This window comes from Lethenteron reissneri, chromosome 2 (assembly GCF_015708825.2).
Source record: "Lethenteron reissneri isolate LAM-NWPU_2019-01 chromosome 2, ASM1570882v1, whole genome shotgun sequence".
Lineage (NCBI taxonomy): Eukaryota > Metazoa > Chordata > Hyperoartia > Petromyzontiformes > Petromyzontidae > Lethenteron > Lethenteron reissneri.
The window spans coordinates 12849582-12952243 of record NC_083780.1 but is presented as its reverse complement, the minus strand read 5'-3'; the positions used below and the strand labels follow the sequence as shown (position 1 = coordinate 12952243).

General features: G+C 48.6%; 5 protein-coding genes across 5 annotated transcripts; 2 read left to right on the top strand and 3 right to left on the bottom strand.

Moving 5' to 3' along the window:
• Positions 1-22409: 22409 nt before the first annotated feature.
• LOC133343781 (gastrokine-2-like) lies at positions 22410-30471 on the bottom strand. Its single transcript, XM_061553607.1, has 6 exons — positions 30343-30471; positions 28682-28813; positions 27975-28112; positions 26664-26774; positions 23409-23547; positions 22410-22713 (listed from the first exon to the last, which is right to left on the bottom strand). The coding sequence occupies exons 1-6, from the start codon at positions 30382-30384 to the stop codon at positions 22613-22615; spliced, it is 663 nt and encodes a 220-aa protein (XP_061409591.1). The 5' UTR covers positions 30385-30471; the 3' UTR covers positions 22410-22612.
• Positions 30472-43976: 13505 nt separating this feature from the next.
• On the top strand, positions 43977-52550 carry LOC133343800 (uncharacterized). Its single transcript, XM_061553648.1, has 6 exons — positions 43977-44064; positions 44628-44747; positions 45238-45372; positions 47450-47560; positions 48445-48583; positions 51264-52550. The coding sequence occupies exons 1-6, from the start codon at positions 44026-44028 to the stop codon at positions 51362-51364; spliced, it is 645 nt and encodes a 214-aa protein (XP_061409632.1). The 5' UTR covers positions 43977-44025; the 3' UTR covers positions 51365-52550.
• Positions 52551-62301: 9751 nt separating this feature from the next.
• On the top strand, positions 62302-69836 carry LOC133343796 (uncharacterized). Its single transcript, XM_061553634.1, has 6 exons — positions 62302-62391; positions 62954-63073; positions 64394-64531; positions 65600-65710; positions 66461-66599; positions 68219-69836. Exons 1-6 carry the CDS (start codon positions 62353-62355, stop codon positions 68314-68316), a joined length of 645 nt encoding a protein of 214 aa, XP_061409618.1. The 5' UTR covers positions 62302-62352; the 3' UTR covers positions 68317-69836.
• A 1279-nt stretch (positions 69837-71115) lies between these two features.
• Positions 71116-82781, bottom strand: LOC133343818 (gastrokine-2-like). Its single transcript, XM_061553695.1, has 6 exons — positions 82643-82781; positions 81964-82080; positions 77294-77431; positions 74693-74803; positions 73888-74026; positions 71116-73588 (listed from the first exon to the last, which is right to left on the bottom strand). Exons 1-6 carry the CDS (start codon positions 82679-82681, stop codon positions 73497-73499), a joined length of 636 nt encoding a protein of 211 aa, XP_061409679.1. The 5' UTR covers positions 82682-82781; the 3' UTR covers positions 71116-73496.
• Positions 82782-91821: 9040 nt separating this feature from the next.
• On the bottom strand, positions 91822-99554 carry LOC133343765 (gastrokine-2-like). The gene is made up of 6 exons (XM_061553583.1): positions 99405-99554; positions 97859-97990; positions 94987-95124; positions 93582-93692; positions 93196-93334; positions 91822-92899 (listed from the first exon to the last, which is right to left on the bottom strand). Exons 1-6 carry the CDS (start codon positions 99447-99449, stop codon positions 92799-92801), a joined length of 666 nt encoding a protein of 221 aa, XP_061409567.1. The 5' UTR covers positions 99450-99554; the 3' UTR covers positions 91822-92798.
• Between the last annotated feature and the right edge of the window lie 3108 nt (positions 99555-102662).

Genomic DNA, 102662 nt, shown 5'->3' with positions numbered 1-102662 from the left:
AAAAAATTAAAATTAATAAAAGTAAAATAAAATAATATAAAAAAATATTTAATTTTAATTTAACTTTTATTAATTTTAATATTTTACCTACATGACTTTACCGAAAAACCTTAGAAAAGTGAGCACCTATTAAGACAGGCTTGGCATAGGAGGCGGGTGGGGTGGACAATTCCAACATCCAGCCAGCGCTCTCATCCCAGTGCTGATGTTGACAACGCTTGCAGCCCTGGGACTCCTTTAAAGGCTGAGTGGATCTAGAGGAGGCCCGGAACCAGTTCTCACATTTGGTGGGAATCGAATTCAGTTCACGGCTGTTTGTAGGGCAGCGCCACCACTGCGCCCCACACGTGCACGATTGCAGATAACCCATTTCCTACGCAACATCATTCATGTGCAAACATATGTTAATAATATCTTCGAAATATATTGTTTCCTTTAATCGCAGACGAATTACTTTTAATTTAGAATGCGTTTTTTTTGCAGAATCTGCAGATTTAAGATCCGATTAATTACCAAACTTACCCATTTTCGAATTATAATACGCGCTGTAATTGAAATTGTAAATTAAATGTATATGCATATATACGCCAAACCCCTACGAAATATAATGGTACGATCTGCAGATAATTACAAAAAGTCACCGGACCGTACCATCGCTGCCATACCTCCAACCCAGCCACGCTTTGTCATCCCCCCCACCCTCCTCCCCCTCTCCCGGCCCTCTCCGGCTGTAATGAATAATGAATACACGTAAAGTGTACATAAATATGTCGCGAGGTGTGTAAATAATTTAACGGTGAATACCCAATTTCCCCAACACCCCCCCCCCCCCCCGTTCTCTAAATAAGCCGACAACCTTGACTAACACTGACCGCGCTGCGTAAATTCACGGTTTTCTTTTTTTACCAACCCGCGTTTCATACACACACGGTGACCGTAAAGAAGGTATCATGCGTTTTTTTTTAATATTTGTTTTATTTGGTAAGGCTACCTTTGTTTTGCCAATCCACTGCTGGATGAACGAAAGCTTCACTCACCCCCCTCCCCTCCCCACGCCGATGTCGCCTGCATTGCAAACTTCACCCACGCCGCTGGGTTTGTTTCGTTTTTGAATGACGGCAGATCCGTCGGCCATCCAAACTTGGCAATACAAACAAGAAACAGAGACTAGGCTCTAAGAAAAGCTGTCTCGGCTGTGGACCAATCAACTTCAAGGACAGTGCATATCATTATCAGAGTTGTTTCTTTTTGTTTGCATTTTTGACTGCTTGTGTTGTGCTTATTGCAAACATGATGCCTTGTATAAAGGTGTCAGTTTTTGTACCAGTTGAAAGGGTAAAAACCTATTACTATATTTTGCCACTGGTAAAGGAGATGTCTCATAGAAGAAACAGAGGCTTCGGCTTCGTGTGGACGAGACGAACGCTGCGTGTGGGCCGCCTGTCATGCGGCAGACGCGTCGAGGTGCACGGGGAACTCGCGCAGTGAAACCTTTCAATCCCCGTCGCGTGCGCGCGCGTGCACTTCTATTCGCCACCTCGCGTGCTGTTAACATGCAGCCGTTTGTCCACCTACTGCTAGGTGAAGGGAGCCCCCCCCCCCCACATATTAACGTGTCTGTCATAGGGGATTACGTGGCTATATTTCACCGGTGCATGTTGATGAAGGGGGGGGGGGGGGCAGCCAGGACAAAAGACAAAGATCCCCCGTATAGCCTAAACGGACTGTTGGGGCAAGTGCTGTTAGCGAGCAGCTATGAAGCCCGGCACGGCACACGAGGGGGGGGGGGGGGGGGGGTGGGCGGCCAGCACCACGCCCGACCGCCTTTGTCTACCTTGGTGGCGATGTTTACACACCGCACCAGAGTCCAACTAGGGGCAGGCCCAGGATACCAGTTGAGGTAATCGTCACTGGTGATGGCCGTGAGCGAGAATCGAACTCGGGTCGTCGGGTTTGTAGCCAGCGCGTTAACTGCGGCACCACCGCTCCCCACAGAAAGGAGCTCTCGGATATCACGCGCGTCTCATGCTCGCCGTGACCGGAAATCCAACCGAGGCCACGTGGCTTCATAACACAGTGGAGCTAACCACTGCACCGCCGATCCACCCGCTGTTGAATTCTAGTTATTTAACGATAGATGATGATATCTTTATGGACGCCCTGCATTCGACAATATTTAATTTCTTAAATTATCTGACCTAAAATTTAAAGAGTAATCAACTGTGGTTCATGGTCGCTGGTAAATCACCGATTTGTCGCCAGCATCGATGTACATTGATGCACCAATGAGTTTGCTCAGAGTGGCCGTGTCGGAGACACTGCGCCGGCAATGTTGGGACCTCGGTTCAAGTCCTGGGGCCAGGTCTCTGATTGTACGTATGTATGTTAAACTTCTTTCACACCGTACGTGTCCAACCGTGCTAATCGTGGGTGCGGGGATAGGGCAACAAACTAAACACAAACAGCAGTTCTAAATAAATTAGTTTGTCAATCTCGATGATTTAAACGTGCATAGCTCCAGTGGCTTCCTAATATCGGAAGAAAGAGCGTTCTAAACAGCCGTAGAAGTGCATTTGAAAGCGCGCGATGCAGTATATTGTTGGGTGCCCTTAAACCAGTGATGGAAATTCCACATTGTCACGCCGAGTACCTGTCTTTTCCACAGGCAGGGAAGACAGCTGTTGACCTATCACAAAAACGTTTCATTATTTTATTCACCCCCCGAGTGAATAAAACGAGTTTCCTCCTGAGCAGCATGATAAATTGCAACCACAGCAGAGCCACCTTGGCCAGATGACTTGTGCAATTATGTGCAAGCTCCGCTTGAGTTTTGGTGAACCGGGTATGCACATACTTTTGTTTTTTTCGGTAAAGTCACGTAGGTAAAACATTTAAATAAATTCAATCACGACGTTTCGGGCGCAACACAAGCATCCTTCTTCAGGTGTGGACAACTTAGCGAAGTTACACCGCTTAAGTGTGTCTCAGAGGTGGCTGTGACGAGTAATTATGGTAATTACGCCACCTCTGAGACACACTTAAGTTGTCCCCACCTGAAGAAGGACGCTTGTGTTGCGCCCGAAACGTCGTGATTGAATTTATTAAAAAATTTTACCTACGTGACTTTACCGAAAAAACCAAAGAGTATGAATCCTAGCAGTCACGAAAACTTCAAATCTAGAACGGGTATGCACAGATTATCACTCGCCACGTAGTGTTAGCCATGGCCGGGGATCAAATTCGGGTCACCAGGGTCACGGCACCGTGCGCGAAACGCTGTGCCACCAATGCAGCCGGCAGAGAGCAGCGATGTCGCTCGCGTATTCCATGCGGCAGACGGAGCTCCGGATAAGGGTTTTCTTCTTTTGGATCGTTGAGAAATTCACCCTCCAAATGTCGACACTGTTGGCGGAACGTATCTTCGACGTTTGCGCTTCAAGAGGAGAGTCATTTTAATGCTCGGTTACCCGTTACGGTATCTAGAGGCAATCTAATAACCGCGGCATTACATTTTAACCGCAGCGTTACTCCGAACCACCGCACGACGGCTCGGCCCTTCAGAGGCCGGAGAAATGTGTCTCAATGAAAATCTTTAATTAGGTTTTTTTTTTGCTAAAAAATTAATAAATAACACAATTCCCGTTTTACTTATTCCAAAGTGTAACCCACGCGGCGCGCTGTTGAGTGGTGATGACGGGGGGGGGGTGGTGAGCCGCACGTTCACGCGCCCGGACCCCCCATTGTTCCCTGTCACGTGAACTCAAGCCGTGCAGCAACAATTGCGGCCATGCAATGAACATTTTAAATAATGATCGAGAGTAATTCGTGGTTTTTTTTATTTTTAGTTTACGCATGAAAAGGGCCAGTAGACAGCTGTATCTGTCGGAGGGCTGGCTAGACTTTTGGTGGTGTGGAAATCCGTCCACGAAAACTGATCTGGGTCACTGCTATCCTCTTCTCGTTTCCGACCAAAGTTAAGCGTCGTTTGCTTGAAATATATGGCTGGCGTCTCCCGAATCCTCCACCACCACCACCACGTGGATGCACTGTGTGTATAACCCACCAGCTCTCCCTTAGTCCATGGGCCAGAGCAGACATCGGTACCGCCTCTGGTGAGCAAAATCTTTAATCCTGCTGATTTATTTATACGGCTAAGAAGAGTGAATTACTTCCTAAACCACACTCAAGTCAAGCGGTTGTCATTGGCCACGTGAGGACATTGGAACCGCCGATAAAGATTTGCCACCTCAGGTGGTACCGACAAAGTGAAGGCATCTGGCCCTGACTCCACGGTCGTATCTGTGTACATTCGCTACCAGGCTGGGTTCACGCTGAATATCTGCCGTTACGCTAAGTGAAAACGTGTTCACGCCACCGCAGCGGAATTGGAACCTCGCGTTCGGGTCAGACGGTTGTGTGATGATAGTTCGGAGACCTTATTAGGCTTCGCCCTAACCCTTGGCCTTGCTGTCGGTTCACTCGGTGTTTAATTTAACGTTGTATAGTTCACTCAGTGTTTAATTTAACGTTGTATAGTTCAACCCGTCGACGTTACACCCAGGTAGCGCCACTCAAGCGAAGCCTAAGTGACCGTTTATGTCGCGTGCGTTAAGGTATCCCGCGTGAACCCACCTTGATACCGCGACGAAAATCACGGCGAGTGATTTTCTTTTTTAATTAGGTCACTTAATTAACTCGAGAATTGTGCTTCCTTGAACTCGAACGAAGGGCTCAGAATGGGAGGGGGGTGGCAGATGACGATGACTGGAGGGATGGCTTCTCGTGCTGCTCTGATTGGTTGTTTTGGTTGGACCGTGAGTCACGTGGTTTATAAAAAAAAACAATGGTTTATAAAAAAAAATTGGCATTGTCATTCCACTGCCGGATGAAGCCACCACAATTGCTGCTCGGTGTGGATGTGGTGAAGGGGGAAAGCCCAGGACCGGTTCAGAAATAACTCTCGCCATTGATCGATGTTAGCCGTGGCTGGGAATCGTACTCAGGTTGCCAGGCTATGGACCACTGCGCTGAGTTGTAAAATGTGGGCCAACTGCAAAGTGATTCAAATGCGTGCGTGTAAATGCTAATCCTAAGCCATACATTATATTCCTTCTCCCATAAACGTCTGCGTCACATTTCACCAAAGGCGCTGTGTCAAGTCGCGCACTCAGAGGAGCTCCCAAAAACTTGACAGCGCTGAACACAAACACAAAAAACTGACTCCTCACAAAAAGTTACGATGCCGGTTGAGAAAGTTCACAGTTATCAATGAAACGATGATGCTTCTAAGTTGTTGTTAGACGGTCCAAGAAAAAGAGCCCGATCGTGTATCTGCGTTACGAACAAAAAAAAATCATTTTTGTCCACGTTGGTCCTCTTAACATGGGATACAACAGTTTGATAAATTTTGTTTTGCATTGATATGCAACTTTATTCAAAACGACATCTCAATTACACACGGAACAGTGCTCTGATTGGTGGGATAGGGACACGTGGATTGTGACTATGCTGTATCCAAAATGGCTGGATACGTACGGTGCAAAATAAGTTCAATGTACATTTGTGATTGGGTTTATTCATAGGCCAAGTAAGGCATCCTTCCTCGCCTCGATCCTCTGTCAGGCTCCAGTGGGCTAGGCCATCTAGGTGAGAGTTGAGGGCATGGGAATCAGTACTTTGGACTTGATAGCCTCTACTTTATTAAAGTCATCATCCTTGACTGATTTCAGTGGCTTGGTTTATCTGCAATTTTTCGTTTAAACAAACAATACCCCATCGATGTGGATCTTCTGTAACATTTTAAATAACACATCACACGACCTGCAGGAAAGTTGCGTTTTTTCTTTCTTAACCTCTTGCCCCCCCCCCCCCCCCCCTTCTCTCCACTAACACGAAAGGTGAACAACCATATAAACACGTTTCACAGTAATGTAGTTAGCACCACGATCATCGGCCACCTCAAACGCGAAAGCCACGTTCGCGTGCACCAAAACGTCGGCCGTAACTTCACCGTTTATTCCATCAATAACCACGGTCCCTCCACCCCTAATCCAATTAAACCTCTTCCCCTAACAGCCTCCGCCTAGCGGTGCCCTCAACCATAATCCCGCACATCATTCCCGTCCTGAACCCCTAATCCGTAACCCCTTGTTTTAAGACTAACCTTTGCTCTGGCCTTATCTCACGCACCCCCCCCCCACCACCACTAAATCCTCATCGTGGACCCAACTAGAACCTCTGGCCGGCAAGGGCAGTTTGGGATCGGGCTAACCCCTCTTTATCCGCTCCACACTTTGCCGCATGCCTCGTGTAATGATTGCAGCCCGAAAGCGTTGCATTGATTTTGGCTCGGTGCAACCCCCACAACCCCCACATCTCTCTCTCGTCTCACTGCTCGACTCTCTCTGGGGGTATCCGTGGTGGAGGTGGGGGGTGGGGGGGGGAAGCAGCAGGAGGAGGGAGAGACGGCTGTACGTGCTGTGATTGCGAATTGCGACGAAACCGCAAGGCTGCGCGGGGTTTTCGGAGGTGATTATCGAGATGTCGAAAATGCGATGTCACGGATTCCTCGCGTTCCGTAAAGCGAGCGATGAGTTGATTGTTGCCGAGCTGGTGAGAATGTCCACATCCCTATGGCAGCTCCTCTTGTCATAACAACGGTCGCTTCTGGCGAGCTTTGCGCGGTGCTCGGTGCAGCCTTCACCAGGATGTGAAATATTTTACCGACCCCAGAGGGATGGTAACGATGATGACAACGACGACGACGACGATGATGATGGTGGCGATGGTCACGATGATGGAAACGATGAGAGGACCGAGGCGACAGCCCTCGGGTTATGAACCCGCGACATGAATTGGGGCCCCACAGCTCCGCCGACTGAACTGCTGTGACTGCACCCCTCGCTTGAAGATCGTCGCCACTTGCACAAGAGTCGACTGCGCCTCCAAGCTCAGTCAGACAATCAGATAATTATCGGAGGAACGCTCACGTCCTTGTGCAGCCCTTGGGCCGGAGGTGGAAATTCTGCTTTCCTATGGTGGGAAGCGGGGGGGGATCAGTCTCCCCAGTGAAACGACTGCACGCTATATTTGTACACACGCAGCGTATGTAACCGTCGGAGGACATGTCCTTCATAGGCCAGAGACGCCTTTCATAAGACTCACGTCGAGGACATGTTCTCCTGAACGTTAGCCTTTCTCCTAGACAACGGTGTTCATGTAGCAGTCACCCCTTGAGCCGAGACTGTCAGTCCATCCATCAGTCCATCCTTTCACCCAATCACCTGTCTTCGTCTAATGGACCACGATCTTTGCCGTGGTGCCACGGAGACAATGGGACGGCGGGATGGGGGTGGTTTGTGGAGTTTGTTGTAATGCGGGGGAGGCTCACGGTGCACATTCATCATTTGCTGTCCATTGCGTAGACTGGGATTGCCACCTGAGCTACACATTTTCAAAAAGAACAAAAAAACGGCCAAATGTCACGGAAGGAAGGATATCTCAATACCGGAAGGGGGTGCACAAACTACACATGAATGAATTCGTTATATCGAGGGGTGGTATGATTACGGGACTGACACAAAATGAAAACCTGTAATAGAGGAAGATCCTGTGGCGAGCAGGACAGGTGGCAAACCCGAGTGGAGACTCGGTCGTGCATGATCGCGCGGGACGCGCTGTGCCAAACGGAACCTCTTCCCCCCCCCCACCTAACGCTTCACCCAAAAGTGGCGGCTGTGGTGGTCCCCGTGGTTTCAAAGGAGAATAATCGGCGTGGAGCGATGTCGGTTCTTATAGGATCTCAACGCACGCGTGTGCGGAATCGCGTCGCTGTTGTTCGAGATCTTTTTTTTTTGTTAAATGACTTGTAAATTGAATGCTGCCGTGGCGTTAAAGTTAGTTGCGCTGGAATAGCGATCCAGAGGTCCCCGGTTCGATCTGATTCAATCTCCCGGCGTGGCAGATGAAACAATGGCTAAGTGTTTATTTTTATCGCCCCACCCCCCCGCTAACTCCACCTCTGACGATCCAGCAGTATAAACCGGTACACCACAGTTAGTCGACCGGGCCCGGTGGGATGAGTTGTGGGTTCTACCACCTCCTGAGGACGTCTGCCCAGCATGGAAGAGTGTAGGAAACAAAGAAAAGATATCTACATTGCTCTCTTGAGCTCCACCGTAGTGGAGACCCTTCTACCAGCAAGTGGTGTGACAAGCAATTGGACGGCTGCACCTTTAACATTGTGTTTTTGTAATTTGTGTTACCTTTAGGCCAGGGGTAGGGAACCTATGGCCCATGGGCAGCATCTGGCCCGCAACTTCACATCATATGGCTCACGGTAACATTAGGCCCGTTCACTAGCAAAAAATGGCCTTAAAAAGACAATGATCCATCGCCGCAAGCGTCTTGGCCGGACCAATCGGGTACTCGGGGTGAATGTCAGACCTGGCAACGTCGCGTTAAAAATACGCGCCCTCCGTGAAGGTGAGCCGATAAGTATTTTTTTTCTTTCTATATTATTATTTTTCGATAACATTGAGGCGTGTTAATGTGTGGCCCGCCAATGGTATCTCAAAGTCCAATCTCGCCCTCGGGAAGAAGAAGGTTCCCCAACCCCTCTACTTCAGGCTAACAAAACAAACGAGACAAGACAAATGGGACGGGACGTACGTAAAAGACGATACAAACAAGATTTTGAGACGAAGGAAAAGATTAGATTAGAATTCTGGCCCCCATTTTTTGACAACTCAACGAATCGCTGGGAAGTTGAATCGACACGTGCATATCAAATACTAATACAACGGTAACGATAAGGAACATTTCTTTATCCTGGAATGCTTCTCTGAATCTCAAGACTCTTTTTGAAAGGGTTCTATACCGGGATTTTTGGCCATTTCTATTTTCTAAAGAATGCTTTGAGGGGTAGTAAGAGAAAACTGAAGAACATACACATAAGATGACTTAACACTGAGAGGGTCTTGTAGATGTGTTCATGGATCCACTTGCTCCAACTACCGCGATGAGATTTGAACTCCGCACTGAAAATGTTTTGCAGTTGGGTTTGTTAGGGTTGGTGCCTAGTTTTAAGGCCAGCTATCTGTATACTAACTCTAACCTTGTCACCGCCAATACACTTACTGGAGTATTGTATAACAACACCAACCGTATAACGTAAACACAAACAAGGGTAAAACCTAATCTTATTTTTCATAATTTTGAATACTGGAAAAAGGTCCCATAGATACAAACAAAACTATCCACAAAACGAATTCTAAATTGAGCCTTATAACAAACAATACATTGATTCTGTCTCATTACCTGAAGCTGTCACTAAACCAAACCATAAAACTACTGTATTGTAAGCCTAATCAATACCCTATTTATAGCTCAAGCCTAGACAAAAACCTATTATGCTACCCTTACACTAAGCTACACAATGAGATAGTGTAGATGGGTATGGGCCCTGGTGCACGAAATTAAATGGGGACCCCCTGTCCAATTTCCCCTTCTTTGAAGTCCACCACTTGGGTCCCTTCATCCCGTGGGCCAAGATGCAGTTGTACCACTGGCTCTATGTTTAGTTTGTTGGTGTGTTTAGTTTGTTTTTCTTCCTCCCGCACCTCCGATAAGCACGGCTGGCACAGCATACGGTGTGAAAGAAGTTCAACACGTGTATGCTCGAGAGCTACGCGGACCACGACTTAACACCATCCACAACAGCGTGAACGTTGGCCAAAATTATAACACTGGCTCCAATCTCCTATCGCTATCCCGAACTCGGGTCGCCATCGGTTCGGGTTTTCACCTGGATGGTCCAAATATTGGCATCCGTGTTCATGTGGCAGGAATTGATTTGTGTCGAGATCTGGTGGTGGTATTGAGTTGAATTACCCAACAGTGTTTTTTGCACATGTTTGCTAGACGTAGGCTGACTGGAAAATATGTCCAGGCTAGGCCATGTGGAAGGTTACAACCCGATAACTAGAATTAACCGTAACTCTTAACATAAGCACGATCTAAATCGGTGACACCCATCCTAAGCCTAATCGTGTGTGGAGTTCGGTCCCATATCAGTCGTGATGAGACATTTTCCTTCGTTTTATTGGAAAAAAAAAACATGGCCCGCTGCACTCTACACCCCACTGTATGACGCACTGGCTACAACATGAGATCGTGGTTTGTACAATTCACTGTACATTGCACTATAAAGTGCGAAAAACCACACCGAATGATGCACTGTACACACTGAACGGTTAACTGTACTCTGCACAATACCGCACAACGCACTGCACGATGCACTGTATTACACACTGTACAACTGTACAGTTAAATGGATGAAAGAGTCCACTGTACAGTAGAGTTAAATTCCTTATGCAACCCTTCATGTTATACTATTATTAAAACAAAAATATAAAAATATAACGCGTGATGATGTTTTGCGTTAATTGTATGCCTCTTAAAGACAATGTTTATACTATGAATTAAAAATAAATGACACTATTCCATTAATAATTACTATTAAATAAAGTTTAATTTTTGTTTCATCATATGTGCGTATGTTTTGACAGATTTGCGAACACAATCAAAACTGTAGGGTATTAGCATCCTGGAGGTTCCGAATAGGACAGTGGGAATAGAAGCCTAGATGTACAATCAGGAAGAGTAGGTTGTGATTGGGTGAGACGCATGTGCAAGATGGTTTGCCAGACCATTTTTTAGGCCGCCTGGTAGTCTCTCTCCACGGCCTCTTCAAACTCGTCCCATGCCAGGGCTTTCGATTCAGCAACTGCTGCAGTTGCCACCCTCTTGGCAAGCTGGTACCTCTCAATCTAGTCGAGAGAATTTTTTTCTGAGCATAGCTTGGAAAGCTTCCTTCTTCAACTTGATAGTTTCATTCACCACTGGTGTCCACCAGCAGGTCCTAGGGTTGCTGCCAAGACAGGCACCAACTGCCTTCAGGCCACAGTTTTTCGCGGCTGCATCCATCCACAATCGAGGTCCTGAACATCGTCCACTCGGACTCAATGTCCACGACCTCTCCTGGAGTGTTGGAGAAGTTTTCCCAGAGGTTGAAGTTGAAATCTATCCGCACTGGGTCTTCCACCAGACGTTCCCAGAATTCCCACACTATTCGTTGGGGCTTTCCACATCTATATGGTCGGCGCCCCAAGCATCCGATCCAACTTACCACCAGGTGGTGATCAGATGACAGCTCTGCCCCTCTCTTCACCCGAGTGCCCAGAACATACGGCCTTAGATCTGATGATACAACTATAAAGTCAATCATTGACATTCGGCCTATGGTGCTCTCGTACCAAGTATACTTATGAGCATCCCTGTGTTCAAAACTGGTGTTTGTTAATGGCATTCCGTGACTCGCGGTTCAGATCAGGGGGGCCATTCCTACCAATCACGTCTCTCCAGTGATCTCCATCGTTTCCCACGTGAGAATTGAAGTCGCCCAGTAAAACTGTGGAGTCGGTAGGCGGCACTCTGTCGAGCCCTGCACCCCACAGTCTCCAAGAAGGCCGAATAATCTGAACTGCTGTTTGGTGCATAAGCACAGACAACAGTCAGAGTTTTCCTTTCTGAGACCCCAAGTCTCATTGAGGCGACCCTCTCATCCACTGGGACAAACTCCAACTGAACAGCACCCAGCCGGCAGCTTGTGAGTATCCCCACACCCGCCCGGGGCCTCTCTCCAGGAGCTACTCTGGAATAGGTGAAAGACCACCCCCGAGCGAGAAGTTTGGTTCCAGTGTCAATGCTGTGTGTGGAGGTGAGACCAACTACATCTAGTCGGTACCTTTCGATCTCCTCCACCAGCTCTGGCTCCTCTCCTCCCGCCCCCAGTGACGTGACATTCCACGTCCCAATAGCGAGTGTCCATCGCCAAGGTCCAGTCCGTCTGAGACCATATCGTGGTGGTTGGGTTTGTGTGTTCCAATGATCCTCAGAGCTATGCCGCCTGGAGTCTTCTACTCCTGGTAGGGTCTCCCTTGGAAAATAGGTCTGGGAGGAAGTTCCAGACAAATAACCTTCTAAAATAGCCCCCTCGTGATAAGTAAAACAAATCAGAGAACCTCGTTCGGACAAGGGATACTGGGACACATCCAGCCTGGTGGCTGGGTGACCCCCCACGTAACCCTGCGGGTCCACCATCCGCAGGACGAAGGGTGAGGGGCGGTTGCGATGCCAGTGTGGCAGGGAGGAGAGGAGGGCATCGGAGAAATCCTGCGTGGGTGTCACAAAAGCATGGGCCAGGATCCCAGCAGCAGCCGGGGTGACTTGAGTGGACGTGGGGATGCTCAGCTCGGAGTCGAGGTTGCGCATGGCCAGAGAGGTTTCAGGAGTTCGAGTTGAGAGTCACACAAATGTCTTACATGATGAGTACCTGGTGCGGCGTGTAATCACCAGTTAGCGCACTGATGATGTCAGTTCGATTCCCACTCACGGCCAACATTAGTGATGAATATCTGAACTGGTTCTGGGTCTACCCTGGGTCTACTCAGCCTCAAATTAGTACTTGCTGCAGTATGTAAATTAACCAGTGGGGAGACAAAGGCGGTCGGCCGTGGTGCTAACCACATCACCCCCCCCCCTTCCTCGTGTGCCGTGTTGTTCACGGGAGGTCTCTGCCGTTCCTTTTGAATCGGTGTGACATCAATGAGCGTGCGTGATCTGCGTGGGTGTATAATGTGTCATGCACGGGGCTAGAGAAGAAGAGATGGACTGATGCGGTACAGGAGGACGTGGAGCTGAGTGGACTTGCCGACGACTGGAACCAGTGGTGTCAAGATCGGCCTCTGTGGAGGAGGTTCGTGAAGGACGCTACTGGAGTGGGGAGTTGGAGGCAGTCGCCCTCCAGCAACAACGGAGGGCAGAGACGAGGGACGCTCACAACAACGAGCAGAGCGCCGGGCGCCTAAAACGCAGAATCTGCCAGTCATCTCAGTCAACCCATGACATCTGGGTCTGTTCCGTGACCTCCTGCCAGCAGGTCTTCGACACTTAACGTGGCCTCAGAGTGCACCTAGCATGGCACAAGCGCCGAGGTGACGTCACCGCCACTGAACGGCGATTGTTGTTGTTGTTGATCCATCCGAGTGTGTGTGTGAGTAGGGTGTATGCACGTGCATATGTGTGTGCATGTGTGTGATCCGAGTGAGTGTATGTGTGTGTGTGAGCACGTGCGTATGTGTGCATGTGTGTGATCCGAGTGAGTGCATGTGTGTGTGTGAGCACGTGCGTATGTGTGTGCATGTGTGTGATCCGAGTGAGTGTATGTGTGTGTGTGTGAGCACGTACGTATGTGTGCATGTGTGTGATCCGAGTGAGTGCATGTGTGTGTGCGTGTAAGAGAGAGCGAAGATTCGAAGTGCTGCCACATCAGTCATCTCCGCTGCTCTGCCCTGTAAATAAATTGAAAGTGGAACCAATTTCCGGTCTCCTCTTCCCAGAGGAATCCACTCAGAGAGTGACTCCAATCCGGGCTAAGCCTCACGGTCATCAGTTCAGCCACCCAGTCGAGGATTCGGTGTTGTGAGTGTGTGTGGACGTGTGGGGAGCGGTGTGTCTACACTACATAGGTGCTCGCTAACAGCACTTGCCCCTACAGGCTGTTGAGGCTATACGGGGGATCTTTGTCTTTGTTGGAGCAGTAGCGTAGCGGTTAGCGCTACGCTGCGCTACGAACCCCGGAGACCCGAGTTCGATGCCCGCTCACGGCCACCAACACCCATTTACGATTATATGAACCGGTGCTGGGACTCCCCTAGGTCGACTCAGCTTCAATTGAGTATCTGGTGTGATGTTTAAAAACATCGCAAACTCGGGAGACAAAGGCGGCCGGGCGTGGTGCTGGCCACCCACCCCCTCGTGTGCCGTTCCGGCCTTCATAGGTGCTCGCGAACAGCACTTGCCCCTACAGTCTGTTGAGGCTACACGGGGAATCTTTGTCTTGTGTGTGTGTGGTGGTGCATCTGCCAGTCATCTCAGTCAACCCGAACACCTGGCCTCTGCCCCGTGACCTGCTGTCAGGGAGCTTTCGACAACATCACGTGGCCTGAAAGTGCACCTGGCCTGGCACAAGCGCCGTGGTGACGTCACCCGTCACTTCGTGGTGCTTGGCCGCTATTGGATTTATTGGATTGGAGCGGTGGCGCAGTGGTTAGCGCACTGCGCTACCGACTCGGCGAGCACTGGGGAGACAAAGGCGGCCGGGCGTGGTGTTGGCCACCCGCCCCACTCGTGCCGGCTTTTATGGGTGCTTTCAAAAGGGCACTTGACCCAACAGTTGAAAGTGAAGAGGGCTATAGGGGGATCTTTGTATGTGTACGTGACCTCGACTGTACATAATTGATATGCACATGGCTGCGCTGATGGGCGGATGTCACGCGGCACGCACGGCGCATGCACAACACAGAGACGCATTTCTCACTCGCCACGCTCCGGTGTTTAAATATGGATAAGTGTAACCGCTACTAAGCCTAATATTAAATCTCCCTGCCGTCCCTCCGTGAACACCCTCCCACCCACTCACCCCTCTCCCCCCAACTCACCCCTCTTTCTCTCACCCCCCCAACAACTCACCCCTCTCTCCCACCCACCCACCCATCTTTCCATCCCCCCCCAAAACTCATTTCTCTCTTCCCCCTCCTTCACTCTCCCCCCACCTCTCCCCCTCCTCCCCACTCACCCCTCTGCCCCTCCCTCACCTCTCCCCCCCCCTCTCTCTCCTCCACCCCCCCTCTCTCTCTCTTCATTTCTCGGGAGCACCGATTTGTCTTTGTCAGGGGCCTTTGTATCATGTTTAATGTGATGTCTATCTCTCAAAGAGGGGGAGAGCGGCGCTGGCGAGATTGAGAGAGGCAAGGGAGAGCTGCGTTTTGTGGGAGAGATAAGGGGGAGGGAGGGGATCGTGGTGGCGGTGCTGGGGGGTTGGGTCGCACTCACAATTTGGTAAATCAAGCAAATTGCACCCAGCGAGGACAATGGGACTGTACCAACTCGGCAGTCAAACACGGGGGGAGTGGGGGGGGGGGGCAATGGGACTGTACCAACTCGGCAGTCAAACACGGGGGGAGTGGGGGGCAATGGGACTGTACCAACTCGGCAGTCAAACACGGGGGGAGTGGGGGGGGCAATGGGACTGTACCAACTCGGCAGTCAAACACGGGGAGTGGGGGGGGGGAATGGGACTGTACCTAACTCGGCAGTCAAACACGGGGGGAGTGGGGGGGGGGCAATGGGACTGTACCAACTCGGCAGTCAAACACGGGGGGAGTGGGGGGGGCAATGGGACTGTACCAACTCGGCAGTCAAACACGAGGGGAGTGGGGGGGGGGGGCAATGGGACTGTACCAACTCGGCAGTTAAACACGGGGGGAGTGGGGGGGGGGGCAATGGGACTGTACCAACTCGGCAGTCAAACACGAGGGGAGTGGGGGGGGGGCAATGGGACTGTACCAACTCGGCAGTCAAACACGGGGGGAGTGGGGGGGGGGGCAATGGGACTGTACCAACTCGGCAGTCAAACACGGGGAGTGGGGGGGGGGGGCGCAATGGGACTGTACCAACTCGGCAGACAAACACGGGGGGAGTGGGGGGGGGCATTGGGACTGTACCAACTCGGCAGACAAACACGGGGGGAGTGGGGGGGGGGGGCATTGGGACTGTACCAACTCGGCAGTCAAACACGGGGGGAGTGGGGGGGTCATTGGGACTGTACCAACTCGGCAGTCAAACACGGGGAGTGGGGGGGGGGCAATGGGACTGTACCAACTCGGCAGTCAAACACGGGGGGAGGGGGGGGGGGGGCAATGGGACTGTACCAACTCGGCAGTCAAACACGGGGGGAGTGGGGGGGGGCAATGGGACTGTACCAACTCGGCAGTCAAACACGGGGGGAGTGGGGGGGGGGGCAATGGGACTGTACCAACTCGGCAGTCAAACACGGGGGGAGTGGGGGGGGGGCGCAATGGGACTGTACCAACTCGGCAGTCAAACACGGGGGGAGTGGGGGGGGGGGGTCATTGGGACTGTACCAACTCGGCAGTCAAACACGGGGGGAGTGGGGGGGGGGGGCATTGGGACTGTACCAACTCGGCAGTCAAACACGGGGGAGTGGGGGGGGCAATGGGACTGTACCAACTCGGCAGTCAAACACGGGGGGAGTGGGGGGGGGGGCAATGGGACTGTACCAACTCGGCAGTCAAACACGGGGAGTGGGGGGGGCGCAATGGGACTGTACCAACTCGGCAGTCAAACACGGGGGGAGTGGGGGGGGGGGGCAATGGGACTGTACCAACTCGGCAGTCAAACACGGGGGGAGTGGGGGGGGGGCAATGGGACTGTACCAACTCGGCAGTCAAACACGGGGGGGAGTGGGGGGGGGCAATGGGACTGTACCAACTCGGCAGTCAAACACGGGGGGAGTGGGGGGGGGGGGCAATGGGACTGTACCAACTCGGCAGTCAAACACGGGGGGAGTGGGGGGGGGGCAATGGGACTGTACCAACTCAGCAGTTAAACACGGGGAGTGGGGGGGGGGGCAATGGGACTGTACCAACTCGGCAGTCAAACACGAGGGGAGTGGGGGGGGGCAATGGGACTGTACCAACTCGGCAGTCAAACACGGGGGGAGTGGGGGGGGGGGCAATGGGACTGTACCAACTAGACAGTCAAACACGGGGGGAGTGGGGGGGGCAATGGGACTGTACCAACTCGGCAGTCAAACACGGGGAGTGGGGGGGGGCAATGGGACTGTACCAACTCGGCAGTCAAACACGGGGAGTGGGGGGGGGCAATGGGACTGTACCAACTCGGCAGTCAAACACGGGGGGAGTGGGAGGGGGGGGGTCAATGGGACTGTACCAACTCGGCAGTCAAACACGGGGGGAGTGGGGGGGGCATTGGGACTGTACCAACTCGGCAGTCAAACACGGGGGGAGTGGGGGGGGCATTGGAACTGTACCAACTCGGCAGTCAAACACGGGGGGAGTGGGGGGGGTAAATGGGACTGTACCAACTCAGCAGTCAAACACGGGGGGAGTGGGGGGGTCAATGGGACTGTACCAACTCGGCAGTTAAACACGGGGGGAGTGGGGGGGTCAATGGGACTGTACCAACTCGGCAGTTAAACACGGGGGGAGTGGGGGGGGCATTGGGACTGTACCAACTCGGCAGTCAAACACGGGGGGAGTGGGGGGGGGCATTGGGACTGTACCAACTCGGCAGTCAAACACGGGGGGAGTGGGGGGGGGTCAATGGGACTGTACCAACTCAGCAGTTAAACACGGGGGGAGTGGGGGGGTCAATGGGACTGTACCAACTCGGCAGTTAAACACGGGGGGAGTGGGGGGGTCAATGGGACTGTACCAACTCGGCAGTTAAACACGGGGGGAGTGGGGGGGGGGCAAGGGGACTGTACCAACTCGGCAGTTAAACACGGGGGGAGTGGGGGGGGCATTGGGACTGTACCAACTCGGCAGTCAACCACGGGGGGAGTGGGGGGGGCATTGGGACTGGACCAACTCGGCAGCCAAACACGGGGGGAGTGGGGGGGGTCAATGGGACTGTACCAACTCGGCAGTTAAACACGGGGGGAGTGGGGGGGTCAATGGGACTGTACCAACTCGGCAGTTAAACACGGGGGGAGTGGGGGGGCGGGGGGCAATGGGACTGTACCAACTCGGCAGTTAAACACGGGGGGAGTGGGGGGGGCATTGGGACTGTACCAACTCGGCAGTCAAACACGGGGGGAGTGGGGGGGGGCATTGGGACTGTACCAACTCGGCAGTCAAACACGGGGGGAGTGGGGGAGTCAATGGGACTGTACCAACTCAGCAGTCAAACACGGGGGGAGTGGGGGGGTCAATGGGACTGTACCAACTCAGCAGTTAAACACGGGGGGAGTGGGGGGGTCAATGGGACTGTACCAACTCGGCAGTTAAACACGGGGGGAGTGGGGGGTCAATGGGACTGTACCAACTCGGCAGTTAAACACGGGGGAAGTGGGGGGGGGCAATGGGACTGTACCAACTCGGCAGTTAAACACGGGGGGAGTGGGGGGGGCATTGGGACTGTACCAACTCGGCAGTCAACCACGGGGGGAGTGGGGGGGACATTGGGACTGTACCAACTCGGCAGTCAAACACGGGGGGAGTGGGGGGGGGTCAATGGGACTGTACCAACTCGGCAGTTAAACACGGGGGGAGTGGGGGGGGTCAATGGGACTGTACCAACTCGGCAGTTAAACACGGGGGGAGTGGGGGGGTCAATGGGACTGTACCAACTCGGCAGTTAAACACGGGGGGAGTGGGGGGGGGCAATGGGACTGTACCAACTCGGCAGTTAAACACGGGGGGAGTGGGGGGGGCATTGGGACTGTACCAACTCGGCAGTCAAACACGGGGGGAGTGGGGGGGTCAATGGGACTGTACCAACTCAGCAGTCAAACACGGGGGGAGTGGGGGGGTCAATGGGACTGTACCAACTCGGCAGTTAAACACGGGGGGAGTGGGGGGGGGCAATGGGACTGTACCAACTCGGCAGTTAAACACGGGGGGAGTGGGGGGGTCAATGGGACTGTACCAACTCGGCAGTTAAACACGGGGGGAGGGGGGGTACGGAATGTTTGGCCTGCATCGTGAGCCCCTTTAACATTGACGTTGATCAGAGGTGGCCGGGTGGCTCAGAGGTCAGGTCTCAAAGCCGGCACCGCTGGGAGCCTCGGTTCGCGTCTGGCTTTCAGCGACCCAGCTGTGGTTAAACGATGAATCCCTGCAGTCACGAAAGCTTTAAATCGATACTATTTTTTTTATATTTACCGGGTAAGGCACACTGAGCTATACAGCTCTTTAATTAGTAGCGACCCGGCCACAAATGCTGGCTCAACAAAGTTAGCTTATCAAGTGGAAATGTATAGAAGCAGGCAAATAACACCCCAAACGAATCTTCTTGGTTATTTCGGTAAAGTCACGTAGAAGGGAAATAATACAACAATAATAAAAATAAAACGTAATAAAAATATATTTTATTTTATTATTGCAGTCACGAAAGCTTTAAATCGAAACCCTAAACGAATGTTGATTCTTTCAGTTTTTTTTTCAGTTTAATTTATTAGGTAATAGCCCTGTGAGCCATTCGGCTCTTGAATCGGGTGCAACCGCAACAAACAAATGTGGAGGGGAAACCCCGAGGACGCGACCACACGGACAGTGAACACGCAAACTTCAAATCTACAGCAGGTGTCAGGGTCGGGATCGAACCCACGACCTCCTGTACACCAGGTGAGGTAGTTAGCATCTCCTAGCCACCTTAATGATGATGAGAGAGAGAGACACGCAAACTTCAAATCTACAGCAGGTGTCAGGGTCGGGATCGAACCCACGACCTCCTGTACACCAGGTGAGGTAGTTAGCATCTCCTAGCCACCTTAATGATGATGAGAGAGAGAGACACGCAAACTTCAAATCTACAGCAGGTGTCAGGGTCGGGATCGAACCCACGACCTCATGTACACCAGGCGAGGTAGTTAACATCGTGGCGCTCCGACTGCAGTTAAATTGTGTCGTGTGGCGTAGCAGTAGTCGTGAGTGGTGAGTTAATGGTCATATTTAGCTCTAAACAAGCTTTCATGGTAACGTGAAAAGTTTCTTCTGCGCTTAATTTGTATCGATCACAGCTCTCGTTTACAGCCCCCCACCCCTTGTCAATCCTCTGCTGGATGAGGACCTTCCCCACGCTGTTACAGCCACCGGGGGGGGGGGGGGGGGGTTGACGTGACCACATGGGTGAAGGGGCACTTCTCGCCCGAGTTCACACACCGCTCGCCACTGACGCTCGCCACAACTCTCGATCGAACTCAGGTGGTGGAGGGTTCAGCAGCGCAGCGGTGCCCCCCGAACCATCGCACCCACCGCTCCCTCGGGCTTGTTGTAGACGCCCTGTGCGCGTGTGGATCGCGTTCCTGCGACTGAGTGGACATCCATTCAGTACGTACGCATGAAGGGGGAGGGGGTTAACTGAAATGCGTTCGCTTGTGCATGGGGGGGGTCTACTGACAATGTGCGCATAGGAAACGGGGGGGGGGGGGTAATACTGGTAGGAACCACCTGGTTCCACCAGCCCACAGGGGATTATTGTGTCCGTCCGTCCTGCATCAAAAAATGGGAGGGGTGGGGCTGGGTGGAGAGGAGAGGGTGGGGAGGGGCTGGGTGGGGGGTGGGAGGGGTGGGGCTGGGTGGGGAGGGGCTGGTCACCCCGTGGTGCCCTTATAAAACTCAACGTTTAACCTACTCACGCCGGCTTGTGCCCGCCCTCACAGTCGGCCATATTTGCGGAATACACCACGCCGCCGTTGACCCTGGCCATTGACCGAGCAACCCAACGTTCCTACCAGCTCCCTCCGCAGGAGGAATGTGTTAATTTGTCTACATTGGCCTTCAAATGAGCCACAGTTCAGTGTTTTCAGCTGTCAGACAACAAGTCCTGCCAGGAGAAGTGGGACTGTGGGAGAGGTGTCACTCGTGTGCCACCGTGCCCCTGACTGCAGCTGTCACGCAGCTCAGCAGCGAGGCTGCAGACATCGTGTGGCGGCCTGTCGCACCAAAGATGGTTTACACATCCTGAAATCTCGCCTCACTGCAAGTCTGCCGCTGGCTCAAGGTGCTAGCTGTCGCGGTGCTCTCTGTTCGTGCTGCTGCTGCTGCCCCCCGAACTTCAGCACTAACACTGCCCGGTACATCGGGCTACTGTTAGGGGCCGTCCATAAATGACGTCACGCGATTTTTGACGATTTTTACCGACCCCCCCCTAGGTGCGTGACGTCATTTATGGACGGCCCAGTCGACGCTAGTTCACCGAGTTTTGTGTTTTAAGATCATAATGGACGTGTTTTTGAATAACCAGTCAGGATGGATAACACGGTCAAGTATAATAACTGTTTGTACAAAGCTGTGTGTAAAGCTAGGACCGATATTTAATCTGCGTGGATTTAATATCGGCCGTTCTATAGGATTCGTACGCAGGTGGGGGAGGGGGGTGTACTTTGAGGGGGGAAGGCGTCAAGTTATGACATCTTTTTACGTACTTACTAAATGTACCTTCTAAATGTACCTTCTAAATGTACCTTCTAAATGTACTTATTAAATGTACCTTCTAAATATACCTACTAAATGTACCTTCTAAATGTACCTTCTAAATGTACCTACTAAATATATCCTCTAAATGTACCTTCTAAATGTACCTACTAAATGGATGGCCCCTAACGGCGAGCCGAAACGAGTCACTTCCACGCGCACGTGCGGTTTGGTCAAATAATTGTTTTTATTTTTTGTTCCGACACTCGGGCGTGCGACGAACAAAGATAATAGCGAAGCGTTTTTTTTATTTTTTGTAAAAAAAAAATCAAAAAGAGAATTCGTACAATATGAAGGACGCCTGCTGCTTCTCTGTAGCGGTCACTCCTGGCGCCGTTTCATGCGGTTTACACGTTTGTGGAAAAGGGGCCGTCCATAAATGACGTCACGCGATTTCGGACGATTTTTGACCCCCCCCCCCCCTCGTCACATAGCCAGACCCCCCCTCAAATATGACGTCACAAAGCTCTGCCGCCCCCCCCCCAAAAAAATATGAAACATGCTTCAAATCGCTTTAAACTATTGTCATCGTAGTGCGTATTTAATGTGGCGCTGCACTCTGATGTTGTAGGAGAAAATATGTATTAAAAAGGTCTATTTAATTAAGTAGAACGTGTTGTCTATATTTATTTAAAGTTGCGCATTTTGATGTGACGTCACATTTCTCAACCCCCCCCCCCCCTCGTCACACATCGTCACAAATGTCTGACCTCCCCCCCCCCTAGGTGCGTGACGTCATTTATGGACGGCCCCAAACGAAAATCTTTTTTTTGTTGTTGCTGCTGTTGTTGTTTTACCGGAGTGTTGTGATCGTAACTGCCTGTGATTGGATGAACGACGTCCCGTGTCGCTCACGCGGACCTCGAGGTCACTGGCTCCGTGCGGAATGCGTTTGGTTTGTCGAAGACCTCTTTCCGTGGTGGAGAGACATCATTATCGCTCTCCGTTTATTGTTGAGTTGTTGTTTTTACCCTTCCAACAGATTTAACAAACCCCCTTCAGGCTCCTATCACCGCGTGCGTCTTCTTGCGATCTGATGTATATTGGGGCGCATTCCCCGTGATTCGGCCGACTCTATACAGTCTACATGTGTACTGTGTATACATAATCTAAAGGATTCAAGAGGGGAGAGGGCAGACCAGCTACATGTACATATACTGTAGTTGTAACAGGAACCATCCAAAAAGAAAAATGTTCAGTTTTGGGCAGCTGAACGTTGAGGTGGTGGTGGTGGGGAGATAAAATGTTGAACTTTTTTTTAAATAAACTTGAGGCCTCATGACAGTTTCCAACCGGTGGGTTTCGGAAGGGTGATTTTTGGACAAGTGTGACGTGAAAGCCAACAGAGAGCAAAAGCGCACAAACCCCGCGTGTAGTTTAAGATTATAAATCACCGTGACCCGACTACTCGTTCTACCCATATTGATTAACCTAACGCAGGGCCTTACCAACAAGGGCCTCTCAAAAACCTAACGCGACCAAAAAACACATAACCTGATCGTAACACATTTCTTGAAGATACATAATATTTTGATCCTCCACGTCCAGCATTTTGCCCGGGTGTTGGGGTCTGTAACAGGAGAGAGAAAGAAACAAAACAGATGTGAGTTTGCAGTTCTTACTTTGCTTATACTGGTAGGAACCACCTGGTTATCTCAGGCGGCTGCTACAGAGAGAAATGGTCATAGCATGACAATTAGATCATGCAGATTGTGTGGCCGAAACGAGATCATTAACACTGAATCCAAACCCAGGATCTCAGCGATCGATGCCAGCTCAGAGCTTTGACCTCTGAGCTACCTGACCACCTCACCAGAAGATAAATGTAAAGTATTTTTTTCATAAAAGTAAACATCAGCCTTGTATCGTATGTTGAACCTCGTTCGCACCGTTCGTAGCCAACCGTGCTAATGGGAAGGTGAGGGGAAACTAAACGCAAAAAGCAGTTCGAAATACATTAGTTTTCAATTTAGATTTAAAAGTGCATAACTTCAAGTGGCTCCCTAATATCGGAAGGAAGGGCATTCCAGATGGTCGCAGAAGTGCATCTGAAAGTGCACGATGCAGTGACCGTCTTTGCTTGATGGTTAGCCAAACGCTGCTGCGAGGATGACCGAAGGTCACGTGATGGTTGTGCTAGAAAAACCCCGAACGCCGCACAGCCTAGACATGCATCCTTCTCTAGTCAGCGCCGAGTTCTCATGCCAAGGTCCGTACTCAGCTCTGTCGTCCTGTGTTGGCTTGTGCACTCAGAGATGTACTCACTGCCCTTGACGAGCCAGAACGATCTCACGTCCTGGCAGAGGAGGCTGGCGCTGCGGCTGAACAGGGATCGGTCGAAGATCTCAGCACCGGGGATGAACGAGGAGCCATCTGAGCCACCGCTGGCCTGCACCGTCTGACCCTGTGAGTTCAGTCAACACCGAAAATTGTGATTACTACCAGTACCATTCACCTTGACCATACATAATCATCGTTATCGTTAATACCACCTACCACCACTTTCATCAGTCAACACCGCAACCGTGATTACTACCAGTACTGTCACCTTGACCATACATAATCATCGTTATCGTTAATAACCACCAGCACTTTCATCGTCTTTAATGATCATCACCACCATACTATCAGCATCGATATCTACCATCAATCATTCACACAGTCACTATCACAACAACCACCACCACCTCCATCATCAGCAGCGTTAATTATCATAACTAATACGATCAATGCCTTCACCATTATCATCACCGCTACAACTGTCACCCCAGTCACCACCACCATGACCATTCTCTTCACCACCAGCAGCAGTACCACTGCAACTATTGCCACAATTACCATCACCATCATCACCATCATCGCTATCACTGTCAACATTACTATTACCACCACTACGGCCATCAATATGTCACCACTATCACTGCTCACACCCCTACAAACAGCGCCACCATCAATAATGATCACCACCACTGTCACTGTGTATGCATTTGTATGTTGAGCTTCTTTCGCACCGTACGCAGCCAACCGTGCTAATCGGAGATGCAGGGGAAGGACAAGAAACTACGCTACCAGCACCACCACCACCACCACCAGCGATGTCATCTGCCAACGTTCTGATTCCTCCGCTCTACCACGCCCGCTACAAGAGGTGGACAGGATTCAACGACCTCTTTTAAATCCTTTATATTAAGTTCGCTTGCTGCTTGCTTGCGTGCTTGCTTGCTTGCTTACGACCGTGCAAATCTTTCGGTCGTTTTTTAACCCACTTCCCGTGATCCAATCGAGCTGACATTTTCCACACAGACTCGTTATGCGTGACAATTAATTTTCGTGAAAATTTTTTCCCAAAATTTTACACTTTTTAGGGATATTTTTAAAAATATTTAATTGCCAATTGCTTAATGCTGGCAGACAATCATCTGACCCATAGGTGGCAGCCATCTCAAGCCAGAGGACGAGAGGACTCTAGCCGCCACGCATATAAAGGATTTAGAGTGAAAAACGGGTTAATTTTTTTTCATTCCTTGAACCGTGTCCCTTGCCAGCCACGCTAGCGCCACTGGAGGGAACTCCTCACACTGACAAGGTCCTGGCCTCCTCTGTCCACTGGCACACGAAGCACTCCCCAACGATTTCCACTCTCAGCGAAATGCGTGGAGATTTTTTTTACTTTAATTCTAATTTGTTTAGGGGCTCATCTAGAGGATGACCCGTGTCTGCCTCGTGCGCACTGAATCCCAACTGCCACATTGTTTGGAGAAACAACGCAGTCTCACTCTGTCTCACTTTAAAAAAAAACACACAGCTGGAGTCAAATGACCGAGGACGATAGATAAATGAGGAAATGGAGGGACAGATGCACAGAGATGGAGAGGCAATAAGAGAGGACCAAACGAGATTAAGAGAGGCAGAGAGAGAGCGAGAGAGAGACAAATGGAGACAGAGGGACAGAGGGACAGAGAGGCAGGCAGACAGACAGGGAGTCATGAAGACATAGACAAATTGCGAAACATAACAGTACGTATCGCGTTTAAATTATTTAGATTATTTTGCTGCTATACACATCCACACGATGAGCCGCTTCGTTGAACTATAATTTGTGGCCAGGTCACTTCTGAAAAAAGATGCTCATAGCTCAGTGGGCCCTACCTGGTAAGATAAAATAGTTTAATCTTACGCGTATACATTTGGAAGTGATTTATTTACCTTTCCTATATTTTGCACTGACATCGCTTCGTTGCATTGTTTGTTGTTGTTACCGTTCTCACGCGCCCCAACTGGACATCCGTGAAAAAAAGCTTTATAGCTCATCTGATTTCTCCAGTGCATATCTTTCTGCCGATACGTGTTCTCTCTCTGTGTGTCTGTGTGATGTCTGTCTGCTTGTGTGTCTGTCTATAGTTTTCTGGTTAGATTTGTGTTGCTATTTCTTTTATACCGGATGATGATTGCTTGTGTTGCAATCGAAACGTCTAGTATGCTATTATTTAATTTATTATTTTATCTTTATACGTGACTTAACCGAAAGAACCAAAGAATTATTCCTGCAGTTACGAAAGCTCCAAAATTGAGATTGACATATCATGATGATTCTGAGTCATGTAGACAGACAGACAGGTCGCGTTACAGGTAGCGACGCAGACAGAGAACGTTGATAGACGCAGAGGGACAGAGGGAAAAACGCGGGCAGAGGGGGAGGGGGAGATTGCGACAGAGCGGACGATGTGTGACCGCGCCGTCTGGATCAGAGGTAATGGAATTGAGGTGGAACCCCGGGGAGATCAAGGGTTGGGCCGGGTGGCGTCACTTGGGGCTCTCTGTGCACGAGTGAGTGAGGAGTGAGTGAGTGAGGAGTCTGGTATTAAGCCAGGTTGTGAGCGGCAGTGCAGCGGTCAGCACGCTGCTCTACGAACCCGAGATGACCCGAGTTCGATTCCCGTTGTCACGGCCAACACCAGTGACCGGTTATTTGAACCGGTCGTGGACCACCCCGTAGGTCTACTCAGCCTCAGATGAGTAGCTGGTGCGGTGCGTAAACATCGCTACTAGGGAGACAAAGGCGGCCGGGCGTGGTGCTGGTCACCCATCCCCTCGTGTGCCGTGCCGGCCTTCATAGGTGCTCGCTAACAGCACTTTAGCCAACAGTCTGTTAAGGCTACACGGGGGATCTTTGCGCCTGTTAAGATAGAGAGGACAGGAGGGATGAACAGGGTGAGTGGTGAGAGGTATGCTGCGGTGGCAGGGTGACAGAGAGGGTTACGTGGTGAGCAGTGTGTACATAGTGAGTATTGCTATGGTGCGTAGTCAACAGTGTGGTGGTGAGTGAATTTGTGATGTCGGCGGTGGGTGCCGGAGTTAGTGGTCGTCCCGGTGGTTGTGTTGTTCATCTCATCTCCGGCCTTGAAGTGCACCTGGCCTGGCATGAGCGCTGTGGTGGCATCACTGCCACTTAGTGCTTGTTGTTGTTGTGGTGTTTGTTGTTGTTGTGGTGTTCGTGTTGGATCGTGTTGTTGGGCTCACGTTGAGATTCTTGAGGCTGTCTCTCAGCTCGGAGAACGACGGGAAATCCCCGGCGCCAATTTCCCGCACGAAGCACTCGCCCGGTTCGTTCGTTCTCATCACCACGAGGTTCTATACAACGTCAACATCACCGTCGACATCATCATCATCATCACCAACATCACACTCATCATCAGTATTATCCCCATCGTCAACATCGTCAACGTCACCATGACCTATGAGACATCTCCTTTACCAGTGGCAAAATATAGTAATAGGTTTTTACCCTTTCAACTGGTGCAAAAGCTGACACCTTTATACAAGGCAACATGTTTGCAATAACCACAACACAAGCAGTCAAAATGCAAACAAAAAGAAAACAACTCTGAACAACAGAGTTGTTTTCTTTTGTTTGCAACTCTGAACAACAGAGTTGTTTTCTTTTTGTTTGCAACTCTGAACAACAGAGTTGTTTTCTTTTTGTTTGCAACTCTGAACAACAGAGTTGTTTTCTTTTTGTTTGAATTTTGACTGCTTGTGTTGTGGTTATTGCAAACATGATGCCTTGTATAAAGGTGTCAGCTTTTGTACCAGTTGAAAGGGTAAAAACCTATTACTATATCACCATGGCCATTCACATCATATTTTTTCTAGAAATCAATCTTTAATTTACGTGCCAACATTGCCCTCAATAAAGTAGGCATCAGCGCACATTGATTCGAGGGTGCATTTTGTTTGGAGCACAGTTGTGATTTTCTGCCACAGATCGTGAGATGTTAACTACCTCGCCTGGTATACAGGAGGTCGTTGGTTCGATCCCGACCCTGACGCCTGCTGCTGTATATTTGGAGTTTTGCATGTTCTCTCTCCCCCTGGTGGCGTGGATTTTTCTCCAGGTCCTCTGGTTTTTCCCTCCACATTTGGAATCAACATCACGCGTTTCGTCTAATTTGGCTGCTATAAATTTCCACACGATAACGATTGGCCACTTCGTTGGGCTACCATTTGTGGCCAGGTCGCTTCTGATTAACAAAAAAAGAGCTCCAGAGCTCGTTGGGCCTTACCTGGTTTAGTTTTATGGGTTCTAGTTTTTTGAATATCAAAGTAGGCAGCGGCGGTGGTGATGTTCGCGGTGCAGAGTAAAGGACGTGCGGTTTGCATGGGGAGTGTCGGCGAGACATCGTCGCTGCGCGCTGGGGTCGGTGGAGGCGGTGAACGAGTTCGTGTCGGAGGTGTCGGTGGAGATGATGTCTGAGGTTGTTTGCGGTGTTGGTTGCTGGAGGTGAACGAGATGATGTTGTTGCTGCAGCTGCTGCTGCGTGATGGACTCGCCTTGGCATAGTCGAGGAGCGTGGTGGAGGAGACGTTGCCGTTCTGGATGTAGAAGGTGGCAACGTTCTCCTGGGGGTTCACCTGCACCGTCTGCTCCTCAACGTTGCCGTCCTTATCCCCCACGGACAGCTGGTAGAGCTACTCTCCACGCAAAGACAAAGATCCCCCGTGTAGCCTTAACAGCCTTTTGGGGCAAGTGCTGTTAGCGAGCACCCATTAAGGCCCAGCACCATCCTTGGCTGCCTTTGTCTCCCAAGTGGCGATGATTACACACCGCACCAGGTACTTATTTGAGGCTGAGTCGACCTCGGGAAGGGCCAGGACCGGTTCAGATAATTGTCACTGTCGTGAGTGGGAATCGAACTCAGGAAAGACGGGTTCGTAACACAGCGCACTCACCGCTGCACTACCGCTCCCCAAATAAAATGATAAAGATTCCCCTTTTCGGGGCAAGTGCTGTTAGCAAGCACCTGTGAAGGCCGGCACGGCACACGAGGGGGTGGGTGGCCAACACCACGCCCGGCCGCTTTTGTCTCCCCAGTGGTGATGTTTACTACACACCGCACCAGGTACTCATTTGAGGCTGAGCCGACCTAGGGGAAGGCTCGTGACTGGTTCAGGTAATCGTCACACAGGAACGAACACACGAACACGCGTACAAACAAAAACAAACACACAAACACAAACGAACAAACGAACACACGCACCTCGGTCGCGTTCTTGCCACCGATGAAGACTCCCAGCAAGACGCCGGCCACCACCACCGCGATCAGCAGCACCAGCAGCGACGCGCAGACGATGATGAACTTGCGGCTGAACCTGGACTGGACCGGGTACGCCTGAGACAAATACAGACACGGCGCGTGACACAACCACAAATCATACTGACACAACAGACAGGATCACCATCACGACGCTAACACAGCACATATCATTTATTTTATTTATGAAAACTAAACAACAAAAAATTATTTTTCCAGGTAAGGCCCACTGAGCTGTAAAGCTTTTTTTTCAGAAGCGACTTGGTCACAAATAATATCTCAAAGAAGTGGCTTATCACGTGGTAATCTATTGCGAGACAAATAGAAAACCAGAGGACCCGGACAAAAATCCACTCGACCATGGGGAGAGAGAGAGACACGCAAACTCCACATATACAGGCGTCAGAGTCGGGAGTGAACCCACGGCCTCCTGCATACCAGGCGAGATAGTTAACATCTCGCCACCGTGGCACCCCAATGAAACAACACGGTCAACATCACCAACCATGCTGACACAGCACAGGACAAAGATACACTTAGCACAGTTGCGACTGTGTTAATTTACTTGAATATTCTTCCCCACCTCAATTGTATCCCGATTGTGCAATCGGCAGCTCACAGAGCAATGCACCCATTTGTGTAAGGGAAACATTCGTGTTCGGGATCTGGTCCTCTGAAGTGTGGATACCACAGAGCTACATCTGAGGTTCCTTCAAGTGATTGGCCTCTGGTCCTCACACGAGGGGCGTTTGCGCCTTCCCACTCGCTCTGCCATGGGGAGGAATGTCTCTCGCATGAAATGCGAACCCCGATATTTTGAAATCTAAAATCTGAAATGTAGTCAAATGAAGCGCAGAACCAAATTGAACGTAGTTTATACTCTTTGGTTCTGTTGGTAAAGTCACGTAGGTGAAAAAAGAAAAAATAAGAATAAAATAATAAAAATATAAAAATAACTAAATTTAGTTATTTCTATTTTTTTCTATTTTTTTATTTAATTAAAAATATAAATAACTAAATTTAGTTATTAACTAAATGTAGTTATTTCTATTTTTTTATTCTTTTATTTTCACCGACGTGACTTTACCGAAAGAACCAAACAGTATGGATCCTTGCAGTCACGAAAACTTCAAATCTAGAATGAACGTCGTTTAGTTTTTGCGTGTCATTTGGCGACTGAACTGAGACCGTCAACCCACTGCTGCACATGAGACCCCGGTTTCATCACAGGTGGCTGAAACCTGGATTCAAACCCAGCTTCTCAGTGGTGCCAGTTCAGCAGTCGGCACTCTGCTCACTGCCCCCCAAGCCACCCAGACATCAAGAGGAGGAGGAGGAGGAGAATGGAGAGGAGATTTGTGTTGGATGTGCAGACACCGTGGTGGTCTGGGTTAGAGTCGAACTCGTGAGTATGTGTGTATGTATGTTGAACTTATTTCGCACCGTACGTAGCCGACCGTGCTAATCAGAGGTTGCGGTGGGGGACAACGAACAACATGCATGATAGCAGTTCTACAGAAATTAGTTTTCAATCTCGATGATTTAAAAGAGCATAGCTCCAGCGGATTCCAAATACCGGAAGGAAGAGCGTTCCAGTGACTACTCACCGGAGGAGCTTCCATAGCCGAGGAGTTGAAGCCTTTGTCCATGTGGGCAGTCGTTGGTTGCAGGAGATCGTCGTTCAGCGTTCAACTTCAGCTGTCTTGTGAGATGCCCCGATGCAGCTCAGCCTCCTTATAAACCCGAGGGGCGCTGGTTGAGGGGCATGGTGGTGAGACACGAGAGAGGTGACGTGGGGGCGGTGGGAGACGATTGCTCTGATTTGGAGTCGCTTTACTCCCAGCAATAAAGAAATACACGTGAGTGTTCTGTTCAAAAATACAACTTCCCTCGGGCGAATACAAACCTGACCCTCGGTGGAAGCGGGGAGTGGGGAAAACAATGAGCAAAGAGCTGAGAGCCGTGCCTGGCTGGATCTTGATTGGGCTACAAACCCCGGGTTCAAGGAAAGAACGTTAAACGAGGGGTTTTTCCCACACAAACGCTTCTCGTCGCGAGCCTTTGAAGCGGCGCACTTCCTGGTCTTCATCGCAATAAAGAGGAAAAAAAATCCCCTTTGTCGTACGGCACTTGACAAAGCAATGGAGCAGGTCTTTTTTTATTTTAATAGTCAGCCGTTGCGCGTCTCCACCATTTCGCCGCAGAAGGTAAACGTCGAGTGCGTGTTACGTGGGCGCCGTCGAGACGAGACGAACCGAGGCAATCGATTTATTTTTGGGGTGCGGAGTTGGTAGTGACCGCCACCACCGCTGGAGAGGCTGCGGGGGCTTGCGTAGCCACCAGGGCCACAGGGCCTTGTCGTCCGCGTACCAATTTTTTGCGGGACGATGTTTCCGGGGGGGGGCACATCGCTCGCGTTGAACAGCGGCATCAGTTCGAGCACGGGCCCCCTTTGGGTAATCCCCGTTTTTATTCGCGTGGTTTTTTTTCTCAGGGTCCTCCGGTTTTACACCTCCACATTTAGAATCGAGGTCGCGCCTTTAGAGTATTTTGGCTCGCGATAAATGTCCACACGGTGATAAGCCACTTCGTTGAGCTATCATTTATGGTGAGCCAGGTGGTTTCTGAAAAAGAGCTACATAGTCACGTGGCATGTTACAGATGAGCCATAGCGTTCGGCGCACGGCAGGAATCTGCCCAACTGCAGCATGAGACATTGCTTCTCAAAACGCATCGTGGGCTAGAAGACAGATCGATGAATGAGTCACCTCCATTGAGTTTTTTTTTTACCTTTCAAATCCGGCTTCAATTTTCGTCGTAAGGGTCAGGGCTCGATCGCAGACACTTTTTTGTGGCATGAACCCATCTGGTTCCTTCAGGAGGCTGGTATTAGATCATGGGACCGAGTTTTTTTCGCAGGAAGTTTTTGAAGATTGTGAGCAGAAGCGATATTGGACGATGGTTATTGCTGGATCATCCGCAGATTTCTGAAGAGCATTGACCGCGCCCTCCCTCCAGATTCAGGGCATTTTGCCGGTCCTGAGCACAATGATGAAGAAAATTTGGTGGCCAAACATCCCCGTGCCGCTGGGCCCTGGTTATGCAGGAATTCAGCGACGCGTAGATGCAGTGGAATTAGATTACGCGAGATGTTTGCTACATGTTACATGTACAGAACAAGCAGGAATGCTGTTCTTAGTTAATAATTGTTTGCAGCCCTCTGTCAATATACGACTGGATGAAGGCCTTCCCCGCATGACGTGTAAATGGGATTGTGTGACCATACTTCACCACGCTGGTTGGTCAGTGTGTGTGTGTGTTGGTGGGAGCGGTAGTGTATCAGATAGCGCGCTGCGCTATGCACCCGGCCACCCATGTTCGATTCCTGCTCACGGTCAACACCAATGACGATTATCTGAACTGGTCATGGGCCTTTCCTAGGTCGACTAAGCCTCAAATGGGTACCTGGTGTGGTGTGTAAATATCACCACTGGGGAGACGAAGGCGGTCGAGCGTAGTGTTGGCCACCCACCCCCTCGTGTGCCGCTAACAGCACTTGCCCCAACAGTCTGTTCAGGCTATACAGGGGATCTTTGTATTTTTAAAAATTAAATGATGGGGGAGGCCATGACTGGTTCAGATGTGACTTGCCACTTATGCCTGGGAATCTCTCAGGTTCATAGCACGGAGCGCTAACCACTGCCACACTGATGGGACTATGCTCATCACCACCGGCAGAATTGAGATGATGATGGTGTTGACCGTTACGCAGTCAAAGACTGACTGAGGCTTACTGTGGGCCAATTAAACAACCACTGCCTACGAGCTGAGGCTTATGAACTTTGAATGTGGCAGGAGGTGCGTGCGCCGCCTCCAATTGTCCTGTCCGGCATGAGCTGTGATTGATTTCTCCATGAAGGGATGGGGCATGAACAGGTGGCTGATTATATCGCACGATCAGTGCGGTGGAGTATACACAACGCAAGGACGAGAGAAATAGAGGACAGATTGGCGACAGCATCAGCAACAACAGCAGTCGCATCAACAGCATGAGCAGCAAAGGGCAGCTTGGAGTGAGTGGATGAACTCACGCAGCGAGGTCATATGTCACGAGTTGGCTTGCCTGCAATAGGAGATACCACAAGTGCAGTGTTAGTTCTACCTCGAGCCCGAAACATCATTGACTTACCGGTAAAATCCTCGGCCTTCGTAAATCCACCGTGGGATGAAACGATGAACTATTTAAAACTATAAATTATGTTTTGATTTAAAGCTTTCGTGACTACAGGGATTCATATTCTTGGTTCTTTTGGTTAAGTCACGTAGAAGGGAAATAACATAATAAAAATATAAAACAATAAAATTCTCACGACGTTTCGACTGCAACACAAGCAATCATCATCAGGTGTGAAATCCACAGCAAGAAAATTTGAAAAAAGTGGCGGTTTTTCAGAAGCGACCTGGCCACACACGATAACTCCAAGAAGTGGCTTATGATGTGGAAATTTATTGCAGCCAAATACTCGAAACGTACGTTTCTAAATGTGGAGGAAAAAAACCGGAGAACCCGGAGAAAAATCCACGTGACCACGGGGAGAGAGATTTACAATTTCCAAATATACAGGTGTCAGGGTCGAGATCGGGATCGGGATCAGGATCGGGATCGAACCCACGACCTCCTGCATACCAGGCGAGGTAGTTAACATCTCGCCACCACGTGGCACCCCAAATAGATGATGACCACCTCACAGCCATAACCACCACCACCACCACACTGACAACACATCACGTGACAATTACCAACACACTGACAAATCACATTACTAACACACTGAAACGTAGACGCACGATCACCGCCACGTTGACAATCACTTTACCTCTGGCCAAAAACATCCTCGACCATAGTCAACCCACTGTTGGATGAAGGCCTGCCCAACGCTGCAGCCACCACCGACGGTCCTGTAAATGAACTCTAATCCACCCAGCGCCCTCTCGCCAGCAGCTATCGTTGCTCGATCGCATCTCCTCGATGGACGTCCCACCCGGAGGACGGGTTCTCATCCCTTGGCCGCCACTCTGCACCTGCGATTAGCACGGTTGGCTACGTAGGGTGCGAAAGAAGTTCAACATAAATAATCGTCACTGTAGACTACATACTCCGCTAACCGGGGGTTTGTGTATTGCATTGTATACTGCATTGCTTTAATATTGTGTACGTACTGCGCTGTGTACTGCAGTAACTGGGCATTGTCTACTGAATTGTGTAATAATATTAACTGGTACTATGTACTGCATTATGTCATGCCATTAAGTAGGTATGTACTGCATGAACTGAGTATTGTATACTGCATTGTGTAATTATATTCACTGGTACTATGTACTGTATTGGGTAATGTCATTATCTGGGTATGCACGAACTCTTTTACGTAAGTTTAACCTGTTAAAACTGCTTAAAAAAAGTGAACCAGAACCGAACCATTAAAGTCTAGTTTTGAACCGTGATGCGTTCACCTAAGTTTTGGGTTAACCGAAACATTTGTTGGAGTGGTTGATGGCGCAAGAATGACAAAACAACAGTGTTAACCAGGTCAAAGAATTCCCCGCCCTCTAGCACCCGATTAGCATGGCTAGGAGGACTATAGCAGTGGCAGAAAGATAATAGTCATAACGTTTGCGGGTCATTCCAAGTGGTCGCCCTGATGTGGCCGAGGTCCCGTGTGAAATGAGGTCGTGGGTAATAAAGACAAAGATCCCCCGTGTAGCCTGCACAGACTGTTGGGGCAAGTGCTGTTGAGCGAGCACCTACGAAGGGCGACACGGCACACGACGTGGGGTGGGTGGGCCAGCACCACGCTCGTCCGCCTTTGTCTCCCCAGTGGCGATGCTTTTTACACACCACATCGGGTACTCATTTGAGGCTGAGTCGCCCTAGGGGGAGGCCCAGGACCGGTTCAGATCATCGTCACCGGTGTTGGTGGCCGCGTGCGGGAATCGAACTCGGGTCGTCGGGTTCGTAGCGCAGCGCTGACGGCTACGCACACCGCTCCCCACTGGCCTGACTGCCAGGTCAGTAGCAGGATACAAACGTGAACAATCATTTACCATTTTCTTATTCCCGTGACCTTGAAAAGTGACAAACAAAGGGGAAATGTGATTTGCATCTTAGTCGGTGTTAAAGGATTAACTGCTTACATTTTATCGTTCCGTTTATTGTTGTAACGGTACAGGTTGCCACTGGCCCACACCAATAAATAAAACAATAAATATTTGTTGGCAATAGGACCACATCCATCGGTCTCATGACAGATGTTTGACACTGTAAACCCAAGGTGAGGCATATGCAAATTGTCTTCGGATGAATTGGCGGGTTGTAAAATGTCATCGCTGTGTCCAGATGAGATGGTGAGCACAGAAGACCCGGGGGCAGAGGTCACAACCGGGTACCCGATACCCGTACCCTACCCGATACCCGGCTACCCGTACCCGGCCGGGTACGGGTACCCGTTTGCGGCCCTGGTACGGCCGGGTACGGGTACGGGTAGACCGTGAGTCACTGGTGAGTCACCGTTTGTCACTCATTTCCCAACGTCTTGTCTCTTCTCACAATTCAAGTTCCTAGAATCAACCCATCCGCGCCTGCAACATGGCTTCATCCCAGAGGTCGCAATCAGGTACCCAATACCCGTACCCTACCCGTACCCGGCCGGGCCATTCTCTAACGCCAAGGGTCCCAGTGCTGTCGTGCGAGAGATCCGATGGGTGTCTCGACTTCTGTGCCTTGTTGGGCGACGGCACAATTGGAATGGCATTGAGAGAACGACAGAAAAAAGTGAATTCCACTCGGGTGGTATCCGTTACGGGGGTGTAGATGACACTTCAGCCGGAGTCGAGAGAGATTGTTCGACTTCACAGATCAGACCTTATCCTATCTCACGTAGATTTACACAGCGCCTTGCTCCAAGGCGCATTACAGCAATTTGTAAAATTGTACTTAAGATGATAAATGGTTGTAATTAAGGAGTGGGGTTATGGTGACAGGAGAGTATGCGGAAGAGCTTAACCCGATTCGTGCATTGGATCGCGGTGATATCATCTCGCGACGCAATACGATGTCACATTTCACGATGCGATGATTATCGCGATATCGGTTTCCCATACGTTTCTAATTGTATTTCACATCCACATACATTTTTTTTAAACAATTGTATTCACCAAGTAAAAGCCCACTGAACCGTGGCCTGGCCATATGTGACTATAGCCCATCGAGGGGGCTGATATCATCCCACCCGTGAATTTAGAGTTACAGACAAATCATCTAAACTCGTGTTTTTCTAATTGTCGAGGGCAAAACCGGAGGAACCCGGAGAACAATCCACGCCACCACCACGGGGAGAGAGAGAGATTGGGGTACTCAGACACCAAAAATATTACAGGCATCGTTAGGGTCTGGGATCGAACCCACAACCTCTTTGCATATCTCAGGCGAGGGAGGCAACATGTCGTCATGGGTCTTCTCGTCATTACGATCTGCAGTGCGTGTAACACACACGTCGCCATCAGCTTGACAAACATGATTACATAATTAAAGCTAACGATGAAAACGATAATGCCGTCAATTAATTCCCACGCCGTCAATTAATTCCCACGCCGTCAATTACTACGGATATTTGTGCTTCACTAAAGCATTATACGTTTACTGGATAACGGAGTTTTTTTTTTCTTCACACGTTTTATCGTCGAGTTTCTTTAAAGCAAAATAAGATTTTGGTGAAAAATTTTTTTTTTCATTAAAATAAATGAGCAGCGGTAACCGCGATTTCATATTTAGCAAAACAAAGGATGCAATTATCGTGAATAATATATCGCACAATACATATACATCGTCGTATCAACATATAGCAGCAAGCCTGGATTCCTGTCAGAAGTAGGAGAAATTACCCAAATTATACGCATGCAAAATGTGTATTACGCATGCAAATATTCACTGCGTCGTAATTAAATTTATTTGACGAGTGGGACGATAATGATCCACGTGACTAAATCACGAGCAATGCGCCCATCTGGTTAAATATAAAACTAAACTAGATTTGAAGCCTCTTCTTGGTTCTTTCAGTAAAGTCACGTAGAAGGGAAATAGTAAAATAATAAAAATAAAACATAATAAAATAATTATCACAGCGTCTGAATGCTGTCTTTCTGACAGACCTGTTCTTCACCTGAGGACGGCTGCTTGCGTTGTGGCCGAAACGTCGTGAGAATTATTTTATTATGTTTTGTTTGTATTATTTGATTATTTCCCTTCTACGTGACTTTACCGAAAGAACCAAGAAGATGAATCCCTGCAGTCACGAAAGCTTTAATCGAAATTTAGATTTTAAGCTTTCGTGACTGCAGGAATTACTCTTTGGTTATTTCGGTAAAGTCACGTAGAAAATCTAATTAAATAATAGAATACGACGTCTCCGTTGCAACACAAGCAGCCATCATCAGCTAAGAATTAATGATAAAACACAGACACGGAAACAACATAGGCGGACACACATGCAGAGGTCACACCCAGCGAGACAGACACCAAGACAAACAGAAGAACAACGAATCTGTGCCGAGGCCTTAAATAGTCCTCTCTTGGTGTGTCTCGCTCGGTGTGTCTGCCTATGTTGTTTCCGTGTCTGTATTTTATTATTAATTCTTAGCTGATGATGGCTGCTTGTGTTGCGACCGAGACGTCGTATTCTATTATTATTTTACTTTATTTTCTACTTGACTTTACCGAAAGAACCAAAGAATAAAACGAAGCAGTTTTGTTTTTATTTGAGCAGGTAAGGCTCACTGAGCTACTCAGCTCTTTTATAGAAACGACCTGGCCACAAACGATAGCTCAACGAAGTGGCTTATCACCTGGAAATGTACAGCGGTCAAATACTCTAAACGCGTGCTGTTGATTCTAAATGTGGAGGGGAAAACCCGGAGGACCCGGAGAAAAATCCACGCGACCATAGAGAGAGAGAGACACGCAAACTTCAAATATACAGCAGCAGGCGTCAGGGTCGGGATCGGGATCGAACCCACGCCTTCTTATATACCAGGCGATGTAGTTAACATCTCGCCACCGTGGCACTGCAGATCTATAGGAGGCTAAGCAGGCTTGAGCCTGGATAGCGCTTGGATGCTTGATCACCATGCGTAACAAACACACAGATTGCTGCAGGCTGCTGTGGGGCTATGCCGTGCACAGGATAAAACACTGCGGTCTGTTGTTGTACTGTACTTCTATACTCCCGTGTCACATACACGGGGAGAGACGGCGTACACGCAACTGCTCAATGCCTCACCGGCCATCTACAACCAATCACACCTTGTAGTGTATAGCTCGTTGTCCTATCTACCAATGTGTGTTGAACTTCTTTCGCACCGTACGCAGCCAACCGTGCTAATCGGAGGCGTTGTACTTTACTTGCATACTCCCGTGTCTTATACACGGGGAAAGACGGCGTAGACGCAACTGGGCAATGCCTCTCTGGCCACCATCAACAACGAGCAGCCGCTCCGTGACGGGATACTGGAGCGTTTGCATGCAGAGCCCCTTTGGGCGATCCACTGCTGGATGATGACCTCCCACTTTACAACCTTCAAAGCGGTGGCCGCGTGCAGGAAGCGCGATTTGCATGCGGGGGGCTTGAGGACAATTCACCGCCACTCCGAGTTTCCTCCTCGTCCTCGTCATCGCAGCGGACGCCGCCTCTATTCCGTTCGTGTTGTAAAGCCTCGCGTTGTATCGCTCGGTAGCCCCCCGTAACGACTTTCCCGACAGAAAGCGGTGGCACCGCGTGGGACGTGCGGTGCGGGTGTCAGAGCGACGTGAAGCAAAGTGCATCTCTCTTTTTAAATTAATTTTGCGGAGAGTCCCGAGGGGGGGGAGGTCGGGAAGGTCGGGGAGGTCGGGGCGCCGCCGTGAATGTTTTCACCGTCACAGCCGTCACTGGCACGGCTTTGACGGCGGACTGCCTGGCGCTTCGCTGTGCTGAAGATCACGCCGTTAGTCTTCTTGGTTCTTTCGGTAAAGTCACGTAGAAGGGAAGTAATACAATAATAAAACATAATAAAATAATTCTCACGACGTTTCGGCCACAACGCAAGCAGCCGTCCCCCGACAGACCTGGTCTTCACCTAAGGACGGCTGCTTGCGTTGTGGCCGAAACGTCGTGAGAATTATTTTATTATGTTTTATTTTTATTATTTTATTACTTCCCTTCTACGTGACTTTACCGAAAGAAGCAAGAAGATGAATCCCTGCAGTCACGAAAGCTTTAAATCGAAATGATGCCGTTAGGTTGGCTCGGAACACAGCGCACACGCCAATCATGATCATCATCATCATCATACTAGTAGTAACCACAATGAATGCCGAAACGCTGAACTCAAGCCACCGATGGCTGGACACTCATCCGTCGAAGCGATGGGAGAACGCAGGGTCTACCTACCTGCAAGGTCTACCTACCTGCAAGGTCTACCTGCACGCAGGCTCTACCTACAGGGTCTACCTACAATGCAGGGTCTACCTACCTGCAGGGTCTACCTGCATTCTCTGATATTGCACGCGTGATCTTCTCCCCGTTCGCCTGCAGTGTCATCACAAGCTACGCATCTCCCCAATGCTTATTTGCATCCTTTATCAGTTCGTGTTCCACTCCGTGTTACTGCTGCTGATGTGGATGGCCATGTTTCCACACCGCACGTTTGTGTGACAGGCAGTACGCAGATTTTTTTGTTGTTAAAAATGTTCGTCTTTTAGGCGCGTAGTTATTTTTCATTATCAGGGTGCTCTTTCCAAAAGCCACTCCCAAACCTTCTTCTCGTCCGCTTCTTTATTGTCAGTAACCGGTGTTTATTGTGGGCCGCTAAAAAAAACGGCCTTATGTAGCACGGCCTGGCATAATTTCACTCGCGCGCTCCGAAACAAACTGACTTGCAAATTGAAAGTGACCCCGCGTGCCATTCAGGGTTATTGGCTCGTAAATGAGAATGGCTTGGTCTTTAAAACGGCACCATTCACTGTTTGTGGCAGTCATGGCCTAGGTGGGGGGGGGGGGAGAGAACCGCCACTGCGGAGGTCTGCTGCTGCTGCTGCAGCTGCTGCTGTTGCTGCTGCTGCTGCAGTTGCTGCTGCTGCTGCTCTGTACGGCGTTGGCCCGCGGTCGAAAATAACGACGGCAAGGGTGGGCCCCCAGAGCCCCGGCAATGGAACGCGTCCCGTGAGGACATCAGCCGGAGGAGATGAAGCGGTGGGAATCGGCTCGTCTCACCATTGTGGGATCACGAGAGGTGGCCGACGGCTTTGGGGGAGACCATCCAGGCCATTCTCTTCCAGGGCCGGATTAAGGCACGGGGGCTTTAGGGGCTGCAAGCCCAGGGGCCTCGGTCAACTGGAGCGACTTCCAGAGATGAAGTGAAAAGTGATTTCACTTGTGAATATTCTTGGTTCTTTCGGTAAAGTCACGTAGAAGGGAAATAATAAAATAATGAAACATAATAAAGTTCTCACGACGTTTCGGCCACAACGCAAGCAGCCGTCCTCAGGTGAAGAAACAGAGCTGTCGGAAAGACAGCGTCCTAATGAATCCCTGCAGTCACGAAAGCTTTAAATCATTTGTCAATGTTGAATTTTATGTTTCTTTCACTTTGTTTTCCTTTTTAAAATATTACTGGGGGCCTCACAGTACCTGTAGCCCAGAGGCCTAAAAAAATCTAAATCCGTCCCTGTTCTCTTCCTCTTCCGTCCCCTCGCTCCCCACACTCCATCCCATTCCTCCCCTATAGCCCCTTTGTGACCCCCTACGCACCACCCCTCTATCGCGGTCACTCATTGCTCAGCCGTTGCACTCCCTTGCCATCTAAATAATTCTATGATGTTACCAATGTTACCGTTGTTTAAACTATGTTAGGCGCCTTGAGTAAAGGCGCTCTTTGAATATAAACAAGGCGAACGTATTCTTGGTTCTTTCGGTAAAGTCACGTAGAAGGGAAATAATAAATTAATATAAAAATATATAATTAAAAAATATTATAACTATTATTTTATTATTTCCCTTCTACGTGACTTTACCGAAAAGACAAGAATATTAATCCCTGCAGTCACGAAAGCTTTAAATCAAAATTTAAGGTGAACGTATGTATGTTGGAACTTTTCGCACCGCACGTAGCCGCACGTGCTAATCGTATTGTGCGAAAGATAAGGTGACGATGGTGATGATAGCCGTGTTGAGTCGTGTCACTGTTTTTTGGCCCGGTGGCTCAGACGTTAGAGTGCTGAGCTGACACCGCTGACATCCGAGCTGCTCATCCGGATTCCAGAAAGTTGCGATTTAATCGGGTTTTCATGTGTAGTAGTGAGTTAATGGTCTCAACATGGTCATCATTATCTGCACACACACACATAAAAATCTAAAATGTGGGTTCTGCACTAAAGTTGGTGAAATTCCAGCTCTGATAATGATACATATAGGGTACTTTCGCACAAAGTTGAGATCTTGTTTTACGACAAACGTTCAAAGCACATTTGCAAATCCAACATATTTTCACAAATGCCATTGAGAAATGTTGACGTGGCAATGAAGTTGCCTAGTGTTGGATTATTGGATAACTTGCTGTACAATGACAAAGATTCCCGGTATAGCCTTAACAGACTATTGTGGCAAGTGCTGTTCGTGAGCACCTATGAAGGCCGGCACGGCGTACGAGGGGGTGGATGGCCAGAACCACGCCCGACCGCATTTGTCTCCCCATTGGTGACGTTTACACACCACACCAGGTATTCATTTGAGGCTGAGTCTACCTAGGGGATGCCCAGGACTGGTTCATAAAATCGTCACTGGTGGTGGTGGCCGTGAGCAGGGATCAAACCTGGTTCGCCAGGTTCGTAGCGCGGTACGCTCACTACTACACTACCGCTCCCCACACACAACAACAACCGCCATTCGCCACGAAGTGGCGGTGACGTCACCACGGCGCTTGTGCCAGGCTATGTGCACGTTGAAGCCACGAGAAGTGTCGAACGCCCGCTGGCAGGAGGTCACGGGGCAGACCCAGGTGCCACTGAGATGACTGGCCGATACACCACCTGTGCCCCCTATTGTGTCAACTTGCTGTGCTTTAGCCATCCGGTGCTCCGCTCATTGTTGTGAGCGTCGCTCCTCTGCCCTCCGTTGTTGTTGGAGGGCGACTGCCTCCAACTGCCCAGTAGCACCCTTCACGAGCCTCCTCCACAGAGGCCGATCTTGACACCGCTGGTACCAGTCATCGGCAAGTCCACTCAGCTCCACATCCTCCTGCACCACATCACTCCGTCTCTGCTCTAGCCCATGCCGTGCTCGTTTAGCCCCTTCTATCCGTCCGAACAAAAGCTTTTTAGGCATCCGGTGGCTGGGCATGCGGGATACATGACCCAGCCAACGCAGCCTTGCCTGCTGGAGGAGCTCACCGATGGGAATTTGTCCAGATCTTTCAAGGATTTGTGAGCTCCTCACACAATCCAGCCTGGTTAAACCCAGGATTGATCGTAGGCAGGCCAGCCTAAATGTTTGTAAACAGCGAAGATGTTCCATTAGGGGGGTCCACGTTTTGCAAGTATAGAAAAGGGAGAGCATGACTGTGGCCGAGAAGACCTGAAGCTTCGTGCGGAGCGACATAATAGGCAGGTAGCTTCCACACAGCGTGACGCTACCGATGAAAAGATATTGCCGCTCGACTGATTCGGAGTGAGACCTCTGCTGTCAAACCGGAGCCGGTCATGAGCACACTGCCCACACAAACGACAAAGATCCCCCTATAGCATTAACAGACTGTAGGGGCAAGTGCTGTTAGCGAGCACCTATGAAGGCTGGCAAGGTACGCGAGGGGGTGGGTGGCCAGCACCACGCCCGTCCGCCTTTGTCTCCCCAGTGGTGATGTTTACACACCACACCAGCTACCCATTTGAGACTAAGTCGAACTGACGGGTTGCCGAGGCTTCACGATGGGCCCCTTCTGTGACCTTTTCCCCTTTAGATGTCCCCCTCTCGTGTCTATCGTGGCCTGCTGACTCCAGCATTGCCGTACACCGCAGTTCCCCTTGTTCGCAGCCAGCACTATGCCGCTGCACAAAGAAGCCGAAACGTGACACTTTCACGAGTCTCAATTCTGCTGCAGATCGAAGCCCTTTGTCAGCAGTACCAAAATACATAAAACATGTTTCCTCATTTTCGTATCTTGGCACCATGCTCGATTCTTATCTCACGTTGAGAATGCAATTTGAATGTAGATGCAGACTATGTGTGGAAACAAATTCTTACTAATATTTTACACTGAAAACACGATAGCTACTGCCTTTACGGCTCTCCGAGGCTAAGCTGACACTCAATCTAACCTCTAACAACACTGTGGCATTTAACAAAACCTGCTTTGTATTCCGCTTTAAACTTACAAACTACTCGTCACTGTGAGTTTTACTCCACGACTAGCTATCACCCGCTTTCAACTTTATTGGAGATTCATTGGGGCCTAGTTCACCCTTAATGCACGCGTAAGGGTCATGATAAGGCCACCTAACGTTAATTAATTAATTAATGACCTCATACAAGTCGAGCCCAGCACGAAGGACTCGTCAGCACCAGCCCATTGCCTCTCGTCTATTTCAGGCAACGTTCTGGTTCGATTGGGTTTTGCTTAACCATTCCCGAAAACTGGTTTCAACCGGTAAAATGTAGATTTTATTTGCTCCAAATCGGCGAAACTAAACACCACCCAAGTAGCTTGAAATGTAATGATTTGTTTTTGCCATTCATGAGTTGATATTGCAATATGTTTACTGCAAAGCATCTCTCGAGAGAGAGAGAGAAAGGGAGGCGGGTTTAAAAAGCTTAGAACGCATATCTCCGTGTGTCGCGAAAAAAATGAAACGAAACTACTTAGAGACAAATGCAAATGTTTAGTTAATCGGACATCACGAACGCGCGCATATCGCGTGTCTGTTTTGACAGATTCTCAAAACCGTAAATTTCAGGACCATTTAGTTTTGAGATACGAGATCAAACACGAGATTCCATAGAAATAAATGTGCATTGTTTGGAACATCGCACCCACATCTATACACGTATTTGTCAGAAATGCAAGTCAGCCCATCAAATGGGCTCGCTATCACCCGAGCCATGGCGGCCTTGTGTATATAAGGAGACCTACCGAGACCTGGTCTCACCGGGAGCAGCACACACAGAGATAAGGGGTCACTGACAGTCACTGAGAGCCCCTTCAGCATCATGGAGAAAGATCGCATCCTGGGTAGCGACATCTCTTCGGTAAGACCCGCGAGCCAGATGACAAACCCAGACATCTCGGATCCCCACAGCCTTTCATAAGATGCACTTTTGTTGTTGTCGTTTTGTATTCGCTCGTACGTTTCAGTTGTAGTGGCTGTGTGATGCGCTGTGTCAGTGTGTTGGTAATTATCACGTGTGCTGTGTTATTGTCAGTGGTGGTGATTATTGCTGTATCGGTGGGGTGGTGGCCATGTCTTTTGGGCGTCACGGTGGCGAAATGTTAACTACCTCGCCTGATATACAGGAGGTCGTGGGTTCGATCCCGACCCTGACGCCTGCTGTATGTTTGTAGTTTGCATCTCGCTCTCCCCGTGGTCGCGTGGATAGTTCTCCGGGTCCTCTGGTTTTCCCCTCCACGTTAAGAATGAACATCACGCGTTTAGAGTATGTGGCGTCCATAAATGTCCACATGATGATAAGCCACTTCGTTGAGCTGTCATTTGTGGCCAGGTCAGTCGCTTCTGAAAAAGAGCTGCATATTTCAGTGGGCTTTGCCTGGTAAAATCAGAAACAGTTTTCAATTTGCGTTGTGATTGTTTCAGTCGTCCAGGTTCAGCCGCAAGTTCATCATCATCTCCGCGACGCTGCTGCTGCTGCTGATCGTGGTGGTGGTGACGGCCGTGCTGCTGGGGGTCTTCATTGGGGGCAAGAACGCCACGGAGGTGCGTGCGTGTGCGGTAGTGTAGCGGGTAGCGTGTGCGGTAGTGTAGCGGGTAGCGCCCCAAGCTACTAACCCGGCGAACCTGGTTCGATTACCGCTCAAGAGTATGGCAGCATCTCGCAAGATGTTCGATAGCAGGATACTGGAGAGCGCTGGCAACCATGGCAGTTGGTGTAGATAGATCGGCGTTCTTCCTTGCAAGGCCCGTGAGCCACTGGCGGCCGCTAAATCGCCTTTAGTGTGGCCCCCGACAATACACTAAGAGTGAAAACACCACCAGCCCTCACACTGATGATGTCTTATCGGCGAAAGTGCCCCCCCCACCTCTGACAATGTTTGAAGAACACTGATTTAGATGGACGTGTGCCACTGACCTGTCTCCGAGTGATGTCAATTTGTGTGTTCACACTCAATGGAACGGCTGTTGTATATTTGTATTTTGTGTGTGTGTATATTCATGCTTACATGAGTACGTGTGTGTGTGTGTGCAGCTCTACCAGTTGTCCGTGCATAATGACGGCAAGGTTGAGCAGCAGACGGTGCAGGTGAATCCCAAGGAGAACATCGCCACCTTCTACATCCAGAGTGCCAACCTCTCCTCCACCGTGCTCCTCGACTTCAACACGGTAAGTCCACCACGCAGCAGCAGCAGCAGCATCATCATCTCATTCACCTCCAGCAACCAACACCGCAACTACCTTGAACAACACCTCCGACACTACCCTCGTTCAACACCTCCACCAACTCCAGCACCATTTTCACCAACACCCACCTCCAACATCACCTCCAGTATCATCTCCATCAAGGCAACCACCACTTAAAATAAAGACCGCTCCACCTCCCCCGTATAGCCTAAACAGAATGTTGGGGGCATGTGCTTTTAGTGAGCACCTATGAAGGCACACGAGGGGGTGGGTGGCCAACACTACGCCCGGCCGCCTTTGTTTCCCCAGTGGTGATGTTTACACACCACACCAGGTACTCATTTGAGGCTGAGTCGAGCTGGGGGAGGCCCAGGACCGATTCAGACAATCGTGACTGGTGTTGGCCGTGTGCGGGAATCGAACTAGGTCTGTCGGGTTCATAGCGCTTTCTACTAACCGCCCCCTATACCACTTACAGGTGTAGTGGTGTTATTTCACACGGACAACTTATTTTTATCCTGTGTCACTTTATTCGTACAGAACTCATCGTGTTCAACACCACGCGACTCCGTTGCAACTCTCTCTCTTGTAATGCTCGTCTGCTACGCTCCGCTTGCTCTCTCGCTCCGCTAGCATGCTATGTTGCACTCTGCTAGCTTCTCCACTGCTAGCCTCTCACTGTACACTCTGCAAGCCTTCTCACACTCACACTCAGGATTGTGCTAGCCTCTCTACTGCTAGCCTGTCTACCCTCACTCCCCCAACCTCGCCCTTGCCTCCAGCGGGGGATCATCCTACACCGCTGAAGAGGGCGAGGTGTGGAGAGTGGGGTCCCGGACTTCTCTTGAATTCACTCTTGTCTTCATTCCAACCAACTCAACTCCTTTGCCTAACACGTTCCCTTTTTATCCTCCTCCTCATTAAGTGCCCCCAGATGACCCTCATGAAGCCGGCGTCTTCCCCACGCCTCACGCACGTGTTCTCCCCCTTATCGCCACTATCTCTCGCCTCCGTGGCGCCTACTCCGCGTTTGCATTTGCAGCCAGCCAATCACTGCCTCTTTCCCTAATTGCTGGGGTCTCTCTGTCTGCTGTCACCCAGGCCACCCGCCTGCACCTGCTTGTCCTGAGCTGACCTCACTGTCTGCAACCCCGTACATAATGAAACTGCTGTTTGCAAACTACACATGTCCTACACCTCCAATACACTTCTAAAATCTCACCTCGAGCCACAATCACCACGATTACCACCATCACCACTCGCAACGACCCCACACCACAGTAACATCACCTGCACAACGTTTCCATCACCTCCGATGTATCTTCCTATGCCTCCACTTGCCACCGACCCCTGGTCGACGTCATCTAAAACGAATCCAGCATCATCACCTCTTTAACACATTCCTGCGGAGGGAGCTGGTAGGAACTTTGGGTTGCTCAGTCAATTTCCAGGGTCAACGGCGGCGTGGTGTATAGCACAAATATGCCCGACTGTGATGGTGGGCACAAGCCGGCGTGAGTAGGTTAAACGTTGAGTTTTATAAGGGCACCACGGGGTGACCAGCCCCTCCCCACCCAGCTCCACCCCTCCCACCCCCACACAGCCCCACCCTCCCCACCCAGCCCCTCCCCACCCTCCCCACCCAGCCCCTCCCCACTCTCCCCACCCAGCCCCTCCCTCCCCACCCAGCCCCTCCCTGCACGACGGATGGACACAATAATCCCCTGTGGGCTGGTGGAACCAGTCAGTTCCTACCAGTACAACCTCCTTCAACACCTAAAATGCTCCTACACCATCTCATTCATCACCTCCTCCAGTACCTCGACCACCATCATCATCAAGTTCTCAAACACAACCACCTTAGTTTTTAATCACCACCACTACCTTCGATCACCACGAAGACTCATTCTTTAGCAAGAATATTAGTGCTATGTGATCATTGATGATTCATGTACGTGCTATTAGTTTATTAACGATGATGAATGACTCATATTTTTAAGGTCATTAATTCGAAAGCAGCAACGACGATGATGATTACGATCGTGATGATGTTCGACAGATGCTGATGGTGCTGAGAACAAACAACCTTGACAGCTGCTACGTTCGGAAAATGGAGGGCGGAAACTTCACATCGCTGTCAGATCTCAGCAACAGCCTCAAGAACCTCAACGTGAGACCAGTAACCACCTAGAGTAGCACCACTACCAAGAGCACCACTACCTCACCTCGAAACAAAGACAAAAGATCCCCTGTATAACCTTTAACAGAGTGTTGGGGCAAGTGCTGTTGGCAAGCCTGGTGTACAGTAGGTCGTGGGTTTGATCCCGACCCAGACGCCTGCTGTATACTTGCAGTTTGCGTGTCTCTCTCTCTCTCATCATCAAGGTGGCTAGGAAATGTTAACCTCCTCGCCTGATGTACAGGAGGTAGTGGGTTCGATCCCGACCCTGACGCCTGCTGTGTATTTTGAGCTTGCGTATCTCCCCGTGGTGGTTTGGATTTTTGTCCGGGTCCTCCGGGTTTTCCCTCCACATTTACAAACACGCACTTAAGAGTATTTGGCTATTCTCAATTTCCGCGAAATAAGCCACTTAATTGAACTTGCTATTATTTGCACCCAGGTGGCTTCTTAAAAAGAGATAAATGGCTCTGTGTGCCTTACCCAGTAAAGTAAATAAAATGGTTATTGTAAAATAGTAAATAGTAAGACTAGAACGGCACACGAGGAGCGGTGTGGCCTACACCACGCCCGGCCGCCTTTGTCTCCCCATTGATGATGTTTACATACCACACTAGGTACTTATTTAAGGCTGACTCTACCTAGGGGAGACCCAGGACCGGTTCAGATAATCATCACTGATGGTGGCCGTACACGGGAATCGAACTCGGGTCGCTGGGTTCGTAGTGCAGTGCTCTAACCACTACACTAACCACAACTAATACCAGAATCTCGACCACATAAACACTACCGCAATCACCACTTATACCAGCTCCACCACAACCACCACTTGCACCATGATGGTGGTGGTGGTGGGGTTGATTATTGTGTCACAGGGTCAGCCGGCGCAGGAGAGCGACAACTCAAGCTCCACATCGTTCATCCCTGGTCCCGAGATCTTCGACCGATCCTTGTTCAGCCGCAGCGCCAGCCTCCTCTGCCAGGACGTGAGATCGTTCTGGCTCGTCCAGGGTGGTGAGTACATCTCTGCGTGCACAACCCAACACAGATAACAGAGCTGAGTACGGACCTTGGCAATGAGAACTCGGCACTGACTAGAGAACAATGCATATCTAGGCTGCGCGTTCAGGCTTTCTAACACGAGGCGGATACTTAGTTATTAGACAAATTACTTTACATTCATGCTCAGGCTAGGTGTCCGGGTAGCTCAGAGGTCAAAGCTCTGGGATGGCATCGATCGCTGAGATCCTGGGTTCGAATCCAGGCCTGTGATTAGACCGGGTTCTTCTCAGTGTGTTGATGGTCTCGACTTGGCCACCCAATCTCCATGGTTTTATTGTCATGTAGCAGCCGCCTGAGGTAGCCAGGAGATGGTAGTACAGCAATGGATTGTTAATTCTGTCACGCCATTGCATGCTGATTGCGACAACGAAGATGATGACAATGACGGGATGATGGATCATGGTCGAGACTAACGGCAGCCAAAGGAGGGAACGCGCCCAAAATGGCATCCACTGCCGAGATGTTAACTACCTCGCCTGGTGTACAGGAGGTCGTTGGTTCGACCCCGACCCTGACGCCTGCTGCTGTATATTTGGGGCTTGTGTGTCTCTCTCTCCCCGTGGTCGAATGGATTTTTCTCCGGGTCCTCCGGGTTTTCCCCTCCACATTTAGAATAAACATCACGCGTTTAGAGTATTTGTCTGCTGTACATTTCCACGTGTTAAGCCACTTCGTTGAGCTGTATCATTTGTGGCCAGGTCGCTTGTGAAAAAGCTGCATTGCTCAGTGGGTCTTACCTGGTAAAATAAGTTTAGTTGATTAAATCAGCTCGTGCTTATGTGCGAGGTGGATTACACTGAGAGATGGCGTGGTGGTGATTCCGAGGATGACGCGGCTGTGTTTAGTGACCTTGGCTGGAAATGGAATCCTGAATGAGCAAATTAAGAACTGCACCATTAACTCACCCACCTACAAACTGGCTCCATTTCTGTCTGAGACCCTGCTTCCTTTCACGGGCAAGTCCACCTCAACTGTACATAACTCAGCTCACTTGGTTTATCTAATCAAGGACATCTCACTGTCTCCAGATGATTTGCTCGTCAGTTTCTATGTAGTCTCTCTGTTCACCAATGTACCTGTACCTGACACCATTGCAATCATTGAAGACTTAGTCCAACAAGAACTCAATCCAGATGTACCATCTTTGGTAATAAACTGTCTTACCAACACATACTTCACCTGGAATGATACATTCTACAAACAGAATGAGGGTACCCCAATGGGTTCTCCCTTATCGCCAGTGGTAGCAAATGTTTTCATGGATAAATTTGAGACAGATGCCATCCAGACATCCACCCTACGTCCTTCCTTGTGGAAGAGATACGTAGATGACACATTCGTCATCTGGCCATATGGCCTGCCAGCACTGAACCAATTTCTCAACCACATCAATTCCATACACCCATCTATCAAATCCACCATGGAAGTGGAAAAAGATGGGAAGTTACCATTCCTTGATGTTTTGATCGAGAAGCAACCTGATGGCTCGTTGGGACATTCGGTCTACAGGAAAGCCACCCACACGGATGCCTATCTAAAGCCGGACTCCCACCACCATCCAGCCCAGAATAATTCCCTCATCAAAACACTACAACATAGGGCCCCCGTTGCATCTCCGACCAGCACCACCTAACTAGTGAGTTGGAGCACGTACACCAGGCCCTCAGGATGAACGGATACTTGGACCGTACAATCCGCGAAGCTGCTTCACCAGCCATGGGGAGACAATCTTCTGAGGATACAACCAATACCATCACTTTACCGTACATAGCAGGAGTTACCAAAAATATTTTCAAAATCTTAGACAAGCACAAGATCCAGGTTCGTTTTAACACAGTACACAAACTCCGTGATGTAATCCCATCTGTGAAGGATGTGATTTCTGACATGCAATACCCTGGTGTCTACAAACTGAGTTGTGGTTGCGGCAGCAGTTACATTGGGGAAACGAAACAACATGTCTCGGACCGCATTCGTGAACACAAGGCAGGACCAATACCTCTGCCGTTCCTGATCATTGTTTTAACGCTGCGGGCTCACACTAAATTGATTTTCCAAGACGAAGGTACTCTGCAAACCCACCAGCTATTAGAGATTTGTTCATGAAGCCATCCAGATATATAAACACAGACAAAACTTCAACCGAGAAGATGGATACAAACTGAGCAATCATTGGAAGGACGTTATTAACCAAGTTAAGTCTTAACTGACTGTGATGTTTCCATCCGACCTGCCTATTTCAGCTGTGATTTCAGACTCTCTGAGTACATCACCAGGCTAAATATCTGTGAGGCAGCCCAGGCACAGGATACCCGCCACCTACGGTGGCTGGGACCGTCTCACATTGACACGCTAATCTCTCACATTTACGTACAAATTTCATCTCTAGCTCCGCCCACTTACCCTTGGGTTGAGCCCACCAAAATCCGATATAAACTTTTGTTGCAGCAGCCCTTTCTCCTGTGTCAGCAGTTCTCCTGCTGTATCTGTTCCACCTGATGACGGTCGCTTGTTTTGCGATCGAAACGTTGTGATTTATTTTATTTTATACCTACGTGACTTTACCGAAAGAACCAAAGAGTAAGAACTGCAAACTCACATCTGTGTTGCTTCTTTCTCTCTCCTGTTACAGACCCCAACACCCGGGAAATATGCAGGACGTGGAGGAGCAAAATATTATGTATCTTCAATTGGTGTGTTACGATCAAGGCGTGCATTTCATTGTCACGTTAGATTGTTGAGAGGCACTTGTTGGTAAGGCCCTGCGTTAGGTTAATCAATATGGGTGGAACAAGTAGTCGGGTTACGGTGATTTATAATCTTAAACTACACGCGGGGTTTGTGCGCTTCTGCTCTGTTGGCTTTCACGTCGCAACTCGTCCAAAAATCACCCTTCAGAAACCCACCGGTTGGAAATTGTCATGAGGCCTCAAGTTAAAAAAAATACTAGCTGTACTACCCGGCTTCGCCCGGGACTTGTATCCACCACGCCTTGTCTCCCCAGTGGCGATGTTAATACGCCACACCAGTTACTCGTTTTGAGGCTGAGTCCCTCATTCACCACTCTCCCTCCCTCAACACTCTCCCTCCCTCACCACTCTCCCTCCCTCACCACTCTCCCTCCCTCACCACTCTCCCTCCCTCACCACTCTCCCTCCCTCACCACTCTGTAGAGGACGTGAAACTTTGATAAATTTACCTCAGAGTCGCGTGGAGGGTGTCGAGGCCTAGCACCGTGCAGAGCCTCCGGCCTCGCCTGATTTTCCCACCCGGCTGAGGCTGGGTACGGGTGCCGTTCCCCCCCCCCCCCCCCGCGCTACAATAATACTGTCTAATCGCTATAATTTTATAATCTACCGACCCTATAATAGTAATTGCACACATTGTGGTGGAGGGGGGGAGTGAAGAGGACGTGAAACTTTGATGAATTTACCTCAGAGTGGCGTGTTAATGCATGCGCCTATTTTTAACGGGAATTAAAAATGGCGTCCACCCCGCGGCGAAGGCGTCGCTACCCGTTGCCAGGGGCAACCGCCGTCCAATGAAACTGCGTATGGTCCGGCGACACACAGACACACACACAGACAGACAGATTTGCGATTTTATATATATAGATAACGTTAAATATTTTATCTCCCCACCACCACCACCAATTTTTGTCTGTCCAAAACTGAACATTTTCCATTTTGGATGGTTCTCGTTACAACTACAGTATATGTACATGCAGCCGGTCTGCTGTGTCCCCTCTTGAATCCTTTCGAGGGGGGGGGGGTGCGCACCGGTTGGCTAAACAGACAGCGACAACAGCGGTAAAAATAATAAAGTTCGGAGACGATGAGTAGTCGTCACTATGCGCTCTGTTCTGCCCTCCGGAGAAGTGGTTGCGACTCCACAACAGCTGAGCGCCAAGGGGGGGGGGGGGGGGGTTGTGAAACGGCAAAAGTTTACTTCAAAAGTCATCTTCAGAAGGGCAATGGCGTATCTGCAATAGCGATCAGAGGGACACCCTCCCACGTCACAACAACACCACAGCCGAATTCCTCTGTTGATGGGATTGAGCGCCAGTGTTAATATTTTAGACCCAAATATTATGAGTATTTTACATATTCAAATCAACTTTAATATCAAAGACTCAGTCGTACATATATTCATTAACCACCAACAACTCAATCGACAGCCAGTTAACATTAGCGACTCCCTGTCCGTCGATTGACATTCAAGTAATATCAATTTGAGTTATATGCAGCTTATCGGTCCAGAAGTTAGCACAAATATAAATTGGGCCCGGGGTCCAATCCCTGATCACCACTGATCACCCCTGCCTTCTCTTATGATCATCATCATCGTAAAGAAACGCACCTGGCTACCAGTAGCTGTGAAAAATGGTTTGTTAGGTTCCCATATATTACAGAGTGCACAATTTTACACGTAATTCATTACAGGTAAGACTACACCGGCCAAATTACGGGGAATGCTCCCCAATTTCATCAGATCGCAGAAGACGCACGCGGTGATTGAGCATGAAGGGGGTTTGTTAAATCTATTGGACGGGTAAATAAACAACAAGACGCAAACGGCATTCTCCGAGTCTTGACAAACCAAACGCATTCAGCACGGAGCGAATTACCTTTAGGTCGTCGATCACAATACTCCAGTAAACAACAACAACAACAGCAACAACGATAATCAAGGATTTTCGTTTGGGGTTAAATCGCGTAAATGTAAACGTGTGTCGTTCACTCACCACCACCCGACACAGCCAATTAGTGAGGTTTGTCACGTAATCAAAAACGTGGTAATTAGTTGAGGGCATCAGCACACCGGTTGTGTCGGAGAGTAAACCCCGCACCATTTACAATTTGAATATTGCGACGTTTCGCTCGTGATTACAACAACAGCAACAATCAGCCTCACCAGGCGATTTGCCACAAACGTGTAAACCACAGCAAGGGGCGCCAGCAATGGCCGCTACAGAGAAACAGCAGGCGTCCTTCATATTGTACGAATACACTTTTGATTAGAAAATAAAAGTACGCTTCGTTATTCTTTTTGTTCGTCGCACGCCCGAGTGTCGGAACAAAAAATAAAAAAGTTATTTGACCAAACCGCACGTGCGCGTGGAAGTGACTCGTTACGTTTCGATTTAAAGCTTTCGTGACTGCAGGGATTCATCTTTTTGGTTCTTTCGGTAAAGTCACGTAGAAGGGAAATAATAAAATAATAACAATAAAACATTATAAAATTCCCACGACGTTTCGGCCAATGAGGGACGCTGTCTTTCCGACAGCTCTGTTTCTTCACCTGAGGACGGCTGCGTGTGTTGTGGCCGAAACGTCGTGAGAATTTATATTTTATAACGTTATATTTTTATTATTTTATTCTTTCCCTTCTACGTGACTTTACTGAAAGAACCAAGAAGACGACTTGTTACGGCTCGCCGTTAGTCACAAGAACGCGATCCACACGCGCACAGAGCGCCCACAACAAGCCCCTAGGGGGCGGTGGGCGCGATGGTTGGGGGGGGCACCGCTGCGCTACTGAACCCTCCACCACCTGAGTTAAATCGAGGGTTGTGGCGAGCGTCAGTGGCGAGCGGTGTGTGAACTCGGGCGAGAAGTGCCCCTTTACGCCGGAGGGGCTCCCCATCGTGAATGATGCAGTTGGTCATCGATGATTATCCGGCTGCTGCTGCCAACATTCCCCGTCTTGTCCTGAGCCGATAAGGCGAAACCGGCAAAATCGCTCCAAAGGCTGTTAACCATATTCTTAGGTTTTTTCGGTAAAGTCACGTAGGTAAAAAATTAAAATTAATAACAGTAAAATAAAAATAAAATAAAAATCACGACGTTTCGGAGGCAACACAAGCTTCCGTCTTCAGGTGGAACCGTCACAGAACGACTGCTGTATCAAGTGAGAGAAATTCCAAGAAAACAGTCCTTGTATATATACTGGTTGAGGGTGGGAGGAGCCAAGGTAGGCCCTGAATACCAGTTCGGCGATCGGTACCACGTGCATGACTTTACCGAAAGAACCAAAGAGTATCTTCGCTTGATTTCAGTGTTAAATATTAAATACAGTACATTATACACTGCATACAACTTAAACAATGAAAACACTGCACGTATATACATCACCCCATGCAGAGTCTTCCGAGATTTGAGTGGTACGTAACTTTTTAAAAGAAGGATATTTATTTTTGTCTATTTGTATGTTTATTTATTCCAATTTCAAAGAATAAACTATTTTTTAACACAAATAAACAGACATCACAACACCTTAAAAACATAATGTCATACGAGAATGTGCATAAATAAGCAATTTTAAATCATGATTAGCGATTGTCCGGCGTTTTTTGGAAAATTCGCCGCCTCCTCTCCACACCCTTCGATGCCGCCGGATAATCAATGATCTACCGGATTCTCAAATACAAACACAACGGTGCATCAATACGAGGGATGTAGTCCCTTCCCAACCCCCCAACACTCCCTCCGAAAAAAAAATCCTCAACAAGCGTAGCAACATACTCTTCAGTTCTTTCGGTAAAGTCACGTAGGTCACGACGTTTCGATCGCAACACAAGCAACCGTCATCAGGTGAAAAAATTATTGCGAGAGAGCTGCCGAAACACGAAGTTACATAGGCTCGAGGTAAGCTCAGCCCAAGGGTAAGTGGGCGGAGCTAGAGGTGGAATTTGCATGTAAATGCAAATTTGCATGTAAATTCACAACGCAAACTCAAAACTATTTTTGATTTTACCAGGCAAAGCCCACAGAAAAATGCAGCTCTTTTTTCAGAAGTGACCAACCTGGCCAGAAATGATAGCTCAACGAAGTGGCTTATCATCATGTGGACATTTATAGCAGCCACATACTCTAAACGCGTGATGTTCATTCTAAAAAATAAAAAGCGTATCCTATTAAAGGCTGTGGGGATCCGAGATGTCTGTCATCTGGCTCGCTGGTCTCACCGAAGAGATGTCGCTGCACAGGACGTCATCTTTGTCGATGATGCTGAAGGGGCTCTCAGTGGCTGCCAGTGACCCCCTCTCTCTGTGTGTGCTGCTCCTGATGAGACCAGATCTCGGTAGGTCTCCTTATATACACAAGGACATAGCTCGGGGGATAGGGAGCCCTTTTGAAGAGCTGATAAATACGTTTAAATTCAGGGTGCGACCTTCCAAAGAATGCACATTTCTTTCGAAATAATTTCGTGTTTAATCTCAAATGTCAAACCAAATGATCCTGACATTTTCGGTGCTTTGAGAATTAATCAAAACACAAACACGATACGTGGGTGTTCATGATCTCTCTACGTAGTGTTGTTTAAGTTTTTTCGCGACACACGGAGATATACGTTCTAAGCTGTTCAAGCACGCTTTGCAGTACACATATTGCAATAACAACTCATTAATGGCAAAAACAAAGAATTACATTTCAAGTTACTTGGGTGGTGTTTGGTTTCGCCGATTTGGAACAAATAAAACCTACATTTTACTGGTTTAAACCATATTCTTAGATTTTTTCGGTAAAGTCACGTAGGTAAAAACATTAAAAAGTAAAATAAAATAAAAAAATAAATATCACGACGTTTCGGAGGCAACACAAGCTTCCGTCTTCAGGTGGTACCGTCACAGCCACGACAGCTGTATCAAGTAAATGAGAGATTGCAGGAGCTACCACTCCGTTTATATAATGGTTGGGGAAGGTGGTGGGGCAAGGGCCACATACTTATTATTAATGTGGTAAGGTGAGGCTTGAGACTAAGAATAGACTGCATAACAAAGGCTGAGCCTTGAATCAAAAACCAAACCAAACCAAAACGGTGCCTGAAATACAATTCCTTATATTTCCCCATACCGATTCCAAAGAACACAGGATGAAATGTTACTATCCTTTGTGCAAGCACTTCCAAGAGTTCATGAACAGTGAGCCTGGTGAAATTTGGGGAGCGCATCGTCAGTAGTGAACCTTTGGGTCCTAGGGTGTTTCGGCCTTTCATACTATACACCCTCCCCAAAGGCGGCCAGCGACAGGGTGATCAATCCTACGCTTGCGTCCCATTCCCAATTAGTCATAGGAGTTGCCTTGTTGTTGATAGCCAACATCCCATGGGACTATGCATGGCAGGGGCGTCCTCCTCCTTGAGTCAAGCATTGTTGACTGCATACCTCCTGGCCCTCTCACTTTGGGGACCAGCTGGGGTCTTTCCTCTTCATCCAGAGCCACTGACTGCTGCCTTCTGCCGCCTCCGATACAGCTCTGATTGCCGAACGCTGGTTCTGGCCCTTAATTCCCAGGTCTCTAAGCAGTCTGGTTGTAGATGTTGCCACAAAACCTCTGCAGCCCACCTCCACTGGTCGGACTTCTGTGTTCCAGCCATGATGCCATGCTTCGGCAGCTAGATCGGCATAGTGCAGATGTTTTCGCTCATAAGCCTCATCTACTGAGTCCTCCCAGGGTACTGTGAGCTCAATGATGAAGACCTTCTTGAGCGAACGGGACCAGAGCACCATGTCAGGTCTTAGGGTGGTGGTTGCGATCTCCGGAGGAAACACAAGTTGCCGGCCAATGTCAGCTAGCATTTTCCAGTCGCGGGCCAAGCGCAGCTGGTCTCACTCTATTGGTGTAGAGCCGCTCTTCGGTGGTTTAGCCCCTTCGCGGACAAAGGTCGTCCGTAAGGGGTGTGATGCTGCTGGGGGTGGTAGGGAGTTGGTGGCAGCTCGCTTGTCCTCCAGGGCGGACGCAAGGTTTCTAAGGACTTGGTTGTGACGCCAAGTGTAGCGTCCTTGGGTGAGGCTTGTTTTACACCCTGTGAGAATGTGCCTGAGGTTGGCTGGCATGGAACAGAGGGCACAGTCCGGAGCTTCACCATACCATTGTTGAAGATTAACTGGTGTTGGAAGGACGTCATATGTTGCTCTGATGGAAAAGCTCAACCGCCTCGCTTCCATGGCCCACAGATCCTTCCTTATAATCGGTTAGATTACTTGAACACGTTAATCGGAAAACAAGTAGATATCTTTCGATTTAAAGCTTTCGTGACTGCAGAGATTCATCTTCTTGGTTCTTTCGGTAAAGTCACGTAAAAGGGAAAATAATAAAATAATAAAAATAAAACATAATAAAATAATTCTCACGTTTCGGCCACAATGCAAGCAGCCGTCCTTAGGTGAAGAACAAGTCTGTCGGGAAGACAGACTTATTTTATTATTTCCCTTTTACGTGACTTTACCGAAAGAACCAAGAAGTAGATATCTACCACGTGGGCCACTAGACGGGAGGCAATGGGCTGGTGCTGACGAGGACTTCGTGCTGGGCTTGTATGAGGCCATTAAATAATTAACGTTAGGTGGCCTTATCATGACCCTTACGCGTGCATTAAGGGTGAACTAGGCCCCAATGAACCTCCAACAGAGTTGAAAGCGGGTGATAACTCGTCGTGGAGTAAAACTCACAGTGACGAGTAGTTTGTAAGTTTAAAGCGGAATGCAAAGCAGGTTTTGTTAAATGCCACAGTGTTGTTAGAGGTTGAATTGAGTGTCAGCTTAGCTTAGGAGAGCCGTAAAGGCAGTAACTATCGTGTTTTCAGTGTAAGATATTAGTAAGAAGTAGTTTCCATACATAGTCTGCGTCTACATTGAAATTGTATTCACATTTACGACTTGAGATTAGAATCGAGCAAGATACCAAGATACGAAAATGAGGAAACATTTTTAGGTCTTTTTGGTACTGCTTACAGTGACAAAGGGTTTTGATCTGCAGCAGAATAGAGACTCGTAAAGGTATCACGTGTCGTCTTCTTTGTGTAGTGGCATATTGCTAGCTGCTGGTGAAAAAGAGGAACTGCGGTGTATGGCAGTATTGAAGTCAGCAGGCCATTTCGATTTAAAGCTTTCGTGACTGCAGGGATTCATCTTCTTGGTTCTTTCGGTAAAGTCACGTAGAATGGAAACAATAAAATAAAACATAATAAAATAATTCTCACGACGTTTCGGCCACAACGCAAGCAGCCGTCATCAGGTGAAGACCAGGTCTGTTGGGGAGACAGCGTAATCTAAGTTATTGTCTCCGAGTTAGAGTTGTGTATAGGTGAACGTAGGGTGTGCATTAATCCAATGGTGCTCGTTAAATAAAAGTGCCTCCAAGTCTTATCGTCTCCGAGTTAGTCACTACATTTGTATTCAGATGGAGTTTCAAAGATATTCTATCCTTTTATTTTCTTGTTCAGTGGTTATAGAGTCACTTTGTCATTTTAGTCGTGCGTTTCTAATAGAGATCCTCTTTATAGATGGTGATGACGACGACAATGATATTATCGGCACCAAGTTGAATTCTACATTGTGTTTTATTTTCACTTTTGCTGATAGCGACAAATCGCGAGCCTGGAACAATACACGGATTGACATTGGAGCCAGGGAGGGATAGGCAATAAACTCCGCAAAAACTCGAAATAATTGCGACGGGACCGTACATGGTGGTGCGAGGAGAGGTGTTGGACTCGCTACCTAAACCCACTGGGGGACCCACGTGTCAGGGCGTGAAGTTCCAGAATGAGCTTGGGCGGGGAGAGGGAACATGATCTGCTGTTGTGGCTTTATATAGGCCCTGGAGGGGAGAGGGGGGGGAAGGAGTTTGGCTGTAGGAGTTCACAGAGGAGAGGGGGGAGGGTTTGTCGTCGTCCGATTACTACTTGAACTACAAGTCCATTTAAATACGCTTTGGTTCTTTCAGTAAAGTCACGAAGGTACAAAATAAAATAAATCACGACGTTTCGGGCAGAACACAAGCGTCTGTCATCAGGTTAGAGGCGGCCTCCTGATGACTCAGCGGTCAGAGTGCTGAGCTCGCACGGTTTGGGGTCCTCGGTTCTAATCCAGGCAGCCATCTGTGGACCAGGCAGTCATCTGAGATCCAAGCAGCCAGATCCAGGCAGGTGGCTTCCTAGCGTAGTGACATCACGGGATGTCACTGTGTATTGACATCGCGGATACCACTATGGTGTGAGTGTAGTACCGGCCCTAGAGGGCTGGTTGACAGCGCTGATTGATAGCGCTGGATGGCACCACGCTTGGCCTATAGTGCCGGCCCTACAGGAAAGGAGTGCCGGCCGTAGGAATAGGGTTACTAAAGGCCATGGCACTATGGTTGACCCGAGGGGACACGTGACCAGTTAAGTCTACAAAGGGAACCCAAGTGGGGGCTAGAGGTGGTCACGTGGTCGGGGTCCAGATCTTGCTCGAGGATTCCGGAAGGTGGTCGTGGCCAAGGGCGGAGCCAGCCACGCCGGAGAGAATATAAGCCGGGTCCCCCAGAGGGACCGGCGTTGTTGTTCATCCAGAAGAAACCTTCGTCTACATCCTACATTCTACGTTCTCCAAATCTCCAACACGTGGACCTGGACTTGAGCTGTGGTCCCAGTCCGTGTGTTGCCTCCAAGTCTACGTCTGCGACTCAGATGAAGTCACTACAACTGGTCTCGGAAGTGGCCACACGTTCTATTGTCAGTAAGATTAGACGAGTTAGGTTATGCGCACGCGACGCAGACTACATACCAGGACATTGTCGGACGACGAGGACGACGAAGGCATTATTTCTCAGACAGCCCTGAAGATGGCGACCCCGGAGAAAGGGGGTAAGGTGCCGTCGGCAGAGCATTGCGACGACCATCCCAGCGACAGCTCACCGCTGTTGGGGAAAGAGCGACGCACATTCCGCTCCTGCCTCGCTGAACTCCTGGAGGCTGTGGCTGCGATGGTCGTGGAGCTCGACCGCGAAGACCAGCGGTGGAGGAGAGAGCACCGGAGCTGCACAGGGTCGAGCATCCCATCGCCGTTTCCCACCAGCGGGATACCTCCGTGGTGCAGCCCGCGCAAGCGGCCGCATTTTTGTTCGTGGAGCGGGGGCGGAGAGCCTGTCAAATCTGACACCGCGTGAAGTTCACCTGTTGAGATTCCATCCCTCAGGCGATTACTACACTTTGTTAAAGAATTTTCAGCTGCCAGAGGCGACTGGGTGGCCTTCAAGCACCGGTTCCAGACGAACTGCGACATGGCGGGGTGGACGGAGGCTGAGGTGCTGAGAGTGCTGCCCGCGCGTTTGATGACGATGTCTTAGCGGCGTTTCTCACCATCCCGCCGTCGGAGAGGGCCACACTACAACAAGCCTTTGCTCAAATGGCGGCAATCTACGAACCGCCATGAAACCTTCGCCATAAGTTCGCTGCGTGGAGGAGAGGAGAGGTCGAGACTCCCCTCACCTTCCATAGTGCACTATTGGCGCTAGCAAAGGCTGCCTTCCCAAAGATGGACCACGACGGAGTCGACTCGCTGGTCCTCAAGAGATTGTTGACGTTGGCAAAGGACCTCAACATCGTCCTGCCGGCCGTCGACGAGGATTTTTCTTCTCTCAAGGTTGCAAGATGCATCCAGGCGCACATAAGGGGTTGGCAGCGTGTACCGCGCCTCATGAGGCGCGTGATACATCCAAAGATGTGGAGCTCGTCCAAGCCTGTGCTTCGACCCAAGGCGGAGGCTGGCGAGGTGACGGCATGGTGCGACGGGATGAACAACTTTGACGGCGAAGACCTCTCCTCGTCCTGGGAGCGGGCTCGTTGTGTGCTACAACTGCGGCCTGCTGGGACACGTCTCGTCGGGCTGCCGTGTGCCGCGACGACGACTCCCCGGACCACCGCCGTCATCCGCCCGACCGTCCTCCACTCCACTATACCCGAAGGTGAGTCGCGACACATCACACACTCGTCCCCTAAATCATCCACCTGACTCATCGCATTCGGTTGGTTTTCATTCCCGTCGTGTGTCAGGGCGTGAGGATTCGGATTTTGCTCGGGCTGACTGGCCACTCTGACCGGGTCAGTGGTTGGAGTTGGCTCATAGAGTGGTTCATGTGACCGCAAGGTTCATTCGCTGTTATCGGAATGATAGAGGAGGTTGAAATCAGCATGCTCGTCAATACTGGTGCATCCGCGACTATTATTTCCGAGTTGATTTTTCACATTCTGCCCCCTAAATGGCATACCCTATGTCCCGTCGGGGTTCCGTGCCTGATGAAGCTAGTTGTAATTTGAGTGCGACGTTTCATACTCAGCTTGGCTCTCCAACACACCGGTGTGCTGCACTAGTGATGAATTGGCACGTTCTGTTACGTGACAACCCTTGCTAGTTGGCTGTATCGGGTGGTGGCAGGGTTTTAACAACACATTTATATATTTACGCGATCTAACCCAAAAACCTATATTATGGTTGAAATATAATTCTTTGTTTTTGCCATTCATGAGTTGATGTTGCAATATGTTTACTGCAACACATCTCTATCTCTGGAGAGAGAGACGTGTTTGAAAAGCTGAGAACGCATATCTCCGTGTGTCGCAAAAATGTTTTGACGAAACTACATACAGAGATCATGAACACCCACGTATCGTGTGTGTGTTTTGATAGATTTTCAAAGCACCGAAAATGTCAGGATCATTTGGTTTGACATTCGAGATTAAACACGAAATAATTTCGAAACAAATGTGCATTTTTTGGAAGGTCGCACCCGAATTTAAACGTATTTGTGAGAAATGCAAGTCAGCCCAAAAAAGGGCTCCCTATCCCCCGAGCCATGTCCTTGTGTATATAAGGAGACCTACCGAGATCTGGTCTCACCAGGAGCAGCACGCACAGAGAGAGGTCACTGACAGCCACTGAGAGCCCCTTCAGCATCATGGACAAAGATCACATCCTGTGTACCGACACCTCTTCGGTGAGACCCGCGAGCCAGACGACAAACCCAGACATCTCGGATCTCCACAGCCTTTAATAATATGCACTTTTTTGTTGTCGTCTCGTTTTCGCTTGTACGTTTCAGTTGTAGTGGCTGTGTGATGCGCTGTGTCAGTGTGTTGGTAATTATCACGTGTGCTGTGTTATTGTCAGTGGTGGTGATTATTGCTGTATCGATGGGGTGGTGGTCATGTCCTTTGGGCGTCACGGTGGCGAGATGTTAACTACCTCGCCTGATATACAGGAGGTCGTGGGTTCGATCTCGACCTTGACGCCTGCTGTATGTTTGTAGTTTGCATCTCACTCTCCCCTTGGTCGCGTGGATAGTTCTCCGGGTCCTCCGGTTTTCCCCTCCACGTTTAGAATGAACATCACGCGTTTAGAGTGTTTGGCTGCTAGAAATGTCCACATGATGATACGCCACTTCGTTGAGCTGTCATTTGTGGCCAGGTCGGTCGCTTCTGAAAGAAAGCTGCATATTTGAGTGGGCTTTGCCTGGTAAAATCAAAAGTAGTTTTCATTTTGCGTTGTGATTGTTTCAGTCGTCCAGGTTCAGCCGCAAGTTCATCATCATCTCCGCGACGCTGCTGCTGCTGATCGTAGTGGTGGTGGTGGTGGCCGTGCTCCTGGGAGTCTTCATTGGGGGAAAGAACGCAACGGAGGTGCGTGCGTGTGCGGTCGTGTAGCGGGTAGCGTGCTGCGCTACGAACCAGGCGGGTTCGATTCCCGCTCATGGCCCAACACCACAGTGATGATTATCCGAAGTGGTCTCTAGGCGTCCCCGAGGTCAACCCAGCCTCAAATGAGTACCTGGTACGACGTGAGACAAAGGCGGCCAGGTGTGGTGTTGGCCACCCACCCACTTGTGTGACATGCCGGCCTTCATAGGTGCTCGCTAACATCACTTGCCCCAACAGGCTTTATGTGGGATTTGTCTTTTTTTGTGCGTATATGTACGTAGCCAGCCGTGCTAATTGGAGGTGCGGGGGGAGGACAACAAACTAAACACAAAAAGCAGTTCTAAAGTAATGAGTATTCAATGTTGACGATTTAAAAGGAATTTCCTAATATCGGAAGGAAGAGCATTCCAGTCGGCCACAGAAGCGAATATGAAAATGTGCGATGCAGTGACCGTCTTTGTTCGATGCGTGTTGTTGGCCTTCATAGGTGCTCACTAACAGCACTTGCCCCAACAGTCTGTTACAGGACTATACGGGGGATTTCTGTCTTTATCGACGGAGTTTTAGAATTTCTGTATGTGTATCGCGTGCATGCTTACAACCAGCTCCGAGTTGGGAGTAGAGATCTCACTTTCATTCAAATATTGGATCTTCATTTAAATTATGTTAGAGATTTCACGGGCTGATCGAAAACTTCACCGCCAGCTAAAGATGGTTGATATAAAAACAAGAATTGACGCGTGGCTTCAGAAACGTTTCCTAGACTCCTAGACTCGAGGCTACTGGGAGGTGGCAATTTCACATGTTGATGTAGCGGTAAGTCTGGCTCAGCCATGATGTCATTGTACCGTCAAAAGTACGGCAGCATCTCGCAAGATGTTCGATAGGAGGATACTGGAGAATGCCGGCAGCCATGGCAGTTGGTGTAGATCGGCGTTCTTCCTTGCAAGGCCCGAGAGCCACTCGCGGCCCCTGATGGCCTTTAGTGTGGCCCGCGACAATATACTAAGAGTGAAAACACCACCCCATCACCATCAAAATCGTGCTGTCAAAAACCCAACAATTGTTTCAAATGTGTGGCAGCCCTCACACTGATGATGTCTTATCGGCGAAAGTGCCCCCCCCCCCCCCACCTCTGAAAATTATTGAAGAACACTGATTTAGATGGACGTGTGCCACTGACCTGTCTCCGAGTGATGTCGATTTGTGTGTTCACACTCAATGTACCGGCTGTTGTATATTTGTATTTTGTGTGTGTGTGTATATATTCATTCTTACATGAGCACGTGTGTGTGTGTGCAGCTCTACCAGTTGTCCATGAAGAATGATGACGGCAAAGTTGAGCAACAGACGGTGCAGGTGAATCCCAAGGAGAACATCGCCACCTTCTACGTCCAGAGTGCCAACCTCTCCTCCACCGTGCTCCTCGACTTCAACACGGTTAGTCCACCACGCAGTAACAGCAGCATCATCATCACCATCTCATTCACCTCCAGCAACCAACACCACAACTACCTTCAACATCATCTCCACCAACACCTCCGACACAACCCTCGTTCAACACCTCCACAAACTCCACCAACTCCAGCACCATTTTCACCAACACCCACCTCCAACATCACGTTTAGTAACATCTCCAGTAACATCTCCAGTATCATCTCCATCAAGGCAACCACCATTTACAATAAAGACCCCCCCCCTCCCCCGTATAGCCTAACAATTCTGTTGAGGACAAGTGTTGTTAGCAAACACTTATGAAGGCACACGAGGGGGTGGGTGGCCAACACCACTCCCGGCCGCCTTTGTCTCCCCAGTGGTGATGTTTACTACACACTGTACCAGGTACTCATTTGAGACTGAGTCGACCTAGGGCAGGTCCAGCACCGATTCAGACAATCGTTACCGGTGTTGGCCGTGTGCGGGAATCGAACTTGGGGAGCCGGGTTCAAAGGGCAGTGTACGATCCACTACACTACCGCCCCCTATACCACTACACATGTCCTACACCTTCAATGCACTTCGAAAATCTCACCTCGAGCCACAATCACCACGATTACCACCATCACCACCCGCAACGACCCCACACCACAGTAACATCACCTGCACAACGTTTCCATCACCTCCGATGTATCCTCCTATACCTCCACTCGCCACCGACCCCTGGTCGACACCATCTAAAACGAATCCAGCATCATCACCTCTTTAAAACCTCCTTCAACACCTAAAATGCTCCTACACCATCTCATACATCACCTCCTCCAGTACCTCGACCACCATCATCATCAAGTTCTCAAACACAACCACCTTAGTTTTTAATCATCACCACTACCTTCGATCACCACGAAGACTCATTCTTTAGCAAGAATATTAGTGCTATGTGATCATCAATGATTCATGTACGTGATATTAGTTTATTAACGATGATGAATGACTCAAATTTCTTAAGGTCATTAATTCTATAGCAGCGATGACGATGATGATGATTACGATTGTGATGATGTTCGGCAGATGCTGATGGTGCTGAGAACAAACAACCTTGACAGCTGCTACGTTCGGAAAATGGAGGGCGGAAACTTCACGTCGCTGTCAGATCTCAGCAACAGCCTCAAGAACCTCAACGTGAGACCAACAACCACTCAGAGTAGCGCCACTACCAAGAGCACCACTACCTCACCTTGAAACAAAGACAAAAGATCGCCTGTATAACCTTTAACAGATTGTTGGGGCAAGGACTGTTGGCAAGCCTGGTATGGAGGAGGTCGTGGGTTCGATCCCGACCCTGACGCCTGCTGTGTATTTGGAGTTTGCGTTTATCTCCCCGTGGCGGCGTGGATTTTTCTCCGGATCCACGTTTATAAACACGCACTTAAGAGTATTTGTCTATTCTCAATTTCCACGAAATATGCCACTTATTTGAACTAGCTATCATTTGCACCCAGGTCGCTTCTGAAAAAGAGCTACATAGCTCTGTGGGCCTTATCCAGTAAAGTAAATAAAATGGTTATTGTAAAATAGTAAATAGCAAGACTATAATGGCGCACTAGGAGTGGTGTGGCCTACACTACGCCTGGCCGCCTTTGTCTCCCCATTGCTGATGTTTACATATCACACCAGGTCCTAATTTAAGGCTGAGTCCACGTAGGGGAGGCCCAGGATCGGTTCAGATAATCATCACCGATGGTGGCCGTGAGCAGGAATCGAACTCGGGTCGTCGGGTTCGTAGTGCAGTGCTCTAACCACTACACTAACCACAACTAATACCAGAACCTCTATCACAAAAACATTACCGCAATCACCACTTATACCAGCTCCACCACAACCACCACTTGCACCATGATGATGGTGGTGGGGTTGATTATTACTTCACAGGGTAAGCCGGCGCAGGAGAGCGACAACTCAAGCTCCACATCGTTCATCCCTGGTCCCGAGATCTTCGACCGATCCCTGTTCAGCCGCAGCGCCAGCCTCCTCTGCCAGGACGTGAGATCGTTCTGGCTCGTCCAGGGTGGTGAGTACATCTCTGCGTGCACAACCCAACACAGACGACAGAGCTGAGTACGGACCTTGGCAATGAGAACTCGGCGCTGACTAGAGAACAATGCATGTCTAGCCTGCGCGTTCGGGCTTTTTAACACGAGGCGGATACTTAGTTATTAGACAATTTACTTTACATTCATGCTCAGGTGAGGTGTCCGGGTAGCTCAGAGGTCAAAGCTCTGGGCTGGCATTGATCGCTGAGATCCTGGGTTCGAATCCAGGCCTGTGATTAGACCGGGTTCTTCTCAGTGTGTTGACGTTCTCGACTTGGCCACCCAATCTCCATGGTTTTGTAGTGGGTTCCAGGAGACCGGAGACGGAGTACTTGAGGCAACACGTTTATTGAATACAACTGAGTGATACACGGGTCCCTAACACAGAGGGGTAGCGGCCCCTCTTCCCGATACCTGGGGAGGTATAGCCTCCGGCTAGCGTGTCCTATCTCTGGGGCTAGTACTCTCAACCCTCCCGCTAATGGGGACCTAAGGGGAGGCTATCTGACCCGACCCAGCCAAGGTTCACGGGTCCCGACCACTGACCCACTCGGTCCTGGCCCTTAGAAGGACGTCGGGTCCCGGGCGTTCTCAGGGTCCTAGCCTAGCTGGTCTTCTTTCTTCAGCTTGACGAAGACTGCCAGACTCATCCAGAGGTCCGGCTTTATACCCGTGGCCGGGTCTCTCCGCCCCTGGCCACGCCCTCCTTCTGGAACTCTCTAGGGGCTCGGGAATACCCCCCCCCCCCCACCCCTCTCTTGGGGCTGGGAGAGTCTAGTGTCCCAACGGCCCGGCTCATTCTGCCCATCCCGGGTTACCACCCCCTATGGACACGTGTCTGCTACTACAGGTATGTGTGCATAACAATGCGATATACAATGCCTGACAATGACGCTACAATTTTATTGTCATGCGATGACGATTTCTCTCTGTAGCAGCTGCCTGAGGTAGCTAGGAGATACCAGCACAGCAATGGATTGTTAATTCTGTCACGCCATTGCATGCCGATTGCGACAACGAAGATGATGACGATGACGGGATGATGGATCATGGTCGAGACTAACGGCAGCCAAAGGAGGGAACACGCCCAAAATGGCGTCCACTGCCGAGATGTTAACTACCTCGCCTGGTGTACAGGAGGTCGTGGGTTCGACCCCGACCCTGACGCCTACTGCTGTATATTTGAAGTTTGCGTGTCTCTCTCCCTCTCTGCGTGGTCTAGTGGATTTTTCTCCGGGTCCTCCGGGTTTTCTCCTCCACATTTAGAATTAACATCACGTGTTTAGAGTATTTGGCTGCTGTACATTTCCACGTGTTAAGCCACTTCGTTGAGCTGTATCATTTGTGGCCAGGTCGCTTGTGAAAAAGAGCGACACAGCTCAGTTGGTGTTACCTGGTAAAAAAAGAAGCGTAAAGTTTAGTTGATTAAATCAGCTCGTGCGCATGTGCGAGGTGGATTACACTGAGAGATGGCGTGGTGATGATTCCGAGGATGACGCGGCTGTGTTTATTGATCCTGGCTGGAAATGGAATCCTGAATGAGCAAATTACGAACTGTAAACTCACATCTGTGTTTCTTCTTTCTCTTCTGTGACAGACCCCAACACCCGGCGACTATGCCTGATCTGGAGGTTCTTAAAAAGAATTTGTATCTTTCGTCGGTGTGTTTATATCTCGGTGTGCATTTCATGGTAACGATAGCATTTTTGAGAGGCCCTTGTTGGTAAGGCCCTGTGTTAGGTTAATCAATATGGGTGGAACGAGTAATCGGGTTATGGTGATTTATAATCGTAAACTACACGCGGGGTTTGTGCGTTTCTGCTCTCTGTTGTCACGTCACACTCTTCCAAAAATCACCCTTCCGAAACCCACCGGTTGGAAACTGTCAGGAGGCCTCAAGTAAAAACATATATAACGTTAAACATTCAATCTTCCCACCGCCACAAACCAATTTTCGCCTGCCCAAAACTGAAAATGTTCCCTTTCGGATGGTTCTATTCTAGTTACAACTACAGTACATGTAGCCGGTCTGCTGTATCCCCTCTTGAATCCTTTCGAGGGGGTGGGGGGGTGTGAAACGGCAAAAAGTCTTCTTCAGAAGGGCAATGGCGTATCTGCAATAGCGATCGGAGGGACACCCTCCTACGTCACAACAACACCGCAGCCGAATCCCTCTGTTGATGGGATTGAGCGTCAGTGTTAATGTTTTAGACCCAAATATTATATATATATTTAAACCAAATTTAATATCAAAGTCTTCATTGTGCATATATTCATTAACCACCAACAACTCAATCGACAGCCAATTAACATTAGCGACTCCCTGTCCGTCGATTGACAATCAAGTAATATCAATTTGAGTTACATGCAACTTACCGGTCCAGAAGTTAGCCCAAATCTAAATTGGGCCTGGGGTCAAATTCCTGATCACCACTGATCACCACTGCCTTCTCTTATCATCATCGTAAAGAAACGCACCTGGCTACCAGTAGCTGTGAAAAATGGTTTGTTAGGTTCCTATATGTTACAAAGTGCACAAGTATTCACGCAATTCATTACAGGTAAGCCTACACCGGCCGAATCACGGGGAATGCTCCCCAATTTCATCAGATCGCAGAAGACGCACGCGGTGATTGAGCATGAAGGGGGTTTGTTAAATCTATTGTACGGGTAAATAAACAACAACACAGCGCAAACGACATCCTCCGCTTCTTGACAAACCAAACGCATTCAGCACGGAGCGAATTACCTTTAGGTCGGCGATCACAACACCCCAGTAAACAACAGCAACAACGATAATCAAGGATTTTCGTTCGGGGTTAAATCGCGTAAATGTAAACGTGTGTCGTTCACTCACCACCACCCGACACAGCCAATTAGTGAGGTTTGTCACGGAAACAAAAACGCGCCAATTAGTTGAGGGCTTCAGCACACCGGTTGTTTGTCGGAGAGTAAACCCCGCACCCTTTACAATTTGAGTGTTGCGACGTTTCGCTCGTGATTACAACAACAACATTCAGCCTCACCAGGCGATTTGCCACAAACGTGTAAACCACAGCAAGGGGCGCCAGCAATGGCCGCTACAGAGAAACAGCAGGCGTCCTTCACATTGTACGAATACACTTTTGATTTATTTTTTAAATACGCTTCGCTATTATCTTTGTTCGTCGCATGCCCGAGTGTCGGTTCAAAAAATAAAATGTTACTTCACCAAACCGCACGTGCGCGTGGAAGTGACTCGTTACTGCTCGCCGGATGGGGAGCGGTGGTGCAGCGGTTAGCGCGGTGCTGCGCTACGAACCCCGCTCACGGCCAACACCCAGTGACGATTATAATCTGAACCGGTCCAGGGCATCCCCTAGGCCGAATCAGCCTCAAATGAGTACCTGGCGTGCGGTGTGTAAACATCGCCGTTGGGGAGACAAAGGCGGCAGGGCGTGGTGTTCGCCACCCCACCCCTCTCTGGGCGTTCTTCGAGACGACCTGAAGATTTCGTGCGGACTGCCTGAAAAGTCGGGCAGCAGCCACTCAGACGAGCCTTTCATTTTTAAGAACCTGCCTGCATATTTGAGTTGCAGTCTGTTCTACAACAACGCGGTTGTAGTTACTTCCCTGAAGAACTGCGCGATATGGAAAAATCTCGTTATGATAAATAATATATAATACACTAGCTTTACTACCCGGCTTTGCCCGACACTTGGATTTTTGTCTTGGATTAATAGACAGCTTACGCAGAGGGGGGGGGGGGGGGTGCGTGACGTCAGCAGGCACACTGCGTGACGCTGCCGCATGCGGGTGACATCACAGAAGTGACGTCACCGCTCACTCGCCGTGCAAAATATATCCATTATTGCGCCCCCCCCCCCCCCCCAATGCAAAAGTCTATTTCTATACGTTTTGCATTGTGTACAGCATGGAAGCTACCCACATGCCAAATTTCAAATTTGTTGCATGTTGGGAAGTATACTAAACATTTAGAAAAGACACACATTCACAAATTTCCCTTTTATATATATAGATGGGGGTAAAGCACAGTGCGCGATATCACGTGACACGTGTACGCAGGCCCAACAAAGACTGAGGCGTGTGGGTCGCGTCTCGAAGCATCCAGCAGCATCCCAATGCCCCGTGTGATGCTACGCCGAGGCAGCCGTACAAGCGCTTATTCCTACTCGCGCGATGCAGTTTCTGTTCACTCAATCGCGTTATATCCAATTCGCATCCGCGTTATAATAAAAAATTTGTTCCCTAATACATTCATCGCGTTATATCCAATGAACACACGCGTTATAGGAAAACATACCGTATTCCTCAAATACCCTGAAGACAAAATAGATGTGTGTTTGGCGTGCATCAACAATGGCAAAAGTAATGATGATGCGGTCCAAAAGTGAGCTTTCACATTCGCAGTTTAATGCACACGTTGCTGATTACTCATAAAAACATCGGTTCAGTGATTAAAACATCAGGACAGACCATTAAGAAACAAAATAATTGAAAGTTGCAATCACTCTATGGAATATCTTTATTAAAATACGGAGTCATTAAATTGAGTACATATATAACGTGCACTTGTGTTTTCAGACAATGCATTCCTGCAATGGAAAAACAAACCACCCTATAATATTTGGAAAACAATATAGAAAGTCTGTGAGGATAAAAAAAACGCCCTCTGTATATGTAAAAACAAACATAAGCATTGGAAATACACGGAAAACGATCCCGTTCATTAGCTAGCCTGGCATACTATTGCTCAATGTCCTTATAATCCATTGGCCCAAAAATCAGACAGTTTCATTCCTTAGCATCGCGTTGAGTAAGAGCTACCAATCAATCGTCCTGTCAATAAGAGTTTTTTTGTTTGTTTAGATCGCGTAAATATAAATGTGTCATTAAACCCGCCACCACCCGACACAGTCAATAGGTAAGGTTTGCCACGTAAACAAAGCACGCCAATGCGTTACTAGTTCAACACACCGGTGTGTTTCAGAGTAAACCCACAACATTTACAATACCCCAAATATTTACAACACAGTTCGTCCTGATTTGGCTGGGGCAGTGCTGGTGCAGTTTCAGAAAATGCTGTTGCGGTTCGAGAAGCGTCAGTTTTAAAAGTTTATCTTATCCTCACGCTCGCTCGAGCTCGTGATGCGGGCACATGGCGAGACCACCGCAGTGGTGGACGGGGTGGGCAGAGGAATCGGCAGGATCAGGAACAAGATGTGCTAGGCCAAAGCTACGAGTTGGGGCCTCCCTTGACAACCGCCGTGAGATATGTTTTCAACAACAGTGTAAAGGAACAAAAACGCGGTTTAAATGTATTCTTTTTTTTTAATGAAAAGTGATTTTATATTACGTCCCACGTTTGATTTGAATGTTATTAGAGCAGTAACGTAACACGGAGCTGTAATGGCTGCATTTCTTGCGAAGACAGAGCGCCCCTCTACAGCGTTAAATGTTCGAAACCGCGAGCGTAACGACGATGTGGTCAGGGCAAGAGGAGCCGCCAAATAGAACAGCCATGTGAGACACGTCCAATATTGGAGGTCCCCACCTGACCAATTGTTGCATCCCCCTGAGTGGATGATGTCGTTACTACGCCACTGATAATGTAGTTACTACGCCACTGATAATGTAGTTACTACGCCACTGATAATGTCGTTACTACGCCACTGATAATGTAGTTACTACGCCACTGATAATGTAGTTACTACGCCACTGATAATGTCGTTACTACGCCACTGATAATGTAGTTACTACGCCACTGATAATGTCGTTACTACGCCACTGATAATGTAGTTACTACGCCACTGATAATGTAGTTACTACGCCACTGATAATGTAGTTACTACGCCACTGATAATGTAGTTACTACGCCACTGATAATGTAGTTACTACGCCACTGATAATATAGTTACTACGCCACTGATAATGTAGTTACTACGCCACTGATAATGTCGTTACTACGCCACTGATAATGTAGTTACTACGCCACTGATAATGTAGTTACTACGCCACTGATAGTGTAGTTACTACGCCACTGATAATGTCGTTACTACGCCACTGATAATGTTGTTACTACGCCACTGATAATGTAGTTACTACGCCATTGAAAATGTAGTTACTACGCCACTGATAATGTAGTTACTACGCCACTGATAATGTAGTTACTACACCACTGATAATGTAAGTTACTACGCCACTAATAATGTAAGTTACTACACCACTGATATGGTTCGAGGATGCAATATATTTCAACCTCGGATTTCACGTATCACGTAACATGTGCAGATAGATGGATTGATGACTGGAGTGTGAAGGAAAAGTGCAATGGTGACGATGATAATGCGTGCACCCATGTGGTAGAGACAGCGCTAACGATGAAGCCATTCGCAGTGCATTCAGGGTTCTCATTGGGTCTCTCTGTGGGTCTATGGATCTCTGTGTAAGTATATGGGTTTTTGTAAGTAAATGGGTCTCTCTGTGGGTCTATGGACCTATGTGTTATTCCATGGATTTTTAGCACTGATGATGAAGCCACTGCTACCCATTCCTTTTCAGCCATTAAGTGAATCCACCTGCATGCCTCATCACCTGAGACTTAAAATTTCCATCCCAACATGCAGTTTTTAGCCTCCTCAATCTGGAGTCAACCTTCCATTTACACAGGATGGATGAGTCATTGGTCATTTGTTTCTGGGGTGGTCGGGTGATTGGAAAATTATTTCCGAGTGGTCAGGTCATTGGAAATTGGTCTCTGGTTGGTAGGGTCACTGGATATTGGCTTATGGTTGGTAGGATTATTAGAACATTGGCATCTGAGTGGTTGGGGCATTGCCAGGCCTGGTTAGAGCACCTTCTCTCCGAGTCCATCGTTAACCAAATATGATGCTGATGCAGTTGATGATGCTGACCACCTTGATAGCGGTGTCCCTGATTTTGCTCCACCACCCACGTGTGGTCGGGTCTGCGAAGAGAACGGGAGAGGAGCGGGTTGAGAGGAGCCATGGTCGACGCTGGGTACCTTCAACGAGTAGGCAAGGGCCTCTCGCAGTGACGGACGGTGACCACGATGTGCGTTAACGTGCGGCAGCACCACAAGTTTATTTGCAAGTGATCTTTGGCCCTCGGTAGGGGAAAAAGTTCCCCACCCGCATTCTACTTGGCGCCGTGAGTTCTACACTCTATCGTCTTCTCCTCAGTATTTGGGTTCTGTGCTCAAGAACTGTACTCAGTGTTGAGTTGTGTACTCAGAGCCATACTCACTGCCCTTGACGAGCCAGAATGTTCTGACGTCCTGGCAGAGGAGGCCGGAGCTGCGGCCGAACAGGGATCGGTCGAAGATTTCTGGACCCGGAACGAAGGAGGAGGCCTCCGGGTTGTCCTTCTCCTGAACCGTCTGACCCTGTGACACGACCATCATCAACATCGTCGTCATCATCATTCAACGCTGTCATCTCTCTCCTGCACTATTTGATATATCATTATCATCATTATCAGCAGTCGTAATAACATAATTATCATAATTGGTTGTTTACCCTTCTATCTGGCAACAAAACTGACACCTTTTTACAAGGAGTCATGTTTGCATAGACCGCAATACCTGCAGTCATAATACAAACAAAAGACATAACTCTGATAATGTGCACTGTCCTTGAAGTTGATTGGTCCACACCTGAGACAGCTTTCCTTAGAGCCTAGTCTCACATGGTTTGGACCAGATGAGACTAGGCTCTAAGGAAAGCTGTCTCGGGTGTGGACCAATCAACTTCAAGGACAGTGCACATTATCAGAGTTATGTCTTTTGTTTGTATTATGACTGCAGGTATTGCGGTCTATGCAAACATGACTCCTTGTAAAAAGGTGTCAGTTTTGTTTCCAGATAGAAGGGTAAACAACCAATTATCATATTTTTACTGGCAAATGAGGTTCCCATAGAACATAATTATCATCATCATAAATTCTAGGAGCATCACCACCATTATTAATCACAACATCAATCATGAATACCAGTGGTGCTAATGGTGCCAGTGGTGATGTTGGTTCAAGTTGTTCGTGTTGTTGGGCTCACGTTGAGGTTCTTGAGGCTGTCTCTCAGCTTAGAGAGCGACGGGATATCTTCGGCGCCAAGTTTCCGCACGTAGCACTCGCCCGGGTCGTTCGTTCTCATCACCACGAGGTTCTACAAAATGTCAACATCACCGTCGACATCATCATCATCACCAACATCACAGTCATCATCAGTATCGTCCCCATCGTCAATATTGTCAACATCACCATGACCATCAAATCATTAACATAATATTTTTTCTATAAATCAATCAATCTTTATTTTACGGGCCAAAATTTCCCTCAATAAAGTAGGCATCAGTGCACATTGATGCGATAGTGCATTGTGTTAGGAGCACAATAGTAATTTTCAGCTGTTACTACAGAAGTGGTTATGACTAAGGACTATATTGGCATTGTACTGGTAGGAACGAAGTGGACCAGACCACCAATAGATTAATGTGTCTGTCCGTCCGTCCGTCCGTCCGTGTATCAACATCGCCCCCTACTGCAAACACTTGGCATGACCCTACAAAAACCTTTAGACTCAGTGACGCTATCCTGGTAGCAACATCGCCCCCTACTGCAAACACTTGGCATGACATGTGTAACATTCACTTATAATTCCCTGAGATAGCTTTTAATTAAAACTTTGAAATTAAATAAAAAAAACTCACAGCGCCCTAAAGCCTACAGCTAGGCCTAAAGCCTAGAACTAGGCCTGAAACTCTCCCTTCGTATCGTACCCCCGCGTGTGTGAAAGGGAGTTATGTTTAACAATGTTACATTCCCTCATGTTTTTAAATAGAAACATTTAAATTTAAAGCTTTTACATAAATCATTAAAACATTTAAATTAAAAATTTACTCACAGCACCCTAAAGCCTACAGCTAGGCCTAAAGCCTAGAACTAGGCCTCAATCTCTCCCTTCGTATCGTCCGATTTGGTGTAGCAACATCGCCCCCTACTGCAAACACTTGGCAGGACCCTACAAAAACCTTTTGACTCAGTGGGGCTTTCCTGGCTTAACAAGTGTAATAATAAACTTCGCTTCAAATTTACTTTACTGAAACGCAGCAAGTTTTTTTAACACAGAGACAAGATACATTTATTAACACAGAGACGAGATACATTTAATCGCCTTATTTGTGCACGAAAAGCATGGCGCGAGGCCTAGTGCGGCAGGCTTCGCGAGGCCTAGTGCGGCAGGCTTTGCGAGGCCTACTGCAGAAAAGGCATCGCGAGGCCTACTGCAGGGAAGGCTTCGTGAGGCCTAGTGCAGAGAAGGCTTCGCGAGGCCTAGTGCAGAAGGCTTCGCGAGGCTTAGTGCAGCAGGCTTCGCGAGGCCTGGTGCGGCAGGCTTCGCGAGGCCTACTGCAGAGAAGGCTTCGCGAGGCCTACTGTAGAGAAGGCTTCGCGAGGCCTAGTGCAGAAGGCTTCGCGAGGCCTAGTGCAGAAGGCTTCGCGAGGCCTACTGCAGGAGGCTTCGCGAGGCCTAGTGCAGCAGGCTTCGCGAGGCCTAGTGCGGTAGGCTTCGCGAGGCCTAGTGCAGAAGGTGGTGGTGGGGGGTGGTGGGGTGGTGGTGGGGTTGGGTGGGGGGTGGTGGGGGGGTGGTGAGGGCTGGTGGGAGGGGTGGTGTTGAGGGTGGTGTTGGAAATGAAAGACTACGAGTCTTTAAATCTCACAGCGTTTCTTGTCAAAACAAACACTTTTAATTAACGTTACACTAGAATACAGTAATTTTTTCTTTAACTCCTCTATACCCGGTCGATATCCCTGTACCGGTACTAAGTATTATTCCTACCAGCCCACCCCGCAGGGTCCTGTTTAATATACTTATGGCTTTAAAATTAATGATTGCGAGGATACTAAGGTTCAAGTGGGTTGGTGGTAGTGGAGCTCTTGGTGATGATGGTCGTGGCATGTACGGTCTGCGATGTGGTGAAGATGGCTGTGGAGTTTATGTAGATGGTGGTGCATAAAGATGCATGTATGGTGGCTAGTGGTGTGGTTGTGTCTCTTTGTGTGTCTCTCTCTAGGTATGTCTCTCTCTATGTCTCTCTGTGTGTGTCTCTCTCTCTGTATGTCTCTCTCTCTGTCTTTGTGTGTGTCTCCCTATATGTGTCTCTCTCTCTGTGTGTCTCTCTCTGTGTCTCTCTCTCCTTCCCTCGATGTGGTGTTGTCCCTCGTTTGTTTCCCTCGTTGTCCAACGAGCTGGACGTCTCACTAGCACAGCCACCGTTGCGTTGGTTAGTTTACATTGACATGCTAATATCTCACAATACAATGGCCACCTCCTCAGCTCTGCGTCGTTGTGGAGGTGCTTCAATCACAACCCCCACCCCCATCAAGGGTTCCCATCTTTGGATTTCCCACTCGCTTCGGCACAATCTCTAGCCCCCACCCTCTTGCCCGATACGGCAAATTCCTCGCCCCCCCCTCCCTCTCGGCTCTAGAAATATAAGGACTTATTTCAGCAGCCTGTTTCTCTCTCCCACCTGAAGACGATTGCTTGTGTGGCGATTGAAACGTCGTGATCTATTATTTTTTCTACCTACATGACTTTACCGATAGATAAAAAATTGTTGATGTTGTTTCTGCAGCTGCTGCGTGATGGACTCGCCTTGCCGTAGTCGAGCAGCGTGGTGGAGGAGACGTTGCCGTTCTGGATGTAGAAGGTGGCGATGTTCTCTTGGGGGTTCACCTGCACCGTCTGCTCCTCGGGATTCCCATCTTTGTCCTTCGTGATCACCTTATAGAGCTGCTCTCATTGGCACCAAATGACAAAAACAAGGATTGCCCCCAATGAGCCTTGAGAGACTTTTGGGGCAAGTGTTGTAAGCGAGCACCTATGAAGGCCGGCACGGCACACGAGGGGGTGGGTGGACAGCACCACGCCCGGCCGCTTTTGTTTCCCAAGTGGTGATGTTTACACACCGCACCAGGTACTCATTTCAGGCTGAGTCAACTTAGAGGGGGCCCAGCACGGGTCCAGATTATCGTCACCGAATTATAAACACGCGTGCACACACACACACAAACGCAACACGAATCAGGCTACATTCAAAACAATCTCTGATCAAATCACCCATAATAGAGCAGGCCCGATCACTTCCTATCTAGAAAGCTCAGCGGGGCTGAACCTGGATAGTGCTCAAACACGTGACCCGCATGCCCAAACAGGTCGTCATAGGGCCACGTGGTGGGCAGCGAAAGGCAGTGGAGGGCGGAGAAGCAGAACCTCCTCTTGTCTATACTCCCCCTGCCCCCCTTCTCCGCCTTCACCAACTCGCATTGACCGTCGCGGTAAAGTATGGTCGCGTATCCAACGTGGCTGCACATGCAGTGAGAGGCTGAATCCACTTCTTGAAGAAGCCGACGAAGCGAAACGTCGGTCGTAATGCCGAACAACACGCGTTGCAGCCTAAACACGCATCTCAGAGCCAGGCCTATCGTATCATTTTCTGTTACGCGTGTAGCGTCGCAAACGCGTATAAACACACCGCCTGTATCCACTTACCTGCAGTTGTAGCCAGAGGTCTGTAGGGTGTACTAGCCTGTACAAGGGGATAGAGAGAGAGTCGGACCCAGGTGAGGCTGGGTTCCCCTCCCCTACCCCAGGTGGGGGGCTAGGGGGGGGCCTTCCAGGATCCTCTGGAAGGTTCCAGAAAGGGGGCGATACCAGGGGCGGAGGGTCCCCTCGAGGTGTATAAAAGGGGCACCCCAAGCACAGCTCGGGGTAGTGCTACGAAGATGAAGACTGAAGACCAGCTAGGCTAGGACCCTGGAACCTCGAGCCCGCTGCCCTTGTAAGGGCCGGGTCGAGCTTGGACCAGTGGTCGGACCCGTACCTTGGCCGGGTCGGGTCAGAGTAGCCTTCCTAGCTAGAACCCTGGGACCTCGAGCCCGACGTCCTTCTCAGGGCCGGGTTGGGCTGGGACCAGTGGTCGGGACCCGTACCTTGGCTGAGTCGGGTCAGTCAGCCTCCCCTAGGCACCGATAGCTGGAGGGCTAAAGAGTTAGGTTGCTAAGTGTGAGGTCACGTTAGCCCGGAGGCTGTACCTCCCTAGATAGTGTACGTTAAGGGAGTTAGTTAAACAATAAACCGTGTTGCCTGTACGACAACGTCTCCGTCTCCATAAAGAACTCACTACACACGCATCTGAGAGCCAGGCCTATCGTATAATTTTCTGTTACGCGTATAAGGAAGCGTTAATCGTCGTCATCGTCACAATAATGCCCTGCCATTCCCATGGGCTCAATTCGAAGTCTATCCCATTCCAAGTGTGCCATCTTCTCCTGTGAGCTAAAAAGATTTAAAGTATTAATCTCGTTCAAGTCCATTACCCTTGAGCATATATTTTATTTCCCACTGGTTTTCAATGTTTAATAATGTTCATTCTCATGGCCGCAGAATCCCCGAGGGGCTCCCCATCGCGAATGATGCAGTTGGTCATCAATGATTATTCGGCACGCAACTATCCGGCTGCTGCTTCCAACATTACCCATCGGTCCTGGGCTGTTCTGCCTCACGGCAGGTGTTGTGCTCCGTGGGAGGAGTGGAGGTGTGCGCATACAGGAATTTCCTGTTTTATGCTGAGTTTGGTCACGTGACCAGGAAGTTCCGATTTGACAGCCTTTCAGCCACGAGACTGGAGGTCTGCCATTACACAGAGTTCAAGATGGCGGCACACATCGCGTCCTAGTGAAGGCAGCTGTAACTGTCCATTGTGGGACTTTAAGAAGCATTGTCTGTAAGTTCGTTTATGTTCTTATAATACTGGGAATGCTGTTATAATGTTAGAATGACCGTTATAATGCTGTAAATGCCTTTATAATGATGTTAAATTGTTATAATGAATACGAGGCCTAGTTAACAACGAAGCCTGCAACTTTCCTTATTGTGAATGTTACTTGTAATTTAATAAGTCGAGTCAAACTTGTACCCAAGTAACTATATTGCGATCTTGAGAGCAAGGATGACGAAATATCTCATCCACAATTTAGTGTTATGTGTAGTACTGTACATTTGGGGTGCAGTGTGATGATTACACGATGTGCCCTTATTTAACACAGTAGCTTATTAGCTTGTATAGCTATTAAGTACTAATGTAGGTGCCCGGTCGATCCAGGATCTATTGTTGAGTTCAGGTTATCTAAGGCAATGTTATGATGATGTAGTGTTCATTCATTGTATTGATATTACCAAGTATTAACATATGCTGTATTTGTGCTGTGTTTTTCCATCAGTTTTACCTCGTTCAATTCAATACATTACGTTTGGAGTCGGATGTTCACCCTGGCTCTGAGGGTTTATTGGATGCGAGGTTAACTACTTGGATAGCGGTGCAACGCAGCGCACAGCGAGGCCGAGACAACGGCCGATCCGGCAAAACCGTCAAAATCGCTCCAAAGGCTGTTAACCAGTCCGTGCGATCGGCACCACGTGCGTGACAAAAGTACCTTCGCTTGATTTTAGTGTTAAATATGAAATACAGTACATTATACACTACCGGTACACACAACTTAAACAATGAAAATTCTGCACGTATATAGATCGCCCATGCAGAGTCTTCAAGATTTGAGTGGTACGTAACTTTTTAAAAGTAGGATATTTATTTTCTGTCTATTTGTATGTTTATTTATTCAAATTTCACATCGTAAAACATATCACAACACCTTAAAAACAATGGCAAACAAGAATTTGCAAAAATAATCTATTTGAAATCATGATTAGCGATTGTCTGGCATTTTTGGAAAATTTGCCGCCCCTCTCCACCCCCTACGATGCCGCCGGATAATCGATGATCATCTACCACATTCTCAAATACAAACACAACGGTGAACCTTTACGAGGGATGTGTTCCCCTCCCAACCCCCCACCCCCTCCAAAAAATAAATCCTCAACAAGCCTAGCAACGACATTTTTTTTTAAGTTCCAGCAAAGAAGGAGTAACAAACAACCCCCTCTCGACGTTTCAGAATGATCCGAAATGTAATGTCACACGAGGTAACGTCACGCCCGTCGTCTCGCTCCTTCCCCCCTTAATTTAAAAAAGGCACCGTCACGTGACGTTGCTTCGACGATGTTACGTCACTTGCTTACGTTATTAAAAACGTGAAAATATTTGCATGCGAGTTATCGTTCCACCGATGGAACTTTGCATGAAAGTAATAAATAAACGTAAGTTGTTACATGTCAGTTTTTTTGTTATTACCTTTTTAGTGCACAATCTTGTTTTATTTGAAAAACATCTAAAAATTTGATTGAAATCTGAAATTGAAATAAAAAACTGAAAATCGGATGTCATACAAAAATATACGAAAATGAAACTCGTCACTATTACTCACACACATATATACAATCCACACGCCAATGCATCGTTACACACTGGCCTCGAAATATAGGGCTAATTCAGGGGTTGCTTATCACTGCATCGTCGAGATTGCCCCGATTTTAGCGCTAAGCTCGTTGTTGTGAGCGTCGCTATTCTGCCCTCCATTGTTACTTGGAGGCGACTGCTCCAACTGCCCAGGAGCTAAAAGCATCGGGACCCATTGTCACCATTTGTGTCGCAGAACGAGGCGTCAGCTGCCTTCTCTAAAAGGTCCAGAGAGCCGTGCGGCACCACGACACACTCTCGGGCGACCAACAACAACAGCCATTCGCCTCTAAGTGGCAGTGACTTCACAACAGTGATTGTGCCTGGCTAGGTGCACTTTGAGGCCACGTGAAGTGTCGAAGGGTTGTTGGCTACGGGGCATGCCAAAGTGCCATGGGTTGACTGAGATGATTGGCAGATGCACCAACTGTGCTCCCTACTGTGCCAACTTGCTCGATTTTAGCGCTATGCTCGTTGTTTTGAGCGTCGCTACTCTGCCCTCCGTTGTTACTTGAAGGCGACTGCTCCAACTGCCCAGGACTATCTTTCACGAACCTCCTCCCCACGGAAGCCGATCTTGACACCACTGGTACCAGCCATCGACCAGTCGACTCGGCCTCGCCGTGGCTAGATGTTAACTACCTTGCTTGGTATACAGGAGCTGTTAGCGAGCACACGAGTGGGTGGGTGGCCAACACCACACCCGGCTGCCTTTGTCTCACTCGTGGGGATGCTTACACGTTGTACCAGGTACTCATTTGAGGCTGAGTCGACCTCGGGGAGGCCTAGGGACCGCTTCGGATAATCGTCCCTGTGGTGTTGGGCCGTGAGCGGGAATCGAACCCGGGTCGCCAGGTTCGTAGCACAGCACGCTACCCGCTACCCACTACACGACCGCACACGCACGCACCTCTGTTGCGTTCTTGCCCCCAATGAAGACTCCCAGGAGCACGGCCGTCACCACCACCACGATCAGCAGCAGCAGCGTCGCGGAGATGATGATGAACTTGCGGCTGAACCTGGACGACTGAAACAATCACAACGCAAATTGAAAACTGTTTCTGATTTTACCAGGCAAAGCCCACTGAAATATGCAGCTTTTTTTCAGAAGCGACTGACCTGGCCACAAATGATAGCTCAACAAAGTGGCGTACCATCATGTGGACATTTATAGACGCCACATTCTCTAAACGTGTGATGTTCATTCTAAACGTGGAGGGAAAACCCGGAGGACCCGGAGAACTATCCACGCGACCACGGGGAGAGTGAGATGCAAACTACAAACATACAGCAGGCGTCAGGGTCGAGATCGAACCCACGACCTCCTGTATATCAGGCGAGGTAGTTAATATCTCGCCACCGTGACGCCCAAAGGACATGACCACCACCCCACCGATACAGCAATAATCACCACCACTGCCAACAACATAGCACACGTGATAATTACAAACACACTTACACAGCGCATCACACAGCCACTACAACTGAAACGTACGAGCGAAAACAAAACGACAACAAAAAAGTGTATATTATTAAAGGCTGTGCGGATCCGAGATGTCTGTGGTTGTTGTCTGGCTCGCCGTTCTCACCGAAGAGATGTCGCTACCCAGGATGCGATCTTTCTCCATGATGCTGAAGGGGCTCTCAGTGACTGTCAGTGACCTCCTCTCTCTGTGCGTGCTGCTCCTGGTGAGACCAGATCTCGGTAGGTCTCCTTATATACACAAGGCCATGGCTCGGGGGAAAGGGAGCCCCTTTTTGGGCTGACTTGCATTTCTGACAAATACGTGTATAGATGTGGGTGCGACGTTTACAAACAATGCACATTTATTTCTATAGAATCTCGTGTTTAATCACGAAAGTCAAAACCAAATGGTCCTGAAATTTACGGTGCTTTGAGAATCTGTCAAAACAGACACGCGCTGTATGCGTGTTCGTGATGTCTCTATGTAGTTTCGTTTCATTTTTTCTCAACACACGAGGATATGCATTGTAAGCTTTTCAAACACGCCTCCCTTCAAACACGCCTCCCACTCTCTCTCTCTCGAGAGAGAGAGTAGGATGCTTTGCAGTAAACATATTGCAAAATCAACTCATGAATGGCAAAATCAAGGAATTACATTTAAAGTTACTTGGGTGGTGTTTGGTTTCGCCGATTTGCACCATATAAAATCTACATTTTACCGGTTTAAATCCGTTTTATGGAATGGTTAATCAGAATCGAACCAAACCAGAACGGTGCCTGAAATACCATTTCTTATATTCCCTCATATCGATTATAATCGGTTAGATTACTTGAACACGTTAATCGGATAACAAAGCAAATAGATGCCACATGGGCTACTAGACGGGAGGCAATGGGCTGGTGCTGACAAGGCCTTCGTGCTGGCCTTGGCTTGTATTGGGTCATTAATTAATTAACGTTAGGTGTCCTTGTCATGATCCTTACGCGTGCATTAAGGGTTGACGAGGCCCCTGTGAATCTCCAACAGAGTTGAAAGCGGGTGATAGCTAGTCGTGGAGTAAAACTCAGTGACGAGTAGTTTGTAAGTTTAATGTGGAATGCAAAGCAGGTTTTGGTAAATGCCAGTGTTATTAGAGGTTGAATTGAGTATGAGCTTGGCCTAGGAGAGCCGTAAAGGCAGTAACCATCGTGTTTTTAGTATAAAATATGATAAAGCATTTGTTTACATACATAGTCGGCATCTATATTCAAATTGTCTTCAAATTTCGACGTGAGATAAGAATCGAGCAAGATGCCAAGATACGAATATGAGGAAACATTTTGAGTACGTATTTTTTTTGTACTGCTGACAGTGACAAAGGGCTTCGATCTGCAGCAGAATTGAGACTCGTAAAAGTATCACGTTTCGTCTTCTTTGTGCAGTGGCATAGTGCTGGCTGCTGGCCAAAAAGGGGAACTGCGGTGTACGGCAGTGTTGAAGTCAGCAGGCCATGATAGCTAGTAGGTTCCAGAGAGGGGGCATGGCGGGGGGGAGTGAGGTCACGCTGGGGGTCTAAGAGGTGCCTCCACGTCTTATCGTCTCCGAGTTAGTCACTACATTTGTATTCAGATGGAGTTTCAAAGATAGCAGAAAGAAAATTTGTGGATTTCACACCTGATGATGATTGCTTGTCCATAATCAACGTTTTTGGGTTTAGATCGCGTTTATTTATAAATGTGTCGTAACCCTCCACCACCCGACACGGCCAATCAGTAAAAATGTGTCACGTTGACAAAGACAAATAGTTCACTGCTTTAGCCCACCGGTGTGTTGAAGCAACAACATTTACAATTTGAGTACGACGTTTCGCTGGTAATTGCAACCAGCATCATCGGGCAATTCGCCAGAATGGTGAGGCTCTCCTGTGTCTCCCGTTCTTATATAGAGCAGCAGCAGGGTGACGTCATCATTAACTCATTAACTCATCAGGTGCCAAGATTCAAGGGGGGAGTGATTGTAATTATATACTAGATTAGTAATCAGGCTATTGTTACGATGCGAGTTGTAGATTAGTAATCATTTGGAATGTGTTTTATTGTGATTATGCTACATTAGTAATCAGTTAGTGGTTGTTTCCCTTATAAGTAATTGTAATGTATCTTATTTAATAATACGCTTGTGTTGCAGTCGAAACGTCGTGAGAATTTGTATTGTTTTTATTAATATTATTTTATTATTTCCATTCTACGTGACTTTACCGAAAGAACCAAGAATATTATTGCAGTTGTGAGAATTTTGTAAGAATTGTTTCTACTCCCCTAAGTGTAAATGCTCTAACGTCAAACAGAGGGGTGGAATCTTGATTTGAGGCTTTCGTGACTGCAGGAATCCATACTCTTTGGTTCTTTCGGTAAAGTCACGTGGGTATAAAATTAAATAAATTACGACGTTTCCCACCTGATGACGGACGATTGTGGTGCGCCCGAAACGTCGTAATTTAAGAGTATAGAGAGGGGTGGAAATTTCACATCCAGTATCCAGTGAGCAGAATGAGGCTTGATCGATCGAATGCTGGTGACACTGCGAGACGTTATGAAGTTTGCTGATATAGAACCAATGCTCCTGAAACTATGTCCAGAAGAGATATGAAAAGTTTGGAATTGGGCGAAGACTTTGAGCTAAGCATGTATATGCTTGTGCCTGTGTAATATGAGGATATATCTGGCTCACTGACGTATCACAACTCGTCATGGTGATTGGCTCTGCCGGTCCTGGTTTACAGCCAATGGGGGGAAGCCTGGGGGCATGGCCCTGACGTGATGGAAAGGTGACAGCTATAAGGATTGGTTCTGCTGACTTTGGCCACAGCCAATGGGGAGATGAGTCAGGGGCGTGGTCCCGGGAGCTGACGAGGGAGCCTGGAAGTTTCCATGCAGGCTAACGAGGATTGGCGGAAACGAACCACGTGACCCGGGTATTAAATAGGGGTGGAGACGAACGACACGTGGTCAGAACGGGAACGAACAGTGGAAGGGGGCCACGCGGGAGCGGGGCTCCGAGTTGCCACGTGGCAGTGCGTCTGTCTCTCTATCTGTCCCTCTCACGCTGCCTATCAGCATTGTGAAGTAAATGTAACATAAGTTGAATAAAAGACGGATTCCAGAAGTCGTCTCAACGAGCTTTATTACACCTGTATGTGTGGGGAGTGATAGTGTAGTGGTTAGCGTGCTGCGTTATGAACCCGGCGACCCGGGTTCAATTCCCGCTCACGGCGAGCACCAGTGACAATTATCTTAACTGGCCTCCTCTAGGTCGACTCAGCCTCAAATGAGTACCTCGTGCCGTGTGTAAACATCACCACTGGGGAGACAAAGGCGGTCGGGCGTGGTGCTGGCCACCCACCCCCTCGTACGCCGTGCCGGCCTTCATAGGTGCTCACGAACAGCACTTGCCCCAATAGTCTATTAAGGCTATACAGGGAATCTTTGTCATTGTACAGCATGTTATCCAATAATCCAGCACTTCTGCTTCATTTAGCAACTTCATTGCCACGTCAACATTTCTCAATGGCATTCGTGAAAATATTTAGGATTTGCAAATGTGCTTTGAACGTTTCTCGTAAACAAGATCTCAACTTTGTGCGGAATTATCGTAATTAAATACAATTATAATTTCATAATACTTATTATTGATATTATATTTTGTCGACAACCCAATACCATACATTTCATGCATGCGTACGTGGATTTTTCTCCAGCTCCCCACCACATTCATAATCAATATCACGCGTTCTGAGTATACGGCTGCTATACATTTCCACACGATACACAAATTGAAAAATAAGAACAGGTTTTACCCTTTATGGCAATAAAACAGGCGTTAAGATCTTGACTTAAAGCTTTCGTGACTGCAGGAATTCATATTCTTTGGGTCTTTCGGTAAAGTCACGTAGATAGGTTCAAAGAAAATAACAAAAAATAACAACAAAAATAATAAAAAACGACGACGTTTCGATCGCAACACAAGCGGTCGTCATCAGGGTTCACCCCGCCTATTATTTGGGTCACCCTTTTCCTGATGACGACCGCTTGTGTTGCGATCGAAACGTCGTCGTTTTTTGTGATTTTCTTTGAACCTATCTACGTGACTTTACCGAAAGACCCAAATAATAGGCGTTAAGATGTTCAAGCACCAAATAGAAACCTTTTGCAAGGGATCAAGTCTGCATGAACCACACAATACTTGCGGCGAACATGCAAACAAACACGCTCTGATAATATCTGGTGTGGTCTTTAAAACTGATTGGCCTCCACCAGACAGCCTTCTTTATGACCTCGTCTCACCATTGTCAGACCAGAAAACAACTCCAAAAGGCAAACAGTACAAAAACAAGGCACGTATCAGATCATTTATGGCTCAGGTAAGCAGCTATATCATGTGACCTTTGTTACCAGGTATTCATCTGAAATCAACCATTTATATCAGGGGTGGGGAACCTTTTGTCTGCCAAGGGCCATTTGGATATGTATAACATCATTCGCGGGCCATACAAAATTATCAACTGAAAAATTAGCCCGTTATATTTGGTCAAACATTTAATTAACTCACCCCTAAAGTGATGGCTGGAACCGCTTCTCTTTGGTGTGGCGTGTGATGTTAGCTGGTATTGATGATGTTGCTACTCGCAACTGCTTTTCCAGGTTTGCTCCTAGATTTATTGAATTTCGAGTCCCGCCTGTGGTTGCCTTGGCAGGGCCAGATACCAAATGATTTCACGGGCCTTACACGGCCCGTGGGCCGGACGTTCCCCACCCCTGATATTTTATATTAAGAACGGACTTTAGTTTTTTTTAGTATGGTTTCCCAGTGTGGTTTGAGTGTCCGTGTTACGCTGATGTAGCCCAAGTTTGAGTTTAAATTCCTGCTAGGGAAATCTATGATTTTGAAACATGAGGAGGTCTATCGTCTAAATGCTTAAGCCAACAATAATTATTTTTAAAAATGTAAAAGACCTATCTGCATGAAAACCACGTAATAACGCTACCCATTCACGTTGTGGAACAGCCCACCAAAGCAGACATGACAGAACTACCCTCGTCATGTGATCTCTGGTCCGCACACTCAGGGGTTAGCACATACCCACCCATACTGCGACCGAGATTAATACAACTTAAACTTTTTTTTTTTACCAGATAAGACCCACTCAGCTATACAGCTCTTTTTCAGAAGCGACCTGGTCACAAATGATGGCTCAACGAAGTGGTTTATCATCATGTGAAAATTTTAAACAGCAATCAAATACTCTTAAATACACGTCGATTTTAAATGTGGTGGGCAAAACCGGAGGACCCAGAGAAAAATCCATGCAACCACGGAGAGGACATCCAAACTCCAAATCTACAGAAGGTGTCAGGGTCGGTATCGAACGCACGACTTCCTGCGTAACAGGCGAGGTAGGTAACATCTCACCACCATTACTAGAGCTGGAATTTCACCAACTTTAATACAGAACCCACATTTTACATTTGTGTGTGTGTGTGCAGATAATGATGACCAGGTTGAGACCTTTAACTCACTACTACACGTGAGAACCCAATTAAATCGCAACTTTCTGAAATCCGGATGAGCAGCTCGGGGATGTCAGCAGTGTCAGCTCAGCTCTCTAACCTCTCAGCCACCGGGCCACCAACAGTGACACGACTCAACACGACTATCATCACCATCATCATCTTATCTTTCGCACAATACGATTAGCACGTGTGGCTACGTGCGGTGCGAAAAGTTCAACATACATACGTTCACCTTGTTTATATTCATAGAGCGCCTTCACTCAAGGCGCCTAACATAGTTTAAACAACGGTAACATCATATACTTATTTAGATGGCAAGGGAGTGCAAGGGCTGAGCAATGAGTGACCGCGATAGAGGGGTGCGTAGGGGGTCACAAAGGGGATATGGGGGAGGAATGGGATGGAGTGTGCGGAGCGAGGGGATGGAAGAGGAAGAGAACAGGGCCCGATTCAGATGTTGTAGGCCCCTGGGCTACAGGTACTGTGAGGCCCCCAGTAATATTTTAAAAAGGAAAACAAAGTGAAAGAAAAATCGAATTTACTTTTACAAGGCTAACAACAAATAAAATTCAGCATTCACAAGTGAAATCACTTTATCTCTGGAGGCCGCTCCAGCTGGTGGAGGCCTCTGGGCTTGCAGCCCCTAAAGCCCCGTGCCTTAATCCGGCCCTGGAAGATAATGGCCTGGATGGTCTCTCCCAAAGCCGTCGGCCACCTCTCGCGATCCCACAATGGTGAGGCAAGCCGATTCCCACCGCTCCATCTCCTCCGGTGGATGTCTTCACGGGACGCGTTCCATTGCCGGGGCTCTGGGGGCCCACCCTTGCCGTCGTTATTTTCGACCGCGGGCCAACGCTGTGCAGAGCAGCAGCAGCAACTGCAGCAGCAGCAGCAGAACTCCGCAGTGGAGAAGTGGGGCGACTCTACAACAGCTGAGCACCAAGGGGGGGAGTGGTTTGTGAAACGGCAAAAGTTTATTTCAAAAGTCTTCTTCAGAAGGGCAATCGCGTATCTGCAATAGCGATCGGAGACACACCCTCCCACGTCACAACACCGCAGCCGAATTCCTCTGTTAATGGGATTGAGCGTCAATGTTAATATTTTACACCCAAATATTATGAGTATTTGACATATTTAAATCAACTTTAATATCAAAGTCTTAATTGTGCATATATTCATTAACCACCAACAACTCAATTAACAGTCAATTAACATTAGCGACTCCCTGTCGGTCGATTGACATTCAAGTAATATCAATTTAAGTTACATGCAACTTACCGGTCCAGAAGTTAGCACAAATATAAATTGGACGCGTGCACGTGGGGACCCGGAGTCCAATCCCTGATCACCACTGATCACCACTGCCTTCTCTTATCATCATCATCATAATGAAACGCACCTGGCTACCAGTAGCTGTGCAAAATGGTTTATTAGGTTCCCTTATACTACAGAGTGCACAATTATAGTGTAACACGTGTGAGGCTTTCGCAACCAATATTATTCATAATTAAGGGTTTTGGGTTAGATCGCGTTATTTATAAATGTGTCGCAACCCTCCACTACCTGATACGGCCAATCAGTAAAAAATGTGTCACGTTGACGAAACTATTTGTCTTTTGTCAAAGTGACACAATCAGCCTCATCAGGCGATTTGCCACACGCGTGTAAACCACAACAAGCGGCGCCAGGAGTGGCCGCTACAGAAAAGCAGCAGGCGTCCTTCACATTGTACGAATACACTTTTGATTTTTTTGTAAAAAGTACGCTTCGTTATTCTCTTTGTTCGTCGCACGCACGAGTGTCGGAACACAAAATAAAATGTTACTTCACCAAACCGCACGTGCGCGTGGAAGTGACTCGTTACGGCTCGCCCTTATAATCGCAGGAACGCGATCCACACGCGCGCAGTGCGCCCACAACAAGCCCGAGGGAGCGGTGGGCGCGATGGTTCGGGGGGCACCGCTGCGCTGCTGAACCCTCCACCACCTGAGTTCGATCGAGGGCTGCGGCGAGCGTCAGTGGCGAGCGGTGTGTGAACTCGGGCGAGAAGTGCCCCTTCACACGCACGTGGTCACGTCAACCCCCCCCCCCCGGTGGCTGTAACAGCGTGGGGAAGGTCCTCATCCAGCAGTAGATTGACAAGGTGGGGACTTTACATTCTTACAGTTGAACATCAGTCGTGCGGTCTTTTATTGAGCGCATTGTACCCCGAACGCAGGTGGGACATGGGATTGGAGCAAATGTGAACTTGTCGAGCGAAAAAAGACATTGATACCCTTAGATTCTTTCGGTAAAGTCACGTAGGTATAAAATAAAATAAATCACGACGTTTGATGGCAACACAAGCGGTCGTCCTCAGGCGGAAAAAAATAAAATATATTTTTTATTTTATTTTGTTTTCTTTTTCTACCTACGTGACTTTACCGAAAGAACCAAACAGTATGGATTCCTGCAGTCACGAAAGCTTCAAATCAAGAAAGACATTGCTTGTCCGGCAGGCTGGTGCAGTGGTAACATCCGTGCCTGAAAGCAAAAAGGCCCCTCGGTTCGATTCCCAATTTGGGCACCTTTCTCTGTGTGTGGAGTTTGTCAGTTTTTTCCCACTCTTCTCCATGGGTTTCATCCCGCGACTTACAAAAAAAAATCCCCGCACATTCCACGCAGTGTGACTCCGCATTGGCCAAACATCCCAAATTACTCAACTGTGGCAACTTGATAGGACCCTTTTGTAAAGAAGAGTCCTGGATAACCACGAGGGCCAGGCGGGTGATCAATGCCAAACTCGGGTCGCTGGGTTCGTAGCGCGGTGCTGCGTTACGAACCCCGCTGACGGCCAACACCCAGTGACGATTATAATCTGAACCGGTCCAGGGCATCCCCTAGGCCGAATCAGCCTCAAATGAGTACCTGGCGTGCGGTGTGTAAACATCGCCGTTGGGGAGACAAAGGCGGCAGGGCGTGGTGTTCGCCACCCCACCCCTCTCTGGGCGTTCTTCGAGACGACCTGAAGATTTCGTGCGGACTGCCTGAAAAGTCGGGCAGCAGCCACTCAGACGAGCCTTTCATTTTTAAGAACCTGCCTGCATATTTGAGTTGCTGTCTGTTCTACAACAACGCGGTTGTAGTTACTTCCCTGAAGAACTGCGCGATATGGAAAAATCTCGTTATGATAAATAATATATAATACACTAGCTTTACTACCCGGCTTTGCCCGACACTTGGATTTTTGTCTTGGATTAATAGACGGCTTACGCAGAGGGGGGGGGGGGTGCGTGACGTCAGCAGGCACACTGCGTGACGCTGCCGCATGCGGGTGACATCACAGAAGTGACGTCACCGCTCACTCGCCGTGCAAAATATATCCATTATTGCGCCCCCCCCCCCCCATGCAAAAGTCTATTTCTATACGTTTTGCATTGTGTACTGCATGGAAGCTACCCACATGCCAAATTTAAAGTTTGTTGCATGTTGGGAAGTATGCTAAACATTTCGAAAAGACACACATTCACAAATTGCCCTTTTTTTTATATAGATGGGGGTAAAGCACAGTGCGCGATATCGTGACACGCGTTATATCCAATTCGCATCCGCGTTATAAAAAAAAAGTTCCGTAATACATTCGTCGCGTTATATCCAATGAACACACGCGTTATAGGAGAACAGACTGTATTCCTCAAATACCCTGATTAAAAAATAGAAATGTGTTTGGAGTGCATCAACAATGGCAAAAGTAATGATGACGCGGTCCAAAAGTGAGCTTTCACCTTCGCAGTTTAATGCACCCGTTGCTGATTACTCATAAAAACATCGGTTCAGTGATTAAAACATCAGGACAGACCATTAATAAACAAAATAATTGAAAGTTGCAATCACTCTATGGAATATCTTTATTAAAATACGGGGTCATTAAATTGAGTACATATATAACGTGCACTCGTTTTCAGATAATGCATTCCTGAAATGGAAAAATAAACCACCCTATAATATTTGGAAAACAATATAGAAAGTCTGTGAGGAGAAAAAAACGATAATAATGCGTGCACCCATGTGGTAGAGACAGCGCTAACGATGAAGCCATTCGCAGTGCATTTAGGGTTCTCATTGGGTCTCTCTGTGGGTCTATGGATCTCCGTGTAAGTTTATGTGTTTTTGTAAGTATATGGGTCTCTCTGTTAGTCTATTTCTGTCTGTAAGTATTTAGGTTTTTGTACGTAGATGGATGTCTCTGTGTAAGTATATGGGTCTTTGTAAGTATGTGGGTCTCTCTGTAAGTCTATGGACCTCTGTGTAAGTCTATGGGTCTTTACAAGTCTATGGGTCTCACTGTGAGTCTATCGTTCTCTCTGCGGGTCTATGGATCTCTGTGTCGATCTCTAGCGTTGATGATGAAGCCATTGCCACCCATTCCTTTCCAGTCATTAAGTGAATCCACCTGCATGCCTCATCACCTGAGACTTGAAATTTCCATCCCAACATGCAGGATTTTAGCCTCCTCAATCTGGACTCAACCTTCTATTTACGCAGGATGGATGAGTCATTGGTCATTTGTCTCTGGGGTGGTCGGGTGATTGGAAACTTGTTTATGAGTGGTCAGGTCATTGGAAATTGGTCTCTGGATGGTAGGGTCACTGGATATTGGCCTGTGGTTGGTAGGATTATTAGAACATTGGCATCTGAGTGGTTGGGGCATTGCCAGGCCTGGTCAGAGAACCATCTCTCTGAGTCCATCATTAACCGAATGGGATGGTGACACCAATGTAGCAGGGGATGATGCTGCACACCTTGACAACGGCGTTCTTGATTTTGCTCCACCACCCACGTGTGGCCGGGTCTGCGAAGAGAACGGGAGAGGAGGGGGTTGAGAGGAGCCGTGGTCGACGCTGGGTACCTTCAACGAGTAGGCAAGGACCTCTCGCAGTGACGGACGGTGACCACGATGTGCGTTAACGTGCGGCAGCACCACACGTTTATTTGTAAGTGCTCTTTGGCCCTCGGTAGGGGAAAAAGTTCCCCACCCGCGTTCTACTTTGTGCCGTGAGTTCTACACTCTGTCATCTCCTCAGTATTTGGGTTCTGTGCTCAAGAACTATACTCAGTGTTGAGTTGTGTACTCAGAGCCGTACTCACTGCCCTTGACGAGCCAGAATGTTCTGACGTCCTTGCAGAGGAGGCCGGAGCTGCGGCCGAACAGGGATCTGTCGAAGATTTCTGGACCCGGAACGAAGGAGGAGGCATCCGGGTTGTCCTTCTCCTGAACCGTCTGACCCTGTGACACGACCATCATCAACATCGTCGTCGTCATCATTCATCGCTGTCATCTCTCTCCTGCACTATTTGATATATCATTATCATCATCATTAGCAGCAGTAGTAACAACATCGTTATCATTATCATCATCATAAATTCTAGGAGCATCACAACCATTATTAATCACAGCATCAATCATGAATACCAGTGGTGCTAATGGTGCCAGTGATGGTGTTGGTTCGTGTTGTTCGTGTTGTTGGGCTCACGTTGAGGTTCTTGAGGCTGTCTCTCAGCTTGGAGAGCGACGGGACATCCTCGGCGCCAAGTTTCCGCACGTAGCACTCGCCCGGCTCGTTCGTTCTCATCACCACGAGGTTCTACAAAATGTCAACATCACCGTCGACATCATCATTATCACTATCACCAACATCACAGTCATCATTAGTATCGTCCCCATCATCAACATCCTCAACATCACCATGACCATCGAATCATTATCATCATATTTTTTTCTATAAATCGATCAATCTTTATTTTACGTGCCAACATTTCCCTCAATAAAGTAGGCATCAGTGCACATTGATGCGAGAGTGCATTGTGTTAGGAGCACCATAGTAATTTTCGGCTGTCACTACAGAAGTGGTTATGACTAAGGACTATATTGGCATTATGAATATACTTCATATCTTTAAAATGAAAGATTGCGAGGATACTAAGGTCCAAGAGGGTTGGTGGTGGTGGTGGCGGTGGAGCTATAGGTGATGATGGTCGTTGCATGTACGGACTGCGATGTGGTGAAGATGGCTGTAGAGTTTTTGTAGATGGTGGTCCATTAAGATGCATGTATGGTGGCTAGTGTTGTGGTTGTGTCTCCAAGGTCTAGCAGATGGTGTTGAATGTGGCAAGTGATGTCAGGTCATGGGCGGTGGAGGTGGTAGAGTTCGTGCAGGTGTTGGAGATGTAGGGGCTGATGGTGTAAGTGTTTCAATGTTTAGGTGATACTCAAAACCTCAGAGATGGCAATGGAAGTGATATTAGAATTGTAGACCCTGGAGGTAGTGACGGAGGTGCAGAATGGTGGACGTCACGTTGCAGGTCTAGGAGGTGGTGGAGTTAACGGCGGACATGTAGATCATGGGCACGGTGCAACAGTTAGAGGTCTAGGAGGTGTTGGAGATGCTCATAGATGCGGGCCATGTGGAGGTTTCTGCAGTGGGAGCTGGGTTCTTGGCTGCAGATGTGGTTTGCCTGTCACTCTCTCCGTGGTCGGCGTAGATTTCTTTCTTGGGATCCTCTCTCCACATTTAGAAACATGCATTAAGATTATTTAGATTATTTCGATTATTTTGGTGGTATAAATGTCCAAATGATAGGCCACTTTGTTGAGCTACCATTTGTGGCCAGGTCGCTTCTGAAAATTAGTTCATACCTCAGTGGGCTTTGCCTGGTAGTATGGGGATGATATAGTTGTTGTATTTGTTTGTGTTTGGGTGATTTGTTTACCTTAATTGTACTGTCGTGTTTTTTGTATTTTTTGTTGTTGTAACGATCTTACCCGCCCCGCCTGGACATCTGTGAAAAAGAGCTTCATAGCTCATCGGATTTCTCCAGTATAAATACTGATTCTGATTCGTTGATGTTGCTGCTGCTGCTGCTGCGTGATGGACTCGCCTTGCCGTAGTCGAGCAGCGTGGTGGAGGAGACGTTGCCGTTCTGGATGTAGAAGGTGGCGATGTTTTCTTGGGGGTTCACCTGCACCGTCTGCTCCTCGGGCTTCCCATCTTTGTCCTTCACGATCACCTTATAGAGCTGCTCTCATTGACACCCAATTACAAAAACAAGGATACCCCCCTATGAGCCTTGACAGACTTTTGGGGCAAGTGCTGTAAGCGAGCACCTATGAAGGCCGGCACGGCACACGAGGAGGTGGGTAGCCAGCACCACGCCCGGCCGCTTTTGTTTCCCAAGTGGCGATGTTTACACACCGCACCAGGTACTCATTTGAGGCTTAGTCAACTTAGGGGAGGCCCAGCACGGGTCCAGATTATCGTCACCGAATTATACACACGCGTGCCCACACACACACACACAAACGCAACACGAATCAGGCTACATTCAGAAATATCTCTGATCAAATCACCCATAATAGATCAGACCCGATCTCTATCTATCCTAGAAGCTAAGCGGGGCTGAACCTGGATAGTGCTCAAACACGTGACCCCCATGCCCAAACAGGTCGTCATAGGGTCACGTGGTGGGCAGTGGAAGGCAGTGGAGGGCAGAGCAGCGAAGCCCCCCCCCCTTGTCTATACTCCCCCTGCCCCCCTTCCCCGCCTTCACTAACTCGTAGTTTACCAGGTCATCCATCCAGCAGTGGAGTCACACAGCGTGGCTGCACATGCAGCGACGTTGCTTACGGGAGAAAGTGAGAGGCTAAATCGACTTCCTGAAGAAGCCGACGAAGCGAAACGTCGGACGTAATGCCGAACAAAGCGCGTTACAGCCCAAACACGCATCTGAGAGCCAGGCCTATCGTATCATTTCCTGTTACGCGTATAAAGAAGCGTTAATCATCATCGTCATCATCACAATAATGCCCTGCCATTCCCATGGGCTCAATTCTAATTCTATCCCATTCCGAGTGTGCCATCTTCTCCCGTGAGCTTCTAAAAATAAGTATTAATCTCGTTCAAGTCCATTACCCTTGAGCATAGCTATTATTTTCCACTGGTTATCAATGTTTAATAATGTTCACTTTCATGGCCGCAGAATCCGCGAAGTTCCCAGCGGAGGGTCTCCCCGTCGTGAATCAAGTTTCAAGTTTCATTTACGAGGCATAGCCCTGTGAGCCATGCGGCTCTTGAGTCGGGTGCAACCGCAACAAACAAAATATGAACACAGAACATCCCAAAGCGATGACGCGTAACAAAAACATCCTGGAATAAACCAGCAAATACCCCCCCACCCCCCAAAAAAAAGTATTAAAACGCTGTGTAAAAAAAATCACAATGTGGTGCAAGCCAACAACATCAACCATAAGACAATTTAGATTAATCATGTTTTCAAATCACTAAAATAAAGCTATAAAAACAATGTAACAACAGTAATCATAGGAACTGTGATTTAAATTGAACAATAAACGATATACATAACACGTATGACTAAACTTGCAGCCATATGATGCAGTTCGTCATCGATGATTATTCGGCGCGCGATTATCCGGCTGCTGCTGCTTCCAACATTACCCGTCGGTCCTGTGCCGATAAGGTTAACCAGTCGACATTATAGACCAGGGGTCGGGAACCTTTTTGACTGGGAGAGCCATAAAAGCCAAATATTTCTAAATATATTTCATTGAGAGCCATATAGTATTTTTAACGTATACTAAATTAAATATGTCTTACTTTTAATGCGACTTCTGGTGCTGCATGGTTTTGCTGATGGCCTTGTAGTCTGGTTCATACGTGGTGAGGTTGAGCTTCATGCAGGCGTGACCCGTGAAATTTATCTTCAAAACTAATTTCTGTTTACTTTAAAATGGCACAGTATTATTAAACAATATCACAAGTATTTAAAAATCAGTTCCAAACTGATTTTTTTATTATTAATTTTTTTTTCAACTCAAAAATGTCTGGGAGCCATATGCCGTCACTGGAAGAGCCATTTATGGCTCGCGAGCCATAGGTTCCCGACCGCTGTTATAGACTGCCAGTACGCTCACTCAGTTTAATAACCATTGCTACAGTCTACATTTTAGATTGCCAGTACGCTCACCGAGGTTAAGAACCAGGCTACAGTCTACATTATAGACTGCCAGTACACTCATTATTATTTTTATTTTTATTTCTACGATTTTTCTATCTACGTGACTTCACTGACACCTGTATATTTGGAGTTTGCATGTTCTCTCCGTGATCGTATGGATTTTCTCCGGGTCCTTCGGTTTTTCCCTCCACATTTAGAAACATGCATTTTGAGTGTTTGGCTGCTATAAATATCCACCTCACAAGCTATCATTTGTGGCCACGTCGCATCTAAAAAAGCTATATAACTCAGTGGGCTTCATCTGGTAAAGTAAACATTGTTTATAGTTTAGTATATGTCTGTACAGTTTATATAGTTTAAATAGAATATAGCTTTATAGTTTAGGTCCATAAACTCTACTGGACCAGCCCATCTTCTCTCGAGGTCGTGCAGCACCCATTTCGCCCCCTCGATCGGGTCAAACAGAAGCTGCTTGGGCATGCGGTGGCTACATGACCCCAGCCTTGGGTAATGCGCGACACACGAACACACGAACACACAAACACAAACACACACAAAATCACACAAACACACAAAATCACACAAACACACAAAATCACACAAACACAAACACACAAAATCACACAAACATACACAAACAGACACACGAAAACACAAACAAACACACGGATACACAAACAAACACAACCACACAAACACAAACGAGCACAAACACACGAACACACAAACACACGAACACACCAACACACACAACACACAAACACACAAACACGCGCACCTCGGTCGCGTTCTGGCCACCGATGAAGACTCCCAGCAGGACGCCGGCCACCACCACCGCGACCAGCAGCACCAGCAGCGACGCGCAGACGATGATGAACTTGCGGCTGAACCTGGACTGGGCCGGGTACGCCTGAGACAAACACAGACACGGCGCGTGACACAACCACAAATCGTACTGACACAACAGACAGGATCACCACCACCACCTCGATCAGCAGCAGCGACGACGCGCTGACGATGATGAACTTGCGGCTGAACCTGGGCTAGGCTGGGCTAGGTACGACTGAGACAAACACAGACACGGCGCGTGACACAACCACGAATCGTACTGATACAACAGACAGGATCACCACCACCACCACCGCGATCAGCAGCAGCATCAGCAGCGACGACGCGCTGATGATGATGAACTTGCGGATGAACCTGGACTGGGCCGGGTACGACCGAGACAGCCACAGACACGGCGCGTGACACGATCACCAAATCGTGCTGACACAACAGACAGGATCACCACCACCACCTCGATCAGCAGCAGCATCAGCAGCGACGACGCGCAAATGATGATGAACTTGCGGATGAACCTGAACTGGGCCGGGTACGACCGAGACAGCCACAGACACGGCGCGTGACACGATCACCAAATCGTGCGGGCTTTCAAATGCACGATGTTCATCTCGCCCAGATGACGGCACGAGCGGTGTTTAAGGAAACGTGACAGCACGTAAGAGGTGCGACACCTTTAGACGGCTACCGTGTCCCATCCTGATGTTGGGAACCATCAACTGCATCAAAACCCTGATATCCAGGGCACCTGCACACCCACCAACCCCGCACCCCTCCCCCAAGCTCTGCGGTCCTCTATAAATTAAGGTGTTATCGGCCAATCAACGAGTGTTTACATGTAGGTATCATCCGCCACTGATGTTGGTCGTGTCCGGGAATCGAAATCATGGCCCCAGGGCTCACAGGGCCACGTGCTAACCACTGTGCCACTGCTCCACCCATATTTAATTTTACTCTACCTTTATATCGCATAATTATTATATCAATCACTTCTTTATCCAGGAAAGTCACAATGAATTGCAGTTTCTTTGTCGGGAGAGTCCTGCATTAGTTTTTTTCTTATTTTAAGATGTGTTTTTGCCCATTAATGCATTTTAAGTATTTGGCTGCTATTAATGTCCACGTGATAAGCCACTTCGTTGAGCCATTCTCTGTAGCCAGGTCGATTCTGTAAAAGAGCTGAATAGCTCAGTGGGACTTACGCTTATCACGTGATCATGTACAGCAGCCAAATACCCTAAACGCGTGATGTTGATTCTAAAAGTGGATGGGAAACCCCGAAGGACCCGGAGAAAAATCCACGCGACCACACGAACAGAGAGAGAGAGACACGCAAACTCCAAATATACAGCAAGCGTCAGGGTCGGGATTCGAACCGACGACCTCCTGTACACCAGGCGAGGAAGAGAACACCTTCAGGGACATTGAATGCAGTGACAGACGAGGTGTTTGACGGTCACGCTCTAACTCCGGTGTCTCACCGGAGGGGCGTCCAATGCAGCCATCGAATCAAACCCTTTCTCCATGGTGGCTCTCGCCGGCTCTTGGGTGACTTCGACAGTAGCAGCTCCACCGCTCCCTCTGTGACATCGTCTCGCGACGTGAACGGCCTCTTATAAGCACGAGGCGCTCGGGGGAGAAAGAAGGCAGGGAGGAGGTGGAGGTTGGTGGCGGTGGTGATTGTGATGGAGGTGGATTTGGATTTCTTTCAACCAGGATTAAGCCGCGGTGGGGGGGCGGGGTGGCTGGGAATGTTTGAATTGTGGACTTCTTCTTACAACAATAACGCCAACCACCAACAACCACCCCACGCATCGCCTCCCTCTCAATGCCAACCCCCCCCCCCCAGTGGTGTCGCGTTACTCGTGTGAAATAATGGGGCTCGGTTTGTGTTTCCACCCCCCATTCCTCCCAGAAGGGACACGCAATATGCAAATAGCCGAGCTCGTAATGAATACATGCTTATCGCTGGGGAATTCCAGAAAGTGTGGCTTTGGGTTGAAGTAAGTGGCGCTGCTGTGGTTACAAAGAAATCAGACTGCAACGGAATCACCGATCGTGATGATATTAGCCAATCAAATGAGCGGGGGTGTGTCGTGTCATTTCTCGATCCATAATATGTGCAAATCTCTGATCGGTGATTTTATTCGAATGTACGATTGTATCTGCCCCCCCCCCCTTTTGTTGATTTAAAAAAAAATCTAGATTTGAAGCTTTCGTGACTGCAAGGATTCATATTCTTAGGTTTTTTCGGTAAAGTCACGTAGGTTAAAAAATAAAAATTAATAAACGTAAAATAAAAATAAAATAAAAATCACGACGTTTCGGAGGCAACACAAGCTTCCGTCTTCAGGTGGAACCGTCAGAGCACGATAGCTGTATCAAGTGAGAGAAATTCCAAGAAAATCGTCCTTGTATATATATTTTTTTTACTACGTGACTTTACCGAAAAAAACCTAAGAATACCAAGGAGGAGGCCAGAGCTTTAGGAGTGGAGGGAGCGGGCTGAGAGACAGAGTGCTCGAAGAGGTCGCAAAGGTATGGGATGGGCAAGGCCGTTTATGGATTTGATTGCGAGGATGAGGATATCGTAGTCAACACGCTCATGGATGGGAAGCCAGTGAATGGAGGCCAAGACTGAGGTGTACTCTTTGTTTTTGTAATAAAATTAAAATTAAATAAAAATCACGACGTTTCGGAGGCAACACAAGCCTCCGTCTTCAGGTGGAACCGTCACAGCTATCGTGCTATCATCCAACAGTGGCTGATGATGTTTTAATTTAAACATGTTTTCTTTCGCATTGCTTTCACCCCTTTGGCATAGAAAAAACATCTCATTTTTGAATAGCTGATGGTTGTTACCGTTCACAAAACACAAGAACGCTATAGAATTTCTAGTCAAATTTTCTCTTTCTTAAAGCTACGGCTTTGGGATTTTTTGGGGACTCAAAAAAACCCAACATCTTTACATCCTTTAGTCAAATTACCTTTGATAAACGGCGGTGTCGTGGGGGGGGGGGGCGTGGCCCTGGAATTCTTGTTATTGGTACAGCCTTTACTCAAATTTCGTTCTGTAAACAGAGGCGTAAAGAAAGACGCCCTTAACAGCAAGTGCGCGTGTTTTTAAGACGGGGTGAAAACTGTGTTTTCAAAACACACCGCGTGTGCCACACCTCCCTGCTCCCGGTGAAATCTTCCACTTCCTTGTGTTACCCCCCCCACCTGCCTCCCCTACCTGCACGGGCAGATATTCGAATCGCCACCGACGGTCATCGGCCACTGTTGGATTCATATTCTTAGGTTTTTTCGGTAAAGTCACGTAGGTAAAACATTAAAATAAATAAGAGTAAAATAAAAAAAAATAACGACGTTTCGGAGGCAACACAAGCTTCCGTCTTCAGGTGGAACCGTCACAGCCACGACAGCTACCACTCCGTATATATAATGGTTGGAGAGGGGGGAAGGGCCAAGTACGGCACACTTTGTATTAATGTTTTACCTACGTGACTTTACCGAAAAACCTAAGAATATGAATCCTTGCAGTCACGAAAGCTTCAAATCTAGAATCACTGTTGGATTGTTTGGCCTTCCCCAAAGCCATCGCCGTCTCTCGCGGCGTTCATGAGATCCACCAAGCGCCTGCACACCAGCGGATTGTTACGCTCCATCTCTACAACAGCGGTTCCCAAACTTTTATTATTATTATTTTGGCAACAGTGCCCCCCATCCCCCCGTGTTGAATTTTGTTTCAACCAAGTGTGTACCCCCCCCTCCCCTTGCCTGACCCAACATGGTTGTGAGAAATACATATGTGAATAATGACCATCAATGAGGTATTCATGCAGCAGTGGATTGACCATGGCTGCTGCTGATGATGCTGCTGCTGGTTGGTGGTGATGATGGTGATGATGGTTTATCTCCATCTGTTCCGCGCTTGGGGAAGGAATCAGAGTCGGAGCGGAGCCCATACGGGAAGCGGAGGCTCGGGCCGCCGGGCGAGGGAAGAGCACCACGGGTTGTCGTCGTCGCCACACGAATGGAGCAGAGCAAACCATCATCACGCGGACTCCGTCATCCTCGCAGCAGCGGATTTTGGCAAACCGCCGAACGAAGACGGTCACCGTGTCGCGCGCTTTCAGATGCCCTTTTGCGGCCGTCTGGAACGCTCTTCCTCGCGATACTAGGAAGCCACCAGTAGCTATGCACTTGTAAATCTAGCTTCAAAATGTATTTATTGAGGACTGCTTTTTGTGTTTGATTTATTGTCTCCCCCCCCCCCACCCCCTGCACGTCAGTGACGGGATGTTAACTCCATCGCCTGGTATGCAGGAGGTCGTGGGTTCGATCCAGAAATTGACGCCTGCTGCTGTATATTTAGAGTTTGCGTGTCTCTCTCCCTGTGGTCGCATGGATTTTTCTCCGGGTCCTCCGGTTTTTCCCTCCACAGTTAGAATCAACAAAACGCACTTAAGAGTATTTGGCGGCTATACATTTCCATATGTTAAGCCATTTCGTTGAGCTATCATTTGAAAAAGAGCTATGTGGCAGTGAGCCTTACCTGCTAAAATAAAATATGACCGGACTGAGACCATCACCTCACGACATTTGAGAACCAGGTGGCTGCCTAGTCCACAGGTGGTTGCCTGGATCACAGGTAACTGCCTGGTCCACAGGCGGTTGCCTGGATCACAGGTAACTGTCTGGTCCACAGGTGGTTGCCTGGATCACAGGTAACTGCC

Coding starts and splice junctions, on each gene's coding strand:
- LOC133343765 (XM_061553583.1), bottom strand. CDS start 99,449: ATGGAGAAAGGGTTTGATTCGATGGCTGCATTGGACGCCCCTCCG. Junction 97,991..99,404: donor CTGCATTGGACGCCCCTCCG/GTGAGACACCGG, acceptor TGTTTGTCTCAG/GCGTACCCGGCCCAGTCCAG. Junction 92,900..93,195: donor ATTCTGGCTCGTCAAGGGCA/GTGAGTACGGCT, acceptor TTCTCTTCGCAG/ACCCGGCCACACGTGGGTGG.
- LOC133343800 (XM_061553648.1), top strand. CDS start 44,026: ATGGAGAAAGATCGCATCCTGGGTAGCGACATCTCTTCG. Junction 44,065..44,627: donor TGGGTAGCGACATCTCTTCG/GTAAGACCCGCG, acceptor TGATTGTTTCAG/TCGTCCAGGTTCAGCCGCAA. Junction 44,748..45,237: donor GGGGCAAGAACGCCACGGAG/GTGCGTGCGTGT, acceptor GTGTGTGTGCAG/CTCTACCAGTTGTCCGTGCA.
- LOC133343796 (XM_061553634.1), top strand. CDS start 62,353: ATGGACAAAGATCACATCCTGTGTACCGACACCTCTTCG. Junction 64,532..65,599: donor TGCTCCTCGACTTCAACACG/GTTAGTCCACCA, acceptor GATGTTCGGCAG/ATGCTGATGGTGCTGAGAAC. Junction 66,600..68,218: donor GTTCTGGCTCGTCCAGGGTG/GTGAGTACATCT, acceptor CTTCTGTGACAG/ACCCCAACACCCGGCGACTA.
- LOC133343818 (XM_061553695.1), bottom strand. CDS start 82,681: ATGGAGAAAGATCGCATCCTGGGTAGCGACATCTCTTCG. Junction 74,027..74,692: donor ACAGCCTCAAGAACCTCAAC/GTGAGCCCAACA, acceptor GTCGTGTCACAG/GGTCAGACGGTTCAGGAGAA. Junction 73,589..73,887: donor ATTCTGGCTCGTCAAGGGCA/GTGAGTATGGCT, acceptor TTCTCTTCGCAG/ACCCGACCACACGTGGGTGG.
- LOC133343781 (XM_061553607.1), bottom strand. CDS start 30,384: ATGGACAAAGGCTTCAACTCCTCGGCTATGGAAGCTCCTCCG. Junction 28,814..30,342: donor CGGCTATGGAAGCTCCTCCG/GTGAGTAGTCAC, acceptor TATTTGTCTCAG/GCGTACCCGGTCCAGTCCAG. Junction 22,714..23,408: donor GTTCTGGCTCGTCAAGGGCA/GTGAGTACATCT, acceptor CTCCTGTTACAG/ACCCCAACACCCGGGCAAAA.